The sequence below is a fragment of the Bos indicus x Bos taurus genome, chromosome 25 (genome assembly GCF_003369695.1).
Source record: "Bos indicus x Bos taurus breed Angus x Brahman F1 hybrid chromosome 25, Bos_hybrid_MaternalHap_v2.0, whole genome shotgun sequence".
Taxonomy (NCBI): domain Eukaryota; kingdom Metazoa; phylum Chordata; class Mammalia; order Artiodactyla; family Bovidae; genus Bos; species Bos indicus x Bos taurus.
This window is the reverse complement of record NC_040100.1, coordinates 16,387,388-16,517,561: the sequence shown is the minus strand read 5'-3', so window position 1 is coordinate 16,517,561 and position 130,174 is coordinate 16,387,388. Positions and strand designations below refer to the sequence as shown.

General features: G+C 48.6%; 10 protein-coding genes and 1 long non-coding RNA gene across 29 annotated transcripts in view; 3 read left to right on the top strand and 8 right to left on the bottom strand.

Annotated features, from left to right (window-relative positions):
- The window catches only part of LOC113883341 (eukaryotic translation initiation factor 3 subunit C), a 20,217-nt gene extending 17,192 nt beyond the window's left edge, over positions 1 to 3,025 (bottom strand). Inside the window, exons 1-6 of one of the 2 annotated variants that reach the window (XM_027526999.1) lie at positions 2,946 to 3,025; positions 2,678 to 2,808; positions 1,014 to 1,079; positions 718 to 907; positions 194 to 319; positions 1 to 3 (exon numbers count right to left, since the gene is read on the bottom strand). The exon at positions 1 to 3 is cut by the window's left edge and continues 52 nt beyond it. In XM_027526999.1, the coding sequence (XP_027382800.1) occupies positions 1 to 3; positions 194 to 319; positions 718 to 907; positions 1,014 to 1,079; positions 2,678 to 2,778 (486 nt within the window). In that variant the 5' untranslated portion in view covers positions 2,779 to 2,808; positions 2,946 to 3,025. Of the gene's footprint in view, positions 4 to 193; positions 320 to 717; positions 908 to 1,013; positions 1,080 to 2,677; positions 2,809 to 2,896; positions 2,915 to 2,945 lie in introns of those variants that run through there. The other variant, XM_027527000.1, reaches the window with a different exon arrangement.
- Positions 3,026 to 17,363: 14,338 nt separating this feature from the next.
- CLN3 (CLN3, battenin) lies at positions 17,364 to 30,320 on the bottom strand. Of its 4 annotated transcripts, none has more exons than XM_027526710.1 (17): positions 30,185 to 30,320; positions 29,321 to 29,516; positions 29,016 to 29,138; positions 28,779 to 28,857; positions 27,086 to 27,182; positions 25,836 to 25,907; positions 25,364 to 25,443; positions 25,164 to 25,249; positions 24,231 to 24,303; positions 23,998 to 24,141; positions 22,953 to 23,065; positions 21,615 to 21,661; positions 21,467 to 21,535; positions 21,299 to 21,354; positions 21,068 to 21,161; positions 17,851 to 17,991; positions 17,364 to 17,743 (listed from the first exon to the last, which is right to left on the bottom strand). In XM_027526710.1, exons 3-17 carry the CDS (start codon positions 29,059 to 29,061, stop codon positions 17,624 to 17,626), a joined length of 1,317 nt encoding a protein of 438 aa, XP_027382511.1. In that variant the 5' UTR covers positions 29,062 to 29,138; positions 29,321 to 29,516; positions 30,185 to 30,320; the 3' UTR covers positions 17,364 to 17,623. The 4 variants fall into 4 exon arrangements, with proteins under 4 accessions (XP_027382511.1, XP_027382512.1, XP_027382513.1 ...); XM_027526711.1 differs by having other exon boundaries at positions 29,321 to 29,496; XM_027526712.1 differs by lacking the exons at positions 29,016 to 29,138; positions 29,321 to 29,516; positions 30,185 to 30,320 and adding an exon at positions 27,734 to 27,846.
- On the top strand, positions 28,864 to 35,476 carry APOBR (apolipoprotein B receptor). Of its 2 annotated transcripts, none has more exons than XM_027526707.1 (4): positions 28,864 to 29,147; positions 31,441 to 34,113; positions 34,205 to 34,467; positions 34,562 to 35,476. In XM_027526707.1, the coding sequence occupies exons 1-4, from the start codon at positions 28,911 to 28,913 to the stop codon at positions 34,629 to 34,631; spliced, it is 3,243 nt and encodes a 1,080-aa protein (XP_027382508.1). In that variant the 5' UTR covers positions 28,864 to 28,910; the 3' UTR covers positions 34,632 to 35,476. The 2 variants fall into 2 exon arrangements, with proteins under 2 accessions (XP_027382508.1, XP_027382509.1); XM_027526708.1 differs by lacking the exon at positions 28,864 to 29,147 and adding an exon at positions 31,018 to 31,100.
- IL27 (interleukin 27) lies at positions 34,957 to 40,785 on the bottom strand. Its single transcript, XM_027526714.1, has 5 exons — positions 40,633 to 40,785; positions 38,155 to 38,327; positions 37,972 to 38,070; positions 36,766 to 36,924; positions 34,957 to 35,861 (listed from the first exon to the last, which is right to left on the bottom strand). Exons 1-5 carry the CDS (start codon positions 40,661 to 40,663, stop codon positions 35,610 to 35,612), a joined length of 714 nt encoding a protein of 237 aa, XP_027382515.1. The 5' UTR covers positions 40,664 to 40,785; the 3' UTR covers positions 34,957 to 35,609.
- Positions 40,786 to 56,141: 15,356 nt separating this feature from the next.
- Positions 56,142 to 57,808, bottom strand: NUPR1 (nuclear protein 1, transcriptional regulator). The gene is made up of 3 exons (XM_027527589.1): positions 57,346 to 57,808; positions 56,774 to 56,923; positions 56,142 to 56,438 (listed from the first exon to the last, which is right to left on the bottom strand). Exons 1-2 carry the CDS (start codon positions 57,455 to 57,457, stop codon positions 56,787 to 56,789), a joined length of 249 nt encoding a protein of 82 aa, XP_027383390.1. The 5' UTR covers positions 57,458 to 57,808; the 3' UTR covers positions 56,142 to 56,438; positions 56,774 to 56,786.
- Positions 57,809 to 67,324: 9,516 nt separating this feature from the next.
- SGF29 (SAGA complex associated factor 29) lies at positions 67,325 to 97,570 on the top strand. Of its 3 annotated transcripts, none has more exons than XM_027527964.1 (10): positions 67,325 to 67,519; positions 78,495 to 78,584; positions 80,651 to 80,726; positions 80,951 to 81,023; positions 94,676 to 94,740; positions 95,728 to 95,857; positions 95,933 to 96,079; positions 96,306 to 96,341; positions 96,439 to 96,601; positions 97,368 to 97,570. In XM_027527964.1, the coding sequence occupies exons 2-10, from the start codon at positions 78,510 to 78,512 to the stop codon at positions 97,482 to 97,484; spliced, it is 882 nt and encodes a 293-aa protein (XP_027383765.1). In that variant the 5' UTR covers positions 67,325 to 67,519; positions 78,495 to 78,509; the 3' UTR covers positions 97,485 to 97,570. The 3 variants fall into 3 exon arrangements, with proteins under 3 accessions (XP_027383765.1, XP_027383764.1, XP_027383766.1); XM_027527963.1 differs by lacking the exon at positions 67,325 to 67,519 and adding an exon at positions 67,823 to 67,844; XM_027527965.1 differs by lacking the exons at positions 67,325 to 67,519; positions 78,495 to 78,584 and having other exon boundaries at positions 80,680 to 80,753; positions 80,876 to 81,023.
- LOC113883860 lies at positions 76,866 to 78,103 on the bottom strand. Its single transcript, XR_003508751.1, has 3 exons — positions 77,613 to 78,103; positions 77,071 to 77,109; positions 76,866 to 76,973 (listed from the first exon to the last, which is right to left on the bottom strand). It is a non-coding gene; the product is annotated as an uncharacterized LOC113883860 (long non-coding RNA).
- Positions 97,571 to 97,723: 153 nt separating the features above from the next.
- On the bottom strand, positions 97,724 to 101,640 carry LOC113883857 (sulfotransferase 1A1). 5 transcript variants are annotated; one of them, XM_027527970.1, is made up of 9 exons: positions 101,476 to 101,640; positions 101,028 to 101,251; positions 99,984 to 100,362; positions 99,751 to 99,876; positions 99,565 to 99,662; positions 98,923 to 99,049; positions 98,708 to 98,802; positions 98,031 to 98,211; positions 97,724 to 97,905 (listed from the first exon to the last, which is right to left on the bottom strand). In XM_027527970.1, the coding sequence occupies exons 3-9, from the start codon at positions 100,129 to 100,131 to the stop codon at positions 97,793 to 97,795; spliced, it is 888 nt and encodes a 295-aa protein (XP_027383771.1). In that variant the 5' UTR covers positions 100,132 to 100,362; positions 101,028 to 101,251; positions 101,476 to 101,640; the 3' UTR covers positions 97,724 to 97,792. The 5 variants fall into 5 exon arrangements, with proteins under 5 accessions (XP_027383771.1, XP_027383769.1, XP_027383770.1 ...); XM_027527968.1 differs by having other exon boundaries at positions 99,984 to 100,208; XM_027527969.1 differs by having other exon boundaries at positions 99,984 to 100,204.
- Positions 100,524 to 108,683, top strand: BOLA2B (bolA family member 2B). 5 transcript variants are annotated; one of them, XM_027527976.1, is made up of 5 exons: positions 100,535 to 100,984; positions 105,743 to 105,994; positions 106,084 to 106,181; positions 107,595 to 107,665; positions 108,086 to 108,683. In XM_027527976.1, exons 2-5 carry the CDS (start codon positions 105,932 to 105,934, stop codon positions 108,295 to 108,297), a joined length of 444 nt encoding a protein of 147 aa, XP_027383777.1. In that variant the 5' UTR covers positions 100,535 to 100,984; positions 105,743 to 105,931; the 3' UTR covers positions 108,298 to 108,683. The 5 variants fall into 5 exon arrangements, with proteins under 5 accessions (XP_027383776.1, XP_027383775.1, XP_027383777.1 ...); XM_027527975.1 differs by lacking the exon at positions 105,743 to 105,994 and having other exon boundaries at positions 100,524 to 100,984; positions 107,595 to 107,616; positions 108,125 to 108,683; XM_027527974.1 differs by lacking the exon at positions 105,743 to 105,994 and having other exon boundaries at positions 100,524 to 100,984; positions 107,595 to 107,616.
- Positions 102,401 to 105,780, bottom strand: SLX1A (SLX1 homolog A, structure-specific endonuclease subunit). Of its 2 annotated transcripts, XM_027527972.1 has the most exons (6): positions 105,325 to 105,780; positions 104,757 to 104,808; positions 104,257 to 104,595; positions 102,877 to 103,004; positions 102,613 to 102,700; positions 102,401 to 102,531 (listed from the first exon to the last, which is right to left on the bottom strand). In XM_027527972.1, exons 1-6 carry the CDS (start codon positions 105,489 to 105,491, stop codon positions 102,502 to 102,504), a joined length of 804 nt encoding a protein of 267 aa, XP_027383773.1. In that variant the 5' UTR covers positions 105,492 to 105,780; the 3' UTR covers positions 102,401 to 102,501. The 2 variants fall into 2 exon arrangements, with proteins under 2 accessions (XP_027383773.1, XP_027383774.1); XM_027527973.1 differs by lacking the exons at positions 102,401 to 102,531; positions 102,613 to 102,700 and adding an exon at positions 102,724 to 102,763 and having other exon boundaries at positions 105,325 to 105,777.
- A 249-nt stretch (positions 108,684 to 108,932) lies between the features above and the next one.
- Positions 108,933 to 114,417, bottom strand: CORO1A (coronin 1A). 3 transcript variants are annotated; one of them, XM_027527959.1, is made up of 11 exons: positions 114,272 to 114,417; positions 112,542 to 112,740; positions 111,256 to 111,378; positions 111,029 to 111,158; positions 110,758 to 110,942; positions 110,480 to 110,599; positions 110,184 to 110,288; positions 109,925 to 110,070; positions 109,756 to 109,813; positions 109,447 to 109,662; positions 108,933 to 109,146 (listed from the first exon to the last, which is right to left on the bottom strand). In XM_027527959.1, the coding sequence occupies exons 2-11, from the start codon at positions 112,737 to 112,739 to the stop codon at positions 109,042 to 109,044; spliced, it is 1,386 nt and encodes a 461-aa protein (XP_027383760.1). In that variant the 5' UTR covers position 112,740; positions 114,272 to 114,417; the 3' UTR covers positions 108,933 to 109,041. The 3 variants fall into 3 exon arrangements, with proteins under 3 accessions (XP_027383760.1, XP_027383761.1, XP_027383762.1); XM_027527960.1 differs by lacking the exon at positions 114,272 to 114,417 and adding an exon at positions 113,643 to 113,746 and having other exon boundaries at positions 108,935 to 109,146; XM_027527961.1 differs by lacking the exon at positions 114,272 to 114,417 and adding an exon at positions 113,673 to 113,693 and having other exon boundaries at positions 108,935 to 109,146.
- Positions 114,418 to 130,174: the final 15,757 nt, after the last annotated feature.

The window sequence follows — 130,174 nt, the reverse complement described above, 5'->3', positions numbered from 1 at the left end:
GTTCTTGACAGAAGGAAATGAGAAAATTAAGGATGCCTGCCAGCCACTACTCCATCCCACCCTCCCCACCCCACAGAGCTGTCATCATGATTCCTTCCCCAGCCACACACTTCAGATGTGCAAATGCTTTTTTGTCTCAGTCATGGGGGTCACTGTCCCCACAGTTTAAAAAGTCTCCCTCTAGCACCCCTACCTGCTTGTAATTTGTAATATGGGACTCAAAATCTCGGTTGTATTTTCGGATCTTCTGGCGCAGAGTGCTCAGGGCCTTGGCATTATTCTTGTTCATCTTCTTCTTCCCTTCTTTATCTTCCCATAGCTGAAGGAAAGAACAGGGAAGAAAAAGAGAATGGAGATCTGAGATTAGTCTTCTCTCAACTTCAGGCTTCACACTGTTGAGTCTTGGTATCTACATTCATATCTACTACTTAATAACTGCACATATTAACTTATGTTGCTTAATGACCCTTTATGTATGTATCGCTATGAAAAGTACAAAACCACAAGTAAAAGAGTAATACAAGAATAAGTATGATTAAAACTCTTAGCCTAAAGAAGTCCCTCTCCTTGCTTCAACCCCCCTATTTCTTACGTTTTGGGAAACACTGAGTATTTGGCAAACAACTCGAGAGGAGACATGTCTCTGGATATGGGTTAGGACAAAGCTCCAGGTCCACAGTCCCCTTCTGGATCCCCCAGTAATCACAGGAATCACACCTCATTAAGATAGTCCTCCAGGTCAGCTAGGATCCGGATATAGAACCGGGGGACACCTTCCTTGTCCACAATGCTCTTAGCCTTCCCATATGCTTTTCCCAGGAGCTCAAACTCTTCCAGGCACTTGGTGACATCCCGAATCTTCATGGCATTACGGATGGTCCGGATAAGGTTGGTCAGTTCCTCAAACCTGGTTTGAGAGCCCAATACCACATTGGACACGCCCACCGTCACCAACCAGAAAACCCAACACTGCCCCAGAGACTCCCCATCACCCAGCCTCCCCACGGCCTCACCTTTTATCCTTGGCGCTTCGGACAACTCTCTTGGTGTCTTCTTCATCCTCACTCAGCAACAATGGCCTATTTGAAATGAACAGAAACTATTAACTTCTGTTCCTAACTCCACTCTTTCCAAATGCTCTCTCTTTTCCTCTTCCAACAGGGCAGGTGGAAGTGAATAACTTAGGCCCACTCCTACCACACCCATCCTGTTTCACTCTTCCTCTTCATGGCCTTATCATATAGAACTCAATCTTCTTAGCTTACTTCAAGTGAGGGTGTTTGTCAAATGTTGTAATTCATACAAGGATGAGAATGACTGTCTCCATCCTCAAACATAAACAAATGAAGGTGCTTATTTATTGTGTCAAAAAAATTATGTAAAGACACAGGTCACTAAGAATTACAAAAAGTCAAGAGAAAAGGTACCTTACCTAGAATGAATGGAAAAGGTGGTACCTGAACTAGGTCCTGGAAAGCAACATTTCCCACAGTGGGAGAGGACAAGGAAAGAGCCTCAATGGCTTTGACACCTCCATTTCTAGTTATTTTCCTTCAATAATTAAAAACCACACCACAGACAGAATTCAGCTGGTAACAATATCTCTTTTCTTTCCATTCTATTAATTTTTCCAATTATTTCCTATTTTATAACAAGTAATGTGATTTTCCACTTGTGACACAGATACGGAACTATATCCATATGGATATATATAGATTCTTTTTCTTCATCTTTAAAAATGAGTTTTATGCTGAAACAAGACTCTGAAGTGGAAATGTATATATATTCTTCAGTTCAGTTGCTCAGTCGTGTCCGACTCTTTGCAACCCCATGAATTGCAGGACGCCAGGCCTCCCTGTCCATCACCAACTCCCGGAGTTCACTCAGACTCACGTCGATCGAGTCAATGATGTCATCCAGCCATCTCATCCTCTGTCGTCCCCTTTTCCTCTTGCCCCCAATCCCTCCCAGCAAGCACAGGTATATGACAAAAATAACGAAGGTGGCATGGATGATGGAATTTTGAGGAACAACATTTCAATGTTTCGAAGGGAGAAAAAAATTTCAATTTGCAGAGATGGGAGAAGAGTATTTAAATGGAGGTAAACAACAGGAGGGGGGATTCTCTGGTGGCTCAGAGGTAAAGAATCTGCCAGCTAATGCAGGAGATGCGGGTTCCATCCCTGGAGTGGGAAGATCCCTGGAGAAGGAAATGGCAACCCACTCCAGTATTCTTGCCTGGAGAATCCCATGGACAAGAGGAGGCCAGTGGGCTACAGTCCATGGGGTGGCAAAGAGTCCCGACAGGACTTAGCAGCTAAACAAAACAGGAAAATACTAACAGACGTTTAAGAACCTCAGAGTCACATCAAGGAACTCCCAAACATCAAGCAAGTATTTGGGGTTTCTTACTGATTCAACAGGTTTAGCCAGTGGGAAACCTCGTAACTCTGTCCTTTGCCTGGTGGGAGGATTCCCACAATTCACAGCACCCTAAGCTTTATGATCTTCCCCCCGCAACAGTGCTTCAGTCCCTTAAACTCTCAACATCCTCAGAACCCGCTCTCACCGCCCCCACTTCCATTCCCCTTTCCTCTGGCGTATACGAGGCCTTCCAGGCTGCTGAACCTCCGGCCCCCCACCCCGAATGGTCCCCATGGCCTAGGCCCTCACTCACTGCTTGCCGTAGTTACCCCCGACAGGTTTGGTGACGAGCTCCTCCCCGGACAGGGACGACTCAGACTCGCTGTCCGAACCCGTGGTAAAAAACCGCGACATGGCGACGGCGCTGAGCGGCTGCGGCCAGACCTGTGAAAGAGACCAAAAGTCAGGGGCTCCGAGAAGGGGACGGGGGCCGCCATCTCCAGACCCCCACCCTTACCGTCCCCGCACATACGCTAACCCGGCTCCCCCTTCCCGAAGCACGAGGCCCATAAAATACGTACCAGCTGAGCTCCCAAGTCACACTGCTTAACCAAAGCAGCGGAAACGCGGCGAGAAGGCGGGCCTTTGCGTCACTTCCGGGAGTCGCCGACGAACTACACTGCGTCACTACAACTCCCAGTGGCCCTCGCGGCACGCAGGCCCTGAAGTAATTTTGGCTAAACGCGTTCTACAGATTCCCGGATCCTACAGCGTTTCAGTACAGTTGCTCAGTTGTGTCCAACTCTTAACGACCCCAGGGACTGCGGCATGCCAGGCTTCCCTGTCCATCACCAACTCCAGGAACTTGCTCAAACTCATGTCCATCGAGTCGGTGATGCCATCCAACCATCTCATCTTCTGTCGTCCCCTTCTCCTGCTTGCAGTCTTTCCCAGAATCAGGGTCTTTTCCAATGAGGCAGCTCTTCGCATCAGGTGGCCAAAGTATTGGAGTTTCAGCTTCAGCCATCAGTCCTTCCAATGAATATTCAGGACTGATTTCCTTTAGGATTGACTGAGTGGATCTCCTTGCAGTCCAAGGGACTTTCAAGAGTCTTCTCCAACACCACAGTTCAAAAGCATCAATTCTTCAGCATTCAGCTTTCTTTATGGTCCAACTCTCAAATCCATACATGACTGCTAGAAAAACCATAGCTTTGAGTAGATGGACATTTGTCAGCAAAGTAGTCTCTGCTTTTTAATATGCTAAGTTGGTTATAGCTTTTCTTCCAAGGAACGAGCGTCTTTTAATTTCATGGCTGCAATCACCATCTGCAGTAATTTTGGAGCCCAAGAAAATAAAGTCTGTCACTGTTGCCATTGTTTCCCCATCACACACCTCACCTATGGAATTAGAAGCACAGGATCAGGAGTTTACTTTTTAAAGTGCCAACGTGATGCTGATGACCTGCAAGGTTTTTTGTTGGTGGTGGTTGTTTTTTTTTTCAACTTCTTTTAAGCTTTATTGAGATATAATCATCAAATAAATAATTCTGTCTTTAAGGTACACAACTTGATATTTTGATCCACATTGTGAGAGGATTGAGAGGATTACAGTCAAGCTAATTAAGATATCCATTACCTGCAAGGTTTTAGAACCAGGCTTAGAGCAAACTTCAGATTGGACTTTGTTATTCTAATCCCAGCTTTGTCGCTTATTAGTGTGTGAATCTAGGCAGATTTCCTAACTTCTCTGTGGTTCAATTGTCCCAACTAAGGACCATAATAGAACCTACTTCATAGAGTGTTCCCAGGAGTGCATGCACGTGCTAAGTCACTTCAGTCACCTCAGACTATTTGCGACCCTATGGACTGTAGCTCATCAGGCTCCTCTGTCCCAGGGGTTCTCCAGGCAAGAATACGGTGGGTTGCCATACCCTCCTCCAGGGGATCTTCCCAACCCAAGATTTGAACCCAAGTCTCTTACGTCTCCTGCATTGGCAGGAAAGATCTTTACCACTAGCGCCACCTGGGAAGCCCTAAGAGTAAATGGTAACACACTCCAGTATCCTTACCTGGAAAATTTTATGGACAGAGGAGCCTGGTGGGCTATATAGTCCATGGGGTCGCAAAGAGTCTGACACGACAGTACATAGGGTGTTTTGAGAATTAAGTGACAGTATATGCGAAGCATTCAGGACAGTGCCTTGTACAACATAAGCAGCTTCCCTGGTGGCACAGAGGTTAAGCGTCTGCCTGCAATGTGGGAGAGTGGGAGACCTGGGTTTGATCCCTGGGTCGGGAAGATCCCCTGGAGAAGGAAATGGCAACCCACTCCAGTATTCTTGCCTGGAGAATCCCCTGGACAGAGGAGCTTGGTGGGCTACAGTCCACAGGTCACAAAGAGTCGGACACGACCAGGGATGGCGGAGCCTGGTGGGCTGCCGTCTATGGAGTTGCACAGAGTCGAACACAACTGAAGCAACTTAGCATCAGCAGCTAGTATTCTTTCATTAGTCCACAAATCCTTATGTAACCGTCTTATATTTTTAAAAGGTGGGTTTCATTCATTCAGCATTTGCTGTGTATCTGGTACTGTTAAGCACTGGGGGTACAATGTTCCCTTGAAAGAAAAGCGGGATTTAGCAGATCATGGGGAAAGGAAGGATCCAACATTCTCCTCTCAATGTTTATTCGACAAGACTGGGAGCTGACTGTGGCTCAGATCATGAACTCCTTACTGCAAAATTCAGACTTAAATTGAAGAAACTAGAGAAAACCACTAGACCATTCAGGTATGACCTAAATCAAATCCTTTAGGATTATACAGTGGACGTGACAAATAGATTCAAGGGATTAGATCTGATAGAGTGCCTGAAGAACTATAAACAGAGTTTCATGACATTGTACAGGAGGCAGTGATCAAGACCATCCCCAAGAAAAAAAATGCAAAAAGGCAAAATGGTTGTCTGAGGAGGCCTTACAAATAGCTGAGAAAAGAATAGAAGCTAAACATAAAGGAGAAAAAAAAAACATAAAGGAGAAAAGAAAAGATACACCCATCTGAATGCAGAGTTCCAAAGAATAGCAAGGAGAGATAAGAAAGCCTTCCTCAGTGATCAATGCAAAGAAATAGAGGAAAACAATAGAATGGGAAACACTAGAGATCTCCTAGAGAAAATTATAGCTACCAAGGGAACATTTCATGAAAAGATGGGCACAATAAAGGACAGAAACAATATGGACCTAACAGAAGCAGAAGATGTTAAGGAGAGGTGGCAAGAATACACAGAACTATACAAAAAAGATCTTCATGACCCAGATAACCATGGTGGTATGATTACTCACCTAGAGCCGAACATCTTGGAATGTTGGAGTGTGTTGGAGTGTGAAGTCAAGTGGGCCTTAGGAAGCATCACTATGAATAAAGCTAGTGGAGGTGATGGAATTTCCAAATGAGCTACTTCACATCCTAAAAGATGATGCTGTGAAAGTGCTGCACTCAATATGCCAGCAAATGCGGAAAACTCAGCAGTGGCCACAGGACTGGAAAAGGTCAGTTTTCATTTCAATCTCAAAGAAAGGCAATGCCAAAAAATGTTCAAACTACCACACAATTGCACTCATCTCACATGCTAGCAAAGTAATGCTCAAAATTATCCAAGCTAGGCTTCAATAGTATGTGAACCGAGAACTTCCAGACATCAAGCTGGATTTAGAAAAGGCAGAGGAACCAGAGATCAAATTGCCAACGTCCGCTGGATCATTGAGAAAGCAAGAGAGTTCCAGAAAAACATCTACTTCTGCTTTATTGACTATGCCAAAGCCTTTGACTGTGTGGATCACAATAAACTGTGGAAAATTCTTTAAGAGATGGGAAAACTAGACCACCTTACCTGCCTCCTGAGAAATCTGTATGCAGGTCAAGAAGCAACAGTTAGAACTGGACATGGAACAACAGACTGGTTCCAAATTGGGAAAGGAGTACATCAAGGCTGTATATTATCATCCTGTTTATTTAACTTATATGCAGAGTACATCATGCAAAATGCTGGGCTGGATGAAGCACAAGCTGGAATTAAGATTGCCAGGAGAAATATCAATAACCTCGGATACACAGATGACACCAGGCTTGTGGCAGAAAGCAAAGAGGAACTAAAGAACCTTTTGATGAAGGTGAAGAGGAGAGTGAAAAAGCTGGCTTAAAACTCAACATTCAAAAAACAAAGATCATGGCATCTAGTCCCATCCCTTCATGGCAAATAGATGAGGAAACAATGAAAACAGTGACAGACTTTATTTCCTTGGGCTCCAAAATCACTGCAGATGGTGACTGGAGCTATGAAATTAAAAGACGCTGGCTCCTTGGAAGAAAAGCTATGACAAACCTAGATAGCATATTAAAAAGCAGAAACATTACTTTGCTGACAAAGGTCCATCTAGTCAAAGCTATGGTTTTTCTAGTAGTCATGTATGGATGTGAGAGTTGGACCATAAAGAAAGCTGAATGCTGAAGAATTGATGCTTTTGAACTGTGGTGTTGGAGAAGACTCTTGAGAGTCCTTTGGACTGCAAGGAGATCCACCCAGTCAATCCTAAAGGAAATTAGTCCTGAATATTCATTGGAAGGACTGATGCTGCTAAAGCTGAAGTGCCAATACTTTGGCCACCTGATACGAAGAACTGACTCACCGGAAAAGACCCTGATTCTGGGAAAGATTGAAGGCGGGAGGAGAAGTGAATGACGGAAGATGAGATGGTTGAATGGCATCACTGGCTCGATGGACATGAGTTTGAGCAAGCTCCTGGAGTTGGTGATGGACAGGGAAACCTGGCGTGCTGCAGTCTATGGGACTGCAAAGAGCTGGACACGACAGAATCACTGAACGGAACTGAACTGAACTGGGGAAAGGAGGAGGCCACTTTAGGTAGAGGAAACAGCCTGAACAAAATCCTAGAGACAGGACAGTTCAGGGCACATTCAACAGCTGGTGTGTTGGGGTTAGACTGTGACAGGGCTTTTCCACACATCCTGGCCTGTCATCCCTCTTCTTCTTCCACCTTCTCCCTTTTCCTTTCTGTCTCTCTTTCTCTCTTCTTTTTTCTCTCCCTCCCTCTCTCCCCACAGATTTCAACCTCTTCACCGCCCAAAACAGAAAGGGAATGCACTGAAATTGCCATGGGAGCTTGAATAAAGGGGAAAGGAGGCTGAGTGATTTGAAGATCACTGTCACTGAAGATGAAGAAATGCAAATTCAGACTAAAGTAAAGCTACTGATTTTAGAGTGGTTTCTCGTTACTCCCAAGACCCTGATCGTGTGCAAAGAAAAAAAAATCATATCCAAACTCTTTATTTTTTACTCATCCTTTACTAAGTCATTATGAAAATTTTCAATTTAACAGGGAGGGGGCTTTTTTAGTAGAATTTTTATTGAACTGCAGCACAGATTCAGATGAGTGACAGATCATAAGTGCACAGCTTGATGTGTTTCCACGAAGCTAGCACACCTGTATGCCCATATCAAGAAAAAGAAGATGATCAGAATCCCCCCCCATACTCCCTTCTCGTAATCTCCCTCCTGTCACGACTGAGTACACTTCTTAAGTTTTTTTTTATTGTGAAATATTTCAAACATAGAGATAAGAATAAAGATTATTTTAATGAACATCTATGTATCCACAATCCACTAAGCATTGTCAAAACTTAATAAGATACCACATACCACATATTGCTCTGGCTCATTTATATTTTTTAAGCAAAAAATACATTTGGGACATCCTAGTTAAATGAACAAGGTTCACTGGACATTCACAAATTTCTTTAAAGCACCTGCCATTCCAGGCCCTTTTACAGGATCATCTCTCTTTATTTGAAACTACTACTCATATATGTTTACAAAATGTAGATGATACAAAAGAAAATGTGCTCAGTCATGTGCTCTTTGCAGCCCTGTGGACTGTAGCCCACCTGACTCTTCTACCCATGGACTTTTCCAGGCAAGAATTCTGGAGTGGGTTGCTACTTTCTACTCCAGGGGATCTTCCCAACCCAGGAATTAAACCTGCTTCTTCTGTGTTTTCTGCATTGGCAGGCAGATTCTTTACCACTGCCCCACCTGGGAAGCCCTACAAAAGAATACAGAGGGAAAAAAAAAATCTCTTTTTCACCCCAGTTTCCAGTTCCTTAACTTCTTTCCCTGGCAGCAAATATAAAGATCAGTTTACAATATAATCTTCCAGATCTCTCTCTATATATAGATATAGATACATAAAACAATATAGATATATGGGTGTATGTACATGTATAAAGATTATATAAAGATCTATCTCTTGGATGTCTACATGTGATACAGGATATCTGTCTCTGTTTATATATCCTTATCAATAAAATCTTTAGACATGAGCATGCATTTATCTGGGCTTCCCAGGTGGCTCAGATGGTAAAGAATCCATCTGCAATGTGGAGGACCTGAGTTAAATCCCTGGGTTGGGAAGATCCCCTGGATAAGGGAACAGCTACCCACTCCAGTATTCTTGCCTAGAGAATTCCATGAGCGGAGGAGCCTGGTGGGCTACAGTCCATGGGGTCGCATATCTATATCCTTTTACATATCTATGCCTAATTGTAGAGAAAAGTTGATAGATCTATTGATAATTTATCCATCTATAATCATCTCTCTGTCTACCTAGAGAGAGAGATGGAGTGTGTGTATATATATGTGTGTGTATATCCCACCCCTTTTCTTACACAAGTCCTGTCATACTTTATGTGCTCTTCTGCATCTTATTTCATTGTTCCTATATCTTGCAGCACGTTCTATAATGCCTATGGATCTCTTATTCTTTTTTTAAAATTTTATTTAATTCAAGTATAGTTGATTTACAGTGTTTCAGGTGTCCAGCAAAGTGGTTCAGTTACATACGTAACTGTCGTCTTTCAGATTCCTTTGGACTATAGATTATTACAAGACATTGAATATAGGCCCCTGTGCTATATGGTAGGTCCTGGTTGTTTCTCTATATACAGTAGTGCATAGCTGTTAATTCCAGATTCCAAATTTATCCCTCCCTCTCCCTTATTCTTTTTAATGGCAGACTATCGTACCACTGAAAGCAATGGCAACCCACTCCCGTATCCTTGCCTGGAGAATCCCATGGAGAGCCTCATGGCTACAGTCCATCAGGTTGCAGAGTTGGACACGCCTTAGTGACTGAAGAAGGAGATTTTTTAAAAGTCTTTACTGAATTTGTTACAATACTGCTTCTGCTTTGTGATTTGGCTTTTTGGCCACAAGGCATATGGGATCCTAGTTCTCTGACCAGGGATGGAACCCACACCCCATGAACTGGAAGGGTAAGTCTCAACAACTGGATGGCCAGGGAAGTCCCAGGTAAGTGTGATCATTCCAACTTTTTCTTTTTCCACATCTCATTGCTTTTGGGGCCTTAGTTCCCCAACCAGAGATCGAACCCACACTCCCTGCAGTGGAAGAGTGGCACTCTAACCACTGGACCACCAGGGAACCCCCCCATTCCAACTTTAGAGAAGAGGATATTGATGTCCTAAGAGGCCAAGTGACTCACCCAGGATCACACTGCTAGCCTATATTTTAACTCAAATATTTTTTCACAGTCATCTGAATTATTGGGAGGTTGGCTCTTTTAGAGCTAGAGCCTAACAACTTTTGAGTTGTTGCCACAACTTGGTCTTGTCAGTAAGATGGATGGGAATGAGGGCAGCAGAATAAAAAACCCAAGAATGTCTTCCTTGAGTGTAACTAGTTTCCTTAACTGGAGCCAAGCAGAACATGAACGTTTTTAATGGATGAATTTCATTAATGCTTAGATTTTTTTGTGTGTGTGTGGTCTTTGATGGTTCCAGAACAAGAAGCACACCCTGGAGGAACTTGAGCAGTCTGGAATCTCCCATCCACTGTGGGTGTCACATGGCCCTTAGTAAATTGCTTCTCTCTCAGTGCCTGTAATAATGCAACCAGTAAACAGAAAGATGATAATCTTTACTGGCACTTGAATCGCAATTTCAAATGCATAAAGGCATTTGAAACTCATAACAAACTTGTAGGTAGGCAGGAAAAGCTGCTTTTACTAACCTCATTTTACAGATGAGAAAAACCAAGACTCTGAAAGGGCTGCTGCTGCTGCTGCTAAATTGCTTCAGTTGTGTCCGACTCTGTGCGACCCCATAGACAGAAGCCCACCAGATTCCCCCGTCCCTGGGATTCTCCAGGCAAGAATACTGGAATGGGTTGCCATTGCCTTCCTCAATGCATGAAAGTGAAAAGTGAAAGGGAAGTTGCTCAGTCGTGTCCGACTCTTCTCGACCCCATGGGCTGCAGCCTACCAGGCTCCTCCGTACGTGGGATTTTCCAGGCAAGAGTACTGGAGTGGGGTGCCATTGCCTTCTCCGTCTGAAAGGGCAGGTAATGGTTAAGCTAGTGACGGAGTAAGGTCTTAAAAACTAGGTCCCTTTATTTAGAGGCCACAAAAGACTCATAGAAACATATTGTTTTATTTTCTAATATTGACCACAGTAGAATACATCATGATTTGGAAGAGGGTAGACTGAGAGGAGGCAGAGAAGAGAAGCGGGGGATGGCGTTAAGACACCTCTCTGGGGCTAGATCCTGGGTACTATGCTTACTCACTCAACTCTAGCCACTGAGGTCTCAGCTCTGGCAGATGCAATGCCCCGCTTTTAAAACACGTATCTTGAAACATTTTATGAAATGTATAGACAATACAATCTTCTGACACCCAGTTTTACTTTGTGTGTGTTTTACTTTCCCAAATAGCCACGGAACTCCTTGAAGTTAGGGATAGTGTCTTTTTGTGTATCTTAGTTGCCCCCTCAGTGAATTTCCAATAGTATGTGTTCAATAAAGGCTTCCCTGGTGGCTCAAACGGTAAAGAATCTGCCTGCCATGCGGGAGACCTGGGTTCGATCCCTGGTTTGGGAAGAACACCCTGGAGAAGGGCATGGCAACCCACTCCAGCATTCTTGCCTGGAGAAACCTCAAGAACAAAGGAGCCTGGAGGGCTACAGTCCATGGGTCTCAAAGAGTTGGACACGACTGAGCAACTGAGTGTTCAGTAATGTGTTCTTTTCATTATTATGCTGAAAGACAATAATTATTAATGAAGACACATACAGCTGAGTGCGCCAACTGCTTTGACTTCTACCATAATGTATTAGTTTTGCCTTTTCTTGAGTTTCATGTAAACATAGAATTAGAAGGTATGTTCTCTTTTTGCGTCTAGCTGCTTTCAGAAGCCTATAAGATTCATCCGTTGTTCCATGAACTGGAATGTCCTTCTTTTTTGATTGCTGAATAGTCTTCAATTGTGTGACTACGTCACAATGTATTAATTTGCCTGTTGATTTGGGCTGTTTCCAGTCTCAGGCTATTAAGAATAGAGCTTTTATCAACATTTAGATATGAGTCTTTTTGTGGACATAAATACTTATCCTCTTGGGTCAGGTAACTGAGTCATAAGTAAGCGTATATCCAGCTTCAGTAAATCCTGCTATCCTCTAAGTGTGTTTATAAAGGAAAAACAGGGGGAAAGTTTTATTCTAAATATGTATTTGGGGACTTCCTTGGAGGTCCAGTGGCTGATTCAGGGCTCCCAATGCAGGGGCCCTGAGTTTGATCCCGGGTCAGGGAGCTAGATCCCATATGCTGCAACTAAGAGTTCGCAGGCCACAATTAAGACCCAGCGCATCTAAATAAATAAAAAAATATGTATTAAAGTATGTAAATATTGATACAGTTCCTTAGAAGATATAAAGAAATAGAAAATTGCACCTATTTGCAGTGACATTGTTTGGATTTATGAAATGACAATTATCCTATGAACAAATGTTGAACTTCTTCCTTCACGTTTGACATTTTGAAATAAGGATGTATATGTATACTTAGCATTTTTATATATACTTAGAATCACAGTGAATGAGGCAATGGGTATTCCCTTTACTAAGGGGATTTTTCAAACATAGCAACAAGCTCTTGATAAATGTTCAAACAAAACATGATACTTGAGATCCTGGAAAATTCAAGTATACTAAAGCTAAGCAAGATATACTCTGGGCTCACATGGAGCTAGATGTCCTGGCGGGGGGGCACTGAAAAGTCACTCAGGCATAGGAAAATTGCTCTTCACACGGGACCATGTTGTACACAGTAGGATGGCTTGGCCCTCAGCCTCTAGAAGGCTCTCTGCCCCATTTATAATAAGATTCAAAATCCCACTAACTACCAAAATGACCATAGGGGGCAGTACCAGCCCATTGACTACCACTGTTCAAGACCTGTTCTACAAGAACAACCATCTGTGCTTTATTATATTTAACTTAACTCATTAATATTAAATGAAATTAAAATTTCAGTTTCTCAGTCATACTAACCACATTTCAACTGCTCAAAAGCCACATGTAGCAAAAACTCTGGGAGACAGTGAAGGACAAGGAAGCCTGGCATGCTGCTGTCTATAGGGTCGCAAAAAATTGGACATGACAGAACAATAACAAAAAAGCAAAAATCACCCACAGAGAAAAGCCTGGAACCACACGGTTTCACTACCTAACTCTACAAATGTTTAAAGAATTAACACCAGTACCTCACAAACTCTTCCTTCAAAATAGAAGAGGGAATACTTCTCAACTCATACTCTGAGGCCCACATTGCCCGGATATTAAAACCAAACAAAAATGATGCAAGAAAAGGAAATTACAGACCAACTTCTCTCATGAATAGAGGCATGAAAGTCCTCAGCAAATTACTAGAAAATCTCATACATAAACCATAAACCATAACCAAGTGGAATTTTCTCAGAAATGCAAAGTCAGGTTTGTTTTTCTTTAGTTATTTTTATCTGGCTGCAGAGGGTCTAAGTTTTGGCACACGGGACCTTTAGTTATGGCAAACTCTTAGTTGTGGGATCCAGTTCCCTGATCAGGGATTGAACCCAGGCACCCTGCATTGGGAGCACGGAGTCTTAGCCACTGGACCACCAGGGAAGTCTTGCAAAGTCAGTTTTAATTAAAAACCACATGATCATCTCAATAAATGAAAAAAAAAAGCATTTGACAACATTTTTCACCCTTCATGATCAAAACACCTAACAGAGTAGGCATAGAAGGGAACTTCCTCGTATAATAAAAGGCACCCATAAAAAAATGCACAGCTAATATCATACTTAATGAAGAAAGACTGAAAGCTTTCCCCTAGGATCAGGAACAAGGCAAGAATGACCACTGCTGTCATTTGTATTCAACGTTGTACTAGACGGTCTAGACCAGAAAGTGAAACAAAAGGCATCCAGATTAGGAAGGTTTGCCGAGAACATAATCTTGTATATAGAAAATCCTAAGGAATCTACAAAAACCTATTTGAACTAATAACAAATTCAGCAGGGTTGGAGGGTAAAAATATCAATGGACAAAAATCAATTGTATTTTTAGACACTTGCAATGAAAAAACCCAGAAAGGAAATTAGGACAGTAATTCCATGTACAAAAGCACCAAAAAGAGTAAAATATTTAGGCAAAAATTTATCTTTTTTTTTTTTTTGCTATGCTGAGTCTTCACTGCAGCGGGCAGACTTAGTTGGCCTGCAGCATGTGGGATTCTAGTTCTCAGGCCAGGGATCAAACCTGCGTCCCCCTCACTGGAAGGCAGACCCCTTACCTCTAGACCACCAGGGAAGTCCCTAGGCATAAATTTAACAGAAGAGATACAAAATGCGTATGATGAAAGCAACAAAACATTGATGGAAAAAAATAAAGAAGATCAGGCTTCCCTAGTGGCTCAGACTGTAAAGAATCTGCCTGCAATGCAGGACACTTGGGTTCAATCCCTGGGTCGGGAAGATCCCCTGGAGAAGGAATTGGCAACCCATTCCAGTATTCTTGCCTGGAGCATTCCATGGACAGAGGAGCCTGGCAGGCTACTGTCCATGGGGTTACAAAGAGTCAAACACAACTGAACAACTAACACTTTCATTAATAAATAAGTGAAGGGCATCCCATGTTCATGGATCGTCAATTAGCCCTTTCATTGATGTGGTTCAGGTTTAATCCTGGATGGGGAACTAAGATCCCACAAGCCACAAAGCGCAGACAAAAGAAAAAAAGCCTTTTTAAAAAATTCCACATGTAAGTGAAATCCTACAGTATTTGTCTTTTGCTATTCATCTTATCCACCTAGCATAATGCCTTCAAGCTTCATCCATGTAGCTGCAAATGGTAGAATTCGTGTATGTGTGTGTATTTTTTTTGGCCACAATTTCTTCATCCACTTATCCTGGATACTTGGGTTGTTTCCATGTCTTGGCTACTGTAAGTAGTGCAGCTATGAACATAGGGGTGCAGGTATCTTTTCTTTTAAACAATTTAAATTTATTTTTGGTTGCGCTCGGCCTTCGTTGCTTTCTCTAGTTGCAGTGAGCCAGGCTCCTCTTCCTTGAGGTGCACCGGCTCCAGGATGATTGGGTTCAGTAGTTGTGGTGCTCAGGCTTAGTTGCTCCACAGCATGTGGAATCTTTCCGGACCAGGGATCAAACCTGTATCCCCTGTATTGGCAGGCAAATTCTTATCCACTGAGTCACCAGGGAAGTCCAGATATCTTTTCAAATCAGTGCTTTCATTTCCTTTAGATATATTCCCAGAAGAGGAATTGCTGCATCATACGGTAGTTTTAATTTTTCGAGGATCTTCTTACCGTTTTCCATAGCGGCTGCGCAAATTTACAATCCCACCAATGCCCAAGGGTTCTCTTTACTATTCATCCTTGACAGCGATTGTTATCTCTGGTCTTTTTGAGGATGGCTATTCTAAGAGGTGTAAAGTGACATGCTACTGTGGTTTTGATTTGCATTCCCCTAATGACTAGTGGTTTTTTTGTTTTGTTTTGGCCACCCCACTCGGCTTGCGGGATTTCAGTTCCCTGACCAGGGTCTGAACTCAGGCCACAGTTCTAAAAGCCAGGAATCCTAACCACTAGGCCACCAGGGAACTTCCATGACTAGTGATGTTGAGCATCTTTTCAAGTACCTGTTGACCTGTTAACCTTTCATATTTCTTTGGAGAAATATCTATTCAGTTCCTTTGCCCACTTTTAATTGGATTTTTCTTTTTTGCTACTGGATTGTATTATTTCTTTACATATTTTGGATGTGAATTCAGCCATCTGTATTTCAACAAGCCTTATGGTGCACACTCATTGGAAAAGACCCTGATGCTGGGAAAGATTGAAGGCAAAAGGAGAAGAGGTCAGCACAGGATGAGATAATTGGATAGCATCACTGACTCAGTGGACATGAACTTGGGCAAACTCCGGGAGATAGTGAGGGACAGAGAGGCCTGGCGTGCTGCAGTCCATGGGGTGGCGAAGAGTCCGACACTGACTTGATGACTGAACAACATGGTTCACACTAAAGCTTGAGAACCACTGAAATAAGACAAGATGAAAGGTAGAGTCAAACCACAGCATGATCTGAGCCGACATTAACTGAGTGCCACGCTTTCCCAGGGGCCCATGTAATTTCCACAACCGCCTTACGATCTGTTGGTCTCATTAACATTTGACAGATCAAGAGACTGAGGTTCAGAGAGATGAAGAGATTTGCATAAGATTTTAGAACTACTGGATAGCAGATTTGGGACCCCCAAACCAGGTTTCTCCACCTCCAAAGCCCATGCTGTCAGCCACCAAGTCCTCATTTTTCCCTGAATGTGGGCCAAAAATATCACTGATAGAGATGGGGTAGTCTCAGAGGGTACCTGAATGTCCATTTTACATTCCAATAGCTATATATTTCAACACGTTCTTGAAAAAATATATATAACTAGCATCCCAAACTCATGATTTTTAATAGTAACATCGTTTCCCTTTAAAATAACCAAATTTTATTAAGTTAATTGCTTTAATGAAAAATCTTAATAAAGTATTGTTATGCACAGATCAGATCAGTTGCTCAGTCATGTCCGACTCTTTGCGACCCCATGAATCTCAGCACGCCAGGCCTCCCTGTCCATCACCAACTCCACTGAGACTCACGTCCATTGAGTCAGTGATGCCATCCAGCCATCTCATCCTCTGTCGTCCCCTTCTCCTCCTGCCCCCAATCCCTCCCAGCATCAGAGTCTTTTCCAATGAGTCAACTCTTCGCACGAGGTGGCCGAAGTACTGGAGTTTCAGCTTTAGCATTATTCCTTCCAAAGAGCACAGGTATAGCAAATATGGTAGAGACAGTAATAATGAAGTGTGGGAAATACTGCAAAGTCAACCTCAGTTACTTTGAAAATATGTAACAGATTTGTGCACTTTACTGTATATAAATAATACCTTGAAAAAGGACTGTAAACAAGACTGGACTCTAGGTAAAACTGCATGTTGAAGCATTTAGAGGGAGGTGTTTTGTAGTCACCCTCTTTGAAATACATCACAAAAATAAGTTGAACTAAGGAAAGGTTAGATGTGCGTGGAAGGTTGGCTACATGACAAAGCAAACGGAGCAAAACATTCACTGTAGAAGCCAGGTGGGGCATACAATAGTACTCATTGTGCAAGTTCTTTCAGCCTCTGTAGGTTTGGAAACTTACATGTTGGCAGAAAAAAAGGCATATAGATTGTCCCACACAGTGAATGAATGAGTAAATGAATAAAGGAATTAACAAATAAAGCCTCAAAGACTAGACAATTTACTGAAGTGCTTCCTTTACACTCTCCTGTATATATTCCATAGTGAACTTAGACTATTTTTATGAACAGAAGAAAATGTTTTTGTTTTTTAAAGTCTTTATTGAATTACAATATTGCTTCTGTTTTATGTTTTAGTTATTTGCCCCAGAGGCTTGTGGGATCTTACCTCCCCGACCGGGGATCGAACCCCCAACCCTTGCATTGGAAGGTGAAGTCTTAACCACTGGACTACCAGGCAAGTCCCAGGAAATATTTTCAGAGAGAAAAATGGCACAAGAGTCAATTGATAAAATAGGCATTTATTCCGAGGGTCTAATGGCAAGAAATTCCCCGAAACCAGCTTGGTAGTGGTAGGAAAATTGCTGCCCCTCCATCCAAGGGGAATGGGGCCTCAGCACTTCTATACACCCCAGCCACGTAGAGAAGGCTGGGGATAGACCTCATAGATGGGATCTGGGTGGGCATGGGGTCAGTCCAACCTGCCCACCTATCAGTAGAGTCCCAGGTCAGCGTGTCCTGTGTCCCAAGGAGTCAGAATGTCAGGAGAGTTGGCAGAGGAAGTCATGCAGAGGCAGGGCCAGGAGCCCTGAGAGCGAGATCCCCAAGGTGTCGGAGATACAGGCGGTTGCCATGGCAAATTCCCGGTGCTCATCACTGGTCTGGGGAGGGTGGGGAGCAAAGGTGAGGCTTCAGTCTTCAACACCCCTGCTTGGGACTCTTCCCAGAGAGGCCGCCCACCCACAGCCCTCGCCCGGCTGGTGCTGACCTCCAGGGCAATGTTGTGAAAGGTGTTCACGTAGGCTGCACCCCCCAGGAGCCCCTCAAACATAATGATCAGGAAGACGAGGTAGATGCTCGGCAGGTAGCTCAGCCACACGTCCACCAGTAGGAACGCCAGGTTGAGGCACTGTGGGTGCAGGGAGAGGGGAGGGGAGAACCGGGGACCAGAGGAAGGCGAGAAGGGAGGTGCCATCCTGTCCAGTGGTCCCGGTTCTGGGACAATGCTGATGAAGGTGAGGGCTGATAGGCGGGGACCAAATTCCAACACCCAGCTGGCCTACCGGACCCTGGGATCTGGGGTAGGCCTTCTCCCTACCGCTTCCCAGCAGCCTGGACCCTGGGGGTCTCCTCCCCTCCTCCCTGTGCCCGTGTCACTCCCATCGTCTGGGATGCTAGCCTGTGGTCCCCTACTTGGGCTCTCCTAGTCACCACTGTTCACGGCTCAGCTTGGATGAAGGCCACTCTCACTCCCATGATCTCATTCCTCTTCCCAAACGCTCCCTGAATGGAGGGGTCTCCCCTCCCCCTGATTTTACCAACCAGATGCTAAGTGAGACCAGAGGTTCTCAACTGGGTGTGACTCTGCCGCCTACGGGACATGCGGCAACATCTAGAGATGTTCCTGGTTGTTACACCTGGGGAGGGAGGGTGCTACGGGCATGGAGTAGGCAGAGGCCAGGGGCGCTGCTCAACATCCTATGGCTCCCAGGGCAGCCTAACAACAAAGAACCATCCAGGCCCAAAATGCCAATAAAGCTGAGATTGAGAAACCAGGGCTTAGATGTTCCCTTGCCTTCTAGGAAGGCTTGTTGACCCCACCCAAGGGTGTAGGTCCCTTCCTCCATGCCCTAGTCCTTCAAGGCATTCTACTGACCCAAGTGGGACATAAGTTTGCCTCCCCAGTCTGTAGGCCACCTCAGGGGTTCACATGCTTAATGTATTGGGTATGGCATGGGGAAACCCAAACGAACTTTTTGGCCAAGCCAATACATACAGATCGCCTGTGGGTCTTGTTACCTACACAGGCCTTGCCCTCAGAGGTTCTAATTCAGGAAGCCTGAGGTGGGCTCAGATCTGCATCTAAAAGAACACACCCTAGTAATACCAAGGTCACCCTAGAAATACTATAGACACATTCACCTGGCTCATTAGGGCCAGATGCTTTCTGTAATGGAATCAAACGATTATACGCCGCTCATTCTATGAAGTGGCCTTGCTTAAAATTATAGCGAAAATCATACGTGACCCATTTCAGTGGCATCTAATGAAGAATCCTGAGTTAACAGCTGATACAATTTGGAACTTGGCAAGTACAAAGCCCTGGGCTGGCAGTGGTTTAAATAAATAAGGAAGAAACTGAGAGGATATTTGCATGCAGTTGACTTAACATTAAAGTATATCTATTCTAATGCTGTACCTTGTTATCATAGAAGTGAGTTAAAATTATTAAAAAAGGGCAAAGGACTTTCCTTTAAGTTCAGCCGCTCAGTCGTGTCCAACTCTTTGAGACCCCATGGACTGCAACACATCAGGCTTCCCTGTCCATCACCAACTCCCGGACCTACTCAATGTCCATCACATCAGTGATGCCATCCAACCATCTCATCCTCTGTCTTCCCCTTCTCCTCCAGCCTTCAATCTTCAATCTTTCACAGCATCAGGGTCTTTTCCAGTGAATCAGTTATTCGCATCAGGTGGCCAAAGGATTGGGGTTTCAGCTTCAGCATCAGTCCTTCCAATGAATATTCAGGACTGATTTCCTTTAGGATGGACTGGTTGGATCTCCTTGCAGTCCAAGGGACTCTCAAGAGTCTTCTCCAACACCACAGTTCAAAAGCATCAATTCTTTAGTGCTCAGCTTTCTTTATAGTCCAACTCTCACATCCATAAATGACTACTGGAAAAACCGTAACTTTGACTAGATGGACCATTGTGAGATTTATTTTAAAGGTCACCTTTCTATATGCCCTTCTGGGCTTCCCTGGTGGCTCAGACAGTAAAGAGTCTGCCTGCGGAGACCCAGGTTCAATCCCTAGGTAGGGAAGATCTCCTGGAGAAGGAAATGGCAACCCACTCCAGTATCCTTGCCTGAAAAATTCCATGGACGGAAGAGTCTGGCAGGCTACAGTCCATGGGGTCTCTCAGTTGAAGACTGATCAAGTTTACTTTCTTTCTGTCTTTCTGTTCCTAAGAGCATGGTCCAGAGGGATATTAAAATAATTTGGAGGTTGCCAACCACTTGCTTTGGGCTTCCCTGATGGCTCAGTGGTAAAGAATCTGTCTTCCAAGCAGGAGATGTGGATTTAATCACTGGGTTTTGGAAGATCCCCTGGAGAAGGAAATGGCAACTTGCTCCAGTACTCTTGCCTGGAAAAAAATCCCCTGGACAGAGCAAACTGGCAGGGTACTGTCCACGGGATCGCAAACAGTTGGACATGACTGAGTGGCTGAGCACACAATAAGGACTTACTTTTGTTTGACCAAGAACTCTGACATTTAGAAACAAATAAAAAGATATATGAATGTTTAAAATCATGTTTTCTTCTAAAAAAAAAGTTGAAGGTTTATTAGTTACCTTCGGTGGCTTTAATCGCATGACAATGAAACATGATTGCTGGTTACGTAAAATTCCTTTCGTTAAAATTTTTGTACGGAAAGGTGTTTTTGCTCATTTAAAGCTTAATCACTTACATGACCTTTGCCATGAATTTGCTCACCAGTCTTGAAATAAATAACCTACTTTACTCACAAAGTCACTGGTTCTATGTAATTAACCACCCAGGATAAAAGAACAGGATGTTTTCTGATTGTCAGAAACATTCTTTGAAAGTCTGTCTCTTTGCATGAGGCTTGGGTAAATAGACATCTAACTGATTAAGACATGATACACAAGCTCTTTCATGCTTCACATTTCCATTTCTTACAACCATGCCCAGTTTACAGAGGAGGAAACTGAGGTTCAAGATTAGTTCAGAGACCTGCCCTAAATCACACAGCTACCTAGTATAGAAGCTGGGATCTGCACCAGGGTTTGCTGGGCACCTGAGGCCATGCAACTTACACAGACCCCTGCTGGCCTCCATTCCCCATGATTAAAACATGATGGGATGCGATCAATAACCCCTGCTGAGGGAGGGAAATGATGGAACCTGGGGAAGCTGGGAGCCAAGGGAGGAGGAAAGTGAGGGCCAGGGGCTCAGTACCTGCAGTAAGGCCAGGACCCATGTGTGGCGGATGCGACAGCAGCGGAGGGAGGAGCGGGAGGCAAAGACACCAGCCTGGTACAGCATCTGGTACCTTCGATGGGGCACAGAGAAGGAGGAAGCCCCTCTGGTGCCTCCTCGGCAGGGCAGCCCCTCCCAACCCCAGTCCTTATCATCAAGGGGTGCCCCCAGCCCCCTGCCAGTCTTGCCACACACCCCAACACTTCTCACCAGCGGTACTGCTCAGCATGAGTCAGGAACGTGTTCCGGAAGAAGAGGAGTTCAAACTGCAGCAAAGAGCAGACAGGGGAGATGGACAAGGCCATGTGGGTCCCCACCCACACTGTTGTTCCCCACCCCATCATTGCTCCCACACCCCTCCTGGCAGCCCTCACTCACAAGTCCCTGGTTGATGAAATACTCAGCAAAGTAAACCAGCACCAAGGGGACGATGTAGTGCAACAGGCCCTGGAAAGTCAGGAGACATGAGCGGGAGGCGGGTGAGGAACGCTGGCCGCGGGGGACACGCCACAGCCATCGTCTGTACCTTAAACACGGTCCACCTTTCCTGAAGGGAGAGGGGTGAGCCGGAGCCTGCAGGGCAGTAGGGAGAGAAGGGCAGGTGAGGTCAGCACCTTGACTCAGAAAAAGGGGTGCTGGTGTGCAGGAATCAACCAGCCAATACTACAATGTGAATGCACACAGGCCACTGGACTGTCCAATTCAATATGGTTAAACTGCTAGACTTCATGGTATGGATATTACCATGATTAAAAAAAAAAGTAACCAGATAAAAGACTTTTTCATGACTCCTGTTTAGCCTTTTTTTTTTTCTTGCCACACGATTCAGCATGTGGTATCTTAATTCCCTGACCAGGGATTGAACCTGTGTGCCCCTTGCATTGGAAGGCAGAGTCTTAACCATTGGACCATCAGGGAGGTCCCTATAGCTTACAGCTTGATGGTGGTATACAGGGCCCTGCTCCCAGCCACACTGGGCCCCTCTTTCTGTTTCTTTGAAGATCCAAGCTCATTCCCACCACAGGGCCTTAACACTTGCTGGTCCCTCTGCCTGGAACCTATTCACCCCAATGTACACAGAACTGACTCCTTGTCTTTCATATTTCAGCCCAATGAGATGTCCTCAAAAAGGCCTTCGATGAGCACTTTCTCTAAGTAGAACCCCTCTCCTTTGCACCATGTCATTTCCAAGCACATCACTCTGTCATGCTCTTCTAATACTAATCAACAACATGTGAAAATGAGTTTCTGATCCGGTTATTTGTTTACAAATGACATAACACATAGTATTTGATAAATTTTTTTTTTTTGGCCATATTGCATGGCATATCGAAACTCAGTTCCCTGACCAGGGACTGAACCCACGCCCCTTGCATTGGAAGCACAGAGTCTGAACCACTGGACTGCCAAGGAAGTCCCAAAGACGAGTGTTTCCTGAAAAGATGAATGTGATTGCTGCTGCTGCTGCTAAGTCGCTTCAGTCGTGTCCGACTCTGTGCGACCCCATAGACAGCAGCCCACCAGGCTCCCCCGTCCCTGGGATTCTCCAGGCAAGAACACTGGAGTGGGTTGCCATTTCCTTCTCCAACGCATGAAAGTGAAAAGTCAAAGTGAAGTCGCTCAGTCGTGTCCAACCCTTAGCGACCCCGTGGACTGCAGCCTACCAGGCTCCTCCATCCATGGGAGTTTCCAGGCAAGAGTACTGGAGTGGGGTGCCATTTCCTTCTTCGATGAATGTGACTGGCTCTCATCATAACCGACATGCCCATCCACGTCCCCTCCAAACTTCCCACAGTAGAAAGGAAAAGACTGAAACCCAGAGAGAGAAAGTGACACCGCTCTGAGGGGCTCCTGACTCTCCTACCTGGCTTCGACTCTGAGGCCTCGTTGTTGATCAGGGGCTGCCGAGCTGATGTGTCTGAATCCGCTTCCCCTCCGGGATCCTGTGGCCCAGGAGATGTGAGCAACAAGAAATAGCTAGAAATGGACAGAATGAAGAGAAGATTGAAGAGCCTCTGTTGGGCTGGAAAGGCCGCTCCCTCCCAGGATAGCCCCTATCGTTCCTCCTCTCCTCCAAGACACCTCAAACCCGGCCAGAGAGCCTCCAACTGTGCAAAAATGCTTCTTCCTCTGGAGCTGAAATGTATATCCTTGTTGTTTCTAATCCACAGGCCCTCGTTTTGACTCTCGGCTCACAACAAGCCTGTCAGTTCTGCCTTCTTGTTATTTTTCTAATAATCACTCTTGTTTAGTCACTAAGTCATCTCAGACTCTTTGTGATGCCATGGACTGTAGCCCGCCAGGCTCCTCCGTCCATGGGATTTCTCAGGCAAGAATACTTGAGTGGGTTGCCATTACCTTCTCCAGGGGATCTTTCTCACCCAGGGATTGAACCCAAGTTTCCTGCATCGGCAGGTGGATTCTTTAGCACTGAGCCACCAGGGAAGTCCCAATAATCGCTCCAGCTTCCATTTATGATGCGCTCATCCTGTACTAGACCAGAACTTCCCAAAGTTCGGTCACTTATGTTTTGCCTTCATGATATTTGCCACGTCCATATCCCTCCTGTATATCATATTTTTAATTTAGTATTTCCCTTTCAGTTGATTCCCTTTTGCTACATGGCCTGGTCCTAAGCAATCTTCTGTGAAATCACAGGTTTGACTGACTAATGAAAATGTTTTCCTAACACACATGAAAATACACACAAAATGAACAGAGTCCACCTATGGGAAAACTGAGGGTCAGAGACATAAAGCAACTTGTCCCATGTAACACAGCTAACAAGGAGCAGGCTCCAGAATCCAAACCCAGGCCTGTCAGAGAAGCCACATCCTCCCACTTGGCTGTAGGGATCTGAAGATCGGGATCATGGTCAAGTTCTCGATCCTTGAATCCCGGCTGCTTACCTGGCCAGCAGCAGGGCGGGGATGCCCAGCATGGACAGCACGGTGTGCTGGGGAGAGAGGCCAGCCTGGGTGAGGCCCAGGTAAGACAGCGCCCCTAGCAGCCCTGCTCCCCCAGTACCTGAGGACCAGCAGGAGATCACGGCCCTGAGAAGGAGAACACAGTAGTACTAGGCAGGACCACAGCCAGCGGCGGGATCCCCACCCTCCCCTCACTCCCTGCTCTGCCTGCTTACCTGGGGTAGAAGGCAGTGAGCGAGAGGAAGGTGACTTCCCCCAGACCTGAAGAGATGCTAGCCAAGACCACACCTGGGGGAAGACAAGCATGGCAGTGGCCACTCCCAGCCTTTCCCCGACAGCCCCTAAGCAGGCGTGGCCACAGCCTCCTCTACCTCTGCACGGAGGGGCTGTAAAAGAGATCTCCTGGGACTCTCCTGCTGATCCAGTGGTTAAGAATCCGCCTCCCAGTGTAGGGCATGTGGGTTCAATCCCTGGTTGGGGAACTAAGATCCCACATGATGCCAGGCAACCAACTTCATGCTCCGCAACAAGAGAACACTGAGTCACAACTTGAGACCTCACATGCCACAAACTAGAGAAAGCCCTCATGCTGCAAGGAAGACCGAACACAGCCAAAAATCAAATAAATAAAAACAGCTCCCCTGGACAGGCTGGGCTCCAGATGTGAAGTAGAACCAAGCCCCTTGCTCGTACGTCCCCTCATAGGGAATGGCACCCTCCACCCACACAGCTATCAAACTAAGAGTAAGAACTCATTCTTTTTGTTTGTTTTGGCTGGGTGTGCAGCTTGCAGGATCTTAGTTCCCTAACCAGTTTTCCAACCTGGGCCACAGCAATGAAAGCGCTGAGTCCTAACCACTGGGCCACCAGGGAATTCCCAAGAATTCCCTGTCCTTGAAGCCTCCTCCACCTCCATCACAAACTCTTGGTGACTGCTCATCTCGATCTCCATCTATTCTGTCCATTTTCTCCCATTTCCCCTACCTATCCCTCCAGGTTGACCTCATCTCCCGTCTCCTACTGTGACAGTCTTAGCAGGTGTCTGAGGGTTACAAAACATGATCTCTCTCCTCTGGGAAGTTGGGGAGACTACCCTGTCTGTTGTAGATCCTTTGAACCCCCCACTTGACATAAAACCTCCCACTCACCACACAGGCTGATCGTCACCGAATGAGAAAAAGCAACCAGGAGGAAGCTTCCTGCGGCACAGATCCCACTGGTGAGCACCCGGGGGCTGAAGGGAGGTGGGAGATACGGATGGTCAGCTACCATTCCCAGCTCCCCAGCCCTCCTCGCCTCCCCACTCACAGACCCCACCTGCCTTGCCTCCCACAGCCCACACCCAGACCTGTAGGGCAGCAGATGAAGGCCAAGAGGAGCCAGCAATTTGATGACGAGGGTGGGAAGGATGTCGGCCAGAAGCACCGCCTGGGATCAGAGAATCGAATGAGACCCCAGACCTTCCCAGGGACAAGCCTCCCAACCCAGTGGCCAGGGAAAGACAGAAATCCTATTAGATGGGCTACACACACAGGTTCAGACATCACACAGGTCTGGATCCCAGTCCCAGCTCTGCTGCTCCTGAGCTATGTGTTCAGTATTCACATTCTCTGAGTTTCAGTTTATTTAGAAAATGGAGATAATTATAGAGCCTAACTCACAGTACTGTTATATGGATTCAATAAGCTAATTCATGCTGCACACAGGAAGTGCTCAGTAGATGGCAGCCTTAATGATTAGAATCATGGGTGCTGGGTTCTGAGTGGGTGGGATCTATGGACCCAGAAGAAGGGGAAGGGGAGGACCAGATGGGTACTCACTGCTGTGGAGACAGGATTGCAGTCAAATCGAGATGAGCTATTGTGGGAGGTGGGCGTTGGGTCTGGGTCCACCTGATGGGAGAGAAGAAAGTTTTTCACCCAGGGAGGCAGGAGGGCAGACAAACAAGGCCTGGTTCCATTCCCAGCTTTGCTCTGACTTGAAGGATGTCCTTGGTTTAGCCCTGGCCTCTTGAGATCTCACTTGATGGGCACAATGGGGAGGGGGTTTCCACGGGAGTCTCAAATTAATGGTCGACATGCCAAAGGGGGCCCTGTAAACGGACTTTATTTGGGTAACACACTCAGGAACTTTAATTTTAAAAACCTAGGTTTCCAGAAAAATGTGGTCTTGGGCCAAATTCCCTGTTGGACCTGCAAGGTGGTAGCTGCTCCTCCTAGGCCTGCCTCTTCCAGCTCATGATAAACAAGAAGTTCTCAACCAAAGGTGATTATACCCTCCAGGGAACATTTGGCCATGTCTGGAGACATTCTTGGTTGTCATCAACTGGAGGGTGAGGGACATTCTATTAGAGCCCAGTGGGTAGAGGCCAGAGATGCTGTTAAACATCGTATGATGCATAGGAAAGTCACCCAACAAAGAATTATCCAGCCCAAAATGTCAACAATAATGCTGGGGTTAAAAAACCATACTTTAGACCATGGTCCCACCTAGCCAAAATTTCAGTTTGCAATTGGTTTTGCAAGCACCAATTGATTATTTTCTAAAAAAAAAAAGCTTTAAATTTTATTTACTTTTGGCTGTGCTGGGTCTTTATTGTTGTGCAGTCTTTTCTCTAGTTGTGGCAAGTGGGGGCTACTCTCTAGTTGCAGTGGGCAGGCTTCTCACTGTGGTGGCCCCTCTGGTTGCAGAGCAGGGGCTCTAGGGCACTCAGGATTCAGGAGTGGCAGCCCACAGGCTCCAGAGTTGCGGCTCCTGGGCTCCAGAGCACAGGCTCAATAGCTGTGGCTCATGGGCTTATTTGCTCTGCGGCATGTGGGATCTTCTCAGATCAGGGATTGAACCCTTGTCTCCTGCATTGGCAGGCAGATTCTTTACCACAGAGCCACCAGGGAAGCCCATACCAGTTGATTCTTAAAGGCCCTTACTGCTCTGAGGTCTGGAAACTTTAGCCATCTTGCCCCACCCCTTACCCACCCCATTCCATGAGTGTTTCAAGTGGGTCTCTGCCCGAGGTGAGTCCCTCCTCTTCCCACAGCGACTGGTGGTGGTGGTAGAGAGGGTCACTTACATGGCTCTGATTCCCAGGTGTTCTTTGGTGACTAAGGATGTCGTGGGCAGCGCTGAGCATCACCACGTAAGAGAAGTTGTTGCAGAGGCCCAAGAGCCTGGAGTGAGCAGGACAGAGTCCCCCCACCCCCAGTTTTATTGAGATACAATTGACAAAAGACAATAGATCACAACCTCTATTTAGGACTACAATCTATCCACCGTCCCAGCACCAAACCTCTCACTTTCCCATGCCTTATTTTTCCTCTGTCTTCTGACCACATCCCCATGTAGTGGGAGGGTCCAAAATACAGGCCTCGGGATGACAAATTTAGGTTCACATCTAATCTCTGAGACCTCTCCCAGGAAGAGAAGAAAGTCATCCTTGATGATTCTCTCCTCCAAGCTCCCATCATGACTCAGTTCCTGGGGCATTTCTCATCCACGGATCCACTGTCTCCAACTGTGGTACAGCAGAAAGATCCTGGGGGCTTGAAACCCAAAGGACTATGTTCAGGTCCCAAGTCTGCCACTTCCTACTTGAGTGGACTCAGTCAAGTCATATGTAAAATGGGGGTACAAATTTTCCTGCTGACTATCTCACAGAGTGATGTAGAGATCAAAAGAAGATAATACCCTTTACGATCTATGAAGGATCTTGTTCACTTACTCTCATCTCCCACAGATGCTGTCAGTGATGGGTAGGGAACACGGCACAGCAATAGAATTTCATGTGTCCTTTTCACAAGCCTACGAAGTGGTACTGCTGCTCCTCCCATTTTACTGCTGAGAAACTGAGGCTCAGAGAGAGAAGCCTCACTTCCAACCCAATCTGCTACCCAAGTCCTTGATGCTTGCTGCTGTTGTTGTAAACATCACCAAGTCATGTCCAACTCTTTGTGATGCCATGGACTGTAGCCAGCTAGGCTCCTCTATCCAAGGGATTTTCCAGGTAAGGATACTGGGGTGGGTTGCCATTTCCTTCTCTAGGGGATCTTCCCAACCCAGGGATCGAACCTGGTTCTCCTGCTTGGCAGGTGGATTCTGTACTGCTGAGCCACCAGGGAAGCCCCCCTGATGTTTAAGTTAGTGCTAAAATTATTTCCCAAGGCTTAGTGTTTGAATGATTTCAGGAGGCAGACAGAAAACTTTTTAAAGTTAGTGATGCATTTATTAAAAAATGCATTAAGAAAATACTGGTTTTCCATTTAGGGTAATGACTTACTGTTTTCTTTTAAAAAATACAAGTATTTACAAATTTAAAGGCTGAGTTGATTGCAGTAAAAACAAGAAGAAAATAACCCTCCAGGTGATATGCGGAACTGACTGAAAGTGAATGAGTGAAATGTGGAAAATTTACAGTGGACCTCGGGGCAAAAAAAAAAAAAAAAACTTCCCTGGTGGCTCAGTGGTAAAGAATCTGCCTGCCAAGGCAGGAAATGGTGGGTTCCATCCCTGGGTGGGAAAGATCCCCTGGAAAAGCAAATGGCATATCACTCCAGCATTCTTGCTGGAAATCCTGCTGGCAAAGGAGCCTGCCTGGCAGGTTACAATTCACTGGGCTGCAAAAGAATCTCGACTTAGCGACTAAAACAACAAACAACAAAAATATTTTGTGAATTCAGCTCCCTTTTCTGAAACCCAACTCTTTCTTTCCTCTTTCCTCTTGTTGCTTCCCTCTTCCCACACGCTTTTTACTTATTCAGGCCACTCACCAGAAGCCCACCGCGTTCTTCCAATGGGCGCCCTGACTGTCTTGCAGCCGAGGCCGAGGTGCCAGGTCTGTCTCCTCCCCTGAAAGGGGGAGAAAAAGAGGGCATGACCCCCACCCCAGTCTCAGGTGCACGATGGTCCCATGGATATTCTCCCGGGGCCGACCAGCGCCCGAGCCTGTCAGGTACGTCGCGAGGACAGAGGAAGTCAATCCCGTGAGGGTCGGCGGCTATACTCACCCTCGGAATCCGAAAGGCGCCGCGGTGAGCCCGCACAGCCTCCCATGGCATCAAGTTCTGGTCCCCCAGGGAGTCCGAAGTCAGCGAGAGTTCAAAGTTGGCTCCAATGGGACGGATGAGGATCTGAGACAGGTAAGAGGGATCAACGCCCCATTGCCGTCCCAGCTCCGAGTCAGCTGCACTCACGTCCGGCGAGCCACGACCCTAACCCGGGGCTCCATCTCCCGCCCTCGCACGCCCTACCACGCCCCGCTGTCGGACTCTGCCCCCGTCCCCTCTAAAGCAGGGGGCCCTGCAGCCTGTACCTTTAAGAGCAGCTGAACATTTCGCACCCGCACCCTTAAACAGACAGTCACGTGACAGCACCGGTGGGTCCCTCATCACGTGCTTCAAGGTCCTCACCACTTCCGGGTCTTCTCTCTGACTTCGTTTTAGACCTTCCCAACTTCGGCGCGTAGGAGAGATAGAGGCTGGGAGAACCCTGGAACCACCGGTTTAAAACTGGTGTGTATAGGATAAGCAAGAAGAGCCATGATGTTAGGCAGCAGCGCCCAAGGCCTTGAACGTTGTGCCAGCACTAGTCATGGCTACCAACGGCTTCAGCTTCTATCACGGCCTGCAACTGCCAGAAACAAATATGGCCACACAGCTACCCCAGACTTTTTCTGGCTGACAACAAAGGCAGCCGCATCACATCATTCTTATTCCTATCTGTTGCCTTTAGATTGCTTTAGAAACTGTAAGTAAAGATAGCACCCACCTAAAAAGATTTCATGACTTATCTCTTGGCAGTATCCAAGAGTTAAGAGAACTCTTTTCTTAATTTATGTTAGAACCAAGGTAGGTCAATCCTGGTTTTACAGATGAGAAAACAAAAAAGGAAAGCTACTGATGATCATACAACATCAGACCTAAAGGTGACTTTAGAAACTCGGCATTAAGAATAGAGCACCATGGGCAAGGTTGCTGGCTGAGCTGGCTGCAGATTCCTGCCTGCATTAAGGGTGCTTAGACCAAATGATTCTAAGGCCGGAGATTATGAGTCTGCGATTTCATCTAGTTCCTCTCATTGAAAATTTGGAAAGTAAGGCTCCAGGAGGGGATAGAGGAAGAGGTGTAGATTAAAGTCATTTCACGTAGTCCCAAATAAGGAGCATTTATTCTCTTACCTTCCTCTAGGTGGTAAAGTAGCATCCTGCATTTTCTTCATCACGTCCTTCCCCTGCTAATCTCTCTTGTGAGGTTCCAACAGTCAGTGCCCACCTCTCCCAGCTCTTCCTCCCCACCAGGCCCTCAGACTTGCTGTTTGAAATGTACCCCCTTTGGTATGCTTCCCAGATCACTCAACCAGTGAAAAACAGGATCCTACTACCCATACTGGCTCTAGAAATTCAGCAGCATGTCATACATGGCCTCCTCCTTCAAGGAACTCGAAGGTGGGAGGTAGACGTGAATAACCACAATACAAAGTGTAGCCAAGTTTCGTTTTGCAAGAATGACTACAGATGAGCTAATGGGCGCTGGAGCCACCAATCCAGCTCTTTCTTCCTCTTGGGGAAGCATTAATGACCCTGAAATGGGAAACCAGAGCTCTTACCAGCCCCCTGCTCACTCCTACTTGTCCCCAGGCAAAACAGGAACCACAAACCCCAGCTTCCTCTCACAGAGAGGCTGTGGCTTTGAGGGGAGACGGAAATGGCCGAGGTGTAAATACAAGACCTGAGTCACTTGAGCTGCAGTTGCCCCTTACTGCCTCAGTAGACCCCAATTCTGAGGTCTCCAGCTCCCACTTTTCCCTTTTGGTCTTCTTCCCTTGCTCTCTAGCTCCAAATACACATCCACATCCCTTATGTGATAGATACCTATTTCCCAACCTGTGCTGGAAGCATCTGTGGGCAGGGCTTGGGGTGGGGATACGTCAGGAAGAGACAGGGGAAGAGGAAGTGTCTTGGGTACTGGGGAAGACTGGTTCGGTGGGTGGGGACAGTCATTATCCGTTTTCTGGACACACAGACAGAGACAGACAGGATGGATTTCCTCCGGCTACATCTCCCTGGGCTGCATCAGGCCTTGAGGGGGGCACTGGTGAGAGGGGCATAGAGATGCTGGAGACTTTCACCCTGCTCTCTAGGGCCTCACCTTCCTTTCTCCCTTTGAGTCTCTCCTCAGACCCAGATTCCTTCCCCAGGATCATGCAGCCTGTTAGCCCAATATTCTCTGGATTTCAATCCCCCAATCCCCACAAACACATCCACAGACCTCTCATCTAGGCCCTTTCCTACTCCTTCTGCAGATCCTGTCCTCCTCTTTCCCCCAGATCCTAGAACCCCTCTTTCTTATCCTGAGTTCCTCTGGTCCAGGACCCCCAGGGAAAGGGCTGGGCCTCCCCTTAATGCCTTTTGTCTTCTTCCCTCTTTTTTCCTAGGAGTCTCTCAGCACCTTTGTTTCCTACCTTATAGGAGATGAAGTCCCCACTGTAGAGAGGAAGGAGGCATGTGCAGCTGAGGAACTGAGGGAGGTGGCTGCAGGAAGGCCCCTGGGGAAGGTGGAAGAGGAAGCCCAGGAGGCCCTGGAGGGTCTTGGAGGCAGTCAAAGCAAGGAGGATGGAGGGCTGAGACAGCCTGGAGAGACTGGAAGATGCTGGGAGGAAAGCTCAGCTACAGAACAGACCCGGGGTGGGGGAGAAGGCAGCTCTTGTGGGTCTCAAGCTGAGAGGCAGGACACTGAGGACAGGGAGGCAGCCAAAGCCATCAGATGCCAGGATTCAGGTATCCCCGTGGAGGCCAGAAAGAAGTCTGAGGCAGGGTCTGAGGCTGGTCAAGATAGGAGGAGCCAAGCTCTGGAGAGCCAGGAGCATGAGCAGGAAGTGAAGAGAGAGGAGACACTGGGAACACGGGAATGGGAGGAGGAAGAGGTCAGGGCAGCAGAGTCAGTGGCGGGAGGGGTGGAGTCAGAGCGGACCTGGCACAAGAAGCCTGAGGGGAAGGCTGGTGCTGACGGGCACAAGGTGGCAGGGGATGGCAAGGAGTCAGAGCAGGTGGTCAGTGAGGCAGCCGCAGAGGAGATCCAGGGCCCTGGGGCCAAAGGGGCTGGGAGGGAAGAAGGGGTGCCAGTGGTCAGGTGTGGCCGAAGCACAAGGGCACAGGGGACACAGGGACCAGGGGCAGAATTTGAGGATGGGGAAGGCTTGGTCAGGGAGGAGGCTGACCTCCCAGGAGTCGAGGAGACAGAATATGGGGCAGTCCCAGGAGAAAGGATCCCAGAGGGTACTGGGAGAGTCTGGGCCCTAGAGGAGACCTCCAAGAGAGACCAGGAGGAGGAGGTGGATGAGAACAGAGAGACTGAAGCAAGCCTGTTCCCTGAACAGACCCAGGTCCTAGGAACCGGGAGAGTGGAAGAAGAAGCCAAAGGCCAGGCAGCAGGGAGGGAGGCTGAGGAAGGTCCGAGGTCAGTGGGGGAGGTAAGGGAGGGCTTTGAGGACCAGGCAGATCGGGCTGAGGAAGAGGCCGTGGGGAGGCAAGACTCAGAGGTCAAGGCTGGTCAAGCCAGTCTCAAGGAAGTAGTACAAACAGAGGAGGCTGAGGAGCAGAAGAAGGAGAGTTGCTCGGCCGCAGAGGCTGAGCTGCCCCAGGACAAAGTAGCCAATGAGGCTGAAGGGGATGCTGACTTGGAGGCAACCCCAGAGGCCAGGCCCGAGCAGTTCAATGGGGAGAGCGGGGAGGGAGAGACTCAGACAGGGAATGAAGCACTGGAGGGGGAGTGGGGTGGCCTTGAGCACAAGGTCACTGAAGGCCAAGAACCTGAGCTGATGGGAGGGCCACAGACCACAGCAGAGCAACTTGAAGAAGGGCCGGTGGGTAAAGAAGAGCTCCGGAGCATTCTAGCCCCAAGCAGAGAGGAGACAGGGAGGAGCCTGCAGGAATATCCCAGGCACGTGGGGCATGTGAAGCCTAACAGCTCTGTGGCCAAAGCCTGGGAAAACAGAAGAAAGGATGTGGAGAGAGATGATGCCCGGGAGGAAAAAGGAGATGCTGAAGAGGGGGAGGAGGAGGCTACAAGAGGCCAGGCATCCGTGGTGGAGGCTGGAGGAGGCCAAGAGTTGGCACGGCCAGCGATCCCAGAGGCAGGTGGGGAGTGGATGGAAGCAAAGGAGGCCTGGCATGGAGCAGAGGAGGGGGAGGCCCCGGGAGCAGAGAACCAGGAGCGGGGCACAAGGCTCGGGGCAGAGGCAGGGACCAGCCAGTTCCTGGGAGAGTCGGACACCAGAGAAACCCAGGAGGAAGAGGTAGAGGCCCCTGGGCCCTGCGGGGAGGACAGAGCCTCCAGGAGAGGCTGGAGGCTGGAGGCAGAGGCTGTGAGCCTCCAGGGCATCGAGGGACTGGAGGCAAATTCTTTGGCTGTCGAGATGGTGGAGGATAAGGCAGCTTTGGAAGGAGGGGCCCTTGGGCCTGGGGAAGGGCCTGAAAGAGAGGCTGGGGATGCCTTTGGGAGAGGCTGGGATTTGGAAGGGAGAGAGGAAGCTCACAGAGGTGAAGAGCTGGTGGAGGCTGCAGAGGGAGAGAAGAGAAGGGGGCAGGAGTTTGGCCTGGAGGGCTCAGCTGAGGAGGAGGTGCCTGGCCGAGGTAGCCAAGCAGAGGCCCTTGAGGTTACCCTGGAGGGTGAGCCAGAGGGAGAGCCGGTGGGGCTGGGGGAATCAGCAGGGGCAGAAGGAATCTGTGGGGTGGATGACTTTCCCTCGGGCTCGCAGGAGCTGAGGGCAGAGGACCTCCCGGGAGGGCAGGCACTGTGGGAAGGAGAGACTGGGGGATGGCGAGTGAGGGAGCAGGGGCAGAGTGGTGAGGCGCAGCATGGGAACCAGCACCCCGAGGAGGGAAAAACACAAAGGCCCCTTGACGTGGAGGATGCCGGGGTGACTGGAGGCCAAAAGGCAGAGGCCGCAGAGACTGATCCAGGAGGCCTGGAGGCTGTCCAAGGCCTGGAGGGTGTCCAAGGCCAGGAGGACCAGTCGACCGATGAGGACCCTGCGGAGGCTGGGCCTGGACCACAAAGGGAGGCTGACGGGAGTGCTGGACAGGATGCTCACGGCAAGTGGGGTGAGGTGAGTGCTCCGGGTGGGGTCCAGGGCAGGACGGAGCAAAATCCCAAAGCTGTAGCTGGCCCCGTGGTACCCTGTGCCCTCTTCCCTATAGGCCCTGCTCCCCGGGTCCCGCCTGGACGTCTCTGTCTCGAGGAGCCGAGTATTCCTGTCCCGCAGCTCCTCGCAGCGCCGCTCCCGGCCCTCTTTCCGCCGGACCCCGGTCCCTGAGCCACCCGAGGGGCCTCCCAGCCCTCCACCTGAGGAGGAGCCATCAGCCCCAGGGCAGAGAATCCAGCCAGAGCAGCCACCGGAGCCAAGGTCCCCCAGGCCTGAAGGCACTCCACTGCCGGCCAGGAGAAGTCCCTTGGGACAAGGGTGAGCACAGGGTGGTGGGGTGACCCGGCCAGCCTGGGGAAGAGGCTGACAGCACCTGGAGGCCAGCTCCCCATGGCCTGTCTTCCATTTGCAGGTTTGGCCTGGCACACCCAGGCATGATGCAGGAACTGCGAGCCCGGCTGGGCCAGCCAAAGCCCCAGTGACTGGGATTCAAGGCCCCGGGAGCCAGGCGCCGAGCAAGGCTTCTGGGACGGCTGGATTGAACCCTGCTCAGCCTGACTCCCTCTGTCACTTTGGACACATCCTTTTCACACACCCCCAACCTCCCCCCTGGGCCTGAGTTGCTGCGTGTGTCACCGTGGAGCAGACAGAACCAGATGCCGGCGAGAACTGTGAACTTAAGGAGTCTGCCTCTTCAGTGTGGCTGATGGACCCCTGCCCTGCTGGGGTTGCCTCTCTCTGAGGGCCTGCCTTGCCTGCCTCCTAAATCCATCTCAGCTGCTCAGAAGACTGAGTGAAAACAGAGACAGTTCTCCCTACAGCCTTCCCTCTCGGACGGCACCCACTCTTTGCTCTTCCCAACCCCGTCCCTGACCAGGCCCTCGGCGCTGTGGAGGAGGAACGCAAACCTCTGAGGTTGAAGCCAGCTTGGAGGAAAGGGTCATTGCTCCATTTGCAATCAAAGGGAAGCAGTCTGGTTGCCTGGAACTTCCAGAATGGGAGCTGAGTCCAGGAACTCTGCTGGTTACTATGGCAACCACCAGCTGAACAAACCAGAGTGGGAGAAGGTGGGCCAGAAACCCTCAAAATGGAGGAGCAGAGAGGAGTCCAGGGTGGCCAAAAGCTGCAGCCTCTGCGCCAGGGCCCCTCAGGGTGTCAGGCACCCCTTCTCTGGAAAGAAACCAAGGCAGAGAGAGGGTGGGAGTGCTTTATTAGACAGCATGGTGGCCTAGTCTGAGGATGACTAGCAGGCCCCCATTACAATAAATAAACCTTCATTTTTCTAAACAATAAATAAATATCTAAGAAATAAATATCTGACAAGGACCAGAGGGCCTTAAGTTATTGGGTAGGGTGTGGGATGGGGTTGTGCCTTGTCTAAGGCAAATGAGCTGGAGGCTGTCTGATGGCCCAGACTCCAGTCCTCAAGTCCTAATGGGTTCAGCCAAGAGGTCACTCCATCAGGGCTGGGAGCTGGGTGTGGGGAACCCCAAGGCCTGGACTGAGTTCCCGGCCCGGGAGAGCAGCAGCAAGTCCCGCACGGTCCGAGATAAGAGAAGTTCCAAGGAGTGTAGCAACCGGTAAGTGTAGAGGAACCGGGACCAGGACACCTGGGCAGATATCTGCAAGGGGGCACCCAGAGCCCCTGGAAGCAGTCCTTTCTCCTCCTCATTCTCATGCTCTTCAGGAAGGTTGAATCCTGCAGCCAGCACCTGCAAGGAGAGGCCCAGGGGGTCAGAGAATGGCCAGCCTGGGACCCCAAGTGAAACCTTATCTCTTTCTGTGCCCCATGGTATAGAGTGACATCAGAGACCACAAAGTCAAGATTTCCCTGGATAACCCCTACTTCACATCTTCCATGATGTCATCGTTTCATGTGAACTGCCTGATTCATTTTTTGGTTCAAAAAAAAATTGGAAGTCACAAGGCAAGATGGTGCTCACAGAGCAGGCTGTTACCCAGGATGGCCCTGGGGACTGGGGGTTCTGGAAGTTCCTCTCTCTCTCTCTTTTTTCTTTTTTTGGTTGTGGTCCAGGGTTTAAGGATGTTCCCCAACCAGGGATTGAACCTGGTCCCCAGGAGTGAAAGTCTGGAGTCCTAAGAGGCTTAGTAGGAGTCTCACTAGGCCACCAGGGAACCAGAAGCTCCTCTCTCAAGAGTCATCTTAGGATCAGAAATGGGCATAAAGGTGATCTGGTTAGTTTTTATGCTGTCTTCCTTTTCTATTCTCCTTTTATTAAGGATAAAATTCCTATTTCCCTTTGAAATGTTCAAGAAAATCTGGTGATGTCAGAGGATGAGAGAGAAGGAAACCTAATTGGCTGCAGGACCTGCTGATGCTAGGTGCTGTCCTGGCGTCTCTCATTTAAGACCAAGACCCCAAGAGAAGAGATTCAGGGGGCAGAGCCAGGGCCTCGTGCACCTACACATACACACTCACACACACACACACACAGCATCTCCTTCCAGACACCCTATGTCTGGGCAGGGGGAGTGTTTTAAAAGGGAGCCAATGAAAAATAAAAGAAAAAACTACAAAAAAAAAAAAAAGAGCCTGTGAGCCTTAGTTTTGTGTGTTGGTCTCTGGAGGTGGAGGAGGGTGGATGGACACTCTACCTGGAAGCGGAGATGCTGCTGCAAATCTCGGAGATCCAACCTCGTGGCCTGCAATTGCATCCTCTCTGAACTGGTCCAGAACTCCTGTTTCCCCAGCCCTCCCAACAGGGTATGGAAGGGACGAAGTGTCAGGGAGAGGAAGCAGAGTCGTTCTGGGTCCTGTGGCAGGGGAAGGGAAGGCATCAGGAAAGGCCTGCAGGCCAAGGATCCACTTGCAACCCACCTCATCTCTCTCTGGGTCCCATCCCCAACACAACTCCAGTCTCCATCCATTCCATCACCAAATCTATTCTTGATAGAGCTTTTTTTGTTTTTGGCCACATCACACATGCGGGATCTTAGTTCCCCAATCAGGGAGTGAACCTACACCCCCTGCAGTGGAAGCGTGGAGTCGTAACCACTGGACCACCAGGAAGTCCCTCCATATCTATTCTCATCCTTAACCCCATCTCCATCCACACTTCTTTCTTGTGCTCATCACCATTCCTATCTCCACGGTCTCTGATCTCTATCCTATCTCCTTTGCCAACCTCATTTTCAGTCTTAAGCCCAAACTCACTTCTAACCCGTAACCGCATCTCCACCCTCCTGTCACTCTCTACCCACAGCCCCATTCTGTTCCCTCTCTACCATCCCATCCCAGCTCCAGCTCCTCACCTGTTTTTATTCTGTCTCCACCTTCCTTCCCATCCGTATTCCCCTTCTTATCCCAGTGCCATCCCTCTTCCATGTGTCCAGCCTCCCTGTCACCGTGTCTCCATCCCATCTCCAGCTCTACCCACCCCCATTCCAGTCCCAGCTTCACCAGCAGTCCTCACTCCTCCTCTGTCCCCCACTTCATTTTCACCCATCTCCAACCTCTTCCCATTCCTAACCTCTCACCATTCTCACTCCTCATACCAACTGCATGCCTCCTCCCTACTAATCTCTATCCCCAATCCCGTTCTATTCCCATCCCGGCCTCTGTCCTTGCTCGGCTTCATTCTTACATTCTTCCTAATGCCATTTCTTTAGTCCAGCCTCATCTTTATACTCAATGACCTATCCAGCCTCATCTTTATACTCAATGACCTATCCAGCCTCATCCAGACGCTCTGCTTCAATTTATCCCCAAATCCATCTTCAATTCAGTGGACTTTATCTCCATGGACCCAGACCAGCCTTACTGCCAGTTTGCCTGCCCCACCCTGCCAGTCCCCTACTCACAGAGAGGCCACGCCAGGCCTGGAAGGTCGTGGAAACGTTGGGGAGCTGCTCTGCCAGAGGCAAGAGGTCGAGGTTCACTCCTGGCAGGTGAGATTCAGCCTACGGGACAAGGTCTTTAAGTGGAGGCCCAAGGGGGTTGGGGATCTTCCCATCCCCAGAGCCAGCCGCGTTAGGGAAACTCACAAAGTGATGAGCCTGGACCCGAACCTCAGAGAGCAGCTTCCTGGCGAGATGCAGGCTGACCTTGAACTCCCTCTGCAACTCCTGCAGGCTCAGGGGGGGCCTCCCTGGGGGCCTCGGGAATCCCCAGACACCAGCTCGAGCCAGAAGCAAGAAGAGCAGCAAAAGGCTGAGCCCTGAAGAGATGGGGGAGGGGAGTGGACAAGATGAGGGGCGAGCTGGAGGAGAACTTGGGCGAAGGAAGGAAGGGACCGTGCCTTTTCTGAGCCTGTGCTACAGGCACCCGCTGTGTCATCCCACTGACCCCTCAAAACCACTAATGAGCTATTGAGACACCATATGGCATCTCTTGTGGGCTTCCCAGGTGGCTCGAGTGGTAAAGAACCACCTGCCAATGCAGGAGACAGAAGAGACTCGCATTCATTCCCTGGGTCGGGAAGATCCCCTGGAGGAGGGCATGGCAACCCGCTCCGGTATTTTTGCCTGCAGAATCCCACGGACAGAGGAGCCTGATGGGCTGCAGCCCATGGAGTCTCACAGAGTCGGACACAACTGAAGTGACTTGGCACACATGCACGCACGTATGCGTCTCTGTACAATGAAAGGAAAAGGCCCCTTCCCCAGGTATACACAGCCCGGCGCAGAGTGCCCACTTTTGAAGCAAATCTCGGGCTGCATCTTGATCGCCACTAACTCCCTTGGCCAGGTGTCTTCCTCAGTGCACAAACCGCACAAGGGTGCGAGGTAGTCTGGGTGCTATTATTCTCCCTATTTTGCAGATGGGAAAAGTGAGGCTCAGGAAGGGTGACCTGCCAGAGGGTGAGTGGACCAGAACTGGCATCCAGATTGGCCCAAATGCAGAGCCTGAGTGCTTCCTCCAGGGACCTCAGAGGAAAGCCACCACCTCCACCACAGCGGGCACAGTCTGTTCTGCCAATGATTCCCCGGGCTTAGCCAGGCAGCTTGGATGGCCTGAACCAGAACCCCAGGGGAGGGCTGGTGATGCTGAAGGCTCTATCCCAGGGAGTCAGAAGGACAGATGGGTCCAGCCTGCCCCAAGGCAGGTAGATCACTCTGCAGTGTGGGAGAATCAGGGCTCCCAGGAGAGGGAGGAGGGCCTGGAATGGGAGGCAGCAGCCCTGTTTCTCAGTTGGGTTCTTCCCTTGAGCAAGCCACCTCTGATCTCTGTGCCTTGGGCTCCCATCTGTAAAATGGAGGATCAGATGGGCTGATCTCTCAAAGTGCCTCCCGCCCTGCATTTCCTGGAAAGAAGGAAGAGGGGCAGTGGGGCTGGAGCTCTGGGAAGAGGGCAGTTTCTTCTTCAGGGAAAGGAAATCTAGCAATCCCTAGGCAGTTGCACAACTCTACTCGAAACCCAAACCAAAACAGCTTACTAAGTCAAAGTCTATTCTTGACTCCCTCTTCTTTCCCTGCCTCTTTCCTATCTGTTCTCTATCTCCAAACCCTGAGCTCTGCTCCTTGAAATGTCCTCTCAATAAAGAGTAAGGGGAACTTCTGGGCGCTTCCATTACCCCCATGGACTTCCAAAGATGGTGGGTCTTGTCTCTAATCTCCAGCATTCAGGTTCCGTGGCTTGGGGGCCACTCTGACACCCTGGAGACTTAAGACAGAGTGAGGTCCTTTCTAGTTCCATATATTGCCCACCCAGAACTGAGCTGTGCCATTTCCTGCTGACCCCCTGTTTTTTGCTTGGACTCTGGAGCCCCCAGACCCTTCCCTTGGCTTCTCCTTCCCCTCTGCAGCCAATCCTGGGGGTTTGGACCTGGTCTTTAAGTGTTCTGTCCCCATCTTCCAGCCCTTGGTCCCTACCCTGAGCCTCCCATCGGCTCCTCTGCTTATAGCTCTGGTTCCACCTCTGAGTCCTTCAATCACCCACGGTAGCTTGAACCTCCTTCCAAGCTTCGAACTCCACATCCTTGACCCAGTAAGGCTGCTGACTCCTTGGCCCCAGTCCCCTCCTCCTTCTGTCCTTCCTCTAGCCAGCCCCAGTTCTCAGCCAAGCTGACTGAGCAGGGGCTCATTCATCCTAAATAAATGCTTAGTTTATCTGCCTGGCCCTGATCCTGGTCAAACTGCCTGCCCAGTTTTCCCCATTCATGCCAGTCAGGTCTTCCCATCCTCAGCCCAGCTCTCACCAAATTTCCTCCCTTATACTCCTATCCCCTCATTCATGCTAGCCAACCTGCCCCACCCTCTGCCCAGCCCTAACCTCTGCCTCAGCCCCTCTCCCCAAGTTATGCCTCTTTCATTCCCATCCTTCAGCCAGCTGTGTCCTATATCCGTGTGTGTGTGTGTTTGTGTGTGTGTGTGTGTTAGTTGCTCAGCCTCTTTCCTTAGTCTTGGCCACATAGCGGCCCCTCAGCCTTTGGCCCCCATCCACAGTGGTCAAGTTCACCCATCCTCTGCCCAGTCTCAGCCAAGCCCCCACCCCTCTGCCCCCACCCCTGGCCTCAAACTCACGCCAGCCAAGGTTGCCTGCCGTCTGGCCCATGGCGGGGCCCAGCCTCCTTGGACAGCCATCTCCCGGGCAGGGGGAGTCTTATACTGGGGGCTGCGTCCAGTTTCACTTTCCGTCCTGCTTCTACTTTCGGCTTTGTGTTCACCGAGTCTTCCCTCATCACCACCCCTTGCTAAAATGGGGAAATGTAATTTCCCTTCCCAGAGAGGGTGGGAGGTGCAGTGGGGGTGGCGGGAAGCTGGGGTTTCGGTCAATCTCAGCTCCTGACTCCCTGCTGCACTCTACAGTCCAGCCATGCCCTTACTTCCCCACTCGGGCGAGCCGCCCCACTCTGCTTGCTGGTAGGTCCCAGAGACTCCAGCCCCCCTCCTGTTTCTCTTCTTTGTCACCATCATCCCAGTACCATCACAGTCCATTGTCCTCCCAAAGATGGATGGCCAGGTAAGGGGATTGCCCATTAGAGGGGACTTGGGGTTTTGAGTCATCCTTATGCTCTGCTGGTTTACCAGATGGCTGAGGGAGGGAGTGCCAGGGAGGTCAGGGTTCAGTGGGTGACTGGGATGGGGCTTTGTGTGAGGCGGTAGGGTCTCAGTCTGGGCAGAGTCAAGGGTTCAGTCTGTAGTCAGGGTCAGGGCGGGATGAGAACAGGTTCATTCAGGGCCAAGCTCAGACTTTAGCCAGGATCAGATCTAGGATTAGCACTCAGGACTTGGTCTAGAGCCAGACTTGGAACTTCATCTGGGGTCAACGCCCTGGTTCTGCCTGTGTTTGGGGTCAGAGCTATCAATGATGTGGGGGCCCTGTGTGGAACCAGTTAAGGTTGGGCTCAGAGCTCAGACCAGACAGGGCACAAACTTCAGTCTGTGGCCAACATCCTGACCGCTTGGGTGACTCAGGTCAGGGCTCGGGCTTGGGCCGAGTTAAGAGCTCAGTGGATGAGCAGAGTCAGGGCTCAGCCCATGGCCAGGTTGGGGTTCTGTGAGGTCAGGATCAGGGCTCAGCCAGGTCCCCGAATTGCTTTGGTGTTTCTGCTCTGTAGATGGCTGTCAGGGCCGGTTACAGATCTCCCTTCCAGCGCTGCCCCGCCCTCAGGCCCACCCTGGATTTCCCATCTTCAAGGAGAAGATGGGGTTTCTTGGTCTTCCCCCAAGCCCACTGCTGCCACTTTCCTTTTAGGACCCATGGGGTTTCCCTGCTGGGCCCTGGGGGTGTTACAGAAACCAAAGGGGCTTCCCCTTCCTATACCCTGCCTCCCCAGCCGTGCGCATGCACAGGGCCACCAGGGACCAACTCCCAGGGAAGTATCAGCACCGGCCGAGGAACCATGCAGAAGGCCACTGGAGGAGAAGGAAAAGGAAGAGCGGCTTGCACCTGCCTATCCTGGATCAGTTTCCTTTGCAGCGCCCCCCAGTGGTGGCAGCCCGTTCCCCCACATCCCAAGCAACTAATACTCCTCCCTGTCAGGTCCCATCCATCCTGAGACTGATGCTGACAAGGCCCTGGCTGGTCTTCCTCACATCCCTGAGCCCTGCCTTTGTCCTGGAGGCATGCACACTCTGCCTCTTCTCCGACCACAGCCACTCCTGACTCTTTGCCATCACCCAGAGCCGCTTTACCTTTCAAACCTCGAACCCCATCTTTCACTCTCTGACCACAACCTCCTGACCTTCCCAACCGTCTCAGTGTTCCCCGAGCAAGGGACCTCCTGGCCCTTGCTGCTTCTCAATTTGGCTGAGGCTGACTCCTCCAGCCTCACACCTCCCTCCAGCCCTCTTCTTGCTCCACCAATTGCTTCTTTGCCTTTGCACAGGCTGGTCTCTCAGCCTAGAATGCCCTCACTGCCTTCTCTGGAGTTCCCTTTCCCCAGCCTTTTCTGTACCCAGACGCCTCAGCATGGGCTTTCTTCCCTGAATGGCTCATCCCTTCCTGCCATGAACCTTGCCTCCAGTGGATATCTCACATTTCTTTGTCTTGCCCACTGTATCCTCACTCATACCTCTCCAGCCATACTGGCCTCTTCCTGGCTCTTAGAACATCCTGCCTCAGGACCTTTGCACTTGCTGTTCTGCTTCATGTGTGCAAAGCTCACTGTCTCCTTAATACTGTGCACAAATGTCTCCTTCACAAATAGGATCTTCACTGACTACGCTGATACTCTCTATTCCCTTCCCTGCACTACTTTTCTGTATAGTACTTTAGATAGCAAATGTTTTTAGATATTGAACATTTTCTCTCTCTCTCTCTTTTTTGGTTCTGCCTCCAGGCATGAGAATATGGGTTCCACAAGGATGGGAATTTTTGCCTGTTTTATGCACTGATGCATCCTCAGTAGCTAACAAGAGCAGGTTCTCAATAAATCATTGAACCAATCTGTCTTCTGCCAACAAGTGTCTAATCCAGGTTTTGCTTATGGCTGGTGAGCTATAAACTGCCAGGATGAAACAGAAGGTCTGGGACCAGCAAAGCCCTGAGTCTCACAACCAGCTTTCTCCCAGTCTGGCCAAGGCTTCAGCCAGGTGCTGAGCGGGTAAGGAAGCACCTGGGCTGCTGAGCACTGGCCCTGCGAGAGATCTTAGTAGATCCTTGGCAAAAAGCCAGAGGGCCAGTGAAGGCTGTGCCAGCCTCTGCCCACATCCTTGAAGGATGGGCCTGTGTCTACCACCTGGGTATCAGCTTCCATAAGTGGATCTTGGCTGGTGGGCTGAGGCTTGGGCTGGGGCCAGCAGGAAATGGAAGGGATGTGGTGAGGGGTAACAACTGCTGGAAAGAGCTCTAGACTCTGGTGTGCAGCTAACCCTCCTGGTGACCTCAGGTGAGTCAATAGCCTGCTCTGGACCTCAGTTTCCTCATTGAAAATGAATAACAATTTTCAAATGCTGCCACTATGATTACATAGGGAAATTAAAACCCAGATGATTAAAAAACAGAGAGAGAGAAAGGAACCATCTGCCAATTTTTCTGATTATTTTCCAAGCCCTGTTACAGCTCTGACCATGTGGGGCACTCCATGGGGTTGCATGGGAATCCTGAGTGCAGGAAGCAGAAGTTAGAAGCCTCAGATGTGACATCAGGACAGAATCAGGGCGGGGAAATCTTGTTCAAGGTTACAGAGCAGATCAGTGGCAGAATGAAGACTGGAACTCAATTCCCTCGTTTTCAGCCTGGGATGGCCAGGGGAATCCCTGGGCTCCATGATGTCAGCTTCGAGGTTTGGAACTAACCCCTTGGTGAAACCAAGATGGCCTTCAGTGAAGGCAGGAAGACTGAGGGGGGAGGTAAGTCCAGTTTGGAGCTGGGGTCACACTGCTGTCTCCAGAACACAAGTGATAAGACCCAGAGGCTAGCACAGCACCCATCAGCTCTCGCGAGATGACAGGCTAATAAAGTCCTGCATCCCAGCCCTGATCATTGCGTTCCTTGTATGCATGCGCCTTTCCTCGCCACATCTATGTTTTCCCCTGCAGTGTCTCAGGGGTAAAAGAACTTGCCTGCCAATGCAGGAGACGCAGGGGATGTGGGTTTGATCCCTGGGTCGGGAAGATCCCCTGGAGGACAAAATGGCAACCCATTCCAGTATTCTTGCCAGGATAACCCCATAGACAGAGGAGCCTGGCAGGCTACAGTCCGTGGGGTTGCAAAGAGTTGGACACGACTGGAGTCGAAGCATCCTGCCCTGAGCTCAAGGCATCAGTGAGGCGGCTTGGGTGCCACGACCCCTCCCCCCCACCTTGGGTGCATCTCTTATGGGACAACCAACCCTGGGGGTGGGGTGGGGGAAGTCTAGCAAGAAAAAAAGGCTTCTCACCCTCAGTCTCTCCTTTTTTTCTCCCATAGAGGGGCACTGTCTAGGTCACGGCAGGCACATGGGGAGAGCTGAGAGAAAGGGGGTGCAGGGCCCACCTTGCCATCCACAAGACTTTCATCGCTGGACATTCTATGAAAATGACATATGAATACAGGGGCAGGAAGATTGCGCTTCGCAGAATGTGAGGAGGTGGGAAAGCCAGCTCTGCTGAGTGCCAGGAAGGAAGAGTTTGAAGCCCAGGAGTCAGGGCTGCAGAGAAAAAACACCAGCCTGGGGATGAAAAGTCCCAACGCAAGTCCCCGCTCCTCTCTGCCCAAACGTGCTAGGCTTCAGTTTCCCCATCAGGAACGCGAGGCCCGCCATTCCAGCCCTGCCTACCTCTCAGCCCAAACGAGAAGACAAAATTAGGAAGGTAGAGGGTTTCACGGAGAAGGCAATGGCACCCCACTCCAGTACTCTTGCCTGGAAAATCCCATGGACGGAGGAGCCTGGTGGGCTGCAGTCCATGGGGTCGCTAAGCGTCAGACACGACTGAGCGACTTCCCTTTCACTTTTCACTTTCATGCATTGGAGAAGGAAATGGCAACCCACTCCAGTGTTCTTGCCTGGAGAATCCCAGGGACGGCAGAGCCTGGTGGGCTGCCGTCTATGGGGTCGCACAGAGTCGGACACGACTGAAGCGACTTAGCAGCAGCAGCAGCAGAGGGTTTCAAGGCTCAGGACTCCACTGGGGAGTCAGACAGACCTTTTGCAGCTCCAAGAGTTTCCAGGGTGACCTTGAACAAGGCAGGAAACCTCCCTGTGCTTGATTCCTCTACCAAGTGGGGATGCTACTCCTGCCAGCCAGCTGCGACAGCAGTGACAATTATACACATAAATGCCTGCCACTGCTGCTGAGCAGCTGTGTGATCTTAAGCAAGTTATGTAACCTGTCTGTGCCTAGGTTCATCATCTCTAATGTGAGGAAAAGGGGACCTCTCTGGTGGTCCAGTGGTTAAGAATACTCTGCCTTCCAATGCAGGGGACATCGGTTCAATTCCTGCTCAGGAAACTGAGATCCCACATGTCTTGGGGCAACTAGAGAAGCATGAACTCCACTGCTACTGAGCCACAAGCTCTGGAGCCTCTGCTTCCCAAGAGAAGCCCGCCCACTGCCGGGAGAGGCCCTTGCACAGCAGCAAGAGAAGGCCACGTGGCATCTAGAAATAGCCCGCACCACAGCAAAGACCCAGCGCAGGCCAAAGGAAAACAAAATGAGGAAAATAATCCAAAGTCATAAGACTATTTAGAGGATTCAATGAGCTATTGTTTGTAAAGTGCTTAGAAGGGGGATTGGCACCTAGTCAAGCTGTAGATTCTAGCTCTTAGTGGTAGTACAAGGCCTGCTCCACAAGGTCTTAGGAAACGCTTGTTGCTAAGTCGCTTCAGTCGTGTCCAACACTGTGCGACCCCATAGACGGCAGCCCACCAGGCTCCCCTGTCCCTGGGATTCTCCAGGCAAGAACACTGGAGTGGGTTGCCATTTCCTTCTCCAATACAGGAAAGTGAAAAGTGAAAGTGAAGTCGCTCAGTCGTGTCCGACTCTTAGTGACCCCGTGGACTGCAGCCTACCAGGCTCCTCCATCCACGGGATTTTCCACCCCACTGGAGTGGGGTGCCATTGCCTTCTCCGTAGGAAACACTAGTTGTCATTAATAAATACTCTGGGATGGTTGTTATCAATGGGCAAAGAAAGGCTAAAGAGTTGCAAGAAGAGAGTGAGGAAGAGGGCTTCCCTGGTGGCTCAGTGGTTAAGGAATCCACCTGCCAGTGCAGGAGACATAGGTTCGATCCCTGGTCTGGGAAGATCCCACATGTCTTGGAGCTGCTGAACCTGTGCACCACAACGGCTGAGCCTGTGCTCCAGAGCCCGGGAACTGCAACTATTGAGCCCACGTGCCACAACTACTGAAGCCCAGGCACCTAGGGTCCGTGCTCCACAACTAGAGAAGCCACCGCAACCAGAAGCCTGCACACTGCAACCAAGAGTAGTCCCTGCTCGCTGCAACTAGAGAAAAGCCTGTACAGTAACGGAGACCCAGCACACAGCCAAAAACAAATAAATAAAATTAAATATATGAAAAATGAGAGAGCGAGTGAGGAAGGAACAGAAGAGGCTGCAGTTAGAGCTCGGGATGTTCAGACAGGTTTGGAGTGCAAATGGGGGTACCCAGGCCAAAGAAGCCTGGTAGCCAGAGACGTGCCTCTCTGGAGCACAGTCTGGGCCTGAAGCAGAGGGGTCTGGGAAACAGCCCTCCAAGCAGGCCCTGGGCCACAGTGTGGACAGCCTTGGATCTGAGCACCACTGGTTGGGACTCATTTCCTAGCTTGGGTGAGGTTTCATCAAGCCTCCCTATGGAGAGAACTTGGAATGAAGACTGACTCTGGGCTGAGCCCTGGGCCAGGCCCTGCTAAGTGTCTGAGATAGACAGCGGGCCCTGGGCCGACACCAGGTCGTCCAGCAGCCCTACCTTCTGAGGCTGACCCTGGGCCCCATGCCAACCCCGGGCCCCTCACCTGGCAGTTGCCATGAGGTCTCTCCCACCCCTGACTGCTGTGTCTGTTACTTAATCCTGAGCACTGCACTTGGAGCCCCTTGGTGAGTGGACAGTTCACTTCCCAGAAGTGGGACACGCTCACAGTTTATAAATATATATTTAATTTATTTTCGGCTGCACTGGGTCTTTGTTGCTGCACTCAGGCTTTCTCTAGTGGTGATCAGGGGCTACTCTCTAGTTGCGACTCGAGGGCTTCTCATTGCGGTGGTTTCTCTTGTCTCAAAGCACAGGCTCTAGGCATGTGGGCTCAATGGTCATGGCACACGAGCTTAGTTGCCCCACAGCATGTGGGATCTTCCCAGGCTGAGGATAGAACCCATGTTCCCTGCATTAGCAGATGGATTCTCAATCACTGGACCACCAGGGAAGCACCTAATCAAGACTATGTCTGATGCATTGATTCGTGAATATTACAGAATATTACAGGCACCTACTTAGTGCCAGGTACCAGCTCTGAAGCAGAGGAACCAGAGGACACTGATGCTACGGCGCAGGTGTTTGAGGCCCTAGAATGCCACACCCAAGCAGAGAGCGTTAACTACTGGATCACGAAGGAAGTCCCACACCAGGGTTCAGTAGCTGTGGCTCCCAGGCTTGAGAGCACAGGTTCAAAAGTTGTGGCACATGGGCTTAGTTGCTCTGAGGCATGTGAGCTTTTGCTGAATCAGAGATTAAACCTGTGTCTCCTGCATAGGAAAGCAGATTCTCTATCGCTGAGGCACCAGGGAAGACCCAAGGTATTTTAAATTGCACAGAAATAAAAGTGTTAGTTGGTCAGTCGTGTCTCACTCTTTGCGGCAACCCCTTGGACTGTAGCCCGCCAGGCTCCTCTCTCCATGGAATTCTCCAGGCAGGAATACTGGAGTGGACCATTCCCTTCTCCAGGGGTCTTCCCAACCCAGGGATCAAACCTGGGTCTCCTGCGTTGCAGGTGAGTTCTTTATTGTCTGAGCCACCAGGGACAAGCCACACTGAAATTCATGTTTTTTTTCTCTTGTTTGTCTGCCCCTCACTACAAGTTCCAAAAGGAAAGAGCTCATTGACCACTGTATCTGTATCTTTTAGAATATTCTCTGGCTCAGGAAATATCTGCTGAGGAATAAATCTTTCCTTAAGTAGTTAACAACTCTCCCAACTGTTCTCCAAAAGAGAGATAACAGGGCGAGGCTGCATAGAGCTGGTGCAAACATTTCACAAAGTGCTTAATTTTATAACTCCAGTGTTTTGCTAAAGTTGGAAGGAGAATGTGTTCACTCAAGAGGACAGAACAAGAGGTGAGGAGTCATCTTCTGATTCCACAGCGTGGGTGTGTGCTAAGTCAGTGCTCAGTCATGTCCGACTCTTTGCAGCCCCATGGACTATAGCCCACCAGGCTCCTTGGTCCATGGGATTCGCCAGGCAAGAATACTGGAATGGGTTGCTGTGCCCTCCTCCAGGGGATCTTCCTCACCCAGGGATCAAATCCATTTCTCCCGGTCTCCTTCATTGGCAGGCAGTTTCTTTACCATAGCGCCTCCACAGCATCAGCTGCTTTTGTTCTCGGAGAAGCAAAAAGAACCTTGTTTTACAAAGAAAAGAAAGTGCTTCTGGTTGGCTGAGACCTGGATTCCTGGTCCAGCCTCTGGGGAGCAGTCTCCTCTCTTCAGGCTGGCTGCTTGCACAGGGCCTCGGGGGAGTGAGGTGCCCTTGCTTCTTAGCTTGCTCTCCCTGGGCTCCCTGAAGACCACAGAATTCTCTAGAAAGCTTGGGTGTGGGTGTTAGCACACCTGGTCTCCTCCTGGCTCAGCCCGTGACAGTTGGTGAACGCATGACCCAGATCTTTTCCCTCCCACAGGACTTTGGTAAATATTCACTGTGATAATAAAAGTCACTGCGATTGTAGACATTTCTTTTCTACTAACCCAGGTGGAGTTTTCTTCCTCTTCTTTTTATGCTCATCCCATCACTGTTTAATCAGTGTGGACTTTCATGGCTACAGGGAAGGGATGTCATTGAAGTTTCCTTTTTACTTCAACAGCCTTAGGGGACTCCTGGTGGAACCCTGGTGGCTCAGATGGTAAAGAATCTGCCTGCAATGCAGGATACCCGGGTTCGATCCCTGAATCGGGAAGATCCCCTGGAGAAGAGAATGACAATCCACTCTTTTCCCCTGGAGAATCCCACAGACAGAGGAGCCTTTCGGGCTGCAGTCCATGGGGTCGCAAAGAGTCAGACATGACTAAGCTACTAACACCGGGGACTCAAGGCACAGAGAATCATGAGGACACAAGAGCAGGGTGGATGGGGTGGGGAGTGGGAAAATTTTAAAATACTTCCCTGGTGGTCCAGTGATTAAGAACCCACCTTCCAATGCAGGGGATACGGGTTTGATCCCTGGTCAGGGAACTAAGATCTGCTATGCCATGGGGCAACTAAGCCCACGTGCTATAGCACACAGAGAACCCTGTGTGCCACAGTGAAGACCCAGCACAGCCAAAGATAAAATAAAATACTCCCCAAGTTAAGGAAGAAGGAGGCAATTTGGAAAGGACAGAGGGAGATCTTAGAACAGACATGTCCTTGAGAAAGGATTCTTCTGACCACGCTGTTCTGAAGAGTTGGGTGAGATCTGAGGTATGGAAGGAACTGTACCCCATTTTCCAGGTGGACAGACCCTGGCAGTGCCCCTGCACCCCAGCGTGACGCAAAGGCTGCGGGAGGTGGCCCAGAGAACACAGACAAGAGCAGGCGCTGTGTGGCTGATAGTAAAGAACAGACAGAAAGGACAGGAAGGCAGAGGGGGGACGTCTTGGCGGATTCCAATGTACCCAGGGGATGTCAAGGCCAAGAGAATTCATGCCGCTTCTCAACTCTGCTCCTGGGGAGCCCTGGGAAAAGAAGTGGAAAAAATGGCAAACTGACCCCTTCAAAGACCTGCCGCCGGCAGAAAGGGAACAGGAAATAGCAATTCAGATCTCATTTCTTGCACACCTGAGCTACGTTGGCTGTTCCCTTGTTTTAATAGCTCACTCACATGATGTTTACTATGTATTTCACATTAACCCAGTCACAGCCATAATGCTATGTTGAATGTTGTCAGCACTCTTACTTCCCATATGGGGAAATGGAGGCATAGAAAGGTCAAATAACTGGACCAAGATCAGACAGAGATGGTGAGCGAGCTGGGACTTGAACTGACAGTCTGGGCCCGGAGCCCATGATGTCAGCTGTCACTCTGCTGCCTTCTTAAGATCTTTTTTGGGTGCCCTATGAAGTGCTTGAAAAACAGTTTCCTTGCATCCTCAAACCATTTCAGGAGGTGGGTATTCCCTGGGTGGCCCAGTGGTTAGGACTCCATGCTTTCACTGCTTCTGTTGCCAGGGGCCAGTGTTCAGTCCCTGGTCAGGGAACTAAGGTCCCTCAAGCAGCAAAAGAAAAAACAACAATAAAAGCACAATTCTGGTGACTTCCTGGTGATTCAGTGGTTAAGACTCCATGCTTCCACTGCAGGGGCCACGGGTTCCATCCCTGGTGGGGGAACTAGGATCCCCAAACTCTCAAGGCTTGGCCAAAAATCAATCAATCAAACAAACAAAAAAACACATCACACCATTCTGGGAGGTGAATGTTTGCAGTAGAGAAAATTAAGATACAGGGTAAATAATCACGTGTCCCAGGTCACAGCCAAGTTTTTAGGCAGGATCTGGAATGGATCTGGGGAAACTCTAAGTAAGGCTGGTCTAACAACAAACCATCCCCAAACATAATGGTTACAAACAGCTATTTGGTTATGCACCCAGATATTCTGTGGATCAGGAGTTGGAGGTGGCTTGTCTCTACTGCACTATATCTCAGGCCTCACCTGAGAAGATTCAGTTGCTGAAGATGACCCTACCCTCTGTAGGCTCCCTTCACTCACATGTCTGGAGGCTGGAGACAGCTTTCAGCTGGGACTTCCGCCGCACCAGAAGTCAGACCACTAATAACACGTGACTTTCTATGTTGACTTTCACGTGGGCTATCTTGAACTTCCTCACAACAGGGTGGCTGGGGTCCAAGAACCGCCAACAACAAGGTACAAGCACTTGGTGTTTCAGGAAATACCACTTCCACCACAGTCTATCAGTCATGGCGGTCACAGAGGTCCTTGTGTGTTCGGAAGGAAAAGAGTCCTATATCCCCCAGTTGATGGAGGGAACATCAAGGTCGTACTGTCAGAAGAGCTTGTGGGGTGGGATCTGGCTATGATCATCTTTGGTAAATACAGTTCTCAAACTTCACTGCATGTTTGAATCTTTTTTTTTTAATTGGGGTAGAGTTGATTTACAATGTTCTGTTAGTTTCTGCTGTACAACAAAGTGAATTGGCACTACATATACATATATCCCCTCCATCTTGAACCTCCCTCTCCACCCTCATCACACGCATCTAGGTCCTCACAGCATGGAGCTGAGCTCTCTGTGCCATACAACAGGTTCCCACTAGCTATGTTTCACACATAGCAGTGTCTTTATGTCAATTCCAATCTCTCAGTTCTTCCCACCTCCTCTTTCCCCCGACCCATGTCCACACGTTCATTCTCTACGTCTGCATATTTATTCCTGCCCTGCCAATAGGTTCATCTGCACCATTTTTCTAGATTCCACATATATGCATTAGTAGATCATATTTGTTTTTCTCTTTCTGACTCACTGTTCAAAGTCCCAGTGCCCAAGCTGCACTCCAGGCCAATGAAATCAGAATCTCAGGGGGAAGGAGCCAGGAATCAGTATTTTCTTCAATTTCCGGGTGATTACAATGAGGCGGTCTCCCATGTATGCAAAGTTCCTGGCACAGTGTCTGGTCCGTGAACAACTGATATTTTTCCTCCAAGAGTGGACACTTATGACTCAATACACAAAGTTGTCATAGGTAGTACCCAGGTGGACTTAAAATTATGGTTAGGTATTTCTTTTTACAGTTATTTTCTAACTATGACAAGTGATTGTGGGCTTCCATTTTTGAAAGTTATGTACTTTCCTTTTAAATATATTTGAGTAAAAAAGTAAGAAGGTAATTTTTTAAATGCTTAGTAAATAATGGTGTAGCTTGAATGCCCATAAGGCAGAAATCATAAAACCGTGAAAGGCAAAGCTGGGAAAACCCTGAGACAGTTCATCAATAACAGTATCTAGGACTAGGACTGTTATTATTATTAATAGAACCACTTTAAAAAAAATGCTACTTGAGGGACTTCCCTGGCAGTCCAGCGGTTAAGAGTCCACATTCACTATGCAGAGGGCCCGTGTTCCAGCCTTGGTCAGGAAATTAGATCTCCCGTGCCTCAACTAAAAAAGATCCCACAAGCCACAACTAAGACCCAGCGTAGCCAAATAAATTTTTAAAATAATTAATTTTTTTAAAAGTGGAACTTCCTTGGTGATCCAGGGGTTAGGAATCTGCCTGTCAATGCAGCGGACACAAGTTCAATCCCTAGTCCAGGAAGATCCCACGTGCTGCGGGGCAACTAAGCGTGAGTACGGCAACTGCTGAAGCCCCTGCACCCTAAAGCCTGTGCTCCGCTACAGGAGGAGCCACTGCAATGAGAAGCCCACGTACCACAACTAGAGAAAGGCTGCCCACAGCAACAAAAAATTAAAAAAAAAACAAACTTTAAAGTGCTCATTTAAAATCAACTTCGGGTGATCCTGAATTAAAAAGATATATATATATCTGAGTGCTGGCCTTTAGAGAAAGGAGTGGACAGGCAAGGACAAGCAAATACAGAGCCCCACAGCGTCTTTCCAGATTCTCTGCAAGGAGCTGGGAATCCTTTGAAGTGTGGCAACCTACCTGGAAATTTCCATAAGCCCCTGAGGGAGAAAGAGAGGTCAGTCAACTCTCCAGTTCTCAGAAGGAACCCAAGAAACTGGGGAAACAGGTATTACATACAAGCAGGAGAAGATAAAGAAAGGAGTGGAAGGGAAGAGGGAGGTTCTGGAGGGTTCTTGTCCTGATTGGATCCCCAGTCCCCCTGTGCGTGTAAGCCAGTTCCACCCTCCTGCACTCCCCCCAGGCCCATCCTATAAGTCCAAGAATTATCTGGTTCCTGGAACCTCCCAAGCAGAGGCTGTGCCAGGGAAGGGTGGGACCAGGAGTTGTATGAGGGGTCGTGTGTGGGGCCTCCTGGCAAGTGCGGATCAAAGGATCCATTACCTAGGGAGTGCCCACACCCAGCGAGACACAACCCTTCCCAGCCTATTTTCTCCTTTGAAGCTGAAAGAAGACAGGATAGTCTCAGCAATTGACAGAGGAAGGAAACAGGCTCAGACCGGAGTAATTGACCAGAAATTAACTAGCATCTAGGATTCCTCATGGTCAGTTCGTCTCAGGCATGTAGTCACAAAGAGAAAAACCTGGCTTTGAAAATCAGACAGACCTGATTTAAAAGTCTCAGCTTCTGCAGGTTGTGCCTGTGTGACTTTGATGAAGTTACTTCTCTTTTACAGAAACTTTGGTTTTCTGGTCTGTAAAATGGGATCAGTAATACTCTACCTGGCTCCCAGGTGGCTCAGTGATAAAGAATCTGCCTGCCAATGCAGGAGACACAGGCGATGCAGGTTTGATCTCTGGGTCAGGAAGATCCCCTGGAGGAGGAAATGGCAACCCACAACAGTAGTCCTGCCTGGAAAATCCCATGGACAGAGAAGCCTGGTAGGGTACAGTCCATGGGATTGCAAAGAGTTGAACACGTGTAAGCAACTGAGCACATAGTACTATGCCTACTGAGTTATTGTGAGGATTAAATGGGGCAGTACCTATAAAACATGCGTCACAAGAGTAGTATCCCAATGCATGGGAGCTGTTGCTATGCTCTTCTGAAGCTGACGCATCAGATCTATCCTAGGCAGAGAGCTACTGCCAAGTGCTGCTCCTGCCATTTGACTCCTGAGTCCAAGAAATGACACCGACCCTAAGGCCTGGTTCCAATCCTACAAGGGTCGTTTGTCCCTCCTCCCAGGGCGTACCTTCAACCAGGTCCTGGTAATGTGGTAAGCATCCAATAAGTATTAAATGAATGAATAAATAATCTGTCATGGAAAGAGGGATTTGAAGGGAAATCTGAAGGAGCTAAATGTCAAAATGACTGAGATTCTGGGCACAGGCTTGCTTACCTTGGAGGCAAGCAGTCAGGTGGTTGAGGGCAAATAGGAAAAGACTTTGAAGAGCTGAGCCTTACAGGACTGGTGAGAATAAAAGCATCTCAGATAGAAGGGACCAGAAAACAGAAGCTTGCTCAAGGGGCAGGTAGGAGAGTCAGATTTCAGCTCACATTAAGGAATAACTCTGGGGGCTTCCCTGGCAGGCCAGCAGTTGACTCTGTGCTTCCAAAGCAGGAGGTGCTGGCTCCATCCCTAGTTGGGGACAAGGTTGGACTAGATGCCTTTTTAAAAGGAATTTATTTGGCTGCAGCACACAGGATCTTCAATCTTCATTACAGCACGTGGGACCTTTAGTTGTGGCAAGTGGGATCTAGTTCCACAACCAGAGATTGAGCCTGGGTCCTCTGCACTGGGAGTGCAGAGTCTTAGTCACTGCACCACCAGGAAAGATATCTTTTAAAGTCCTTCTCAGGTCAGAGATTCTAGGAGAGTTATTAGGCAACTCAAGGGAGCCTGATGGATAAAGGTTCTTAAAGGTTCAAGCTGGTCTTAATCTGCTGTGCATCTGTTTCTGCTCCAACTGCTGCCTTATTCCTTTGTTCATATTCTTGGGTCCCTGAGAACAATTGATTCCAAGTTTTGCAACCCAGGGTTTAAATGCAGTGGACAGGAGAAAAGGATAAAGGCTATGCTCAGGGCCAGACCGAGGGGTTTTCTCCATCCTGTACCCCTTATTGCTTGCTAGTTTCTTCTAATATTCACTCTCTCCTGCTTCTTCTTCTTTTTTAAATATTTATTTGTGTCTTAGTTGCAGCACGTGGGATCTAGTTTCCTGATCATGGATCAAACCCAAGCTGCCTGCATTGGGAGCACAGAGTCTTAGCCCCTTGACCCCAGAGAAGTCCCTCTCCTACTTCTTTTAATAATAAAACTCTCCCCCAGTTTGGGCTAGCACGTGGCTAAGTAGTTATATACTACATGTCCCAACCTCTCCTGTAGTTGGGTGTAGTGATATGTTTAACTTCCGAGCAGATGCAATTTGTTCTGCTTTTAGGTTATGGCCTTAAAAATATATTATTGTGGCCTCCACCAGTCCTTTTCCCACTCTATTTACATAAGCTGAATGCAGATGAAATGGCAGGTACTGGAGCAGCTAGGTTGGAGTGCAGAGTGGTAGCCATGTTTGAAAAGTGGCTGAAAAATGAGCCAGAAGTAATTGAAATCCTTGACACGATGGAGCTGCCACTTTAACCCCAGAGTACCAACCCTGGAACTGCTTTGTGACACAGAGAGAAGTTTCTATCCTGCTTTGTTCGAGTCTTCATTACAGCAGCCTGAGTCTCTTTCTCAATCAACATACCCTACCAGCTCCCAGCATGCCTCTTACTTACTCCACATTTTTTCTGGAAGTCTGGCTCTAAGACCGATAACACTGGATAAGAATTTTCCTGCTCACCTCACTTTCCAGAACACTGTCCTGGCGGCCCCCTTGGCAAAGGGACCTACCTCACACTTGAGGACAATAAGAATCCTTGAGCCCTGAGTAACTTGGGGCAAGTCCCTAAATGTTTTAAATCCCACTTTTTGCCATTTTGCAGATGGCACCAATAAATAACACTCACTTCAAGAGGTGGTTTGATACAAAGATGACATAAACAGCAAGTTTGTTGTTCTAAAAATGGAGAGGCGCTGAAGAGGGGGCTTGTTTCATGGGCAGCATCTCAAAGAACAGAGGAAATTCTCATACACCTCATGAGAAACCACAGAAACAAATTCACCCAAACACATATATACCAAAAGAAAAAAAAATGCTCACCTCTACGCCCATACAAAATTAGAAACACCCCTCCCAGACACGTAGCCCAAAACAAACACTCACCAAAATGCTCTCATTGGTTCATGCAAATGCAGACACTTGCAGGCAGAAGTGTGCACCCAAAAAGCCACACAAAGAGAGAGAGAACAAAAACACACAACACAGACAGTCGTCAGCTGCTACACTTTGTTTATTGTCACCGTCACCCTGGGGAGCTCCGGTTTCTTCTTTCTTTTTGCGGGGAGGTACCTTCTTGACTCTGCCTCTGTCTATGCTCTGCCTCTTGCTTCTCATCTTGTCCTTTCTCTGGGGCCGGGGGTGCTTCCTCCGTGGTGCCCCCAGAGTCTCAGTCAGGTGGGGTTAAGTCCTGGGGTTGGGGTGGGGCAAGCAGGCCTGGATCCCGCCCCCAGGGGCTGGCTCTTCCTCAGTCCTATTTCCATTGCTGTGGGTGTCCGTCCTCTGGCCTCATCTGGGGGAAGGAAAGCAGCAGGTGAAAAATCCAGAAGCCTGGGTTCTAGTTCTGCCTCTCCTGTTCAATTGCTCCATGACTCCAGAGAAAGACCCTACCCTCTCTGGGCCTCAGTTTTCCTGTCTGTAAATCAAATGTTGCTCCACTTGCAAAGGGTCCATTTCTCCCTTTTTTGCTCTGGTCGCTAGGCAACTCAAACATACGTCTCATTTTATTCTATGCTGAGACAACAATTCTTAGCTCCCTCCTCCCCGCCCAACCTTGTACATTCAGGTCTGTCCCGACCAGGCAGAGGGACAGACCTGTACAGGTGCTGGGGGCCCCTGACTCCTTACCTCCAGTCCTGTCTCAGGGCCGTGCCCCTCGCTTTTTCCGCTCCGTGTTCTGAAGCTTGGTCACCAGCTTCCTCTCATGCCCACCAGGGCTGTGGCGGTTGGTGTTGATGGCGGCTTCTCTCTTGCTGCGACCTTTCCGGCCTCCCACTCCTGGGAAATGAGGCGAGAGTCCATGGTGAGGTGGGCAGAGGTGTGAGGCTCAGGGGGTACGGAGGGCAGGGGTGGAAAAAGCTTGGGTTAAAGTCGGGAGGCCGGGGATCATCACCATATAGATTTAGGGCAGTCTTTGTCCCTGCTTCCGCATCTGTGGATTGAGGGACTTCCCCCCTCCTCGTGATCTCCAAAATTCTAGAAGTGTGTGAGGTCCCAAGGCTGAGTAGGACAGCACTCACTGCATGAGGGGTTGCGGGGAAGGGGGTAACTCCAGGGGTCAAAGAAACAGGCTGGAGAAGGGTGATGAGTGGGCAGGAGCCCAAGGAGGGATACTAGTTTGGGGAGGTGGGCTTCAGTCCGCTTGTGAGGGTGGGCATTGGAAATGAAAGGATCCGGAAGGTGGTGGGGCCAGGCCTTACCCGGGTAAGAATGAGCCAGGCTGTAGAGGTCGTACTCGTCTAGGACGGCATCTTCATCCTCTGGGCCTGGGGGCTGCCTGGACGGGCTGGCTGCTCTTGGGAAGGTGGCCATAATGTCTGTCTGTCTGTCTCTCCCTCTCCCGTCTTCTAAAGCTTTGTTTGTGTTTGGTTTGCTGACACCTCCCAGTTCACTGGCCTCAATTTATAAAGCCAAGTCTCCTCCTCAGCCCACAGTCTGGCTCCAGCCCCTCAGGCCCGGTCTGATGCAATCTGGCCTTTTCCCAGAACCCAGACCAGTAAGCATCAGTCACGAGAGAGAAAGCGGGGTGGGGGTGGGGGCTGGGGGCTGGCGGGGGGAGAAGAGCTGGTCCCGTGAGTCCCAGCCCCCTTCGCCGCCTCCTCTCTCACCGGGGCTCGCCCAGCTGGGTAGTTTTCCACGGAGGAGATCCCCGCCCCTCAGAGGGGAGGAGGTAAGAGACAGGGTTTGGGCATAAACAGTGCTTGTGGTCAAGGCCCGAAGGGAACTGAGGGCCTCACCTGGCTGACTGCTTCCTTATCCATCTCCTGCCCTCTGCCCTCTGCCACGTGCCCCTCCTGGGCTGGGGGTCATGGCCACACAGCTGAGCCCCACCCCACCCACTTCTGGCTCAGATTCAGGACCCTGGTGGCAGAACATGGAGTAAAGAATGATCCAGGAGAGGGTACAACCCACCATGTGTCATGTCACTGATCCTCACACTGATCACACCCAACCCTCCTTTTTTTTTTTAATATAAAAAATATCCTGGAAACCCCCCTTAACATCCTGAACTGGGGGTCCCTAGGTAATCTCCCTCTCCTGAGAGGGAGACTAGCAGAATGGTTAAACCGATTCTGGAGCCAGATGCCTTGGATTTAAACCCTTGATCCACTACTTCCTGTATGACCCTGGACAAGTCAATTTATCTCTCTGAGCCTGTGTTTTCTCCTCTGTAAACTGAGGGTGATAGTAACTGTATCTGCCTCATAGACTTGGCATTTGTGCCAAGTCGCTTCAGCTGTGTCTCACTCTTTGCAACCCCATGGACTGCAGCCCACCAGGCTCCTCTGTCCAGGGGATTCTCCAGGCAAGAATACTGGAGTGAGTTGCCATGCCCTCCTCCAGGGGATCTTCCTGACTCAGGGATTGAACCCATGCCTCCTGCATTGGGAGGAGGGTTCTTTAGGACTCCACCTAGAGTTGGGGAGAAGATCAAGTGAGATAATTGATGGCAAAGTACTTGCTACAGTGTAAACTGCATTGTATGAATTGATCACATAGTTTCCAAATAATTGGATCGAATGCCCTCCTTGAAATGTAAGAGAGACATAAAAGGAAATCAATTTAAAATAAAATTATACACGGGGCTTTCCTGGTGGCTCAGTGGTAAAGAGTCCACCTGCCAATGCAGGAGACACAGGTTCCATCCCTGATTCGGGAAGATTCCACATGCCACGGAGCAACTAAGCCCGATCGCTGTAACCACTGAGCCTGTGCTCCAGAGCCCGTGCTCTGCAACAAGAGAAGCCACCGCCATGAGAAGCCCATGCACCGCAACTAGAGAGTAGCCTGCACAGCAACAAAGACTCAGCATGGCCAAAGATTTAAAAAAGAATAAAACCTTTACTAAAAAGAAAATAAAATAATATATATTTCAAACCATGGATATACTGAGGTAGAGACCATTGTGAAGTAAACAGATGTTTGTGCTAATTTAATATGAGTTAAAGGAAGGGGATCGGATAAGAAACGGGGAAAGTGGAAATTTCCACTCTTGCCTGAAGGATCTGACCCTGTGGGTCCGTTGACCCAGAGGGGCCACACCCTGAGTTGCTTTAGCTGAGGCTCAAGCACTACAGACAGTGAAGGAAGCAGACTGCAACATTCCTTTCTTTCTTTTTTTTTTTTCTAGCTCAGTGGTCTCAGTCCAGGATAGGTGTTAGGTGTTAATTCTCTGCTCACTTTCCCACTTTGCTGTGAGCCAACTGAAACATTGTTCCATTTCAATATTACCAAAACTTCCATCTTCACCGGCCCCCCCCCCCCCCCCCCCCCCCCCCCCCCCCCCCCCGCCCCCAGCCTTATAATAACCCAGTATCATTCTCTGTTGCACAAGAAGGGACACTCTTGCTTGCATTTCTCCCTGGCCTGAGCCAGAATTAGATTTAGCTTCTGGTTTCCCGCGGATCATAATAACAGACCAGATGATAAGAGAAAGAGGAATTTAACCGTAACTTACACAAACAGGGGAGAAGGAAATGGCAACCCTCTCTAGTATTCTTGCCTGGAGAATCCCTGGACGGAGGAGCCTGGAGGAGTCCATAGGGTCGCAGAGAGTTGGATGCAACTAACTGACTAAACAAACAGCAAACACACCAAGGCAAATTAAGGTGGATAAATTAGGAAATACGGAGTTCTTGCAAAATAGTGGGCTTTATCATGAAGCATTGTAGCAAAATAATTCCCTCCAGCATGACACAGGGGGCTTCCCTGGTAGCTCAGTGATAAAGAATCCGCCTGCCAGTGCAGGAGACAAGGGTTTGATCTCTGATCTGGGAAGACCCCTGGAGAAGGGGATGGCTACCCACTCCAGTATTCTTGCCTGGAGAACCCTATGGACAGAGGATCCTGGCAGGCTACAGTTCATGGAGTCACAAAGAATCAACACAACTTAGCAACTGAACAACAAGAAGCATAACACAAGGCTCTAGGCTCGGGTCATTAAAATAAGCTTTATTTTTATTTTTTTAAAGACTCATTTATTAGGTTATTTCATGAGATCAGAAGTGTGTGTGTGTCTGTGTGTTAGCAGCTCAGTCGTGTCTGACTCTTTTTGCAACCCTATGGACTGTAGCCCACCAGGCTTGTCAGTCCATGGGATTCCCCAGGCAAGAATACTGGAGTGGGTTGCCATTTCCTTCTCCAAAGTTTTATTTTTAATACCTTCATGCATGTCTAGCAGGATAGTCAGAGGTCGTGCGGAATGTGGGACAATTCTGGTCAGGATGAACTATTTGGCTCCAATCTGAGGTCATCGTGACTACCAACATGCTCACAAATTCCCGAGCTGCCTCTAGGGGGCGATCTTTCACTTATTCACTTCTGCTGCCAGTCCCCAGCTAGCGGCTCAGAGATCTTGAACCCCCTCTGAGCTTCAGAAGGCTCATCTGTCAAGGGAGAAGGCAACAGGGCCTGATGTGCCAGAGGGCTTCCTCCAGACCCGCGCGTGGTGCACTGCTATTTCCCCCAGTCTTCAAAGAAGGAAGGGCTTCCCTGGTGGCTCAGTGGGTAAAGAGTCTGCCTGCAGTGTGGGAAAGCCATGTTTGATCTCCATCTTGGGAAGATCCCCTGGAGAAGGAAATGGCAACCCACTGCAGTATTCTTGCCTGGAGAATTCCACGGACAGAGGAGCCTGGTGGCCTACAGTCCATGGGGTCACAAAGAGTCGGGCACCACTGAGTGACTAACACTCAAAGAAGGGAAACCGAGACTTAGAGAGCGACTTGCTCAAGGTCACACGACTGATGAGTGGTGAAGGGCTCCTCTCACCGTTTGTCTGACCCTAGTTCCGGGCCTCATTCTAAGTCAGCACAGCTGACCAAACACTGGCAAAGATTTGACAGCCGTGTGTATGGAGGCAGCTGTCAGGGTTTCCTCCTTCTTCCCTTCCTCCCAAACAGTGCCTACCTTTGACCAGGCCAGCTACCCAAGATGAGAGGAATGACACATTGCGCCTTCTGGAAGTTTGGCGCCCTCTGGTGGAGGTGCATCTTTAGCAAATCAGTGCACATTTCCTATCCATGATACCACACAACCTCTCAGTACACTACCTTTTCATTTTACTTTCTCCATGGCATTCAATTATTACTAATCAAAACTATCTTTGTTTACTTCTCCATGATTTGTCCCCACTAGTTTTGTTGCTGTTGTTCAGTCGCTCAGCTGTGTCTGACTTTTTGCAATCCCATGGACTGCAGAATGCCAGGCTTCACTGTCCTTCACCATCTCCCGGAGTTTGCGCAAATTCATGTCCATTGAGTCAGTGACACCATCCAACCATCTCATCCTTTGTTGCCCCCTTCTCCTCTTGCCCTCAGTCTTTCCCAGTATCAGAGTCTTTTCCAATGAGTTGGCTCTTTGCATCAGGTGGCCAAAGTATTGGAGCTTCAGCTTCAACCCCACAAGTTTAGTTAGCAGTTAAAGGAGTAGGCTCTGCAGCGAGACTTCCTGGGTTCAAAGCATGGTTCTATTAATACCAATTGTACCTTTAGACAAACTACTTAACCTCTCTATTCTTCAGTTTCCTCATTTGTAAGATGAGATTGATAGTAGTACAATACCTACCTGGGAGGATTGTTGGGAGGATTAAAGGACCAATTTTCATAAAAATTTAGTACAATACCTAGGTGGCTCAGATGGTAAAGAACATTCAGTTCAGTTCAGTTCAGTCACTCAATCATGTCCAGCTCTTTTCGACCTGTTGGACTGTAGGACACCAGGCTTCCCCGTCCATCACCAACTCCTGGAGCTTGCTCAAACTCATGTCTATCAAGTTGGTGATGCCATCCAACCATCTCATTCTCTGTTGTCCCGTTCTCTTCTTGCTTTCAATCTTTCCCAGCATCAGGGTCTTTTCCAGTGAGTCAGTTCTTCGCATCAGGTGGCCAAGTATTGGAGTTTCAACTTCAGCATCAGTCCTCCCAATGAATATTCAGGACTGATTTCCTTTAGGATTGACGGGGTGGATCTCCTTGCAGTCCAAGGGACTCTCAAGAGTCTTCTCTAACTGCAATTCAAAAGCATCAATTCTTCAGCGCTCAGCTTTCTTTATGGTCCAACTCTCACATCCGCACACTACCGGAAAAACCATAGCTTTGACTAGATGGACATTTGCCGGTAAAGTAATGTCTCTGCTTTTTAATATGCTGTCTAGGTTGGTCATAGCTTTTCTTCCAAGATACAGAACATAGTAAGTGTTCAATAAATATATATTTTGGCTTCGAACATGCAGGACCTTAGCTCCCCAATCAGGGTTTGAACCCGAGCCTCCTGCATTGGAAGCGCAGAGTCCCAACCACTGGACTGCCAGGGAAGTGCCAATGGATGCAGTATTGATAAGACTGTTAAATACACATACACCCTGAGAAATCTCCTACAGAAATACCCCCAGCCTCGTTTGTAGTTATGAAAAACTGGAAACAACTTAAGCGTTCATCAGTAGGTGATTGATCAACATCCTTCTGTGAAATATTCTGTAGCCATTAAAAAGAATAAGCTAGATTGCTAGCCTTGACGAGAAAGCTGTCCATAAATCATTATTAAATGAAAATATTAGGTTAACAGAACATTATGTATACTATAATTCAAATTTTTGCATTACATCTATTGAAATAATATAGATAATGAGTTATTCATTTCAGCATAATACAGGTGTGACATTTCTCTTGGTAAGTAAAGAAGATACATGACCAGATAAAACAACAGTAGAAAACTCTAGAATAAGAAATTCTATTACTGGAAGTCTCCCTAGAGATCAGCAAACCCAACCCCATTTAGCAAACGAGGAAGTATGGACCAGAGTGACTAAGATTCTCTGCTCTACAGATGTTAGGGCATTAACCACATGCCAGGGACTTCCCTGGTGATCTAGTGGCTAAGACTTCCAGTGCATGGGGCCTGGGGTTTGATCCCTGGTCAGGGAACTAGATATAGATACCACATGCTGCAACTAAGAGTCCCTATGCTGCAACTAAAGATCTTGAATATGGCAATGAAGATTGAAGATCCTGAGTGCCACATTTAAGTCTCAGCACAGCCAAATAAATAAATATTAAAAACACAAACTGTATGCAAGTTACTTGTTTGGTGCTGGGATATAAAAGTAAGTGGCACATGGTACCCACATTCAGTGGGTTTGTAGACTAGCTACTGTTACCAGACAGTGTGATAAGTAATGAGAGAAAAACAAATTCAAACTGCAAGGTGGATCTCATCCAGAGTGGTAATTCCCATAGAAGGTCATGTGTTAGCTGACTTGGAAAGGATAAGCAGAAGTCAGACCAGGAGGCTGTGAAACAGGGTCCCAGGAAGGGGAAAGGGGAGAAAGTGTAGTGCATTTAGTTAACCAAAGGAGTTGGAGTACAAGGAAATTCTACTCCTGGATTTGGGAAACAATAGTCTCCTGTCTTCCAGTTCAGGGCTGTTTTTTTAATACTGCCTGGCTCTCTAAGTCTGTTGACAAGTACAAGATGATTCAGCATGTCTACAATTTTCTGACATAAAGAAAAGAAAACATACATGACTCACACTTACCCAGGTGTAGACAATTAAGGTTTTCTAGGAACTTCCCTGGTGTTCCAGTTGTTATCTGCCTGACAATGCAGGGGACATGGGTTCAATGCCTGGTTTGGGCAGATCCCACATACTAAGGGGCACAACTAGGCCTGTGTGAAGCCTCTGTACCACAACTAAAGAAAGGCCACACGTAGCAAGGAAGACCCTGTGCAGCCAAAATAAATAATTAAAAAAATAAAAAAGATTTTCCAAACCCTGTTGCTTAAAGTGTCTTTTTAAAACTGGATCAGTTCAGTTCAGTTCAGTCGCTCAGTCGTGTCTGACTCTTTGCGACCCCATGAATCGCAGCACGCCAGGCCTCCCTGTCCATCACCAACTCCCGGAGGTCACTCAGACTCACGTCCATCGAGTCAGTGATGCCATCCAGCCATCTCATCCTCTGTCGTCCCCTTCTCTTTCTGCCCCCAACCCATCCCAGCATCAGAGTCTTTTCCAATGAGACAACTCTCAGCTACATGTAAACAAATGAAATCAGAACACTCCCTAATACCATACATAAAAATGAATTCAAAATAGATTAAAGAGAAAGTGGAAGACAGGATACCATAAAACTCTTAGAAGAAAAGATAGGACACTCTATGATGTAAATGGCAGTGAGATCTTTTTTGATCCACCTTCTAGAGTAATGAAAATTAAAACAAATGGGACCTAATTAAACTTAAAAGCTTAAGCACAGCAAAGAAAACTATAAACAAAATGTAAAGACAGCCCTCAAAATGGGAGAAAATATTTGCAACCTAATGCCCCTCTGACCAGAGAAGACTCTTGAGAGTCTCTTGGACTGCAAGGAGATCCAACCAGTCCATCCTAAAGGAAATCATTCCTGAATATTCATTGGAAGGACTGACGCTGAAGCTGAAGCTCCAATACTTTGGCCACCTGATGAGAAGAAATGACTCACTGGAAAAGACCCTGATGCTGGGAAAGATTGAGGGCAGGAGGAGAAGGGGATGACAGAGGATGAGGTGGTTGGATGACATCACTAACTCCATGGACATGAGTTTGAGCAAGCTCCGGGAGTTGGTGATGGACAGGGAAGCCTGGCGTGCTGCAGTCTGTGGGGTCACAAAGAGTTGGACACACTGAGGAACTGAACTGAACTGCCCCTCCCACCACTGGGTGCCAGCCCAAGGCTAGATACCCAAGGGAGACCCTCCCCTCTGTCCCTACCTCCCACTCTCTCTACCCAGGGGAAGCCTGGGTCCAAGGGACTGCTGCCCAAGCATGTCTATAGTCCTATTTCTATAATAAAAACTATTTTAATTATTGAAAAAAAGGGGAGTGAGCAATGGGGTTGTGTACCAAACTCTCTGTAAAGGTTATATCCTCAGCTGGGATTCTGGAGAACTTTTACTTCCTCCATTACAGATGCTAGATCCTGTCAACATTTGACTTTTTCACAGTGTATGAGGAGACTGGTGGGCAACAGTCCATAGGGTCGCAAAGTTACCTGTTTTAGGAGGAGGGGAGAAAAGGAAAATGTTAAGGGTCAGTTTAATTCATCCCTTTCCTTTACTCAATTGCACGCATACTATGCCACCTTCTGGTCAAGATATGGCTTTTTGTCTGTGTCAAGGAAAATCACCATTAAAAGTGAATACAATGGTTACAGTATCTCCCACCTGCAGGCCAAGGAGGTCAAGGTGAAGAGAAAACTTTTTGTTTTGCTCAAATGGGTGAGGAGTGGGTGTGAACAGGGTCAAGCTGAGTGACTGTAGGTTTTTTTACATAGGAGGTGCCTGAAGCCCTCATGTAAAAAGCCAGTCCTCAAGCAGGAGAAAGCAAAGAGGAGAGACAGATGAGAGCATGGCTTTCAGCAGTGTAACTCTATCAAGGGAGGAATTCAGTTCAGTTCAGTTCAGTCGGTCAGTCATGTCTGACTCTTTGGGACCCCATGAATCACAGCACGCCAGGCCTCCCTGTCCATCACCAACTCCTGGAGTTCAATCAGACTCACATCCATCGAGTCAGTGATGCCATCCAGCCATCTCATCCTCTGTCGTCCCCTTCTCCTTCTGCCCCCAATCCCTCCCAGCATCAGAGTCTTTTCCAATGAGTCAACTCTTCCCATGAGGTGGCCAAAGTACTGGAGTTTCAGCTTTAGCATCATTCCTTCCAAAGAAATCCCAGGGCTGATCTCCTTCAGAATGGACTGGTTGGATCTCCTTGCAGTTCAAAGGACTCTCAAGAGTCTTCTCCAACACCACAGTTCAAAAGCATCAATTCTTCGGCGCTCAGCCTTCTTCACAGTCCAACTCTCACATCCATACATGACCACTGGAAAAACCATAGCCTTGACTAGATGGACCTTTGTTGGCAAAGTAATGTCTCTGCTTTTCAATATGCTATCTAGGTTGGTCATAACTTTTCTTCCAAGGAGTAAGTGTCTTTTAATTTCATGGCTGCAGTCACCATCTGCAGTGATTTTGGAGCCCAAAAAAATAAAGTCTGACACTGTTCCCACTGTTTCCCCATCTATTTCCCATGAAGTGTTGGGACCAGATGCCATGATCTTCGTTTTCTGAATGTTGAGTTTTAAGCCAACTTTTTCACTCTCCTCTTTCACTTTCATCAAGAGGCTTTTTAGTTCCTCTTCATTTTCTGCCATAAGGGTGGTCTCATCTGCATATCTGAGGTTATTGATATTTCTCCCGGCAATCTTGATTCCAGCTTGTGCTTCTTCCAGCCCAGCATTTCTCATGATGTACTCTGCATATAAGTTAAATAAGCAGGGTGACAATATACAGCCTTGACATACTCCTTTTCCTATTTGGAACCAAGGATTAGTAAAAAGAAAGTACTCTGTGTAACTCTCTCCACGTGCCCTCAAGCGACCTTCAGTGAAGACTGCTGTGACTTTTCAAGGCTCTTTGGGAAAGCATTTCAGATGTGTTAGATGAAGATGGATAGACAAGGAAGCCCCAGATTTCTTTGCCACACTGTAGCTTTCTCAGAAGGGCTTCCCAGGTAGTTCAATGGTAAACAATCTGCCTACCAATCCAAGTACTCGCGGGTTCAATCGCTGGGTGGGCAAGATCCCCTGGAGGAGGGCATGGCAACCCACTCCAGTATTCTTGCTTGGTGTATTCCATGGACAGAGGAGCCTGGCAGGCTACAGTCCCTAGGGTCGCAAAGAGTCAGACACGACTAAAGCAACTTAGCACATACATGTAAGAAATTAAAAGATACTAGGATGTAAACCGTCATAGTTAAATACTTGCTCCCAGAACTGTAGTACAGTCCTGGAAAGATCCCCTAAAAGCATGATTTCTGGGTCTACAGGCATGCTTGCTTCTATTTATTTTTTAAAATTAAAAAATAAACTTTATTTTTCTAGCAGTTTTACGTTTCCAGAAAAATTGAGGCAGAAAGTCCAGAGAATTCTCATACGCCCACTGGTCTCCCTTCAATCAATCATCTTCTCGCTTAAAAAAAAAGTATTATTGTTTTATAGAGGCTTTGGGGAGTGGGAGAGAATACAGAAAACACACAAAGACCCTGGTTTGATAAAATAAGGTTCGGCCGAAAAGCCGGGAGCAGTGTGTCAAAGTGAAAACTACATTTCCCAAAGGGCAGCGCGGCACGTCACAGAGGATGACGGCGCATGCGTGGAGGGGTCCTCCGCGCTGCGACTAAGCTCATAAAAGGGAAAAAGACTGTGTGGGGCTCATCCTGCCGCGAATCTCGAACGTAAAGGGCGTTGTCATCTGCAGACTCTGAAGAGCATTCGAGGGGTGGCGCGCCTGCTCCCGCCGTCGCAGTTTCCAGCGCGACGTGCTTGTTCCACCCGAGGCTCTGTAGGTAGGTATGGGTCGCGGTCTGGGACACCCCCCTACCGCCGCACACCCCCGCCAGGAGGATGGCGGGAGCGGAGGACTGGTGGTCCCCATGCCCCGGCCTCGCTGAGGCGGCTCTTGAGGGGCGGCGCGCATGCGCCTTGGCGGAGAAAGGCGGGGCGCCGGGAAGGAGAGCTAGTGTAGACCGTCTGTACCGTCTGCGCGTGCGCCCGCGCGCCTTGCGCGGGTGGGAAGCCGCCGCACGTGGAGCTTGGCACAGTGGCCCGGGGAGGTGGGGTACCCAGGCCAGGTGCTAGAAAACAAGGGCAGAGGATGGGCCCCGAACCATGGTAACATTTGTTATTTGCTCACGATATGCCTATCTTAACCGAACAACCTCATTCTTCATTCATATTTCTCTTGGCGCCTCGTTTCTCTGCCCTTGTTTGCTGCCAAAATTTCGGTCTGTACTCACTAGCACTTTTTCTCCTCCAAACCCACTCCAGTCGGGCCTGGACCCCCACCCTTCCACTGAAATAGCGCCTTGTCAAAGCCACCAGTCATGTCTAGTTCTCAGACCTGTAGCAGTATTTGATGCAGTTGATCTCTTTTTGCTTCGGAATGTGCTGAAGTGTGACAAAACTTGGAAGAGTATAGATTTTATAGTTTGCAGGCTTGCAGTGGCAGCTCGACTACTTGTATTTCCTGAGTTACCTAGCATAACTTCACCCAACTGAACTAAAGTTTCCCCAGCTGTAAAGAAGGTGGGCTTGTAGCATTGATGTAGGCATAAATGAGAGTCACCTGTGTAAGCTTCAGTACCAAAGCCTGGTAGGTATTGGGTAGGGGGTGGAGAAGGCAATGGCAACCCACTCCAGTACTCTTGCCTGGCAAATCCCATGGATGGAGGAGCCTGGTAGGCTGCAGTCCATGGGGTCGCTAAGAGTCGGACACGACTGAGCGACTTCACTTTGACTTTTCACTTTCATGCATTGGAGAAGGAAATGGCAACCCACTCCAGTGTTCTTGCCTGGAGAATCCCAGGGACGGGGGAGCCAGGTGGGCTGCCATCTCTGGGGTCACACAGAGTCAGACACAACTGAAGCGACTTAGCAGCAGTAGCAGCAGCAGCAGGGTGGGATAGGTGGAAATCATCAGGTCTTCTTAATTTAAAAAAGGAAGCTAATTGAGGGACTTCCCCGGTGGTCCAGTGGTTAAGAATCTGCCTTGCAATGCAGGGGACTCAGTGTCTGATCCCTGGTCAGGGAACTATGAACCAATGTGGAGTGGGGCAGTTAGGCCCAAGCACCACAACTACTGAGCCCACAGCCACAACCAGAGAGTCCATGGGTCCCACGTGATGCAGCGAGGATGCTGCATGCTGCAGCTAAGACCTGATGCAGCTAAATGAATGAATGAATAAATATTTTCTAACAAAACAAACTAATGTAGATTCTTACTGATGTGGCTAAATTGACGGTATGGGATCTGAATGTAGTCTTGGATGCCTTGCTTCCCTTTGATTCATGACAAAGCTTTTATTGTCCTAAGTCCTTTGTGATTATTTTTAGAGTGGTTTAAGTATAGACTGTTTTCATTTGTATGAGAGGGTCAGACAGCAGTTTTAGGCTGTTTGTTTAGCAGTTACTATGTGCTTTTCCTTGCAGCCTTGGTCCCTATGAATTACCTCTTTTTAGTCAAACTTCTCAGTTGCAGGTAACAAAAAGGTAGCCCAAACTAGCCTAAGCAGAAAAGGAGTATCTATTGACTCTAACTAGCCTAAGCAGAAAAGGAGTATCTGTTGACTCTAACCAAAGAGTCCCAGGTGTACCAGCTTCAGGTATGGCTGTATCCAGAAGCCTTGGTTATGTCACCAGTATTTTCTGTGTCTTTTCAGCTCTGCTTTCCTCCATGTTGATTTCTCCTTCAGGTAGACAAAAATCTCCATCAGTTCCAGGCTTCTATGCTACTTTCTTAGCCAACAGAAAGAGGTCTTTTTTTTTTTTGTAGATCGCTTCAGCAAGAGATTTAAAATTGATGTTAGCCAGATTTGGGTCACATATCTCTTCCAGAACCAGTTGTGCTGGACAGGAAGACTGTAATACTTCTGTGGACCCAAGTGGTGTACCCAGCCTTGGAGCCAAGATAAAGGATGGTTTCCCAAAGGGAAATTAGAGTACTATTACAAGACTTAACTGTTTACTTAGGGAAAAGGAACAGGTTTCTTTAAAAAGATTCACATGTGACTGCTCTTAGCAGTTTTATTCATAATGGCCCAGAATGGACATAGACGCTATTCAGAGAAAACAGGTTAAATAAACTGGTTTGTTCATACAATTGATGCAACTCAGCTATAGAAAGGAACAAACTCCTAATACACACAGCAACACAGATGAATCTCAAAACACATTAAGTAAAAGAAACCAGACACTCAAGTATACAGATGGCATGGTTATATTTTTGTGAAGTTCTGGAAAAGGCACAACTGGTCTGTAGTAGAACACAGCAGAACAGTGGTTCCCCTTGTGGGTAGAAGTAGAAAGTCAGTGGAAAGAAGAGGGTTCTAGGACCCAAAAGGTTTAGGGTTACTGGGCCTTGCCTCAAAATTCATAAGAATTCTGAAACCTTATGGGGATTACGTAACCGCTCCTTGGTTTGAGACTAATGCTGAAATCAACTGGGACCCTTGAACTTGGATAACAGGCAGTTTGGGCTGAACATTCCGTTTCCTCCCAGCTGGGAGCTCCTTGGCTTTTTGATTTAGCTATGGTTCCAAGTCTGCGTTCCCACTTGTTTTGCAACAGCAAGCTTAGTGTTTTCAGAGTGGAGAGTTACAGGAACCTTTACTGAGAGTGTATTTTCTGGGGAAATTCAAGTTCACAGCTGACTGGATCTGGAGATAGCAGTGTGTGCTTGCTCAGGCACAGAGTTGTGTCTGACTCTTTGCGACCCTATGGACTGCTGCCCACCAGGCGCCTCTGGCCATGGCATTCTCCAGGCATTTGCCTGGAGCGGGTTACCATTTCTTCCTCCAGGGGATCTTCCTGACCCAGGGATCAAACCACATCTCGTGTGTCTTCTGCATTGGCAGGTGGATTCGTTACCACTGAGCCACCAGGGAAGCCCAGAGATAGCAGTAGTTTGTTGTAAAATGAGGTACTTCTCCTAGGCAGGGTGCTACCTAATGGGCAGAGCTCAAGCAGGGGAGGGCCCCTTAAATGATGGCGGCCGTGATCACTCCCCCTTGCTTGGGATGTGTCAGCATTTTCTGTTGCTTGTGCCTTTGACTGCTTTGCTCAACTTAATTATACAGTTCCTTATCTTTTCCTGGTACTGCCTTATCTACATTTCAGAATTACTTCACATCAAATAGGAAGTGAGATGAGAGCATTTAAAAAGTCACAAGTCAGTGTTTTTTTGTGTGTGAGTGCGTCCTGACAGTTGGTGTAGGGGCTTCTTCTGCCTTAAGACTGGCCTCTCATCAAATTTGGGGCCCTCCTTTCCCGCCACTGCCTTCTGGTTGCAGGATGAGGCCGTCCCTAGCTTGGTATTTGACCTACTCCTCCAGACCAGGTGGATCAACTTTTTCACTTAAGTTTGCTGACAGTTTCAACCGCAGTTTCGTGTGTCTGTTTCTGCATCTACTCATTGCAAAAGGTTCTATGAGACAGCACTTTTTTTTTTTCTTAAACATGCGTGGGATCTTTGTGGAGAAATACCCAAGAAACAACAGTGTTTGCTTCAAGGAGTGGGCGATTTCCTGACACTGCTTATCAGTGGGATTATTGATGAAAGGGGCTTGTTGAAGACAGTAGAGATGATGATTATTGCCTGTGGAGCTTTCTAGGCTGTGTGGAGAAGAAAAGATCTACCTACATCTACTGGCTGAAAAGCTGTTATAGATCTAGGTGAAAGTGTTAGTCACTCAGTCATGCCCACCTCTTTGCAACCCTGTGGAATGTAGCCCTCCAGGCTCCTCTGTCCCTGGAATTTTCCAGGCAAGGATACTGGAGTATCCTTGCCATGCTCTCCTCCAGGGGATACTCTCAACCCAGGGACTGAACCCAGGTCTCCTGCATTGCAGGCAGATTCTTTATCTTCTGAGCCACTAGGGAAGCCCATAGGTCTAGATAGGTTCCAGGAAAAGTCAAATAAGAGTTAAGTTAGGCTTCTTTAGGGTTAGTCAGACAAAACCAGTCTTCAGCTGGTTGTTGAGGAAAATGTACCCTGACAAAGAAGGAAAGGGTAGGTCTTCCCTGGTGGCTCAGTGGTAAGAATCCGCCTGCCAATACAGGAGACACAGGAAACATGGGTTCGATCTTTGATCCAGGAAGATCCCACATGCTTCAGAGCAACTAAGCCCATTTGCCAGAACTACTGAGCCTGTGCTCTAGACCCCAGGAACTGCAATTACTGAAGCCCATGCGCCCTAGATCCCGTGCTCCACAACGAGAGAGTAGCCCCTGCTTGCCACAGCTAGAGAAGAGGCCGCACAGCAGGGAAGACCCAGCACAGTCAAAAACAAATAAGTAAAATGAAAAAGAGGGAAAGAATGTGCCTTTCAGGCTCTTTGGAGGGCAGGGTGGGATGGGACAGGGCATCTGTGTTTGATAGTCTATAGATAAGACACATTGGATGGAATGTCAGCAGATGATGACACTAGATAGGCCTCAGGGCTGGATCCCATCCTTCACCCTCCTGTCCCTTCACATGCAAGCCTGTTCTCTTATCCTGGGACTTGTTCTTGGTGTGCTCCTGCTCCTCAGCCAACATGCTTCCATTTCCTCCACCTGTAATCCCTCTGTCTACTTGCCTCCCCCCAAGCCTCTACCCCCGTCTCTGGGTCACAGCCCTGCTAGCCAGGAATTGCTGTCTTCATTGCTTCCACACCCTCCTGCCTGGCCCCTCCCGTTGACAGTGTTTCCCCCCTCCCAAGGTCATCAGTAACACCCTGGAGACCGTCCTTTTCTGTGGCATGTGGTATTATCCGTCACCCTCTCATGTAAACTTTCCTGCTTTGAGGGAGATTAAGATTTAGAGATATCATTGCACAGACAGGGCTGGGGGAGGAGGTTACGTAGGAGTGAGAGGGGACAGCAGCCCGGCTTGAGCCCTGAGGAGCGCCAGCATTTATGATTCTATTGTTTTATGTATTTTGCTGTGCTGGGTCTTCGTTGCTGTGCGGACTTCTCTCTAGTTGCAGTGAGCAGAGGCTGCTCTGTAGTTGAGGTGTGCGGGCTTCTGTCTTTGCAGAGCCCATCCTCTAGGACATGCGGGCTTCACGCGGCACATGGCTCAGCAGTTGTGACTCACAGACTTAGTTGCGCAGTTGTGGCTCCATGGCCTGTGGAACCTTCCCAGATCAGGGATCGAACCTATGTCTCTTGCGTTGGCAGGCAGATTCTTTACCCCTGAGCTACCAGGGAAGCCCAGCTCCAGCATTTAGAGAATGTTCAGGAGGGAGATCAGCCCAGTAGACTGAGGAGGAGCTGAGATGAGGTGTAGGCACCCCACACAGCAGGGAGGCCCTGAAGCCAGAGGTGGAGGAGGGAAGGGACACCTGTGCCTGCATGCTGACACATCAGGTCGGATAAAGCAGGAAAGGATCCAATGCTTTGGCCTGTAGGAAGTGATTCACTTTTCTTGAGAACATTTTCGCTGGGCTGGTGAGGATGAAGCTAGCTGAAAGTGGGTTGAAAAGTGAAATAGGGGTGAAGAAGTAGAGGGGCACATGCTTAGACAACTTTAATTTTGAAGTGGAACCAGGGATGGGTGGGTCTGTGAGGTGAGCATGCGGTTAAGAAGCTTTTATTTTTAAGATGGGTCCCTGCCCCAAAGTGTGCTTGTTTGCTTGTAAAGCATAGGAAAAACATGTCAAGTGGTGCAAGAGGAGATGGGGTTCAGAGCACAGATGAAGGAGATTTTAGTCTTCAGTAAGTGAAAGGAGTCTTCTGTCTTGAGGGGAAGGCGGAATGGAGCTCTGCTGCACGAGGTCATGGTTTTGATGGTGGGATCGTTTGCAGAGACCTCATGGTCTCTGGCTTGTCATCTGAGCAAAGTAGGAACCTTGGACATCAGTAAAGGAGACCCAAAGTCAGGTATGAGGGCAGGAGCAAAGGTACTGAGGAGAGAAGAGGTTTGAAGTGTCCAAATTATCAGAAAAGGTAACTGACTTTTCTAGTAGCAGAATGGGAATACTTGCTGTCAATGTTTGTATAAAGTAAAACCCACCTGTCCATTTGGGGGGCTTCCCCCTGTTTTAATATGCACAGGGTAGGCATGTAGAAGGCAGGTGGTTCCAACCAGGATTCTGCTTTATGTGGCAGGAGAGAGCAACATTTTTCCATGCTGATCTGGTCTTTCCCAGGATCTTCCCACGGGACTCATCCTTGGTCCACACCCTCACCTTGGTTGTGGTTCAGTGGGGGCTCTTTGCTCCTTCCTCTTTGCTCAGCAGATGACCTTTATGCTATTCATCCTCAAATTTATTCACTTTGAATCTCTTAAACTCTAGATTCCTGATTTCATGTGGTTCTAATTAGTGCAACTAGACTTTTTTTTTCTTAAGGGACATGTTATTTGTATTGAAATGCATTATATAAGGCCTGCAGTGGTAAAATCCCATGGATGGAGGAGCCTGGTAGGCTATAGTCCATGGGGTCACTAAGAGTCGGACACGACTGAGCGACTTCCCTTTCACTTTTCACTTTCATGCATTGGAGAAGGAAATGGCAACCCACTCCAGTGTTCTTGCCTGGAGAATCCCAGGGACGGGGGAGCCTGGTGGGCTTCCGTCTATGGGGTCGCATAGAGTCCGACACGACTGAAGCGACTTAGCAGCTGCAGCAGTGGTAAAAATAGCACTGCACATGTGAGGAAAAAAAGATGTGTCGCAGCTAAGTTGGACTTCATAAAAATTGAGAACATGTGCTTTAAAGGACACAATTCAGTAATCACTTTTATAAAACCAATAAAAACGGGCAAAGGGCAGTTCTCCCAAGAAGATACAAAAATGGCATTTGAACATCGGAAAAGATGTTCAACATCACTAGCCATCAAGGAAATGCAAAGCAAAACCATGGTTAGCATTTCATACCTACTCAGATGGCTGTAATCAAAAAGGTAGATAATATCACGTGTTGATGCAGATACCAGAGATAGCAGAACCCTCCTATGTTGCTGATGGAGATATAGATGGCACATCCACATTGGAAACAGTCCAGCAGTTCTCCAAAGCTTCAACATAGAGTTACCATATGACCCAGCAGTTGCACTCCTTGGTACATGCCCAGAAAATGAAAACATGTCTGCAAGTATTTATAGCAGCCAAAAAGTGAACACAACCCAAAATGTCCATCAGTTGATGAGCTGATATACAAAATGTAGTATATGCAAACATGGAATATTATTGAACAATCAAAGAAAATAAAGTGCAGAATAGGTAAATATCTAGAGACAGAAGGTAAATTAGTGTTTGGTGAGGGCTGGCAGAGATGGAGATGGACATGTATTTAAAATGTGCATTTCAATCCGTTCAGTCGCTCAGTCACGTCCAACTCTTTGTGACCCCATGGACTGCAGCAAACCCGGCTTCCCTGTCTATCACCAGCTCCTGGAGCTTGCTCAGACTCATGTCCTTTGAGTCGATAATGCCATCCAACCTCTCATCCTCTGTCTTCCTCTTCTCCTCCTGCTTTCAGTCTTTCCCAGAATCAGGATCTTTTCAAATAAGTCAGTTCTTCACATCAGGTGGCCAAAGTATTGGAGTTTCAGCTTCAACATCAGTCCTTTCAATGAATATTCAGGACTGATTTCCTTTAGGATGGACTGGTTGGATCTCCTTGCTGTCCAAGGGACTCTCAAGAGTCTTCTCCAACACTGCAGTTCAGAAGTTTCAGTTCCTCAGCGCTCAGCTTTCTTTATGGTGCAACTCTCACATCCATACATGGCTACCGGAAAAACTATGGCTTTGACTAGACAGACCTTTGCCTGTAAAGTAATGTCTTTGCTTTTTAATATGCTGTCTAGGTTTGTCATAGCTTTTCTTCCAGGAGCAAGCATCTTTTAATTTCATGGCTGCAGCCACCATCTGCAGTGATTTTGGAGCCCAAGAAATATCAGTATTAATAGTATAGCTGATTAACAATGTTGTAATAGTTTCAAATGAACAACAAAGGGACTCAGCCATACATAAACAAGTATCCAGGGTTTTCTGTGTACAAGGCCATGTTTTCTGCAGGTGGAGATAGTTTTACTTTTTTCTTTCCAGTCTTGGTCCTTTTATTTCATTCTATTGCCCTAACTAGAACCTCCAGAACAGTGTTGACTTGTTGCTGATCTTAGCGGGGAAAGTTTTAAGTCTTTCACCAGTAAGTATGATGTTATCTATGGGTTTTCATAGATGCCCTTGATCAACTTGAGGCAGTTCTCCTGTATTCCTGTTTTTATATTACTTTTTAAATAAACAAAAGCAGAAATTTTAAGAAGATATGAATATTTACATACAAGGAATTCAGTTTACTTCTAGGAGGGATGGGGGAGATTCAGTGTGAAGCTGATCTTTGTGGATATGGAGATATATTAATTGAACCACCTTTCCCAGAAGGTAGGAGGATCATGTAAAATTTCAACATCCTAAAAAATTTTCCTTTTTTCTTCCCATCTCCTTTTTTTTTTTTTTTTCCCATCTCCTTTTCTCTTTAAGCATGTGTCCATTTTCACCTAGTTACAAAAGCTTACTTAAAAAATTTTTTTTTATTGAGGTATAGTCGATGTTGTGTTGACTACTGCTGTAAAACAGAGTGATTCAGTGTTTTATATATGTATATATATACAGACACACACACACACATTTTTTAAATCATTTTTTAATTTATTTTTACTTTCTGGCTGTACCATACAACTTGTGGGATTTTGTAGTTCCCCTGACCAGGGATTGAATTAAGGCTCTCATCAGTGAGAGTGCAGAGTCCCAACCACTGGACCACTAGGGAATTCCTGAAAAATTTTTTTTAAATATTCTTTTCCATTGTGGTTTAATCATAGGATATTGAATATAGCTCTCTGTGCTATACAGTATGACCTTGTTATTCATCCATTCTATGTATAAAAACTTATATCCACTAACCTCAACTGCCCACTCCATCTCTTCTCCAGTTCTCTTCCCCTTGGCAACTATCAGTCTGTTCTTTGTGTCCATGATTCTGTTTCTGTTTCATAGATAGATTTCATTTGAATCATATTTTAAATTCCATATATAAGTGATATCTATGGTATTTGTCTTTCTCTTTCTGACTGATTTCACTTAGTATGATAGTCTTCAGTTACATCCATGTTGCTGCAAATGGTATTATTTCTTTCTTTTTTATGGCTGAGTAGTACTCCATTGTATATATGCACCACATCTTCTTTATCCATTTATCTGTTGATGGACATTTAGGTTGTATCTTGGCAAAACAGTAGCTTACTTTTAAAATTGCCTATTAAAAAAATAATAAAATAACATTGCCTATTATTGTCTTTTATCCTGATTATCTACTGTTACATTTTATTTTCATCAGAATACATTTATCTTACCTTAAGTCAGAAACTTTTAGTAGTTAATTTCTCTTCCCTCTACAGTAAAAAAAAAAAATCACAGTGCTTTATGACTTGGAAAGTGTCTTCATATAAGATCTTATTTGAGTCTTCAATTACAGATTTAAAAACAGGGCAAAGTGAAAGTCACTCAGTCGTGTCTGACTCTTTGCGACCCCATGCACTATACAGTCCATGGAATTCTCCACATCAGAACACTGGAGTGGGTAGCCTTTCTCTTCTCCAGAGGATCTTCCCAATCCAGGGATCAAACCCAGGTCTCCCGCATTGCAGGCGGATTCTTTACCAGTTAAGCCGCAACGGAAGCCCAACAATACTGGAGTGGGTAGCCTATCCCTTCTCCAGCGGATCTTCCTGACCCAGGAATCGAACCAGGGTTTCCTGCAATGCAGGTGGATTCTTTACCAACTGAGCTATCAGGGAAGCAAAGTTAAAAAAAAAAAAAAAAGGCAGGAGGAGGGTAAACCAGAATGCTTTACAAGAGCTGGGGCTACGGCGTGCTGCTTTTGGAAGGTACTTACTAAGTACTCCTGACTTGTTTGAACACACCGAATCCAAGCATCACTGGACTGGGGAAGCATTCCAGGACCGCTTGCCACTGTATTAGTTTCCTAAGGCTGCTGTGAACAAATGACCATAAACTAGGTGACTACAAACAAAAGAAATGTATTCTTTCACAGATCTGAAGGCTAGAATTCCGAACTCAAGCAGTTCTGTTAGTTGCAGAATCAAAGGTAGGGTCCTTCTTGGGGGCTCAGAAGGGGAATATGTTCCCTATCTCTCTCCCAGTTTCTAGTGGTTGCCAGCAATCGTTGGCACTCCTTAGCTTGCAGCTGCCTAACTCCAGTCTCTGTCTCTGTCAGATGGCTGTCTTTCCTGTATATATGTCTGTCTCTCCACCTGGCATTCTCTCTGTGTGTCTCTTGTTTCTTCTCTTGCACGGACACAAGACATATTTGATTATGTGTGTGTGGGGGGGTACACAGTCATGTCTGACTCTTTTCGACCCCATAGACTGTAGCCCACTAGGCTTCTCTGTCCGTAGAATTTTCCAGGCAAGGAAATTGGAGCATGTTGCCATTTCCTACTCCAGGGGATCTTCCCGACACAGGGACTGAACCCACGTCTCTTATGTCTCCTGCCTTGGCAGGCAGATTCTTTACCACTGCGTCACCTGGGAAGCTGCATGAACCACCAGGGAAGCCCTCATGTTAGATTGAGGCTCACCCTTTTCCAGTATGATCTCATCTTAACATGCATCTTAATTACATCTGCAAAGACGCTGTTTCTATATAAGGTCACACTCACAAGTACCAGAAGTTAGGACTGCAGCGTCCTAACCAGAAGAATGGTTAAACCCACAACAGCCACTAATAAGTTCTCTTTTCCTCCCCTCCCCGCAGGCGCCCCTGTATACCATGGCCCTTGTGTCTGCTGATTCCCGAATTGCAGAACTGCTCACAGAGCTCCATCAGCTGATCAAGCAAACCCAGGTAAAAAGCCACAGCCCTCCACTCGTAGAGGGGATCGTGGGCTGTGATACTGAACTGTGGAGGGGGCAGGGGTGGTTGTGTTCAAAGAGTTTGGACGTGCCAGAACCACAGTGATGTCATGAAGGTGAGAGGAGGAGCATGGAGGGTATGACCGCCGTTGCCTATTGGATTTTCTGTCACGTGCAGGATTTCATGGTTCTTTTTGGTTAGTAACAGCAATATTGCGATACTGAGCTATATTCACATACGGTTCACCCATTTAAGGTGTACAGTTCAATTTGAATCCAATATTCAAAGTGTTGTGCAACCATCACCATCATCAAGTTCAGAACATTTTCAAAAAAGCCCCGTACCCTGTAGCAGTCACTTTCTGTATGCCTCCACCTCCTTGTTCCAGGTAAACAGAGACACTCCTATCAGGCAAAATATTCCAGGTATGTTTAGAGGTTATTTCCCAAGAGCTGGTCAAGGGCCAACCCTGTTTTGAAATGCCCAGCGTTTGAAAACCCTAGCCTGCTGAATTAATCTTTAACTGCATACCCACCTCCCTAGCCCTTGGCCCTGATACAGCAAAATAATCATTTGAACATTTACATTTAGTATAGCATTTATAGACAAGGGCATGGCAACCCACTCCAGTATTCTTGCCTGGAGAATCCCCATGGACAGAGGAGCCTGGCGGGCTACAGTCCATAGGGTCACACAGAGTCGGACACAACTGAAGTGACTTTGCATGCATACGTAGCATTTATATAGCAGATACAGGTATACCTGATATAATAGTATCAGGATGAATATGCCTGACATTTGCAGTAATCTTTGTAACGTCGAGATAGACTTAAAGAAACAACTAAATCTGTTCTATAGAACCATTACATGCACTTTCATACTTTTGTCCTAATTTGATTACCCAATTTCCTCTTTCATCTTCCACTCTCTGTACCTTATGATAGATTTATGTGAAACTGTTTGGTATCAAAATTAGCTGATGAGTCAAATCCAGTTCCTCCTCAGGCCAGTCATTTTTTATCAGCATTTCATTCTCAGAAGACTTTGACTCAATCCCCTAATACATTTGGTCATCAGTATCAGTATTAGCCTATGACTTACTTAACAAAACATAGTTATATCTTACTGACAGTACCAGTGTGTTATAACATAATGAAGTGTGATCATAGTAAAATTGGTTTCATTATAGAACAGATCAGTAAGAATTACAGAGCAGTCTCTTTTACCTTTGCAACAGAATTGGCCCTGCCCATTTACCAGATTTATGAACAGGCTTTAGGACAGTTGGCCATGATTCAGTTATTTCTGAATTAGTGGGCTGTTTCAATTATGTGATATAACTGCATTCACTCTTAACTGCATTTTGCCAGATGGCTACCCTCTCAGGTTTTTAGAAATTCTGACATAAAGGTTAAAAGGTAAAGTTACAATTTCTTTCTTAGGAATCATCCTAGCTCCCAGCATCTTCACTTGCAGCCTTGGTCCTAGGATCACTGACATGGGGAAGAATTGTACCAGTTTCCTTCCCTACCCTCGCTTCCCCAGATGAATTGCTCATAGATACATGTGTTAATTTCTAGACTCTCAATTCTATTCCATTGATTTATATGGCAGTGTCACACCATTCAACACTGCAGCTTTGTAGAAAGTTCTGAAATTGAGAAATGTGCGTTCTCCCATGTTATTTTTGTTTTTCTTTTTTGAGATTGTTTTGGCTGTTCTGGATCAATTGAATTTCCATATGAATTTGAGGATGAGCTTTTCAGTTTCTGCAGAGAAGTCAGCTGGAATTTCGATGGGGGTTGCGTTGAATCTGTGGATCACTTTGTCTTTTTTGATAAAGGAGTGTCATTAAATGTATAACTTGTGATTGAACTTTAATGCCTTTTGTACTGCTTTTGCATTAGGTGGGGGAAAAATTCCTTTTGCTCTTAGGGATTTGGAAGTTGGATTTACAGAATGAGGGCCCTATTTATGGGGCCTCTGGCCAGGGCTGTAGGGTACTTACCACAGCAGCATGAAGGGCCCCTCATGTCCTGTCGACTTCATCCTTGCAGGAAGAGCGTTCGAGGAGTGAACACAACTTAGTGAACATCCAGAAGACCCACGAGCGGATGCAGACTGAGAACAAGAGTGAGTAGCTGGGCTCAGGAGAGAAAGGTGAGGAGGGGGGTGGGTGCGAGCTAAGACTGGCTGTCCTCATTTTCAAAAGCGACTTTTGCGTGTATCTGCCTGATCCGAAATGCACTGCTGCCTAAGCCTGAAGGACAGTTTTCACTCAGGCCAGGTGACCCAAGATGACCCAGAAGATGGATGACAGACTCCCATGCATCTGTCTCCCTGTGTTTACTCTGCAGTCTCTCCCTATTACCGGACAAAGCTGCGTGGCCTCTATACAACTGCCAAAGCCGATGCGGAGGCTGAGTGCAAGTGAGTACTGTCCCTCTGCTTTGCCGTTGCCTCCCTCCTCACCCAGGTGCTGGGCTGTAGGAGCCCAAGACCCCAGCCTGCCCCCGCTCCTCAGGGGTAAGCAGATCCTGACTCCTAGCCTCTCCTGTAGGGCCCAGCTTCTCTAGAGCCCACTCTTGTCCCTCTTCCCCGGCCCCACTGTTGTATAAATGGCAGAAGGGCATAGGTCAAATCGCAGCGCTGCCTTTTCCCTATCACTTGACCTTTGGTGGTCTCTTGAGCTGAGACTCAGTTACTCCCTCATTAAAATAGGGATAATAACTCCCTATAGAATTGTCAACGTAAAATGTGGTAATGCATATAAAGTCACTGATACCTGTATTTTCAAACCATTTTGACCATGACCTATGGCGATGCCTGGTGCTGGGCAGTCTCCACAGAGACACACAGGATAGTGAGGGGCCTGCCTTCAGGGGCAAGCCATACAGAAAGGACAGATGCTCTAAAAAAGTTACAGGACAGTGTAGTTGGTGGGCCGGCAGAGAGGTGCTCACTGGGCCTCGGAATCTGGGACCCTTTCAGGGAGGAGAGAAACTTGAGCTAGGGATGGGTAGGCGGACAAGATGGAGTGTGCCAGGGCCGTGGAGGAGCACGTGCAGGGTGCAAGCATTTGGGGAGTGAGAACTAGCCCTGTGTGGCTGGGGGAGGGGAGGGCATGATGGGGAGGGCCTTCAATACTCGGACTTTATCTTGGAGGCAATAGGAAACCAAAGATGGTACAAGAGCAGGAGAGAAATGCCCAGCTGTCAGGCAGAGAACAGACTGGGTGAGATTCAAGTCTCGCTTGGAGACCAGGCATAAGGTACGATGGAGTTGAGCTGAGGCAATGTCAGTGGGGCTGGAGAAACAAGAGGCAGGTTCTGAGATCAAATTGGGGACCAGATGGGAGAGGAGAAGCTTTCCAAGGTTTTTAGCTTAGACAAAGGGGTCTGATGGGGAACAGAAACAAAAGGGTGGGGCTGACTGGCGGGGAGGGGACACAGTGAATTCTGGTCGGAGGTGTTGCTTTCTTGGCTTTCCAGCCTGCCCTTGCCCACCCCCATCTTCTCCTGATTAGAAGGTTCATTGTGGGGCCCTTTCCCACTAGAGGGCCTGGAGTTTGGCTTGTATAGGTCAAAGTGACTCACACTCATTTGAAAGTAAAAGGCAGATGTTCCCTTCTCAGATTAACTGCTGGCAGAGTGAGGCAGAGTGAGGCGACAGCTTCTGCAGCCAGATGGTTTGGGCTCTTCTCTGGCCTCGACTTTCCAGAGTTTAACACTTAAAGCTTATTTCAGAAGTGCAGGTCCCTGGCAGTTGTGCTGCCATTTGACTTTTTCAGACTCTCAGAACTTCTTACATTCAGTCACTAAATATTAAGTAAGGAGTCCTCCCCTCCAGATACCACACTGGGAACAGAAGAGCGAATGAGGCAGATAAGACACCAGCCGTGCCCACAGGAGCTCCGCGTCTGGGTGGGGAAAACGTGGTGGTATTCGTGCCCACGCGACCCTGACCCGGGTGCTGTGGTGCCTGTCAGCTCTTCTTCCTAATATTTGTGGTAAACCTCTCGTGAAACTGCAGAGGCCCCAGGAGCCCATGCTGCTTCATCACCTGCTGTGCTCTTCCTTCATCTGAGCCTTCAGCTCTTCCTAGCCAGTTTTCCTCCTGCTTTTGCAGAAAACAGAAAACCCTCTGTCTTCATTTAACAACTGTCTCTTTTGGCAGGAGTCAAAGGAGACGGATCAAAGATGTCACTTTCCATGTGTCAGTGGAGATGGGTAGCCATTCCAGGGGGGACAAGATATTTTCTTTTTCTTTTTTCAAAATGTATTTTTAAAAACTTGTTATTTTATATTGGAGTGTAGCCAATTGACAATGTTGAGATTCTTTCAAGTGCATAGCAGAGTGACTCAGCCATACATATACATGTATCCATTCTCCCCCAAACACCCAGACTGGTGGGACAAGATATTTTCTGACACTGATTCAGAAGGCGTTTCTCCGGATGCAGCTTCAGGAGGGCCGAGTGTCAGGGATGGTGTACTCCATGACTCTTTGGCCACAGACACTAACAGCCTCGCTCAGAGTTCCATTGAAGGAAGGTAGTTTGATGAGTAGTTAATCCAGTGCAGGCAGAGGTCAGTTTAACTTTGTGAGGACCTGGGCGGTCACAGCCTCAAATGTTAAGTGCCTGGAGCAGAGAATGAATGCCTTAGCGCCTGGACTCTGTCTGAGCCAGGCGCCGAGGTCTGGTCAGCAGGCTGCTTGTGTGTGGGCACCTGCAGCGTGGACACTGTCCTGTGGTGCTGACCGGGGGGAGGACTCTCGTCTCTGTTGAGGTCCTTTAATGGACCGGAACCTGGTGGTCTGGAGTCAACGATAAGAAAGTAAAAGAGAGAAAGAAGCTGATATTCCTTGGTTTAGGGAGAAAACCAATAAAACCCTTGACATGGGGCTTGCACTGCTTCACGTAGGCACAGGGCACCCTCTCACAAGGGTCTTGCAAGCCCGGGCAAGAAAGTGAGCTCAGCGGGCTTCTGCACTCCAAAGAATTAGCCTGAGAGAGAGAAAGAGAGAGAAACAGAAAGAAAGACACAGGGACCCAAGCTCTGATGGAACAAGGGTGTTTTATTCAACACTGTGGGTATATATACTGTCTTACAAGGTAGTTTTGTTCAGCAAAGATAAAGATCAAAAGTCCAGACTTACAATTATCAAGGAAACATAAGGCCATCCATATCAAAGAGAGAGAGTTGTAAATAATCACTTTTACCGTACGGTTCATAAAAAGGAAGAGGGTCGTAAATAGTTACTTCTCACCGTATGGAAAAACTAACAAAGGAAATGCATGCATTCCTCAGCCCCCGGAGTGGTTTGCCACTCCTCTTAATTCCTGAATGCTATGCTATGCTAAGTCACTTCAGTTGTGTCCGACTCTGTGCGACCCCATAGACGGCAGCCCACCAGGCTCCCCCGTCCCTGGGATTCTCCAGGCAAGAACACTGGAGTGGGTTGCCATTTCCTTCTCCAATGAATGAAAATGAAAAGTGAAAGTGTTCAGGAATTAATAAGGAACAGAGGATTCATGACAGATCCAAAACAGCACACAGGAAGCCTCCTGTTAAATGCTTCCTGACAATTCCCCCTATTTTATTATATTTGTAAAAAAGGTCCTGAGCAATTGAGTTTGTTTAGTATTCACCAACCTTATAGAAAGGCAATGATAAACAACAAATATAATTACCAAGACAATCACCAAAGTTACAGTTCCAGACCCGATGCTGTGGGTGATAACTTTGAAACCATCCTCATGGGTCTAGCCCAGATAATTGATCAGCTAGTTGTTCAGCTAGTTTCCAAATTAGTGGAAGAGGGCAGACGTTTAGAAAAGGTTTCAAAGGTTTCCTTTTGCAGTAATTGTACGTTCAGAGAGGCATTATCATGTATGTTTTGTAAATGAAATTTGATTTGTTTCCAGTTGTAGGCACTATGATTGAAATGAACAGGAGTAACACAAAACTGAGTAGAATTCCAATCACATTTTAGTATCACTTGTTTTTGCAAATCTATTAATTGATCTCTGACCCATTTGATGGCTCTTTTTAGTTCCTGTATTTCCTCTTGAATATCCTCACCTACCTGAGCAGCCTCTTCAGGACTGAGCATCTTCAGTCCAATTTTGGATAAAATTATATGTTTGAATCGAGGTATGTAAAGCAGCACTGGCAACAGCAGCAGTGGTGCAAATAGCTACTAACCCCAAAATGCCAAGAATCAGCCATCCAACGAATCGTTTAGATCGTTGGAGCAGTTTAGTAAGTAATCTGGAAGCAAGTCCAGCCATGGGACCTTCTTCCCAGGGTCATTGGAGATTTATTGGTAACCACAAATTATGTCAAGATCGAAGAATCAAAAGGGAATAATTTCTTAAAGAAATAGAGGAGTTAAGACAGGTATATAGTTTGCAATTAATACAAGTTACAGAACATAAAGTCTTATTGTAAATTTCCTATGGCTATAACAAAAGGAAGTGGGGACACAGGCCTGTATAAAAGATGATTGATGATAGTGAAAGAAATAGTTACTATGACTACGACTGGTCCCTGTGAAATGCCGGGTCCAAGTCCCAGGTTCTTTGGTGCTCGCAGCAGGTTTCCAAATGTCCCATTGTTCAGCCCACTCTGTTTATCCAGGACATCCTAGGACGAGGTGGGGCTAATCCACTGTCAAGCCACCCAAGAAGTCCTTTGTCATGGTAATGCTCTATCATAGTGTCATTAACCTTCCATGCCACTTGAGTAGCATAGTCACCCGCAGTGCTATTAACATCATCTGAGCAGTTAGATAGCCACATACCATGGGGTCCCCAATCCACAATCGTATGATTAGCCACAAACATTAATTTTCCTGATTTGGGTTGACATTTGTCCCAACGAACAAGAGTATATGTAAAGTTCTTATAAGTAAACCCTTCGCATAATGTTCTTTGTTCTTTCCCTAACTCTTTCCCCAAAGTCTCAGTAGTATAAACATGGTTCACAAAGAAAGGGCAGTAAATAATCCAAGCAACATCCGAAAATCCTTTTTGGGAGGCAGGCCGAAAGCACAAGTCTGTCGGCTAACGTTTATGCATAATTCTGCTGGGCCCATGCAAAAAGGAAGGACTTCATAACCTAGAGAAATATTAATTAGTTTTCCTTCTTCTTCAGTGTGTGAGGACCCTTTAATGCTCCAGGGAGAAGGCGTATGTATAGAGTCATTAGTTGAAACGATTGGTCCTCTCTCCGTCCATTTGACCACCTGTAGTAGAGGGGGGTTGGGTATGTAAGCCCAGGAAGTATGATTAGTTAGAGCTTGAACAGGGGAGGCACAGGCAAGCAGACTGAGCATTGCGAGGAAAATGTATTCAGGACTCCAGGACTCCGAAGCATTCCCTGTTGAAAGATCAAATTTTCAGCTCGATTAGTACGCGTTTTTATTTGTCCCCAAGTGGGGAGATCATAAGGTTGATGCCGCCGAGGGTGGTGCTTCCTGGAGATCTTTAGAGCCGCCATGGCCCATATTGGAATTTCTTCCTCCTGGGGTTTTTGTTGTTTTGTCTCTATTTTGAAGGCCAGGGGCCCCCTTGGGTCAAATCTTCCGAAGAGGAAGCCATGTGAGTTCGTTGGATCCATCTGGGGAAATACAAGCAAACCCCTTTCCCTGTATTAGTTTCCCAGATTTCCATTGTTTCGTTAACCCGTCGTGGTTCCAAATGGGCAGGGGAAGTGAAGTGTCCTTCAGTTCCTCAAAATGCTTTTCTGCTCTTGTTAAGATATCTCCATGTGGTAAGTTTAAAAAATTTAAAACAAATAAAGCTGTATTAACAATAGTTATAGGTTTTGGAAATATCTTATGTTGGAATCTAGTAAAGTCTGCTTTTGATAAGGAGGACAGTAGTGTTCCTGTGTATTCCCCCTTTTAAAATTTTTTAATTTGCAACTTTAGTGTGTGATGTGCTCATTTGACTATGCCTTGTGCCTGTGGATTATATGGAATACCTGTAATATATTTAATAGAAAAAGATTGTAAAAATTGTTTAAAGTGTCTAGAAATATAGGCAGGATCATTGTCTGTTTTTATAGAACTAGGAGTTCCCATTACAGCAAAAGAAGCTAATAAGTGAGTTATAACATGTTGTGTAGCCTCACCGCAAAGAGGTGTGGCCCAAATAAAAGAAGAATTAGTGTTGATACAGACATAGAGAAAGAAAATGGAGAAAGTTCAGGGCAATGAGTTCATCCATTTGCCATAGTTCATTGGGTTGCAAACCGTGAGGATTAACACCTTGTGCAATGGGTCGAAGATATGGAATCTACAAGTAGAGCAATTACTAATAATTTCTTTAGCCTGGCGGTATGGGATTGTCCATAGCTGGTGTAGGGAGCCAGCATTGTTATGCAACAGAACATGCTGTTCCTCCAGAGTAGCAAAGGAAACCAGTTTATCAGCCTCTTCATTACCATGAGTCATGGGGCCCGGAAGGCAAGAATGTGCTTGAATATGTGTAATATAAATGGAAGAATTGTGTTCCATTTATATTGGAAGATAGTAGTTCGAAAAAGAGTTGTTGAATAATAGGTTGATTGGAGTTTATGGTGGAGGTTTCTATGTTTTTTAATACAAAAACTGAATATAGAGTCAGAGACTATATTAAGGGGGTAAGGATGTAGGCAAGTAACTTGAATAAGAGCATATAATTGATTTTGTTGAGCAGAATGAAATTTAGTATAAAAGACTTTATATTCCTTAAGAGACCAGAATGAAGCTTTGGCGTTTTTAGTCCCATCTATATAAAAAATCTCAGCTTGTGGTATAGGCTGTGAGCTGATAATATGAGAAATAATAAATGCAGTATTTTTGAAGAAATTCCACAGCTTACCAGAAGGATAATGAAATGAAATTTCTCCAAAATATTCCAGAAAAGCTATTTGGAAATCAGTAGAAGTTTGTAATGCGTTCTCAAATTGAGATTTATTGATAGGTATTACAATTTTATGAGGATCAGAGCCAATTAGAGTTTTAGTCCTATTTCTTCCATTGATAGTGATTAGAGCAATTAAATCAAGGTAGGGTATAAGTGACTTTATTCCCCTAAAATGGGTATAGATCTATTCTACTGGGTGTTCTTATTGGGCAAGAAGTCCTGTGGGAGAATGAAGAGAGGGGAGTATAAACAATTCTAGAGGTAAATCTAGTTTGATGCGAGTAAGAAATTGTTTTTGTAACTTATTTTGCTCTAAATAGAGTTCCTCTCGTGCCTCTTGAGAAAGTGAACGAGGGCTATTTAAATCAGGAGCGCCTTTTAAAGTATTAAATAGGTTATTGAGTTGATAATTAGCAATGCCTAAAGAAGGTCTCGGAGAAGGCAATAGCACCCAACTCCAGTACTCTTGCCTGGAAAATACCATGGATGGAGGAGCCTGGTGGGCTGCAGTCCATGGGGTCACGAAGAGTCGGACATGACTGAGCAACTTCACTTTCACTTTTATTTTTATGTATTGGAGAAGGAAATGGCGACCCACTCCAGTGTTCTTGCCTGGAGAATCCCATCCCGGGGACGGGGAGCCTGTGGGCTGCCGTCTATGGACCCTTCAGACACGACTGAAGCGACTTAGCAGCAGCAAGAGCTTTTGAAAATCATTTAAGGTTGATAATTTATCAGTACGGATCTGAGTGAGTTGGGGAATAATATGTTGTCCATTAACAACAAACCCCAAGCAATGGTAAGGTGTAGAGGTTTGAATTTTTTCAGGGGCAGTGATTAATCCAGAATTTTTTAAGCATAGTTGAGCTATATCAAACATGTGTTGAGTTTCTAAGATAGATGGAGCTGAAAACAATATATCATCCATATGGTGAATAACAAGAAAGTTGGGAAATTGTTTTCTCACAGGCTCAAGGGCTTTGGCTACGTAGTACTGACACATGGTGGGAGAATTCATCATCCCTTGCCGCAGTACAGCCCATTGGTACCATTTATGAGGTCTGATATGATTAGGATAAAGGAGAGAGAATGAATCTCTCTCGGTCTAAAGGGTGTAAAGGTATATTAAAAAAGCAGTCTTGTATATCAATAATAATTATGTGCCAGTTTTGAGGAATAGTGGTAGGTGATGGGATTCCTGGTTGTAATGCACCCATAGGTTTCATAGATGCATTAACTTTTCTAAGGTCTGTTAGGAGATGCCATTTGTTAGATTTCTTTTTTATAACAAATATAGGAGAGTTCCAAGGAGAACAAGATTCCTCAATATGCTTTAATTCTAGTTGTGTATCTATAAGTTCCTTAGCCACCTGTAATTTCTCTATCGTGAGGGGCCACTGCTCTGTCCAAATAGGCTCGTCATTCTTCCAAGTTATTTTAATAATTGTATTGTTTCTTAAATGAGCAGTGGCCCCTAGGAAAAATGTGGAATGTATATCTGAGTTTGCCATTGCATAAGTCAGTCCCTTCCTATTAGATTAAGGGGTGCATCTATCACAGAAGGTCTTAATGTTGCAGGTTGGCGTTCTGGTCCCTCACATGGATAGATTTGAGTACTCTGATAAACCTCTTGTACTTTGGTTTGAGAAATCTCTGCAATTTGGCAAGAAATTTTTGTACAGGCCAGGATTTGGGCCATAAATGTTTGGAAATAATAGTAATATCAGATCCAGTGTCGAGACCAGAAAATCTTTTACCATTAATTTTGATATTTATAGTCGGTCAGTCAAATTCAGATACTAATGATGTCCAAAAGGACTGTTTTTGATCTGTACTGCCAAATCCGCCCGTCTGTACACTATTAGAGGAGTTAATAGAAATGTAAGGTAAAAGAAGTAATTGAGAAATTTTATCCCCCTTTTTGAATTGCCGTAAAATCTGAGATGACGTCATAATTTGAATTTCTCCTTTATAATCTGAATCAGTGACTCCAGGGTGAACAGTAATTCCTTTAGAAGTCAAACTAGATCGGCCAAGTAAAAGACTGAAGGTTTGTGGGGGCAGATTTTTGGAGGTTTTTTAGTAGCTTTCTTAGGGCAGTCCCTTTTTAAATGGTTCTTATCTCCACATGTAAAGCATCCTTCATTTCCTTTTCTTAAGGCAGCAACCATTGTTTCAGCTAGCATTTGCATCTTTTGAGTTTCTGATCCTAGATTGTGACAAGCCTTCAAATAATAATAGTCTCTGTCTCACTAATTGGAGCTATAGCCTTTTGACATTCCTGATTTGCATTTTCATAAGCAAGTAATTTCTCTAGTTGCCTTTTGGCTTCTTCTCCAATTACAGTACTGGAAATAGCAGTTTCTAATCTAGCTAAAAAATCAGCATACGTTTCATTAGGTCCTTGCAGTATTTTAGTGTAGCTACCTGTAGGCTCCCCTTTAGGAGTGATTTGATCCCAAGCTTCAAGGACCACTGTTTTTAATTGTTCATGTAACAAAGGAGGGCACTGTATTTGAGCTTCTGTAGCGTCAAATTGTCCTGTCCTAAATGTCCTGTTAGCATCTCAAAAGTAATTTGATTTTGGTGAGTGCCAGCTCAAGCGTTTCTGTTAGCATGATCTCTGGCTATATCATGAAACCACATTATCCATTGAAGATATTCTCCTGGTTTAAGGAGAGCTTTTATTAAAGTTCACCAATCATGGGGAATAAAATTTCCAATAGAGGATACTACAGAATTTAGACGTGCTTTAGTAAAAGGTGAATGTGGGCTGTACATAGTTACAGCTTTTTAAATTTGTTGCATGTGATAAAAGTTAATACTCTCATATTGAGATATTATATGCCCTTGAGTGTCAGGATTTCTAAAAACTGGAAAGGCGGAGAAACCATCAGCTTCAGAGACTTGTGATTGCAAAGCCAGCAATTCAGAGAGCCTTTGTCATGAAGGAGAGTGAGTAGGTAGCAAATTCTTACAATTAAGAGTATGTGGTAAAAAACTTATTATTGTTATTCAGAAAGGTGTTGTTGGTTTTAATGTCAAAAGGTGTCTTAGGGGAGTTGTTGCCAGAATCATTAGGTTCTAGCAAGGGAGAGACTTTGGGATTTGTGCCCATTGGCAGGGGAGGAGTGCTTGGAGCAACCAGGGCAGGGCTTGTAGGAAAGCTCTGAAATATTTTATGTTCTAATTGGGCCTTTTGTAAGGTTTCATCATCTAATTCATATTCATGTAATAAGTGTTCTGCCTGTTGCTGAATATCAGGAGGGCTAGAATTACCTCGAAATGGCAGAATCACAGCTTTGATGAGAGCCCATAGGGGCCAGAAATCTATCGGAATATTTTTTCCCTGTCTGGCAGCTCATTGAACATTTTCTTTGACCTGGTGCCAAATTTTTAAATCAAAACTACCTTCATCAGGGAACCAAGGGTTACATGCAACCACTGTCTGAAGGCAAGCCTCTATTTGCTGGCGTGAAACTGAAAGTCCCTGAACTTTAAGTGGTGAAGTAAAGTAGAAAAGTGATGGGGCTTTCCAGCCATTTGGCCCATGTCTTAGTACTTACCCACCTCAATAGGTCCTTGAGTCACTCCGTCCAAATCTACCAGGTCCCTGTTCTGGGTGCCACTTGTTGAGGTCCGTTAATGGACTGGACACAACTGAGCGACTGATCTGATCTGATCTGATCCTGAATGGACTGGAACCTGGTGGTCTGGAGTTGATGATAAGAAAGTAAAAGAGAGAGAGAGAGAGGCTGATATTCCTTGGTTTACACAGAAAACCAATAAAGCCCTTGACACAGGGCTTGCACTGCTTCACGTAGGCACAGAGCACCCTCTCGCAAGGGTCTTGCAAGCCCAGGCAAGAAAGTGAGCTCAGTGGGCTTCTGCGCTCCAAAGAATTAGCCTGAGAGAGAGAAAGAGAGAGAAACAGAAAGACAGACACGGGGACCCAAGCTCTGATGGAACAAGGGTGTTTTATTCAACATAGTGTGGGTATATATACTGTCTTATAAGGTAGCTTTGTTCAGCAAAGATAAAGATCAAAAGTCCAGACTTACAAATTGTCAAGGAAACATAAGGCAATCCATATCAAAGAGAGAGGGTTGTAAATAATCACTTTTACCATAGGGTTCATAAAAAGGAAGAGGGTCGTAAATAGTTACTTCTCACCGTATGGAAAAACTAACAAAGGAAATGCATGCATTCCTCAGCCCTGGGAGCGGTTTGCCACTCTTAATTCCTTAATAAGGAACAGAGGATTCATGACAGATCCAAAGGAGGATTCGTGACAGATCCAGAGGATTCATGACGGCACACAGGAAGCCTCCTGTTAAATGCTTCCTGACAGTCTCGATCTATCACAGAATGTGTCCGCTGGGAAGCTGGAGGGAAGGTATTGTCCCTTCTCAGGCCTGATAGGGTCACGCACAGACACAGACCAGTTACAGGAGGGCAGAGAAGCCATGTGCTTGAGAGTCTAGAGTGTATTGTGTTTATCCTCCCGCTGGGCCTGGGGCTGAGGGAGACTGCGCAGCCAGCGCTGCTGCTAGATTCCTTCTTCTGTAGATGGCCAGAGGGTGGGCAGCTCCCGGGCAGTTCCATCTGTGCAGCACCCCTTGGCTTATTAGCTGCTTTCTGTCTGCCTCTGCAAGCATAATTCCAACTACCTCAACAAGAGAGAAGAAAGCCCACAAGGAATTTTAACTAATTTTCTTTTTAAAAGTTCAATCTAATCAGATAATTACTGTGAACTGGTATGCAGCAGTACTGGATTACTTTAAAGAGCCCACACTGGTTAGGCCCTTATTAATGGTTGGGGAGGGAAGTTAGGGCTCAGGGTTCTTGGCTGAGGACACTTCAAAGGATCAGCCAGCAAGAGGTCTTTCCTCCACTATCCCAGGGGAAGCAAGCCTCTTGGGGTGGCCCTTCCCTGAAGGGTGCTGACAGGCTGGCAGGCTGCCTGCTAGAAGGTACAGACCCATGCTTTGCTGGGTGCTCATTCTGATTGACCTCTCTGGTTGGGAGAGGCAGAAATTTCAGTTCCAGAAAACTGCTCTTGAAATAGTAAATGATCTTAAAACATTGTTTCCTCAGACCTCCCCAGTGGAACTTCAGTAACTTTGTTGTGGTTCAGTAGCTAAGTTGTATCAGACTCTTTGCAGACCCCATGGACTGCAGCAATGTTACATTCCTTTCCTTGGAGATTCACAATGCAAGTTACAGTGGTAAAGGCTATGCCAAGTTCTGCAAGTTTCTTTAACTCAGTATTAAGGAAGTATGCCAGTGGAGTATATTCACACACTATTCTCAAGGCTGGCTACGCCCAGAGGTTCTGATTTAACTAGGGTGGAACTCATGTATTGGTATTAACTTTTTATATGATCAGACTTAGGTAAATATATTTTTATCACATTTGCTTTTATTGTTCTCTGTATAGTCAAAAATTTTTTTTTCTGAACCTTTTATGTTGCAGACACCATGCCTGATGCCTCTTGACCTCTAAACACATTATAGTCATCATGTGCTTTACAAAAGGACATTCTTATTAAACAACCGTAGCACATTTCTCAAAATTACGATAATACGCTGATATAAAACTATTAACTGAGCTACAGGTCTTATTTAGATGACCTTGATGGCAAAAGAACAGAATATTTTCCTAGTGTAGGTTAGTTTTCCTGCCTCTTTAGTCTCTCTCAATGTGGAACGGTTCCCAGGCTATCTCTGCTTCTCATGACTTTTACATTCTGAAAATGATAAGCCAATGTAGAATCTCCCTCTTTTGGGTTTGTCTGCTGTTTCCTCACAATTAGATTCAGGTTTTACGCTTCTGGAAGTGATGTCCTCCGTCTTCGTATTAGAAGGCAAAACTCTCACTGGTAAAGGTGGGCTCTTCCGTATTTCTCAAGTTAGGGCTATTTTCCATTGTGTAATTGACAGGTATCTTAGATACTTTGAGACTATGTACATAGCCCATTTCATATCAACACCCCCCCCCCCCACTAGTTTTGGCATCTGCTGAGGATTCTTAAAACAACTAGGATTCTTTGTAAAAAGCTCCCTGAGCATTCTGCTGTCCAGCTAAGGCTGAGAACCATGCCATCAGTACCTCATAGAATATAATTTAGGACATAACTACATAAAAGGATGTCCTCCCAATAGGCCCAGAAGCAGTGATCAGACTTTCAAAGTTCCCTTTGGCCTCCTGGATTTTACTCCTCTGCCTGGTTGCCCTGTGTCCCAGTGCTCACTCAAAAGCCCATGGTAGGTCTGGCCGAGTGGTCCCTGTGTCGGATGCCAGCCACGCTGAGCTTCAATGCTCTGAGCCTACGGCAGGATGTTCATCCCTCGCTACTCTGTTTGCCCAGTTCCCTCTGCCAAGGCTGCCCCTTGCCCAGCCTTCTGGCCTCTGCCTGACAAATCCACAAGAGTCACACCCTCTGGGATACCTTCTGTGACCCTACTATGCTGTGTTCTCACGGGTCTCATGCTGAACCAAGGCCTTCCTTAACACGTGGGTTTTTACTAAAGGTTTGCTAGAGGAGTGGGCCGGAGAATAAATGACCTGAAGTGGATTCAGTGCTGCTTACTGCTGTTGAACTACCCTTTGGGGGAGGTCCCCCACACTCTGGGATGAAGAAGCCTTTTTCCAGCAAGGATTTGTGTGCACTTCTGCTAGGTTTCTTGGGTCCTGGCCACTCTGGAGCCCCCATAATTGAACTCCAGGGGTTTCCAGGGGGTGGGGACAAGTTCCCGCCACCCCCAGCCCTGCTGTGGGCCGAGACAACTCCCCATAGTCCTCCAGAGTGTCTCCTCTTATGTGTGCAACTAGGGCAGACCGCGAATTCTAACTTCTGTCCTCTGAAATCTCAATTGTTAGAGGCCGCCAGCACCCCACAGCCCTTCCGCAGCATTTGTCTGGTGCCCTCAGGCAAAGGGAGCCCTCCGCTTCGCTTACCAACCCTCTTAGGTTGTTTGTCCCACTACTTCCTCCCATCTCATCCGCTCTTTTGTGCTTTTAAGAATAAAGAGTACACATTTAGGGTCCATGGTTTCCGGCAGCAGGCTTGGTCTGAGCTGGCCAGCCTGCCGTAACGAGAAAAGGAAGTCTATGCTTTGTGCTTTACGCAGACCTCTTCTCTCCCTTCTCCCCCAACCTCAGCATCCTTCGGAAAGCCCTGGATAAGATTGCAGAAATCAAGTCTCTGTTGGAAGAGAGGCGGATTGGTGAGTTAGAGACCACCCGGTGGAGTGATGGTTCCTGAGAGCGACAGTCGGTCTCCCTGTGGGGGCACCTGTGACTTCAGTCCAGTGGGATTGTCTGGGGGCTTCTGACGGAGCAGCAGCAGCCTGGGGCTGGGAAGGGAATGGGGATGGTCCCCAGTGCTCCCTGCGGACCACACTGATTGCCCTGCTCTGTCTACTGTCTGGGGCACTTACCCCCACCCCCTTTACTACTGCCACCTCCCATTTCTTTCTTTTTTAAGTCCACACCCTCAGCCATGAAAGCGCAGAGTTCTAACCATTGGACTGCCAGGGAATTCTCCCCCCTCCCATTTCTTGCTCTGAAGAGAACCTGGCTGTGTTTTGAGAGCTGCACCCCGGGGGTCTTGAAACCAGCCTTCCACATGGAGTTTACCTACACGAGGCGCTGGCTTCCAGATCCCTCAGGCTCCTGGGGCCTTCCCGACTCTCTTGCCCCAGTGAACCCACAAACACTTCTGCTCATCCATCAAAAATGCTGTCACACCGCCAGCTGGGTTTGTATAACGTGGCTGGGTGTGTTGAACCATGCCCAAGGAGATCAGGGGTCTGTCCACATTCGTTTTTAAAAATTTTTTGTTGTTGAACTACAACATATGTTAATAGGAAAGAACACAGATGTGAACACACAGCTTGCTGAAACTTTTCACTGACTGAACAAAATGTTCACCCAGATCAAAAACTAGAACGTGACCACTGCCCCCCAACCCCAGCTTCTGCCCTTTCCTGTTCCTTCCCCTTAGGGTATCCACCCTCCTGGCGGCTCTCCATCTGTCAGTCTGAGTGGTCTCACTGAGGGCATCTTGAGGAAGGGGCAGGATGGCACACGGGCCCTTGGTGCTCACTCAGGCCAGGGTGCTGCAGGCTGAGCTCTGAAGGCCCAATGTGGGAGGGCTGGGGTGGACGCCCTATCTCTGATATCCTGAGGGCTCACGTCTCTCTTTCCAACAGCGGCCAAGATCGCAGGCCTGTACAATGACTCGGAGCCTCCTCGGAAGACCATGCGCAGGGGGGTGCTCATGACCCTGCTGCAGCAGTCAGCCATGACCCTGCCCCTGTGGATCGGGAAGCCTGGTGACAAGTGAGGGTGGGCCCTGGGTAGGGTAGGGGCTGGCGAGGCGGGGGCTGGGACAGAACATTTTAATTCTGTTCTCAGGCCCCCGCCCCTCTGCGGGGCCATTCCAGCTTCTGGGGACTACGTGGCCAAACCTGGAGACAAGGTGGCTGCCCGGGTGAAGGCCGTGGATGGGGATGAGCAGTGGATCCTGGCCGAGGTGGTCAGTTACAGCCACGCCACCAACAAGTGAGTGGTCCCCCAGCCCCATGGGCTGTTCTCCCGTCACCACAGCCGCATGGGCTACACTCTTACCCATCTGCAGGCTGGGAGAAAAGCTACACCCCTGGGTGCCTGTGGGGACCAGGGGACTGCTTCCCCTCCCTGCCCTCCTCTCCCTTCCTCACGACTCCCCGACTTGGACTGTGACCCTGACCCTTTCTGCATCCAGCCCTTTCCTTTCGTCCACCCACAGGTATGAGGTAGACGACATTGACGAAGAAGGCAAAGAGTGAGTGTGCTGGTGGGGGGTGGGGGGGCCGTGGAAGCCGGGGGGGCAGCCAACCTGCGGGGATGGGGCCCCCACCTGACCTCAGCCCCACCCCCAGGAGACACACCCTGAGCCGCCGCCGGATCATCCCACTACCCCAGTGGAAGGCCAACCCGGAGACAGACCCCGAAGCTTTATTCCAGAAGGAGCAGCTTGTGCTGGCCCTGTATCCCCAGACCACCTGCTTCTACCGCGCCCTGATCCACACGCCCCCACAACGGGTAAGGCAGCCCCCACAGGAGAGGCTGTCCCTAACATCAGGGCCAGGTGGCCACATGGCTCCTGGAGTCACCTTCCTACCTCCTTCCCCTCTTGTCCTCATCTCACAGCCTCTCTGAGCTCAGAGGGCCCTGTAAGTTGCTCTCTGTCTTCTTAGTCTTCCCTCCAGCCCTGCCCTCTGGGGCAACACTGGCGCACCCTCCTCTTCCTGAGTTTCAGAGCCTTAGCGAGCCCCGAGCTGAATGGACACGACGCGTACACTAGTCTAACCTTGCTTTTGCATTGAGATAAGAAGCTCCATGCCCAGGGCCTGTCTTGGAGCCCTTAACTCCAGCCCCACTGCCTTTTCTTTGGCTGAACCGCTTTCCCTCATGCTCTTAACCACACTGCTGATGCCCTGGTCACCTGAGGACACTTTAAAGGCTATTCCTGCCTCTTCCTCCGGGATCCTTGCTGTTGCCCTCTAGGTTGTCCTTGATCCCTTTAACCCAGGCTCCCTGGTCCACACCCTCCAGTTACGGCCCACCCATGTAGGTGGTGGTCTCCTTGCTCTTCATCCCTTACCCTTGGCCTTTTGTTGCTGAGGAAAGAGTTCTGTAGTAACAGGGACTGCGTTCACACATCTCCACTTCCTGAGTGACTATGAGGACAGGCGTGTCTGGGGGCCACGAGCCAGAGGTTCCTGTCACTAGCTTAGTGGTGGTGCTGTGGGGCGGGGGGCTCGCCTGGAGCTCTCTGACCAGTCCCTCCTGTCTGCCTCTGCTGCAGCCCCAGGATGACTATTCCGTCCTGTTTGAAGACACCTCCTATGCAGACGGTTACTCCCCTCCCCTCAATGTAGCCCAGCGGTACGTGGTGGCTTGTAAGGAGCCCAAGAAAAAGTGAAGTGGCCTAGTAGACTCGCAATCAGCTGACACCCTCAAAGGGGGACGCACAAGATTTTGTGATCAAATAAATATTCTTCCTCCTTGTCCATGTCTCCTGGGTTTTGCTTTTCCAGACCCTTCTCTCCCTCCCCACTAGGGCGAGCTAGAGGCCACCAGGGGAGATGGCCTCATTGGGTCCCAGTGGGCATCTACCCTTCTAGCTCAGGTTTGTTCTTTGCTCCCAACAGAGGCTCTCTGTTTAACACACATCAGATTTTATTTCTGAAGCCATGGCTGGGCTTGTTTCATATGCCTCCAGAGGACCACTCACAGCTCCCAGCGGAAGCGGAGCTTGCAGCCCGCCATCTTCTTAGCATAGTGGGCTTCAAAGAGCTCATTCTGGGCCACAGTGAAGGTGGATTTCCAATCACCAGTGATGCCTGGGGAGAGATGGCAGGAAGGAGGTCCCGGCTGCAGAGGTGGCCCCGAATGGCCGAAGGGCAGCTCCATTTGAGGCTCCCCCACTTCCCAAATGCCCACACCCGCCCCCTGGGGCGGCTCTCACCTTTCCTCATGAAGGCAGAGATGCTGTGGTCCATGACTGCAGTGGGTATGGTGCTGTAGTTGGTCATGGGGTTCTTCTTCATCTCTTTGAAAGATGTGCGCTGGACAATGTGATCCACAGTCTCCTCAGGCAGGGAGCGCCCTATAAACTCCAGGATCTTCTGAATCTCCCTTTTGGAGTCCTGGAGCAGTGGAGAGGCTCTTCAGGGAGGTTTGGATTACTTGCTGAGCAGAAAAGGGAGGCGCCTTTCTAACCCTGAGGGGATCTGGCCATTTCTGCCTAGAGACCTCAGGCCCTGTTCCTTGACTGTGGTCCTCTTTTCCAGGGGCAGGTGTGACTGCCTTCTACCCTGTGATCCTTGATCACAGAGGTCTGGTTCCTTTTGGCTGAGAGGAGGGACAGTCCCCTTTCATAATGGTGGTCCCAGGAGAAGCACTGGCAGTACAGAGCAGATGAATGTCTGCACGTGTTGCTGACTCAGGCGTTAGGACATAAAGGGCTGCACAGGGCGCTGCCGCAGAGGGGGCACTCCTACTCTTCAGTCCTGGGCAGGGGATCCAGGAGGGCTGGTCTGTGGGCTGCCATAGGGGAGGGTGCTGAGTGGGCCTCAGCAGGCTCTGTGAGGTTCCTGCCTTCCTAAGTGTGACATGGAGGGAAATGGGAGCTGGTGGTCTCACCTCCTTTATGTCCTCGTAGAAGAGGTAGAGAACAGGGTGGGTGTGACTCAGCTCCCACCACTCCTGCACGTGCTGGTACCAGGACCCGTAGCACACTGGAGACAGGGCAGATGGTCGGGACACAGAGGTTGGCATAAATTTTAGCTGGTGCTCCTTGACTCCACACACACACACACACACCGCTCCCCCCGCCAACCCTCCAGAGTCAGCCTCACCTTCCCCGGCCATGAACTTCTCCAGGAAGCTGTCCCAGGTGCCAGGGTCAGGGTGCACCTTGGCCATGCGATAGAAGTGGTAATAGGAGACGGCCACATCCTTGGCGTTGCGGGCGATGTAGATCACCTGGAGGGGCAAGTGATCCCCCAACCCCAGCGTCGTCACCACATGGCACACCAGGCACTAGGTGTCCCCCCTTTATGGCCTCCTTGCCAGGGAGGTTCTCTCAGTTTGGCCAAAGGAGAAGCAGGTAGAGGCTGACTCGCCTGCAGCCCTGGGGTGCAGGCAAGATCCAGCTGGGACCTGAACCCTGCTCTGATGCTAAACTCTGGGCTGAACTCTGGGTTCCTGAAACTGTTATTTTATACTAATCTAATCCCCTCAACACCACTCTGTCTGGATTTGGAACAAGGCATGCCGGGTTCCCACCAGCCCCTCCTCCACAGGCCTGTGAGCACCCAGACTGCACAGAGGAGTCTCATTTTCACCAGATACCTGACCCCACTAGAGCATCAGGCAGATGCCCCTCACCCCATCCTTCTTAAGATGAGACCAGGCTGGAGGAAGTGAGACCTTCCCAGAAGGCAGGGCCAAAGCTGGGATGGCCCTAGAAGCCTCCTCTGGCTCCCTCTGCCATTCACCTTGACTTTCTGATCCAGCAGGGTCTTCGGAAGCAGGGCCAGAGGCAAGTGTGTCTTGAGGAGCCGTGGGGCTGGTGTATCTTTCAGAAGCTCAACACCTAAGCCGTAGGTAGGGCAAGATCCGTGAGCTGGAGCCCCAATCAAACCTCCCTCCATTCTGCTTGCCCCCAGCACCCTGCCACACACCTGTGGGAACCCCAGGGGCGCTGAACTCAAGGAAGGGCACCCGCAAGAAGACAGGGGCTCTCTGACACTTCTCCAGGTCACCCTCCTGGTAGATCAGGTCCAGGATCTCGCTTACCCAGGTGGTGCCTGGCGGGTGGGAACGGATGGGGGATGAGCAGGGCTGAGGCCACGCCCCTCCCAGCCCAAGGTGGGGACTGCAGCCCAATGGAGGCCTGGGTATCCCCATCACTTACCCGACTTGGGGTAGGTGCTGATGAGCAAGTCATCAGGCCAGGCTTCAAAGCTCTCCAGTGGCCCCAGGGCCTCTGCAAAGTACTTGATGAGAGGGATGCCCTTCACATACTTTGCTGGAGGGCGGGAGGTATCCTGGATCAGTTCCATGCTATCTTCTCAGGGGCGCCGGGGTGTGGCCTCCTTCCTTGAACAATATGTCAATGGTGCCAGCTGTTGAATTCTTGCTTTGAAGTAAAGAACCCAAGGCTGAAGGAGCCTGAGCCACTTGCCTGCGCTCACAGAGCTAGCTCACAGTGTGGTGGGGCAGGGATTCAAAGCCAGATCCTGTGTTCCTGCAGTGGATCACAACTCAGGGTGCATTTTCATTTGCCTGCAGAGCTTTTAAATCAATTAAATCACTCTCTGGAGATGGGACCCTGATAGCAGTTTTTTGGAAGCTCTCCAGGGGATTTCAATGTGCACTTGAGAAAACCTCTAGGGCCTGCCTGTCTGAACTTCTGGCCAGCTGCTTTGTCTTCTCCCTTCTGCGATAGGCCTAATCCTGATGGGCTCCTCCCTCTCGTTTCCCCCTTGAGCTCCCCTGGGGCCTCACATATGGAAAACTCCCAAAGGCCAGTTGGGCCTGAGATCCAGCTTGCCCAACCAGCCCCTCCCAGTTGGAGAAAAACACAGCCAATTGAGCAACTGTGTCACAGTTTTGCAGATGAGTGAGCAAAACTGATGACTCAGCGGAGAATAGGAAGTGCAAGGAGGAGAGAGATTCAAGCCAGCCTGGAGACTAAGTTGAGCACTTCTAGGGGAAAGGGTACTCATTCCAGTGTTCTTGCCTGGAGAATCCCAGGGACGGGGGAGCCTGGTGGGCTGCCGTCTATGGGGTCGCACAGAGTCAGACACGACCGAAGCGACTTAGCAGCAGCAGCAGGGGAAAGGGCAGATCGTGAGAAGTGGGAGTGGAGAGATCAAGTGACAGGACCGGAGCCAGAGCCAGCAGCAGCGAGAGGTGAGCGGGATCCAGCCCTGCTGCCCCCCAGCCTCGCTCTCACCTGATCTCCCTGGATCTTGGCCTTGTGACCCTGCCTGTGTCTGCGTGGGGCTTAGAACAGGCACGGTATGGTGAGTGCAGGACCGCTCTCTGAGCTGCAAGCTTTGTAGTTCCCAAGTGGGAGGGGCCTGGCGCCAGCACTGGGACTTGGCTGTCCTCCAGGAAGGAGAGGGTTACGTCTGGGGTGGGAGGACCCTCCTCAGCTGGAACCCAGCTTAGCCCGGCCTGAAAACCCAAGATGTGCGTTACTGTGTAGAAAACAAAAGGCTGAAACTAGACACAATGGTGCAATAGTTTTTCGGGGGTTTTTTTTTGGTGTTTTGAGCTGGAATCCTGGCTCCTAACCTGCCCTCTAGACTCCTCCTCTGTTGAGAGGGCCAAGAGACAGCTTTTTCTAATGTGCCTTGTCTAGAAAGGGCAGGGGAGAAGAGGTGAAACGGGGCACTCACGGTTCTGCCGGCTCCAGGCCAGGTTTGAAGATGCCAAGAGTTCAGGTGGAAGGCAGCCCGCAGGCCCCCAGCAGCCTGAACATTCCGGGAACTTCTGGCTCTGACCACAGGGCAAGTCCAGAGTCCAGAGGGATGTACGTGGGCAGGGTGACGGGGTTTGGGGTGGAGCCACGCAAGGCAGGCTCTTTTTGAGGCAGCGTAGGATAGGAAAGAGCCAGAATGCTTGCGTCAACCCTGGGAGTTATTTGACTTCTCCACGTGCCCCTGCTCCACATGTCCCTGCTCCACGACTCCCATGGAGGGAGCTCCAAGGACAGCGTGGAGCCTCATTTATGGTTGGTAAAACAACGGCCCCCAGAAGGTGCTTTTCTTTCTCTGGGTTTGAACGAGGCTCCGCAGACAGAGACAAGAAGTTGGGGCTTCGAGAGGCACAGGACCTTGTTGGGGGAGAGCACCCTCCTCTCCTCCTCGGCCTTTGTTCTTACTCTTTGGATTAAAGTCCAGAGTCTTCCCTGTTGGCTCAGACAGTAAAGAACCCACCTGCAATGCAGGAGAACCAGGTTCAATCCCTGGGTCGGAAAGATCCCCTGGAGAAGGAAATGGCAACCCACTCCAGTATTCTTGCCTGGGAAAACTGATGGACAGAGGAGCCTGGCGGTCTACAGTCCATGGGGTTGCAAGAGTCAGACACAACTTAGCGACTAAACCACCAGCACCACCAGAGTCAAGCTGGGCACTGGAGCTGAGTGGGCTCTGCATCCAGGGTGTGAGTCTCCTAACCCCTCAAAGGACAGTGTGACTTCAGAGGTTGGGCCATGCTGCGGCCAGCAGCCCCTCCCCGCTCCCCTGTCCTCTTCAGGCCCCAGTTACCAGCAGGGTCTCTGCTTCCTACCCATGCTCCCCACGCCCAGAAAACACCAGCAGGTACCCTGAACTCAGACTTTTTATTGTATTCAAGTAAAAACTGGCCAGAGCCACAAAGGGTGGCAAAGAAAAGGAGTGGGTGGAGGTTGAGAATGCTGGGAATCAGGTCTTGAGCATGTCAGTCCAGTGCTCCTGTGGAGACAAGAGGGTTGGTGAAAGGCAGCCCAGGAGACAGGGTGGGGTAGAGAGGCTGGGGTCCAAGCCACTTCTCACCTCTTCTAATTCTGAGTCCTCCTCGTCCTCCTCAGTGCCCATCCGGCACAGCCAGATCAGGTCTCCCCACAGCAGTGAGTTCTTACAGCTACCAGGGGGTATGGTTGATAGGAAACAGAGTCAGGATCACAAGCCTCCTCCAGGCCAGGACCTGGGTGCCAAGAGAAGGCCTTGGCTACCCCCAGGCCTGGACTTGGGCAACTGGGCACCCCCTTCCCACCTTCCTGGAGTTAAACCAGCCTGGAGCAGGGATGTGGGACTCACCCAGGGCATGCGCCCTCTAGAGGCAGGAGCTGCCCTGGTTCCTCCTGCAGGAACTCCTCTGCCAGGCAGATCACATGGGCCCTTAGGGAGCAGCCAGGGTGCGGGCAACATAGGGGGCTCTCTTCATCCTGCAAGAGGTGGCAGGCAGGTAAGAGAACGGGGAGTAATCATGTAGCTAACAACGGACCACACACTGTTCCAAGGGCTTTACATAAAAACCTTATAAGGCATGTGCTACTGTTATTTGCATTTATGGAAAAGAATCCACCTGCAATGCAGGAGACCTGGGTTTGATCCCTGGGTTGGGAAGATCCCCTGGAGGAGGACATGGCAGCCCACTCCAGTAGGCTCGCCTGGAGAATCCCCATGGACGGAGGAGCCTGGCGGGCTACAGTCCATAGGGTTGCAAAGAGTCGGACATGCTGAGCAACTAAACACAGCACATAGATAAGGAAACTGAGGCACCGAGAGGCTAAAATACTGGTCCACAGGGACTAAGCTGGCCAGTTTTCTCTGAGGGCTAGCAGTGATTATGTAACAGCATGGCTAGGGCAGCCAGACCTAGAGCTCCTTACAGGTTGAGAGATCTCAGATAGGTCACTTAATCCTTGAATGGCAAGAACTCAACTTACACTTACTGAGAGCTCAGTAGAAGCCAGACACATCATCTCAGTTAATTTATTAAATATTTATTGGCCACTTGCTCTGCACCAGACCCTGTTCTACAGTAGTGAAAAGGAACTAAATGCCCCTGTGGAGTTTAATATGGGGGTGGGGGTGGAAAGACTGATAATAAGGTAAATAAAATATACAATATGTCAGACAATAACAGGCTTTAAAGGAAGCCAAGGAGATGTACAAGAAAGAGAGGCAATTTTAGATGGAGAGCCAAGGAAAAGCTGACCGGAGGAGAGATGGCATTTTCTTAAGATGGAGGGTCTAGGGAAGAATCTTCCAGTCCAAGGGAAAGGTCAAAGGCCCTGAGGAGGCCTTGGCATTGAGGAATAGCCGCAAGCACTATTCCCATTGTAGAGATGGGAGCAGGACTTCCCTGGTGGTCCAGTAGTTAAGAACCCGCCTGCTAGGGCAGGGGACACAGGTTCGATCGTTCGTCTGGAAAATCCCACATGCCTGGGGAGCCCGAGCTTGTGCTCCACAAGAGAAGCCATGCCAATGAGAAGCCCGGGCGGCAAGTAGAGAGTAACCCCCGCTCTGAGCAACTAGAGAAAGCCCATTGACAGAAAAGAAGACCGAGCGCAGACAAAAGCAAAAAAAAAAAAAGGATAGAGATGGGGGTAGAGTGGCCAAAAGGTGTCAGTGGACGGCCCTGTCCCTTGATCCTAAGTCCTCTGAACCCTAAACTGCTCTGACCCATCTTACCTGGAGCGCACGTGCGCACAGGGTGCAGCGGACGTCGACGTCTTGCTGCGGCTCGAATCCCATGTCGTCGGAAGGACCTGCTTGGCTTCTCGGGGGTGGGGCCCGGGGTGGCGGCGGCCCGAAGGCCAGTGGCATGTGAGGTGGCGGCGGCGGGCAGAGGTCCTGGCGGAAGTCAGCGCGCAGCCAGCGCAGGGTGAGCGGAAGGCGCACCCAGGGCGGCGCGCGCAGCATGTGCGCCAGGACGCGCAGGTGGAATGCGAAGGTGGCCTCTCCCCGCAGGCGCCGACCCACGTGCGTCAAGCGGCGCGAGGCCTGTGGGTGTTGCCAGGCCCACTCGAACTGCAGGCGAAGGGGTACAGAGCTTCAGGACCAGCTGAGGAAGGGGTCCGCGGGGGGAAAGGGGTCGCCTGGGGAAGGGAGTCGCCCCGGGGAAGGGGGCTGCCCGGGGAGGGCCCTGAGCCCTAGCCCTGATCCTCCCGCTGCCCCCAACTCCTTTTTACCCTAAGGGCGGCCACTGCAGAAGGGAAGCCGTGTACGATGAGCACCATCTCCCTAGGGAAGAGAAGGAGGGCGCGCGACCCGTGAGCCCCCTGCCCCACTCCGTGTCAAACCGAATCCCCTGGCCTACCGGAGAGTGGAGTCACATCGGCTTCACCCCTAGCTCACGAGGCCCTGCTCCCTTCGTGAAGATATAGCCAGCCCCTCGCACCTGCTAACCTCAGGCCCCACCTCTAGTCACAGGTGCTTAACAGCCCTCTTCAGTTCCTCTCCCTTCCAGGCTTTCTCTATTCTAACCCAGTCTTGTTCACCAAACTCCCTGTCACTGACCAAACCTAGATCAGCCCTCTTCCCACCCAATCCCGTCTTCTGAGACCCAGGCCCAAACAGGGCTCCTCCTCAGCGGCGATAGGCCCGCCCCCGTTACTCCCGCCCCCGGCCCTGCCCCCTCGCGGGCCCCGCCCACTGCCACAGGCCTGGCTCCGCCCCTTTCAGCCGGCCTCTCCCTCGCCGGCCCCCGCCTTCTCCTTGAAGTCCTCCTCCAGACAGGTTTGACCCGCCTTCTCTTACCACGGCCCGCGCCCACTGGTCCGCCAGGCCCCGCCTTTTTTGCGGCCCCCGTTGTGCTGCTGCACTCGACGCGCAGGGTTGACGGTGAACCCCACGTAGACGCGGCCCCGGTGCCGAGGGTTCAGACAGTAGAGCAGGTAGACGCCGAAGAAGCATCCGGGGCCCATCGCCAATTTGGGGGTCGATTGTTGTGGCCTGTGACCCGGGGAGGGCTGGCCTGCCAGGGCCACAAGATGCTTGTTTCAGAAAAAGCGCTTGGGAGCTATCCCGAGGTACCCTAGAAGTCACAGCAGTGCAAACCCGTGCACCCTCTCCTAGTTGGAGCTAGGGTGTCCAAACCAGCGCACAGAACCCGGGTTGCTGTTCAGGCGGCGGGTACCGATTAGAGTCTGCTGGAGCCTCATACTGACTCTGACAGGAGCGGCAACCGAAGGCAGTTGAAAAACGGCTTGGGATAGGGCGGAAGTGCTGAGTTTACGGACGTCTTAGTAAGGGCGGAAGTAGGTGCCTCAGCGGAAGTGGCGCCAGTAAGGGCGGAAGCAGTGTGGCTGGGGTCAGAACTGGGGTCCCATCCCCGGTGGGCTGCCACCCTCCCTGGGCTGCCACAATGGAACTCAGTGCCGAGTACCTCCGGGAGAAGCTGCAGCGGGACCTGGAAGCGGAGCACGTGGTGAGTTGAGCGGCCTGAGCTCGTCCAACGAGGGGAACAGGGCTCCTGGGGGGCGGACTTGGCACCATCCACGCCATTCTGCTCCATAGGAAGTGGAGGACACGACTCCCAACCGTTGCGCGTCCAGCTTCCGAGTCCTCGTGGTGTCGGCCAAATTCGAGGGGAAGCCGCTGCTTCAGAGACACCGGTGAGATTCCGGGAACACCTTCTTCAGCGCGGCCCCAGCTCTGGGACCACATACCGGGCCGCTTCCTGAAACCTTAACTCTCACTCCCATCCATGCGGCCCAACCACAGACCACCACCCCAGGGATCCCGCCTTCGTGGCCCCAGCATCAAATATTGAGACTTAAGCCCTCTACCTCTCTTGTTCCCAGGTCCCGGGGACTACAACCTGGGGGACCCCTCCAGTCTCCCGGCAGACCCTAGCTTCAGGGACTGCGACCCAGGCCCCAGCCTGCCCATTTTTAACCTCATCTCTCTCCCAGGCTTGTGAACACTTGCCTAGCAGAAGAGCTCCTGCACATTCACGCTTTTGAGCAGAAAACCCTGACCCCAGAGCAGTGGGCCCGTGAGCAGCAGAAATAAGGGACCCGGACCTGCACACGCATTAAATTATGAATCAGGGCCAGCTTCTGTGTCAGTGTGTTGTGTGTATGGGAGGTGTGCAGAGGCTGGGTCTAGGGCCTGGCTTCTCCCTGCCCTCCACTCTCCATTGTTTTACTTTGGACAAGTCCCTCTCCACACATAGGCCTGTGTCCCTACTTATAAAGTGAAACGTCTGTCTTTAAAGTCCCTTCCGGCGTGGGCCTTCATGGACTCCTCGGATACTTCCAATACTCACCCAACCCCCCATTCTTTGACCATTTCTGGGCGTTCTGTTCAGTCCTCTTTCAAAATACACAGATGAGAAAGTGCCCAAGGTTTCAGGACCCTGGGAAACTTGCAAACCTCTCCTTCCTCCCAGTATATCACTCCAATGTCAAAGCATAATAGAGGATTCCACACGCCCCCTGCAAGTCCTCCACAGCCTCAGGAACCTGGTCCCCCAGCAGGGCCTTCCCAGCGCCTGGAATGCTGGTGTTTTCTGGCCCCTGGAGAAGGTCCAGTGACCCTTTGGTCCTGGGTTTGATGTGGCCACAGCTGCCCCCGGGGTGAGGTTTTTCTGGGATGGAGAGGTGGGCTGGGCATAGGGGTAGGGTTACAGCAGGAAAGTAAGGTCACCAGAGCCACACAATTGGGGCAGGTGATGCCCTGGTGTCAACACAGGTGACAGGGTTGCCTAGGTCTTACACAGACAAGGTCTCCACGACCCAAGAGGAATAGCAAGTGTCCTAATTGGGGCCAGGGCTCTTTGGGGGAGAGAAATTGTGGGTTTCAACCATCCCACCCACCCTGTTCCTCTGTTTTCAAGGCCAGTTTCTTGGCCCCTAAATTACTGTCACACACACACCGCCCCCCCCCCCCCCCCCCCCCCCCCCCGCCCACCACCACCACCTCTCTCTCTTGTTTCTCTAGCTCCTCGGAGCTAGGAGTCATGGTGAGTAGGGGCTAACCTTTCTGAGTTCCAGGGATCCTTTCCTGAACTTTTTTTTTTTCAGTTTCCCTGGACCAGGAGAACTGGTAACTACTCGCAAGTCTGCTTCACTGGGAGAGCCCAACATCGCATTGTGTGTGTGTGTGTTGGTAGGGTGGGGGTGGGGAGGTTAGGCTCAGGCTCCAGCTCCAGATGCTCTGCTTCTCTCTATGCCACACCCCTGATTGGATCCACCCCCTGTGTTCACAGAGCTGTGGCAGAATCCCTACCCTTTCTATAGATGAGCAATGGAGGCCTGGAGAAAAGGGACTTGCCCAGGGTCACATGGCTTACATAGAGACTGAGGCTCAAGTGGGCAGACAGGGACATTTGTATGGCAAGCCCAAGGGGAGTAGAGGTTCACATGGGACATTTCCTCCTTGCTGGTCCCTGCACGGATGAACGAAGCCCTGCTGTGGCCAGGACACCCATCGTCAGTAACCCTGTGTCCCAGCTCAGGGGGTCACCTGCTAAGTTGGCCATCAAAAACCGACTTCCAACCCCCCTTCCCCCAAGCCCCTCTCCACTCCTTGCCAATACAGGTCCCTCTTATAGAGGCCAGGCCCAGGCAGAAGCCACCGACAAGGCTCAAGTGGCAGCCGCACAGTGCAGGAAAGGCTCTGAACTGGACGGAAGACTGTGTCATAACTCAGGATCTGCCCTCTCCTGCTCTGCCCCTCAGTTTCCTCACTTGTAAACTAAGGTCGGGCCCGCTATTTTGGGCCTAAGCTTCCTCCCTACAAAGAACCCCTTATTTTGATCCCTTGGGCCTACAGCTTGACAGCTGTCATGTAAGCGCTGGTTGCTTCATTTCCCCAAGCAGCAGGGTCAGGACAGCTGATGTTGTGGTTGACTAGCAAAGGCAGACTGGGGCGTAAACATGAGAATGACTGAGGCGCCGTCCAGGCTAGAGCCCTGAGCAGCTCAGACCTACCGGCTGGAAAGCAGAGCAGGCTCCCCACCCGTGTCAGCACAGGGTGGCTCCCCCCTGCCCCCCAAAGGCCTGTTCCTATCTGCGGAGGGCGGGGGTTCCCAGGCCCTGGGATCTGCTGCCTCATGATCTGGGATGGAGCTGATGTAGTAATAATAGAAATAAAGTGCACACTAAATGGAACGCACTTGAGTCATGCCTGAACCATTCCCCAGCCCACCCCCACCCCCCTGATCTATGGAAAAATTGTCTTCCATGAAACCAGTCCCTGGAGCCAAAAAGCTCAGGGACCACTGGTCTAGGGTCATCTAGAGGCATCTCTCCAGCCCCTTGCCAGGGGTCAGGCTCATCAAGGCTATGGAGAGGGAAGCACAAGGCAGGTCAGTTCAGCATACCCAGCATCTCCTTGACTAGTCATCAGAGTCTGCGAGGTACCAGAAAATAAAGCCATTTTATTATTATTTTTTTATCCGCCATTGTGGCCTGAGGAGTGGGAATGGAAGGGAGGGAGGCGAGGCTGTCGGCCCCAGCCGATGGTCCTCTACTTGGCCTGGACTGTCTCCTCCAGCCTATCCAAGCGCTTCTGCAGCTCCTGCACCGTGGCCTGGAGCTTTCTCATCTCCTCCTCCAGCCGGGATATGGCATCCTGGGGAACCCCAGGCAGCATTAGCCCCAGCCCCTCCTGGGCCACTAGGCCGCCTCCCATGAGCCCCCAGGGCTTGGACCCCTTTGCCTCATCCAGAGAACTGCAGGCCTATAAGCCTGGAACCTGTTTCCTGAGGCCTCAGGATTATCCACTCCCAGCCCCAAAAGGATCCCCAATATTGTGTATGTGGCTGCCCCCAAACGCCAGCCTCTTTCCACTGGGTCAGTGACCACATCAGTAGCAGCCCCTGCCCTACCCCACCTTCCTGCCCTGGTTCCCAGGCTCCCATCTGCCTCTCACCGAGCTGGGAGCACCACTGGCCTCAGGTGCCGTCCTCTTGCGCCCAGTGTCCAGGCCCCGGTTGACCCTCAGTTCCCGGCTCTTGGGGGGCACGTAGCCATCTTTGAGGGAGATGAGGAGGGGCCCAGCATCCCGACCCCCCAGCCACTCCTCAGCCGTGAGGGCAGCATCAGGCCCTGCAGTGGGCGGGTACAGGTCTTCCTGGAACAGGTCCGACTGTGGGGCAAGGCCAGGACTGGTTAAGAGAGTGCTCAGGCCACCCACCACCCGACCACTCTGAGAGCCTGAGGGGGGACCTGGGAGCATCACCTTTCTAGGCACCGTCATGGCAATGGGTTCACACTTCCGCTCGTGCAGCTTGTAGAATCTGTGGAAACGGGAAGGTGAGCAGTGCCCACAGCATGGCTGGGACTAAAGGTCAGCATGGGGGTCAGCGCTGCTCAAGGAGTGCACTCAGGTCAGGGGCAGGGGCAGTCACCTGGCAATCTCACACTTGTTCACCTCCAGACCACGTTTGGGCATGTAGCCCATTCCACGCTGGGACTCCTTGGAACTGAACATAGAGAGATAGTGCAGGAACGGGGCCTCAGAGGTGATCTCGAAGTACCGGATAGAGCTGTCCCCCTGCAGGCAGTAGGTGCATGGGAGGGTCAACACCAGCAGATGCCTCCAGCTGTGGTCCTTTCTAAGTCCCCCTGCCCACCTCACTCCCCTGACCCCCTGCCCAGCGGGGTCACCTTGCCACAGAGGTAGACGATGTTGGTGTCAGGGTCAAAGAAGGGCAGCAGGACACCACTGCTCGTGTCCAGTTCCTGCAGAGACAGTGGCTCCTCCAGGTGCTTCTGTAGAGATGGGCAGGAGACAACCATGAGCCAGGCCATGTCAGGACTCCACCACTGGAGGAGTGGGGCCCGGGGCTGAGAGGCCAACCAGCGGAAACCCCCATCTCATGGTGGGTAAACAGGCCCTGCCCTTCCAGCCAGGCACGTGGCGGGGCAGAGGGTACTAAACCTGGTCCGTGCCCAGTACTCACCGTGTCCCACAGTGCCACCTGCCGCTCGCTCATGCGGCTGAAGCCTGTGGTCAGGATCTTTCCATCGGATACAAACACGGCACGCACGGGCCGGGTCCCCTCATGGGGACGGTCTTTCTCCTGGAAGGAAAGGGAGGGGACCAGTCAGGCATCCGCACACACCCTCTAAGGGCCAGGCCCCAGCTGGGAGTTGGAGAGGGAACCATCTAAGGGAGCCTCATCAGGGGTGGGGGGTGGGGGGGATTAAGCTCCTAGGGTCAAAGGTCAAGGCAACTCACAGCTACTATGGTGCCTTTTCGGGGCTCAATGATGCGGACTCGCTTGTCACGGCAGGAGGTACAGATGAGGGCGCCATCTCGGCTCCAGTCCACGCTGTAGATGGTGTCCGGGTGCACGTCGGAGCCCAGCGTCAGCACGGCCACCCCCGTGCCCACGTCCCACACCAGGATCACATTGTCGCAACCTGGGTGATGTCCCCAGTGTCAGAAGCCAGGAGCCTCCCCCCTCACTATCAGGTAGCCAGCCCTCCCCGCATCTCCCCCTTGGCACCTGCGCTGAGCAGCACGTTCTGGGCCGTGGGGTGCCAGGCCACAATGCCCACGCGCTTGGTGTGGCCCTCCAGGGTGACGACAGGCTCCCGCAGGGGCAGCGTCAGGCCCCCATCGGGGATCTCCCACACCTGCAGAGAAGAGGCGAGCGAGCGAGTCTTGGTGGCACCCAACATCAGCTCTAGTGCCTGAGCCCCCTCCTGGCCCCTGGGTGCCCCCTACACTCACCATGACGGAGCAGTCCTCGGAGCCACTGGCAATGACGTTATCATTGTGTGGGCACCAGGCGATGTCCAGCACCGGGGCCGTGTGGCCACAGACCATAGGCACATTCTTGTCTACACGGCCAGTCTGGAGGACACAGCGGGGCTTCTGAGGGAGGTGCTCTGGCCCTCTAAACCCAATCCCACCTCCCCACGCCCCTTCAGAGAGGCACAGAGGGGAAAGTTGTGGGGTCCCTGGGAGGCAGAGAGGGGCCTAGGGTGGGAGCATTTGGGGCTCCTCCCCAGTCCCAGAGCTGTCTGGGCAACTCAGAGGGCTGGCCACAGGTAGCGCAGGATGGACATGCGGGCTTGGTCCTGCCCCTCTGTCAGACCCTGGCCAAGCTCCTGCCAGCTCCATCTCAGCTTCTTATCCATGTCCTGGGGCCTGGTACCCCCACCCTCACCACCACCCCAGATTCTTCCATGGCACGACAGGCCAGGGTCCCCAGCGTGAGACAGGCTGAGGGTGTGGTTATATCAGGGCTGGGGCTCCCCAGGGAAGCGTGTGTGAATGATTGGCCTGTGGGAACAGGTCCCCACGAAAGGACAAGGATGGGGAAGTCTGTTATAACGGGTTTAAAATGGCTGCTTCCGGGGACGGCTGCTACAGCAGGGTTTCCTGTGTGAAGCGCGGGCCCAGCTCTTACTCCGACAACCACTTCCTCTTCTCTATGTTTCCATCGGGCCTTTTAAGGTAACAACTGAGGGCCCATCTCCCCTTCCTGTCTCACCCCCCAAGAGCACGGGAGTGTGCTGGGGCGGGGGGGTCCGCAGACAGCAGGGAGGGCAGGATTTGAGGGAGACCAGGGTTGGGGCCGGGGAGAGGGTCTCTTACCTCATCCCTGCCTGTGAGCTGGGAGCCACTGAGCTCGCTGGGTTCCCAGGGGCTCAGGGAGGTCCCTCCAAACCCTAAGAGCACTGCTGGGCCCGCCCAGACCCCATCCCAGGCGTCTCTCTGTGCAGGAGAAAGCTCCATGCTGAGACTTGGGAGGGCTAATCCTGGGTCTGCAGGACTTGCTATTTGGCACTTCCCGTGTCACCCCCTACCCTGAGCTTCAGCTCCATCCGAGCGCTGCATGGAGGCGCTGCAGGAAGCGTAAGGTTCATGTGGCTCAACCCGGTTTTGCAGAGGACAGCACTGCGGCCCGGGATGGCTGGGTGACAGTCACCTCATCGGGGCCGCCAGGGAGCCACTAGTGACCTGAGGCCCCCTTAGGAGAAGGACCTGTCCCCAGGGCTCCAGGGGCTCACCTTGCCCAGGGGCAGCACCAGGAAGGCCCCTCCCCCACTGGCCTCACAGATCAGGGCCACGAATTTGGGGTTGACAGCACAGAAGCCACTATCCCAGGTGTTCTGTGAGACGCGCACATCCTCATAGCACTGGTCAGCCTTGGCCGGCTGTCCAAACACGTGGCGGAACTTGCTGGAACGGACCACCTGCCGGCTCATCCTGGTGAAAGAGGGATGAAAAGCTTTTCTCACCTCAGGTCAACCCTGACCTTCCAGTGGCCCCCATCTCTCCCAGGACACCCACCCCTCAGTCTGGCGGTCATGGTCTCAGCTAACTTCCCTGCTGCTCTCCTCTGTCACTGACATCCGGCTACCCTTATACATGCCTTGCCCACCCCTCCTCATCCCTGGCTGACCTGCAAGGCCCACCGTCTCAACCCATCCCAGGCCTGGCTTCCGCACCCTCGGCCTCCACAGCAGAGCCTGGGGTGAGGGGTAGCACCTAGTGCCAACTTGACCACGGACTGGCTGACAGACACAGGGCCCATCCTCTCTGACGGGCCACCCTCCGGGGCCTCAGGACAACAGCTTGGAGGGTGCACTCAGCCTCAGTGTCCAGACCTCACACCCACATGAGGAGCCGCCTAAAAGGCAGAGGCCCTCCCCACCTCTAGGCCCAGGCTGGACACATGGAGTGAAATGGCATGTGGGTTAGCCTGGGAGGCATGTCCCTCGTGGCCGGAGGGCCTCCCCCGCGGGTCTCGGCACCAGAAGCAGGCAGATGGCTGGGGTCCCAGCATCTCCTCCTTCTCACACCTCATCTTCTTGCCCCAACTTAAGCAGGTGCCCTTAAGTGCCTTCTCCACCCCACTGAAGCCATCCACAGGAAGGAAGCAGCCGGTGCTCACTTCTCGGAGGTGTAGCGAGAACGATTTTCCTCCACGGCTGGGTGGACAGCGAGCAGAGCCAAGGGACCTGCCTCTGGCTCTCCAGGCTCCAGGCCCCATGCTGGGGCCCCAAAGCATCTCCTGCCAGCCTGGTGTGGGGGTCCCACGGCCTCTCCTCCACTGCCTCCCTCGTGCCTAGCCCTTCTCCCTTAGAGCTCCCGCCACCCTCACCCACCCTGGGACTGGAGGAGGCTTGTGGATCCACCTGTCCAGAAAGCGGATGAGGCGCCTGTGAGAGGAGCTGGCTGGGGGCAGGGGACCCGTCCAGGAGGGAAGCCGGGGTCTGGGAACAGGGGAGCCCCAAATTGGAGGCTGGGAGACAGGAAGCCATCGCCCCACCCTGCCTCCTCCCCCACCGCAGGTACCAGGCCCCGGAAACCACGGAAAGGGGAACTTGGCCTTTTCTTGTTTTGCTCTCAACCCCTTCCTGTCTCCAAGCTCAGGGCAGCTACTGGGCTCACCCCACCCTGCCCCTCACCGCCACCCCAAAGACTCCGTTCTGGGGAGAGGCCGGCCGGCGGGTGTCCTGACCCCCGGGCTCCCCCACCTCCATCTTGGCTGCGTGGTCCCTCACCCTCGCCCCCTCACGGAGCTCTGGGACACACGGGTGGACCCTCCCACGCGCACCCACACGCTCAGGCGAGTCCCTCCACGCGGGGCGTGGACGGGCCCCGTCCCCACCTCAGAGCCAGCGGCTCTGACAGTCTGTCCACCCCCACGGCCGGCTTCTGCCAAGCTCTCGCCTGCCCCACAGGTGGCCCAGGGCAGCGATGCCGAGCCCGGGTCGCCGGGCTCCAGCCTTACCTGCGGCTGAGAGATGAGCGACCCCCCAGACGGAGGAGGGCGAGGAGGAGGAGGAGGAAGGAGCCGGCGGAGCCTGAGACCGTCCGCGGAGGATGCTCTTGTCAAGACAATGAATGAGAAGCGGCGGCGCCCGCCTCCTCAGGGGTGGCAGCGCCCCTTTGGGCGGAGCTCTTAAAGGGGAGAGCCCTTCCCTCCGCCGAGGCGCCGCCTCGCCCACCAGCCCGCAGCCTCCCCTCCCTTCCCGCCGCGGCGCTCAGCGCCTCAGCTGCCAATTCCAAACCAAAACAGATGCTGCTGGCCAGTCGCTGAGAATCTAATCTGCACTTTTTTAATGTCAAATATGCAAAAATAGCCTGTTCCTTCTTCCCTTCTCCAGCCCACCCCCAGCCTACTCGCCATCCTTTCCCTGGCATTCATAAAATGGCCCATCAGTTCCCTCAAAGTGAGTCTTAGTATAGCCCCCATCCTTAGCAAAGGCTGTGTTACCATCTCTCTGCCCCACCTCCAGTCAGGGAACAAGTGGCGGGGGGCAGCAAAGAGGAGGGGGAACGTTGTGTCCACCTGCACCCTGGAGACCTGGGGTCTATTCAGGCCCCTACATGTACAAATGGGTGGCCTTGGGAGGGTCACTTAACCTCTCTGGGTGTGTCTTCACCTAGAAGCACCCCACCCTGCCTGCCTCCCAGGTGCAAATGACATAATTTGGTGTTATAGAGGTGAAAGAGTCAGAGTTTCTGCTCCAAAGAGCTCTCAGCCCACTGGAAGGACAGGCACAAATAACAGCTCCAAGAACTAAGCAGAGGCTGGAGCCTGGGCTTGAGACTCAAGAGGAAGGGGTTCATTCCCATCCTTTGGTTCAGAGACTGTGTCATGGAGGTTGCCATGTGAAGGTTCAAGAAAGGCCACTCCAGAATCAGATGCTTTATGGATTTGACTCTCGGATGTCACACCTCCTGAGTGATCTTGGGCGGATTCCCTATCCTCCTTCAGCAGCCTCAGTTTCTCCATCTGAAACAGTGTCTGACTCACCTCATGACGTTATGAGAACAGAAAGCCTTCTGCACCTCATCCAAAGTGTAGCAAGTGCTTAATAATACTATCTGGCATGTAGGAAAAGTGAGCCCACACAGAGGACTGCAGATGCAAGATACGAGCAGACATATTCTAGACATCATTTGAGTAACTGGTCAAGCTGTGCCTGAATCCCTTAACCTTAAATAGGTTCCCTTTCCCAATTAAGTCAATGCATTTGAGTTGGACTTCTGGCATTTACACCCGAAAGAGTTCTGACTGGTACACCTGCCAGGAAGGAGACAGGACCACAGGCCCTTCTAAGGTGCAAGATACCCATAGTAAAGAGGGACTGAAGTGCTGAACTCAGAATATCCAACCCTGTTAGCAAGGCCCGAAAGATCTCCTCTGGTCTGTCCTGCCCTAAAGGGTCTGTAGAACATGATGCAGTCAGCCCAGAGAACCTTTGCTCCGTGGTTTTCGGGATGCCTCAGCGATGCTTTCTCACCTGTAAAAGGTGCACAGCACTGCTCACTTACCCTAGAGTATGTACCCATCACCCAGGTTCAATAATTACCATCAATCAGGACTCTCTGGTGGACGAGTAAGGTTAAGAATCTGCCTTGTAATGCAGGGGACAATGGTTTGATCCCTGGTCCGGGAAGATTCCATATGCTGCAGGGCAACTAAGCCCATGCACCATGACTACAGAAGTCTGAGCACCTGAGAGGCTGTGCTTCACAAGAGAAGTCACTGCAGTGAGAAGCATGTGCAACTAGAAAGTAGCCCCAGCTCGCTGCAACAAGGGAAAGCCTTCGGGCAGCAACGAAATCTCAGCACAGCCAGAAATAAAATATATAATAAATAAAAATTTAACAGACGTCCCTGATGGTCCAGTGGTTAAGGCTCTCTGCTTCCAATGCAGGGTGCACGGGTTTGATCCCTGGTCGGGGGACTAGGATCCCATATGCTGTCTGGTGCAGCCAAAAAATAAAAATTAAAAAATAAAATAATCTTTAAAAATAAAAATAAAGGTCTTAAAAATTTTTTTAAACAAAAAAACCCAGTTACCCAATTACCATCAACTGGGAAGCAACAGTTAGAACTGGACATGGAACAACAGACTGGTCCCAAATCGGGAAAGGAGTACATCAAGGCTGTATATTGTCACCCTGCTTATTTAATTTATATGCAGAGTACATCATGAGAAACGCTGGGCTGGAAGAAGCACAAGCTGGAATCAAGACTGCCAGGAGAAATATCAATAACCTCAGATATGCAGATGACACCACCCTTATGGCAGAAAGTGAAGAGGAACTAAAGAGCCTCTTGATGAAAGTGGAGCCTCTTGATGAAAGAGGACAGTGAAAAAGTTGGCTTAAAGCTCAACATTCAGAAAACTAAGATTATGGCATCTGGTCCCATCACTTCATGGCAAATAGACGGGCTAACAGTGGAAATAGTGGCAGACTTTACTTTTTTCGGCTCCAAAATCACTGCAGATGGTGACTGCAGCCAAGCAATTAAAAGACACTTACTCCTTGGAAGGAAACTTATGACCAACCTAGACAGCATATTAAAAAGCAGAGACAATACTTTGCCAACAAAGGTCTGTCTAGTCAAGGCTATGGTTTTTCCAGTGGTCATATATGGATGTGAGAGTTGGACTGTGAAGAAAGCTGAGCGCCAAAGAATTGATGCTTTTGAACTGCGGTATTGGAGAAGACTCTTGAGAGTCCCTTGGACAGCAAGGAGATCCAACCAGTCCATCCTAAAGGAAATCAGTCCTGAGTGTTCATTGAAAGGACTGATGTTGAAGCTGAAACTCCAATACTTTGGCCACCTGATGTGAAGAATTGACTCACTGGAAAAGACCCTGATGCTGGGAAAGATTGAAGGTGGGAGGAGAAAGGGATGACAGAGGATGAGATGGTTGCGTGGCATCACCGACTCAATGGACATGAGTTTGGGTGAACTCTGGGAGTTGGTGATGGACAGGGAGGCCTGGCGTGCTGTAGTCCATGGGGTCGCAAAGAGTCGGACACGACTGAGCGACTGAACTGAACTGGGACTTAGCTGGTGGTTCAGTGGTTAAGAAGTCACCTTCCAATTCAAAAGACATGGGTTAGATTCCTGGTCAGGGAACTAAGATTCCACATCACGGGGCAACTAAGCCTGCATATCACAACTACTGAGCCCATTTGCCACAACTAGAGAGAAGCCCTTGCTCTGCAATGAAAGATCCCATGTGCTGCAACTAAGATCCGAGGCAGCCAAAAATAAGCAAATATTAAAAAGAACCAAGAAACAGTTACCAACATACAACCAATACTGGTTCCATCTTCCACATTATTTTCTTGGAATCTATTAAATCCCAGACAGAATAGCACTTCAACTTAAGTACTACTGTATTTATTTTTAACAGATAAAGACTTTTCAACTCAGAGTTTTTAATAAAATTGCATTAACTTTACAGATTGATTTGAGAAGGATATTAAGACTTCCATCCATGAATGTAGTGTATTTTTCCATATATTTATGTCTTTTATATCCTTTAATATAATTTTATAATTTTCTCTGTAAAGTATATCATTAGATTTCTCCTCACAGGTGTTATTATATTTTTGTGGCTATTTTGAGTGGATTCTTCTCATTTGAGTTGTAACCTTATTTTATTTCCTTTTATTTAAAAAATATGTATTTATTTCATTTATTTGGCTGTGCCAGGTCTTACTAATACTTGCAGCACATGGGAATATCAGTCTTCATTTCAGCTTTTAGTTGCCACCTACGGAATCTTTAGCTGTGGCATGTGGGATCTAGTTCCCTGACCATGGATGGAACCCAGGTACTGGGAGTACAGAGTCTTAATCACTACAGCATTACTTAAAAACTAAAATAAACTTTATTTCCATACAATAAAATTCATCTTTATTTCCATACAATATAACACACTCAGTTTAAGTACAATACATGGATCAATTAGTTTTGACAAATGTATATACCTATGTAATTACCAGGCTTCCCCAGTTGCTCAGCAGTAAAGAATCTGCCTGCAATACAGGAGATGCAGGTTCAATCCCTGGGTCGGGAAGATCCCCTGGAAGATGGCATGGCAACCCACTCCAGTATTCTTGCCTGAAGAATCCCATGGACAGAGGAGCCTGGAAGGCTGCAGTCCTCTGGGTTGTAGGGAGTTGGACACAACTGGAACGACTTAGCAAGCACACGCATGTAACTACCACCATAATCGAGATATGATTTTTCCATCATTCCCAAAAGTTCACACCCTTCTACAATCAGTTCCCACCCTCAGACCCCAGCAACCATTGATCTACTTTCTGTCAGTATAGACTAGCTTTGCCTGTTCTAGAATGTTCCATACAGATGAAATCATACAGTATGGGTCTGGCTTTTTTCATTCATTTCATGAGAAACCTGTATGCAGATCAAGAAGCAACAGTTAGAACCCTGAATGGAACAACTGATTGATTGAGGATTGAGAAAGGAGTAAGACAGGGCTGTCTGCTGTCACTCTGTTTAATTTATATGCTAAAAACATCACGAGAAATGATGAGGTACAAGCTGGAATCAAGATAGGCCCAACAAACATCAACAACCTCAGATATGCAGATGGTACCACTCTAATGGCAGAAAGCAAGGCAGAACTAAAGAACCTCTTGAAGAGGGTGAAGGAGGAGAGTGCAAAATCCAGCTTAAAACGAAACATTAAAAAAACTAAGATCATGGCATCCAGCCCCATTACTTCACGGCAAATAGAAGGGGAAAAGGTGGAAGTACTGACAGATTTCCTCTTCTTGGGCTCTAAAATTACTGTGGATGGTGACTGCAGCCATGAAATCAGAAAATGATTGCTTCTTGGCAGAAAAGCTATGACAAACCTAGACAATGTGCTGAAAGCAGAGACATTACTCTGCTGACAAAGGTCCATATAGTCAAGGCTATGGTCTTCCCAGTGGTCACATACGGTTGTGACAGCTGGACCATAAAGAAGGCAGAGCACCAGAGAATTGATGCCTTTGAACTGTGGTGCTGGAGAAGACTCCTCCTGAGAGTCCCTTGGACAGCAAGGAGATCAGACCAGCCAATCTTAGAGGAAAGCAACCCTGAATACTCATTGGAAGGACGGATACTAAAGGAGAAGCTCCAATATTTTGGTCACCTGATGTGAACAGCTGACCAACTGGACAAGTCTCTGATGATGGGGAAGACTGAGGGCAGAAGGAGAAGAGGGCATCAGAGGATGAGATGGCTGGATGGCATCACCAATGCAACAGACATGACTGTCTAAAAAATACAACCCAAAAGTGAATTTTGTTTGTTTTTAAAATATCTTTATTTTTTAACTGAACGATAATTGCTTTACAGAATTTTGTTGCTGTCAACAAAATTGATGGAGAGAGGTTCAAGAGGGATGGGGCATATGTATACCTATGGCTGATTCTTACTGATGTTTCACAGAAAACAACAAAATTCTGGAAAGCAAAAGTGAATCTTATCATCAAAAGTAAGACAACCAGACATTATATGCCTCCTATAAAATAATAAATTTATGTGTAGCATCACCTTTGCAGTATTCTTGTCAAAATTATCATTGTCATCATTACCACCACCCAGAAACTAATCAAGCCTCTAGATTTAACTTCCCTGGTGGCTCAGCTGGTAAAGAACATGCCTGCCCAACGCAGGAGACACAAGAGACACAGGTTCAATCCAGCGTTGGGAAGATTCCCTGGAGAAGGAAATGGCAACCTACTCTAGTATTCTTGACTGGGAAATCCCAGGGACAGAGAAGCCAGGTGGGCTACAGTCCATAGGGTCGAAAAGAGACAGACACGACTGAGCATGCACCTATACATGTGCATATATATATGCATACACACACACACACACACATATATATATATATATATATATATATGATCTTAGTTCCCCGACTAGGGATTGAACCTGTGTCCTCTGTACTGGAAGGCAGATTTTTAATCACTGGACCACCAGGGAAGTCTCCCACATAAGTCTTTAAGTAAAGCGGTGTCTGGGTCTCATTTGCAAGAAATTACTCTGATAGCCTGGACCCTGCCCCTGTGACCCCCAGGCCTTCTCACCGTTGTGGTCCTCACCCACCTGAGGCTCTGCCCTGACCCACATTCAGGAAGCATTCTGGTTTTAAGTGGGAGGCCCCTAAGGATGCCTTGTGCATAGGCTCAGGCTTAAGCCAACCTTGCCCGCCACTTCTCACCAGCCATCTACTCAAGCAACTTTCCCCAGCTTTATGAGACGATCACTGCTCCAATTTGATGGACAAAAGAGGTGAGAACTCTTTCAACCCCTCTGCTCCCACCAGCGACCACATCTTCATCTCCTATAAACAATCACAGACCGTCATCACAGAGGGGGTGTCCTCCTGGGGTCCAAGGTTAATTCTTCCCTCTTGGGACACATCCCTTCCCACTTCTTCAGTGACCTCACTCTATCGTTTAACCCCCTTCTCCTGCATTACCACATTCTCCTCTCCACAGACCTTCTCTCTTTAGTATCTAAAAACAAGCTGAGGTCCCCTGTGTCTTTGGGGGAACCTCTCTCCACTTAGCAACCTCAAACCACTTCCCCAACTCTGTCTTACTTCACAATCAAGTTACTTGAAAGAGCTGTTTACACTTGTTGAATACACTTCCGCATTTCCTACTTAGTCTCATGGGTCTGTCTTCTGTCCCCACCTTCCCACACAGACATGTCTTGGCCGCGACCACCAATAATCTCCTGGTCATTACATCAAAGGAGCATGCTACTGACCACTCCCTCCCTCTGGAATCTTTTCCTTTCTTTGGTGTCTGGGCCTCACTATCTCATAATCACCTGCAATGCAGGAGACACAGAAGACTTGGGTTCAATCCCTGGGTTGGGAAGATCCCCTGGAAGAGAAAAATGGCAACCCACTCCAGTATTCTTACCTGAAAAATCCCATGGACAGAGGAGACTGTCAGGGTACAGTCCAAAGGATAGCAATGAGTCAGACATGAGTTAGCGACCACGCATGCATGCGTCTCCTAATTCTCTTCTTTGCACTGCAGCTCTCTCAGGGCTCTGCAGGGTGTCTCTCCCTTTGCTTAACACACTGTCTGTAGGCTGCTCCCTAAGACACCAGCTCTTCTCCCAAACTCCCTACACTGTCTCTTTCACATCAGCAACTTCAAATATATATAAATACATATATATAATTTAATTTGCTGCACCAGGTCTTAGTTGCCGCACGAGGCCCCCTGCATCAGGAGTGAGGAGTTTTAGCCACTGCACCACCAGGGAAATCCCTGCAACTTCACGCTTTGACAGTCCCCAGGCTGTTTCTGTGGCCTAGTCCTGTTCCTTGTGCTCCCTAGTTCTGACTACCAACTCCATGGCTCAACCAGTATGTCCCACTAGAACCTCAAGGAGAGGTTCACAAGAGGAGGAAGTCTTGACCTTGAATCTCTCCCTTTCTCTCTATGCCCACCATCACCCCCAGAGCTCGCTTGGACCATCGTGCTAACTCCCTGACCAATCACCTTCCTCTGATTCATCTGTCACAGCATCACTAGAGGCAGGTGACACTGTCATAGTATGATCCCTGGTCATTCTATGCCTACCTTATAAAACTTTACCAGGTCCTCAACGCTTCCTGGAAAAAGTTGAGACTACCTCAGGATGGCAGACTTCCTTGGTGGCTCAGACGGTAAAGAATCTGCCTATCCCTGGGTGAGGAAGATCCCTGGGAGAAGGGAAGGGCAACCCACTCCAGTATTCTTGCCTGAAGAATTCCATGGACAGAGCCTGGCGGGTTGCAGTCCATGGGACCACAATGAGTCATACACGACTGAGCGACTAACACTTTAACTTTTTAGCATGGCATCCAAAGCCCTTCATCATCTTCCCCCATCCACTCTTCTGGCTCATTAGTTCAGTTCAGTTTAGTCACTCAGTTGTGTCCGACTCCTTGCAATCCCATGGACTGCAGCACGCCAGACTTCCCTGTCCATCATCAACTCCCAGAGTCTACTCAAACTCATGTCCATTGCATTGGTGATGCCATCCAACCATCTCATCTTCTGTCGTCCCCTTCTCCTCCTGTCTTCAATCTTTCCCAGCATCAGGGTCTTTTCCAATGAGTCAGTTCTTCACATCAGGTGGCCAAAGTATTGGAGTTTCAGCTTCAGCATCAGTCCTGGTTCATCATCCAAGCTCAAAATGCTCCTTCATTCCTCTGGTCCATCCAGGGGCTGAGCCCTCAGATATCAACAAGGGGAGGAGTGGGGGTGGGTGTTCTGCTTATCTCTTGCAAAGGAAACCATTCAAAAATTTTATGACTTAAAATGACAACTGCAGGACTTCCCTGGTGGCTCAGTGGCCAAGACTCCATGCTCCCAATGCAGGCGGCCCAGGTTCGATCCCTGGTGAGGGAACTAGATCCCACATGCTGCAACTAAGACTCAGCACAGTCAAATAAATATACGTTAAAATGACAACTGCTTTATTATCTCTCATTATTCTACAGTTTTGAGACAGCGTCCCAAGAGAAAGCGCTCAAGAGGCTAGGCCTGTGACTGGCACAGGGTTACTTCCACTGCATTCTGTTAGTTAAGCAGCCCAGATCCCAGGGGAGGGAAAATTGATGCCTCCTTTTGATGCAGAGAGTTACAAAGAATTTTCAGCCATCTTTAAGCCACCACAAAGACGAGGGGGGGTCACACACCTCGCTGATGCAGGCCAGGTTATTTCTAATAGGGGTGGAGGAATTGTGGCTGCCCTAGCCCTCTGTCACCTGGAGGGCCCAGGGTAGCCAAACCTTCTGTTGGAAATACAGATTTTTAAGTGAGAGCTGCAGATCTCTCAGTATTGGCAACCAATTCAAAAATTTCTAAAAATATTACACGAGCAAAACTAAATATATCTTTGGTTTGGATGTGGTTTTTTCTGGCCAACAGTATTTTTGGACTCTATTTTCTGCCCTCAGCACAGGGCTGAAATCTCTTCTTGTTTGCTACCAAATTCTTCTGTATCCTACTTATCTTTTAAGACTCAGGTCAAAACTTCCTTCTCTGTGGGAACTATATAGTCAATGTCTTGTAATAACCTATAATGGAAAATAATCTGAAAAATAATGTATGTGTATATGCATAATTGAACTACCTTGCTATGCAACGGAAACATTGTAAGTCAACTATACTTCAGTAAAATATATATATTTAAAAAACAAAAAGAAATTTCCTTCTCTGTGAAGCCGTCCCTCACAGTCGCCGCCCCCATACAGCCACTCCTCAGATGATCTCTTTTCTCCTCTGTGCCAGTGGCCCCAGCGCATCCCTCTATCTCATTAATTAGTACTTTAGATAGTAACTATTTATAGGTCCAGCTTCTCCATCAGACTGCTGGGCACAGGGCCCAACACGTGATGGGCACTCAATAAACATAAACCCTTCTTTGCCAACACTGCTAATCAACCACCAACTCCTGTCCACGCCACTGCCACCAATTTCCTTTCTGACTGATTCATCCTTTGTCCCAACTGCCATTACAGGAAGTCCTCTACGTATGAACCTTCAAGTTGCAAACTTTCAAAGATCCAAACAAGAGGTCACATGTCCAGTCACGTAAGTCAGTTCACATGAAGTTGCAGCTTGCTGTCTGTCTCCTATTGGTGATGATCCTTCAGCTCTACCATCTCCCACCTCCTCGCCCTCCTCCAGTCAGTAACTCTTCCTGCCTCAATGCCACCCCCTGGATGCCAGCTGTTGTACTGTTACTATTGTGCTTCTCAAGGCACTATACTGGAAGATTAGACATGTTTTCTTGTGTTTGTATTTTTTGCTTTGTGTGAAAAGTATTATAAGCCTATTACTGTACAGTACTCTGTTGTTCAGACATCAGTTGACTCTTTGCGACCCCATGGACTGTAGCCCTCCAGGCTCGTCTCTTCTTGGGATTTCCCAGGCAAGAATACTGGAGTGGGTTGCCATTTCCTTCTCCAGGGGATCTTCCTGGACCCGCATTTCTTGCATTGGCAGGCGGATGCTTTACCACTGAGCCACCAGGGAAGCCCATAGCTGATTGTATTAGTTGAATTACCTAGGTTAACTTTGTGGTACTTATGAACAAAACTGGACTTACAAACACGCTCTCAGAATGGAATTCATTTGTATGTAGGGGACTTATTGTACTCTAGTTCAAATCCTTCTCATTTCTGCCCAGAATGATTCCAAGAGTCTCTAACAAGTCTCCCAACTCCATCTCCTCTGTTGCCCTCAATTCCTGACCTTCACCCAGACTCCTCCCTAACGCACAGATCTGACCATGTCAATACCCTACTCAAAAGTTTTAAGATTGCTCCTTTATTCTTCTGAATAAAATTCAAACTCCATGAACTGGGTTAATGGATGGTGATTTTGTGCCTGTTCAGCCCAGCTGGTTCAGGGGTGGGAGCAGGGCCATTTACGGTCTGCCTTGGCTCTTTCTCTGGTTGCCATTTCTGTCACTATGTGGGGCAAGCCTTCCTGCGAATGAAGCCAACAGGCAGAAACCATGTGGGAATGAGAAATGCGGGAGAGAGAGAGAGAGAGATACAGAGGGAGAGAAAGAATGACCTTGTTGAGCCCCCTCCATCTAGTTGTGCCTTATGTACATCACAGGCTTTCCCAGTTCTGAGAGTCAAGGTGAGATCAACAGCCCGCTAGTTAAGACTTGGGAGCCTGGTTTGACTGGTCTGAAAAGCAGAATTGATCCACACATAAAACAAGGACGTTCATCAAAGAAGTATCACACTGTATATTCCAAGTATTCCAGCCATGCTGCATTCTCAGGGAACCATACCCACCACTGATCCACTTCCACTTTGGAATTGGCAAACCAAGCTCATCACACATGACCTATAGGGAGAATTTTATCCCAAAGCCTGGTCAGTCCCAGGTAGGATCTCTCCACGTGATACAAGTCCTTCCTATAGCTTACCTTGGGAGCTCTGCAATTGCATCTTGGGACATTAATACTAGAAGGGATCTTTGTCCAGCTGCTCCTTTTTATGGGTAAAGAAACCAAGATCCAGAGACCACCATTAATTTAGATAGAGTCTGAACAAAATCCTGGGTGTGGATTTCCATAGTACAACATTACCAAGTTTGAGAGAAGATCCTTGTCTCTTTTTCACACCCTTTTTTTGTGTCGCAGCTTAGACACAAAACAGTCAGTCTTTAGACATTTTCAAAGACCCACAAGGTATCCTGCTTCCTTTCTTATGATAAAGAAAACTAAATAGGGAAAGAAAAGGGGCTGTACTAGCTAGTGAGTAAAAATTTTTTTCACTTCATATGTGGCTATTTATGAACCCATTTTCTTTCATCTATATACAGATTTTACTCTCATATTTATACCACATCAGAACATCTAATTGAAACTATAAGCAAATAATTGGTCTTTATTATCCAGGTCTTTTGGGTAATAAGTTACAGAAACCAGCTTAAATCAATGTAAGCAAGAAAAAAAAAAAGGGGGGGGGAATTTAGGGGGTCACACCACTGATCAAACGATGCTATCAAGATTATCAGGATTAAAAAAAAAAAAAGATCAGGCAAAGATGACCATCAGATCTCCAGGTTTAAAACCTACCAGATGAGCAACTCCAGAAAAAGAAGAGATTCTCTTTCCCAGCGAACGTCATGAACAGACTCTCACTGGACCAACTAGGGTCACTTGCCCATCTTTGCACCAATCTCTGTGGCCAGAGGGATGGAATAGACTGTGGCCAACTTCTGTCAAGTGCCCACTCTTCAGGCCGGGAGGATGGAGTCAATCAGGGCCAAACCACTGGGATTGAAAATACAGGCTTAGACCAATCATTTAAAATAGAATGGGAGGACTTCCCTGGTGGTTCGGTGTAAAGAATCCTCCTTGCAATGCAAGATCCCCAGTTGGAGAACTAAGATCCCACATGCTAGACAACTAAGTAGTTGTCTTAGTCAACTTAGAAGACAACTAAGCCTACTGCAACGAAATATCAACAACAGATTCCCACATGGCATACCAAAGATCAAGATCCCACATGATGTAATGAAGATCCTGCATGATGTAACGAAGATCTTGCATGACGTAACGAAGATCTTGCATGATGTAATGAAGATCTTACCTGATGTAATGAAGATCTTGCATGATGTAATGAAGATCTTACCTGATGTAATGAAGATCTTGCATGATGTAATGAAGATCTTACCTGAAGAAATGAAGATCTTGCATGATGTAATGAAGATCTTGCATGATGTAATGAAGATCTTACCTGATGTAATAAAGAACTTGCATGATGTAATGAAGTTCTTACATGCTATAGCTAAGACCCAACACAAACAAATAAATGAATAAATATTTTAAAAAATTAAATAGAAACGAATATTGGAAGGCAAATATCATGACCGCTACAGTTTCCCAAGTAAAATCAGAGCAGAAGAGACACTAGTGTTCAGCAGGCAAACATATAGACTAAACTGAAATGATGTAGCTACTGTCACCAAATCACCTATGTTTCTGGGAGCCATATGGTAAGTAAATATTAGGGTAATAAGATTTTGAATGGTAGTTACCAAGGTTTTTATGTTCTTCTCTGAGTTGCTGAAAAGCATGAGCCATTTTCCATTGCTAGAAGGCAGGATATATACTAATCACAGTATTTCAAAGCTGGAAAGAACCATTTTATTTGAAGAAACTGAGGACCTAAGAGTGGAATAGTCTCTGGTATGACCCAATAAGGTAGTGACAGAATCCAGGATCCAGGCTGGTGATTTTTCTGTGTTCCAGCTGTTTCTGATGGTACTACTGCTGCTGCTAAGTTGCTTCAGTCGTGTCTGACTCTGTGCAACCCCATAGACGGCAGCCCACCAGGCTCCTCTGTCCCTGGGATTCTCCAGGCAAGAACACTGGAGTGGGTTGCCATTTCCTTCTCCAATGCATGAAAGTGAAAAGTGAAAGGGAAGTCGCTCAGTTGTGTCCGACTCTTAGCGACCCCATGGACTGGAGTCCACCAGGCTCCTCCATCCATGGGATTTTCCAGGCAAGAGTACTGGAGTGGGGTGCCATTGCCTTCTCCATCTGATGGTACAGGAGACACCTATTGTTTCTGCCTGATTCTTGTGTATCCTCTCTGCTCTATAATAGGAACCAGAATTTCCTTAGTGATTTCCTTAGAAAGTCTGTAGTGACGGTATGATTGTTGTCTACCAACCTCCATTTCACTCCAAATGACTAGCCTAACTTAATCAGGGAAATGCTATTCCCGTGCCAGTAACTGGTTCAAAGATGGAAGTGAAGTGAAGTGAAGTGAAGTGACTCAGTCGTGTCTGACTCTGCTCCTCTGTCCAAGGAATTCTCCAGGCAAGATTGCCGGAGTGGGTTGCCATTTCCTTCTCCAGGGGATCTTCCCGACCCAGGGATCGAACCCAGGTCTCCTGCACTGCAGGCAGACTCCTTACCCTCTGAGCCACCAGGGAAGTGGCTCAAATATGGAGATTTGCCATAAACTGGACAATGAGACCAGAAGTCATTAGCGAGTGTGTCGTGTAAAGACATCCTTGCTCACTAAAAAAAAAAAAAGATACACTGGTGATCACTTCCTTCCGAAACTTCTGATGATTATCTGTTTTATTATAGCCACCCTACCGGATGCAAATGAAATCTTATTGTTCTTTTTATTTGGATTTCCCTGATGATGAATGATTTATCTTTCCACGTGCTCATTGGCCATTTATATATTTTCCTTGGAGGAATGTCTATTCAGATCTTTTATCTACTTTCAGTTGAGTTGTATTTTTAATACTGAATTGTAGGAGTTCTTTACATATTTTGGATATGATTTCTATGTAAGATGTATGATCTGCAAATATTTTATTCTGTGAATTTTCACTTTCTTGATGGTAGTTTTTGTCTTTCTAGAACTTTGTCCATTCCATCTACATTATCTAATTTATTGGCATATAATTGTTTATAGTTTTCCTTTATAAACCTTTTTATTTATGTAGTTAGTAGTCATGTCCCCAAGGTATCTCATAAGAAATTGGAAATCTCTTAATTAAATGGAAGCTGACATAAATCAACAAAAATAACTTTTGGAAAGCCAGGTACTATGTTTTAAATCTCTTTCATTTTGCTGATAAGAAAAGCTATCTATAAAAACAAAAAACAAAAAACCACACACCAGAATCCAGAAGTTAACTAATCAGGTTAAGCAAAAACTTAACCTGTGGCCTGTCCAGAAAAGGCAAATCCAGAGAGACAAAAATTGGATTAGTGGTTGCCAGGAACAGGGAGTCTCAGCAGAGGATAGGGAGTGGCTGCTAATGAGTTTGGGGTTTTTTCTTTTAGATGAAAACATCTGGTATTACCTAAGTGATGACGGATGCACAAATTTGTGACTATGCTAAGGACCAAAACCACTGAACTCTATACTTAGGTAAACTTTATATAATATGTATTTTAATATGCTGTTTTTTAAAAAAAGATTATATGGGACCAGACTCTAATTTTCCTAATTTTAAGGTATTAAATGCCATATTTTTTTACATTCAATGAAAAGAGATAAGGGGTTTCTTTCTATCAACTTATCTTATTACCCATCTAAAATATAAATCTTTTTTTGGGAATTCCTGGCAGTCCAGTGGTTAGGACTCTGCACTTTCACAGCCAAGGGCCTGGGTTTGATCCCTGGTTGGGGAACTAAGATTCCACAAGCCACACAGCATGGCCAATAAATAAATAACATAAAGGTTTCTAAACCAGAATTATTACATATATTTTAATAATTATGAGGAATTACCAATCAGTGTAGGAGTTTAATATTTCATTAATTTTAACCCCTTCATCACTCCAGGTGAACCTGATTTACAATGAAAATTGTGAGATTTCTCAAAGTTTCTCTTTTGCTCCTTCAAACCATAAAAGGCTGGTACAGCTTTTAATTTTCGAGAAAAGTGAAAGAAAGTGAAGTCACTCAGTCGTATCCAACTCTTTGCGACCCTGTGGACTATAGCCTACCAGGCTCCTCCGTCCATGGGATTCTCCAGGCAAGAATACTGGACTGGGTTGCCATTTCCTTCTCCAGGGGATCTTCCTGACCCAGGGATCAAACCCAGGTCTCCCACACTGCAGGCAGACGCTTTACCCTCTGAGTCACCAGGGAGATAACTTTTTTTTTTTTTTTTTTTTAGATCATCGCTACAATTTTCTATCTTCCTTCTGCAGAAGTAAAAAACACCAGCTTAAATTAAAACAACAAAGACAGTACATATGACAGTTTCTAGACCTAAACATATCTTGGAACTTTGTTAACACAACTATTAATACTAGATAGCAATATTTTGTATTGGCCTTGTCAACATTCCTCAAACTGGTTTTCTCTTGAAATGTCTATTTGAAAGACTCAACTAAGAAAACAGAGTATGTTCCCTGTGTCTGGACTCAACCCTTTGACGACTTGGATGTGGGCTAACATCAGTTCAACTCCTTCTCAGGGTCAGGATGATGACTAAAAGAGTGTGAGAAGCAGGGCCTTGGCATCTATCTGAGTCTGAAGTGTCTTTCACAAAATATCCAGATGGTACTCCTGCTCCTTGGCATTTGAAGCATCTCTTAAACTTCAGCCACAGAATAGTAAATAATTACATTTGTAATGTTTTCACCATTAAAAATTTTAATCTCAAGAGTGTGTTAGTCACTCAGTTCTGGCTGACTCTTTCAGACCCCATGGACTACAGGAGCCCGTCAGGCTCCTTTGACCATGGAATTCTCCAGGCAAGAATGCTAGAGTGGGTTGCCATTCCCTTCTCCGGGGCATCTTCCTGACCCATGGATCGAACCTGGGTCTCC

Coding starts and splice junctions, on each gene's coding strand:
- APOBR (XM_027526707.1), top strand. CDS start 28,911: ATGGTCCCATGGATATTCTCCCGGGGCCGACCAGCGCCCGAGCCTGTC. Junction 29,148..31,440: donor CGGATGAGGATCTGAGACAG/GTAAGAGGGATC, acceptor CTTTTTTCCTAG/GAGTCTCTCAGCACCTTTGT. Junction 34,114..34,204: donor CTCACGGCAAGTGGGGTGAG/GTGAGTGCTCCG, acceptor TCTTCCCTATAG/GCCCTGCTCCCCGGGTCCCG.
- CLN3 (XM_027526710.1), bottom strand. CDS start 29,061: ATGGGAGGCTGTGCGGGCTCACCGCGGCGCCTTTCGGATTCCGAGG. Junction 23,066..23,997: donor CCCGCCCTGCTGCTGGCCAG/GTAAGCAGCCGG, acceptor GTCCATTTCTAG/CTATTTCTTGTTGCTCACAT. Junction 21,536..21,614: donor AAAGGTGGACCGTGTTTAAG/GTACAGACGATG, acceptor CTGACTTTCCAG/GGCCTGTTGCACTACATCGT.
- IL27 (XM_027526714.1), bottom strand. CDS start 40,663: ATGGGCCAGACGGCAGGCAACCTTGGCTGGC. Junction 38,328..40,632: donor GGCAGGCAACCTTGGCTGGC/GTGAGTTTGAGG, acceptor CCATCTCTTCAG/GGCTCAGCCTTTTGCTGCTC. Junction 38,071..38,154: donor GGGTCCAGGCTCATCACTTT/GTGAGTTTCCCT, acceptor CTTGTCCCGTAG/GCTGAATCTCACCTGCCAGG.
- NUPR1 (XM_027527589.1), bottom strand. CDS start 57,457: ATGGCCACCTTCCCAAGAGCAGCCAGCCCGTCCAGGCAGCCCCCAGGC. Junction 56,924..57,345: donor CCTGGCTCATTCTTACCCGG/GTAAGGCCTGGC, acceptor CTCATTTCCCAG/GAGTGGGAGGCCGGAAAGGT.
- SGF29 (XM_027527963.1), top strand. Junction 78,585..80,650: donor AGCTGATCAAGCAAACCCAG/GTAAAAAGCCAC, acceptor TCATCCTTGCAG/GAAGAGCGTTCGAGGAGTGA. Junction 96,342..96,438: donor ATTGACGAAGAAGGCAAAGA/GTGAGTGTGCTG, acceptor CCCCACCCCCAG/GAGACACACCCTGAGCCGCC.
- LOC113883857 (XM_027527970.1), bottom strand. CDS start 100,131: ATGGAACTGATCCAGGATACCTCCCGCCCTCCAGCAAAGTATGTGAAG. Junction 99,877..99,983: donor CAGCACCTACCCCAAGTCGG/GTAAGTGATGGG, acceptor CCCACCCGCCAG/GCACCACCTGGGTAAGCGAG. Junction 98,803..98,922: donor GAAGTTCATGGCCGGGGAAG/GTGAGGCTGACT, acceptor CCCTGTCTCCAG/TGTGCTACGGGTCCTGGTAC.
- BOLA2B (XM_027527974.1), top strand. CDS start 100,705: ATGACTCAGCGGAGAATAGGAAGTGCAAGGAGGAGAGAGATTCAAGCC. Junction 100,985..106,083: donor AGAGCCAGCAGCAGCGAGAG/GTGAGCGGGATC, acceptor TCTGCTCCATAG/GAAGTGGAGGACACGACTCC. Junction 107,617..108,085: donor TCCCTGGACCAGGAGAACTG/GTAACTACTCGC, acceptor CCTTCCCCCAAG/CCCCTCTCCACTCCTTGCCA.
- SLX1A (XM_027527972.1), bottom strand. CDS start 105,491: ATGGGCCCCGGATGCTTCTTCGGCGTCTACCTGCTCTACTGTCTGAAC. Junction 104,596..104,756: donor CTGCAGTGGCCGCCCTTAGG/GTAAAAAGGAGT, acceptor CTTCGCCTGCAG/TTCGAGTGGGCCTGGCAACA. Junction 102,532..102,612: donor AGGACTCAGAATTAGAAGAG/GTGAGAAGTGGC, acceptor TTGTCTCCACAG/GAGCACTGGACTGACATGCT.
- CORO1A (XM_027527959.1), bottom strand. CDS start 112,739: ATGAGCCGGCAGGTGGTCCGTTCCAGCAAGTTCCGCCACGTGTTTGGA. Junction 110,943..111,028: donor GAACGTGCTGCTCAGCGCAG/GTGCCAAGGGGG, acceptor GACATCACCCAG/GTTGCGACAATGTGATCCTG. Junction 109,814..109,924: donor AACAAGTGTGAGATTGCCAG/GTGACTGCCCCT, acceptor CCGTTTCCACAG/ATTCTACAAGCTGCACGAGC.